The sequence below is a fragment of the Antechinus flavipes genome, chromosome 6 (assembly GCF_016432865.1).
Source record: "Antechinus flavipes isolate AdamAnt ecotype Samford, QLD, Australia chromosome 6, AdamAnt_v2, whole genome shotgun sequence".
NCBI classification, from domain to species: domain Eukaryota; kingdom Metazoa; phylum Chordata; class Mammalia; order Dasyuromorphia; family Dasyuridae; genus Antechinus; species Antechinus flavipes.
Genome location: NC_067403.1, coordinates 204173082 through 204278568, shown reverse-complemented (window position 1 = coordinate 204278568; position 105487 = coordinate 204173082). Strand labels below are relative to the sequence as shown.

The following is a 105487-nucleotide window of genomic DNA, read 5'->3' as shown; positions in this document are numbered from 1 at the left end:
AAGTAGAATTTGAAAACTTCTACATGTGAAAAAAAAGTTTTTCATATAAAATAAGTTATTTACTCCTAAAATAATAGCAATAATGTTTATAAATTTGTGATTTAATTAACATTGGCCATCTTGAAATATATATTTTAAGGGCAACAAAGAATATTATGATGAATTTTTCCTATTTATCTAAAACCATACAAAAATATACATTTATCTATCAAGTCCAAAACAGAATTTGTTGTCCTTCTCTCCTCCCCAAGAAAAACCTCCCCCATCTCTTGTGAAATGTAACTATTAGCACTATCTTCAGAGAAACCCAGACTCGGAACTTGAATACCATCTTCAGCTATTCTCACCTCACATATCCAATCCACATTCTATGATCAAACCACATTGACCCACTTGCTGTTTCAAGCATATAATACTTCATCCAGCTTCTGTGCTTTTGCTTTAATTGTTTCCCATTCCTGGAATAATGACCTGCCTCCTAACCTCAGCTTTTTGGTTTCCCTGTCTTCCTTCAAATCTTAATTCAAATCTCATCTTCAATAGGAGGCCTTTCCTGGTCTCCCCAAGCAACTAATGCTTTCCTTTCTGAGGTTATCTCTGATCTCTAATTTTTATGAACCTGATTATTTATTTCTCTGCTTCATTGCATTTGTGAGCTCCTTGAGGGCAAAAGCTTAAAAAACCACAAACAATTGCGTGTGTGTATGTGTATAACATCATATAAGTTAATTTTCTACCTTACCCCTTAAGATGCCAAAACATTTTTAACTAATATTGAACAACAAACATCTCATATATTAAACATTTTCCTACTTTATTAAATTATTCTGAACATGATTTAACTTTCTTTTGGTGCCTTGGGCAATAATAATAAATTCTATATTGTCTTATTTTTCATTTTCTAGTTAAAAAAACAACAACAACCACCAACAGGTTGATACTCCCAGTTTGTTTCTGCCCAACTTTCTCCTTTTCCACCTGTCCTCTTCCTTCCAAATTTGGATTTGCTATCTCTTATTTGTGGGCCAGAAAACCAAATAACCATCTTAATGTAGGGGTTATATTGTGTCCATCACATCTTTGAGCTGTGTTAGCGAAGGGAACATCCATACCAATAAAATCAAAAATCTACAGGACAAACTAGAGTAAGCAAGGGTCAGAAACTAAAAGGTACTTCTTTAAAGTGTATTTCATGACTTTAGAACTATAAATATATAATAAGCACTACTGAAGGTGTTAAGAGGCCTATCACCTTTACTTTCTAAGTGAGATGTTATAATAATGCTTCACATAGGAAAATAATAGTACCAATTCATTAATATTGGCTGAGAACAAAACAGAACTGAAGAAATTTAGCAAGTAGTTCATTAGGTTGTCCAGCAGAGAGAAGAGCCAAAATAGGTGACTGCTTCCCCCAACTCATCCCACCAGTAGGAGTTACACATCATACAGGATACAAACAAAGGAACAAAGAAACAACCATCTGATTGGTTGGTGTAAGAGATCCCAAATGAGGCACACACTAATTTTCACATAGGTTGCCATGGAAGTAGGTTTAAACAATGCAACAACAATTAATAAATTTCCTCACAAACCATAATTAATCATTTCCCACATATTACCAAAGAATACTTTGTATTATTTTTCCCAAGAATGGTAGAAGATTTATATTTTTCTATCTAGACTTTGCTTAGTCCATAGTGTCCAAAGGTTTGGAAAAAAAAAAAAAAAAACCACTGATATTTGCTGGTTCTCAAGTCTACCTAGTCTTTGATTTTTAAAATTTTTTTAAAAAATGTAATATTGGTGATTCTATTGACTTTATATAGGTTTTCAACATTTATGAAATATTGAAATGTATAAAGTTAATCAAATGTTAAGAAAAAATTTGAAGTAAAGATTTTCAATGGAAATTATTCATATACTTGTGGGAACATATTAAAAATTACCTTTTCATGATCAGCAGGCTGATTTCAGAAAGACCTGGAAAGACTTACATGAACTTATGCTAAGTGAAATGAGTAGAACCAAGAGAACATTATATATAGTAACAAGATTATGTGATGATTAATTCTGATGGACTTGGCTCTTTCAACAATGAAGTGACTCAGGCCAATTTCAGTAGACTTGTGATGGAGAGAATCATCTGCACCCAGACAGAGGACTATGGGGACTGAGTGTGGATCAAAACATGGTACTTTCACCTTTGTTATTGTTGTTTGCTTGCTTGTTTTTTTTTTTTTCTTTCTTTCTCATTTTTTCCCTTTTGATCTTATTTTTCTTGTGCAGCATGATAAATGTGAAAATATGAATAGAAGAATTGCACATATTTAACATATATTGGATTACTTGCTATCTCAGAGAGGGAGGGAGAAAAATTTGGAACACTAGGTTTTGCAAACATGCAAAACTATCTTTGCATGCATTTTAAAAATCAAAACTATTTATTGTTATTAAAAAAAGAAAAAATCACTTTTTCTGTTTCTATAGAAATATTAAAAAGTTACCCAAGGTGTACAATCTTGGAACTTCTTTGAACTGACTTTATCATGCCCTTAGTCAATCATCTTCCCCAATCCCACTTTTTGCTTCCTTTTGTTCATTGTCTTCCCTCATTAGATTGTAAGCTCTTTAAGTACAGTTGTTTTTCCCCCATTCCTGTCCACAGCATTTAGCACAGTGGTAGGCACAGTGCCAAAGCATAATAAATATGCTAAATTTAGTCTAAAAATATTTTCCCCATTTTTAAAAGTGTGTGGAAGGCCAAGAACAAAAGATCTTTCACAGAAAATAGAATAAGGATGTAAATTAAATCTTGAACATTTCCTTCTGTTTTTATACCCCTATTCTCTCCTTCCTTCTCCTAAAGATCTGAGTCTCCTTAGCTAGATTTTCCTCTAAATCATGCCCTCGGGTGTCTCATAGGGCAGTCTTGAGTCTTTTCTGTCCCTCTATACTATTTCACTTGGCAATCTCATTGGCTCCTCTGGATTCAATAACCATCAGTATGCTGATAATTTTCAGATTTACCTATCCTGCTCTAATCTCCAGACATATCTATTAGGTATATCAAACAGGATGTCCCACAGATATCTTAAACAATGTCAATGGAACTCGTTATCCTGCCTCTCCCCCCATTCTCCCCTCTTCCTAATTTCTCTATTAACACTGAGGGACAACCATATCTCAGTCACCTAGGTTAGCCACCAGTATCTCCTTGCCTCCTGGCTCTCCCCGGCCCTCCCGGTCTCAAGGCAACTTCTTGTCAAGGCCTGCTGATTCAGTCGGTTTCCCTACTGTGACAGACAACCTAGTTTTCAATCACTGAGTGCCAGGACTACTGCTCTGGCCTGCGTCTGGTCCCCCTGCTTCAGATCTCCCCCTCCGTCAGTCCGACCTTCCCCTAGCCATCACACCCATCTGAAAGGTCCAGTCCGACCTTGTCACCATCCCAGCCTACTTCCATGCAATAAACTTCACTGATCCTTAATACCTCCAGGATTAAAGATTAAATCCTGCTGGCCATTCAATGCCTTTCATAAACTGGCTCTTTCCTTCCTTTCCAGTCCTCTCACTGCTTACTGTGTTATACTCTGTGTACCAGTGACGCTCACTATTCCATCTCCAATTCTGGGCTGCCCCCATGCCTGGAATTCTCTCCCTCCACATTTCCCATGTCTTGCTCTCCCTTCAAGTCCCAGCTATCATCTCCCCTTCTACAAGAAGGCTACCCTGATCCCCCTTAATGCTGAGAGGATCTCTGATTTATCCTGTCTATATCTTATTTATACATAGCGATTTGTATAGTTTCATCCATCAGATTGTGAGCTCCCTGCAAGTTGAGGCTATTTTTGCATTGCTTTATATCCCCAGTGTCCAGCACATATTTGGCCCTTAATGACTGCTGGCTAACTGACTGTACAGAGAACTTACTGTCTTTTAAAAATTGATTTTATTTGTTGGCATCTCCATCCCTACAATTACTATATTGATCCAGGAAAAGAAAGCACTTCAATCCTTCAGGGAAGTATCGCCAAGCATTAACTTAATCCTTTATTATTTTTCTCATTTACATAGCACTTTCTTCAATTAAAAAGCATTTTTCAAGTTCTTACTATGTACAGGGATTGTACTGGGAAAACAAGGACAAAAATAAAACAGTTCTTGCCCCTAAAGAGTCTATGTTCTACTGGAACAAAACATATTGTCAACCAAATAACTGGAGCAAGCCCCAGAAATAATTTTATTTAAAATATTAATAACCCCAAACTTACATTAATTAGCTTGAAGGAAAGAACTGAATAGTTATCAAATGATTGTCTATTTTATTTGGTGAAATAGAGTACTGACCCAAAATGATATTTACTAAGTAAAAATGCTTGATTATATTAAATTAATATTAAATAAAATTGTTTCTAGCAAACCTAAAAAACCCCAGTACAATATTAATATTTTTTCAAGAATTAACCTGCCTACCAGCCCTGAAGTCAGGAGAACCTGAATTCAAATCTGGTCTCAGACACGTAACACTTCTTAGCTGAGTGACTCTGGGTTTTTTTTTTAACACCAATTGCCTCAGCAAAAAAAAAAAAAAAAAAAAAAAGAAAGAAAGAAAGAAAATTAACCTGCAACAATATTAAAGCTCTAATACAGAATGACATTTTGCTTGTTCATTTCTATAAATATTCTATCAAATTACCTTGGGATAGAGACATGTCCAATGGCATAGAGGGGAGGGGTCAGGGAAGACTATGGCATTTCGGACATTTCTCTCTTTAAGCTAGAAATACTCAGATATTAAACTGAAATGAAAATAAATAAAATTGCTTGTGGCAGACAAAACTAGGTATTTCTTTTCATTGAAATATCCAAACAAAATTCATTTCATTGTTCTAAAATTTATGACAAATCTGTTCCTTTTTGGTAGTTACTTCAATTAAAGAATATGAAGTGTTGGGGGCAGCTAGATGGTGCAGTTGCTACAGCAGCAGCCCTGAAATCAGGAGGGCCAGAGTTCAAATCTAGCCTCAGGCACTTAACACTCCCTAGCTATGTGACCCGGGCAAGTCACTCAACCCCAATTGCCTCCGCAAAAAAAAAAAAAAAAAAGAATATGAAGTGCTATGTACATAGCTGTAGCTGCTTATTAAATATTTGAATGAAATAATTTACTAATACGATGTTCAATTATTAGCAAAACACAGATCATTATTAAAAGTTGCATAATCCTTGAATCAACTGTAGAAATTTAGTGCAAATCTAATAATTGTAGTTATACAAGATCTTTTAAAAAACAACACACTTAAATTGTTAAATTTCAGTTTTAAACTAAGAAATAACTTAGCATTTTCAAAATATTTCCCAAATGTTAATTTTATGTTTGTGTTATGATACATATTTAAAAATGAAACATACTGCAGTATCCATAGTACTGCATAGTGTGCATAGTAAGCATAGACTTACAGGAATCACCACAGTAAAAAAAAAAAAAATTTAAAGGTATATTCAAATAATTGTGCTAATCAAAAAAGCCACTATGATGGCATGTGCTTTCTCTATAAAAAAGGAATAAAGCACTGACAGGATTAAGTAGTGATATGAATAAAAAGAAACTCAAAACCACCTCCTTTGCCATGCTTTTTATAAAACTGTATACTTCAGTGTCAGAAATCACAAGATTAAAAATCCTTTTTAAAGTTTCAGTTGGCTTTGGAGACTATAAAGTGATGACGCGCTGCTCTGGAGTTTCTCAGTCACATCTTCCTTCGCTGTGGCTTTGATGACTTCATATACACCTTTGTCTCCAAGGATGCAAGGCAAGCTTAAAAATACTTCACTGTTTATGTTATAATACCCCTAAAATGGAAAGGTAAAGATTAAATATAGCAGGTGTATATCACTGACAAAAGAAGTTAAAATCTTAAATATGAGGGAGCATATTTTATTCTTTTATTACTTATTTAAAAAGATGAATTTTTCTTTTTATTTTTCCATATTTAAATTTGAACCTAAGATCTTGTTATCAGAAACAAGTAAAAAATTACTGATAGTAGTCATAAAGTATCTATCTCAATATTTATTGTTTCTGTTTCACAGAATTTTGGAGGTGGAAGGGACATGAAGAATCAATGAATTCTAATTCCTGCCTGATGGATGAATATCTTCTATGACACTACCAATAAGGGCTCATCTAGCTTCTATTCTAATGCCTCCAGAAAAAGAGAATTTACTATCATACAAAAAAATCATTTCATTTTTTGGAAAGCTTTGATATCAAGAAGTTAATTTGAATATAGTGAGCCAGAAATTGCCATGCTGCAATTTACAAAATTGTAGATTTAGAGTTGGAAAGGACTTAGAGATCATAAGTGTCCAACCCCATTACTTAAAAGATGAGGAAACTGAGCCTTAGCAGAGTAAGTGATGTGGCCATGGTCACAAAGCCAGGAAATGTCCAAGAAAAGGAATGAAACCATATTTTGCAGATAAATTGTTTTCTCTTGTTAAAATTCACCATGATTACTTTAACATATTTAACATGTATTGTACTACCTGTCATCTAGGGGAGGGGGTGGGAGGAAGGAGGGGAAAAGTTGGAACAGAAGGTTTTGCAAGGGTCAATGTTGAAAAATTACCCATGCATATGTTTTGTAAATAAAAAAACCATTATAATAATACTTTTTTAAATTCACCATGATTTCAGCCTTTAGAAATCTTTTGAGAGTCTGTCATATTATCTAAGACATTAGCTACCTGCTCAAGTTTCACTGTAATACTAAACTGTGGAGGAAAAGATACTAAACTGTGGCTTACTCTTAAATGCAGAAAAGGCAGAGAAGAAAGTTAATAAAAATTTGATTTTAGAAAATGAAATAATTTGTAATTTTCAGATGTCAAATATAAAATAGACTAAAAACACAAACTTCCTAGACAGCTATTTGATCCTATAATATTGTACATATTCATGCAGATAAAAACATCAATTGATATAAATATCAAAAGTAAAAACATAATGATACAAACAGGATAAAGTTTACCTTTGCTAAAATTGATACGGAATGAACTTTCCTTTTATTGTTTATGATACTATCCAGTAGGTCAGACACGGAAAGACCAACAGACCAGGATCTTTGAACTTTTACTTTTAATATTTCCATGGCTCTAAGTTAGAAAGGAAAAAAATGGTCAGAAATGGTACATTTAAATTAGTCTTAATTAGCTCTACATACCATATATAGTATAAGAAATTTTATGGCACATGAACATGACTTCTTTGGCAATTATTTAATGAGTTACTTTGAATCTGATGATAATTTAAAGTTTTCTTTAAAGGCAGTTACCTAACAAGCTAAAAACAATCTTCATCAACAAATATTTCTATTCCTTTTAAAAATTAAAATAAGAAAATGCATTAATTTGAAAATAAATGATTGTGCAGACATATTGCTTTCTTTATTTAGAACTAGATCAGAAATTTCCCCATGTTCACTTAGATACTCGATCTGTGATCTCAACAATGTGGATGTTTCCTCCAATGAGGCAGATTGCTGTCCATCCATCTCTGTCCATTCTGTGAAAATCTTGTTCAGATTCTCCCATAAGTTCATTTATCGGGGTTCCTTATATTAGACTACAAAAATATTTGATGATAGAATTAAAAAATCAAAGACCTAGGCAGTTATTTCAAATGGCATAGTGCACAGCAAGGAAGACTATTAATCTTCCTATGGCAGCCACAGTGAAGGCATAGAATATTGTAGAGTCTTAACTAAGGAAACTTAAAAAAAAAAAAAATCATCCTGAAATCAAAACTATCAAGAGAGCATATAAAGTGAATAAGATAGCTGCAGAAATAACCCAATTTAATACATGATTAGTAAATGAGTTGTGAAGGAGACAAGACTATTTCTCCAAACTATCAGGAGATGCCAATCTAAAAAAGTAAAAAAACTAAATTGAATCATAATCTATCCCAAGGTGATATTGTTATAATAGGATAGTGACTTGTGGGGCATTTTTTTAAAGGTGAGCCAAAGATAAAAAAAATTTGTTCTTGTTTACCCAGAATTGTCCAAGGGGTAGAGAGACTGTCTGGTGGAAGAAAGTATTTCCTAAAATACAGGAGGGATAACTTCCTATGCCCTATCACAACCTGGAAAAAAAATCTCAAAAGTATAATTCCCTTTGTTTTGGTCACAGGCTAACCAAGCAATTTTCTGATTACTAATTTAATTTTCTAGGTACCTTGACACTGGGAAGAGAATAGCAGATACAAGTATTTAGTTATTGAAAAAGTCCATCAACATTGTCCAACACTAACATTCTGGTTTAGAACTATAAAGAACATATGAAGAAAGATGCTATCAACCGGAGAAAGAACTGATAACTAGAAATATATGTGTATGTATATACATATGTAATATGCATATTCACATATATATTTATATTTATAGATTTTTTAATCTATTTATCTTTTTATCCCAGATAGGAAAGTAACTCTTTCTCATACCATCAAAAATTCCATGAGAAAAAGCTTAATACTTATAGCTATTTAGAAATCAGTAAAAAGAATAAATTATTTGTAAATTATCCCATAAATATGACCTGTCCATTTAAGATAAAATTTTTAAATCACAGATTAAAAACATAAAAGAATTGTGAAATTAATTATAATTATAAATGGTGGATGTGTCCATGCTAAACAATTTTACTTGCAATGGCTATATTATTACAGATAGATTATGAAGCCTACATTTAAAAATTCTGATAAATGCAAATCTGAGCAGCAATATGGCCTCTCATGATAAGAAAGCTGGGCTGGCCTTGAAGCCAGGAGGACCTGGTTGTTCAAGTCCTCCCTCTGAAACACATTGGCTGTGTGCCGACCTTGGCAAGGTATGTATCCAGAGAGTTCAGAAGCCAACCTGTTCTGAAGAAAAAAGCCTCTCTGTCAATCCCCTATACCAATGAAACACTCAGGTCTAGTCCCTTATCCTTAAATGCAAACTACAATGAAATGACTTATTTTTTAACATGTAATACAAAACAACTGGAGTCTACATAAATAAAATTATAAAATTCCTTAAAATGCGTTCATTTCAATAAAAAATTGCTTAGCTGGATTATTGAAAGAAGTTAGATTGCCTAAAAGGGGCCCCTGAGCCATCACTTTTCAGGCTCTGTATGAAATTTATTTAAAATTCTGTTATCTACATGTATAATCTATATGAGATTGATTACCATCTTGGGAAGGAGTGAGGCGAGGAAGAAAAAAATGAAAATCAAAATCTTAGAAAAATAAATGTCAAAAACTAGCAAAATTAAAAAATAAATAAAATTTTGTTACCTGTTGGACAACTGCACCTGGAAGTTGGGATCCATTGCTTCTTCCTGACCAGTCCACAGAGGTACTGGGAATTAAATAAATATATTTTTTACATTTATTAAGTCAACTTCTTTCTATGGATTAAGAAATGATAAGAGACTCTCCGTGCTAAAGTGTCCATGGTGAACTTTGTAAAAATGTCTTTTTTTTCCTTCTTGGTGTGATCATATTTTCATTTGAAATTCCTACATATACTGCTTTATTTTTGTTTTTTGTTTGTTTTGCAAGGTAATTGGTGTTAATGGACTTGTCTATAGTCATACTAATAACTATAATTAGCTATAAGTATGATTAGCTAAAAAGCATGAAGTATTTGAGTTCGGATTTGAACTCAGGTCCTCTTGGGCTGAGTTCAAATCCAAACTCAAATACTTCATACTCCTCCTGGGCTGATACTCTCTCCACTGTGCCATTTAGATGCCCCCCACATATACTGTTGATTGCTTTAAAGTGAAAAAAAAACCCTTTACTCAAATTATTATCTTCAAATTCTCCCTCTCCCTCCCAATATTTACCTCACCAGGGGTCCTCAAACTACAGCCCACAGGCCAGATACAGCAGTTGAGGATGATTATCCCCCTCACCCAGGACTATGAAGTTTTTTTTTGTTTAAAGGCCCACAAAACAAAGTTTTTGTTTTTCCTATAGTCCAGCCCTCAACAGTTCTGAGGGACAGTGAACTGGCCCCCTATTTAAAAAGTTTGAGGACTCCTGAATTCTATCCTATCTGATGTTTTCTCTTTCCTCATACAGCCACTACTTGAGTGCAGGCCTTCTTCACATCGTGTTAATCACTGCAATAGTTTGTCCTTTGTTTTCGAAGAGAACCAATTATACCACAGGATAATGTCTTGACTCTCTCAGGTCAAGGGAGTAAGGGAGTACTTTGATTTGAGTAAGGGAGAAATGCACCAAGTCTTCTCAGTCTGACTCTCTCTTCCTGAGTCATCCAAGTCCAGGGACAGGACAAGAGTCAAGATGAGTGCCCATGGACCAGGATACACAGGATGACCTTCAAATCGTCTGCATCTGACTTATCTCCAAGGGCCCCACAGTTTCTGCTTCAGCTCCCTTCATGGCCACTGGGACAAACTGTTTTCATCTGACCATTACACTGAGAGGAAAATCTTCCCCTTCACTCAATGACAGGCCTGCTGATTACCCTGTCTACTCTCAACCTGCCAAAGCGGTTTGCTGGGACATGACCTATGCAGGCGCTCCAGCTTCTTGGAGCCACAGGTGAGAATTAGATGGAAACAAAAGCTGGATGGACAGCATTGAAAAAAGCTTAGCAAGCCTTCACAACAGAGATGCGAGTTCTCCTGAACACCTCAGATATAAAATAGCTTTAAAACTCACTTTAACAAGTTTTATATAAGCTGAACATAATATAAATTTGAAGTTTTATATACAGTCCTTATTTCCTATTATTTATATGTGGATATATTCACATATGTTGATCTTTTTCACATTCAGAATAACTTTAAATCTCAACAAATAGTAAAAATGGTTGCCCCATAGCATTTTTTCCCTGGTGTCTAAGCTTGGGTCAATTTGAGTCCCAAAGGAAGATACAAACTTCCCATCTCTTCCAAGCTTGTATTCTGGCCTTTTTTCAGATCCCTGAAAAACAAGTGTGACTACCTTGTTTCTTCACACGATCAGACAAAAACATAAGCTAAATATAAAAGCTGGAATTTCTAATAAGTCTGATTTAGAGGGAGCACATAAGGAATCACCAGCAGAGGGAGCACATAAGGAGTTTTCAACTTCATACAATCTTAGAAGGCAATCTTTGGAGATAAGATATAAGGACTTTATTACAATTTAGATTCCATCATTCTATCAATGGTTTATTCTAATGATTCTATCAATATTTTGGCTTTAACACTGAGCCTTTTGGATAAAGCCTTTTCCAATTAAGGAACATCAGCAAAGGCTGGGTGCTCTACTTGTTAGTTGTCTGCTGCAGGGATTTTTTTGGGCTAGATGGCTTCTGGGATTCTGAGAATCTCTATATTAATTTAAAATAAGGAAACTTAAGTTCATAGAAATTAAGGAACTTCCCCTGAGGCGAGATAAATCTTCCATACTTCAGACCCGGCACCTTATCCCTATTCCACTTACTTGCCCCACAAAGGGAACTAGATGGAAGGAATTATTCTCCAGGAAAATCTTAGGACCTTTAGGTTGAGATATTCCTCAACATTACTGTTGTAAGGGTTAAATTTCCTTTATATTAGCTCCAGCATTTTTATCTGTAAGAAAAATCGAGTAGACAGCTAAGACTTTCCTTACAGTAAAATTTAGCTGAGACTATTTTTATCAGAGGCAAAAGAATTTCTTAGTGTTTGATAGCCATTTGGTAGTTATAAACTCCAGATAACTTTTCTCTGTATTTATTGATCAATTTACAAATTGAATTGAGGTAACTTTTCTCCTTTAAATTATCTTTTGAGATGTAAACCTTTTTCTCAATTAGTTTACTATAAATTCCACAAGTATATCTTTGTATATAAAATATATCTTTAAAATGTATATTTTCCCTTTCCCCTCTGGGAAGCTGTATCTTTTTTTTCTTTCTTTCACTGTTATGAGTGGTAATTATATTAGCTTTAAGAAACCTTCTCCATTGTATAGAGGCCATTTAGAATCCTGAATTTGTGCTCTGAGCATATAATAAAACTTGGTTTTAAAATGTCTCTATGTGTTGATAAATATAATTACAGTAATACAAATTCATAAATCCTCAGATTTTCTCTATTACTATGTACATAAAAAAATTCAATAAAATAGTTGCTGAATGATATTAGTTTATCACAAATAAGGCATTAATTAGTGTTAATGAGGAGGGGAGCCCTGAAATGCTTTCTTTCTCTCTCTGACTTTGGAGATGAGCCATGAGGTAAAGCACTTGAAGCTCCTTGAAGGAGAGATTCTCCTTGATTCCTGCCGGGAATCAAATAAAGTGGTTTACCTAAGTGGGACTATTTAAGTCAGGAGCTAGAGAATTCCAAACCTATTAAAGAAAGACTCATTCAATTCTATTCAATTCCAGCTCAAACTCCACCCACCAGCCCTCATAGGGAGCAGGCCTCACTTGTAGCCAAGATTTCTATTATAAAAAGAGCCAATTTTAAAGGCAATCCTTGCAGAGGACCTAATATGCCATCCCTGGCATAAGCAACAAACCTCTGCCTGCTGAAATGCTATTCTCTTCCAGTGTTACCTTCTATCCTCACTTATTTCTCTAACAAGACTTTATACCTCTCTGTCAGGATTCTTCTACTAGAAACTTTACTTCTCTGCCGGGACTTTGCCACTAAGGAATTCAGCCTTTCTATTCATGCATAGCAAAGGCTGACTTCCAATGCTAATAATAAACTTCTTTTCATCAGTCTAGCTTTTCAAGGTTCATAAAATGAAGGACCTCTGTGCCACCAGAAGGGGGGGTCCCATAACTCCCTACCTTGCCCCAATATTAAGGGGATTTAGGGGAGCCATACCTCTTCATTTGGTTCCCTGAATCCCTAACCTGCCACTAACCTCATCATTTAACTCCCTGACCCGCCGGGAACTCTAATCTCATCATTTTGGTTCCCTGAATCTAACTTCATCACTAATATATAATATCACTTTTCATTAAGTCACTCTGGACTGAATGTCTGGGGGGAAAAAAGGTTGTAATTTAGGGGAGCATCAGGAGGAAGAATGACACTGAACCCATCCCAGGAGAGAAGAGAGAGATATTGAGAGGTAAGAAAGGTGAGAAATTTCCTACATGGGGAAGACAGTGAAAGAAGATGTGTGTTTCATGTATTTTAGTTAACTACAGGAATGGAAAGTTAGTATCAAGATAAATTTTGAGTACTACACTTCACAAGAAAATAGTTACCTCATATACGGTTTGTCATTTACTGAAAAAATAACTTGGTCTTACTCTTGAACCTACATGAAAATAAATATATATAATAGAGAACAGTTCCCCTAGAAACTCCTATTTTATTTCTGATAGTAATATTGGCACAAGCAATGAAATCCTAAAACTCCCATATTCCCAGATACAACATAAAGGAATCCTAAAGACCACCTGTAACAACATTTTCCAAATTAAACAAAATAAATATAGATTACTTTACCTTTGTTTTCCCCTTGTTCACCAATAATCCACATTTCCTTTCCTGAGTTCTGTGCTTTCAAAATATTTGTAAGAATATATTGAAATCTCTTTGAATCCAGATTGCATCCAATTCCTATCACTCGGTTTTCAGGAAAGGCACTCAGTTTCCATGCTGCATATGTCATGATTTCAACTAAGCATTGGGTACAAGTAGAAGAAGTACAGCATTACTTCCCAGTAAGCCACCACTTTACAAGCTCATGAAGAAAATCAACATTCATTATGGTTTATGAAATAAATTACTCTCAAGTCTCACTCTTCTTGGCATCCACGAACAAGGTCCCTTTGGTACTCCAGAAACCAATTTATGGGGATAGATCCTAATAGAATTCCATGTATTACATTCTACTCTCTAGATGGAACGTACCAAAATGTTAGGGCAGTATGAAACCTGTGCTAAGTGCTCAAAGTATAAAAAACAAAAGTGGAATACTCCTTACTCTCAAGGCATTAAATTTCTTTTTTTTTAATATTTTATTTTATTTAATAATTACTTTATATTGACAGAATCCATGCCAGGGTAATTTTTTTTTTTTTTTACAACATTATCCCTTGCACTCGTTTCTGTTCCGATTTTTCCCCTCCCTCCCCCAGATGGCAAGCAGTCTTATATATGTTAGATATGTTGCAGTATATCTTAGATACAATACATGTTTGCAGAACCGAACAGTTCTCTTGTTGCACAGGGAGAATTGGATTCAAAAGGTATAAATAACCCGGGATGAAAAACAAAAATGCAGATAGTTCACATTTGTTTCCCAGTGTTCTTTCTTTGGGTGTAGCTGCTTCTGTCCATCATTTATCAATTGAAACTCAGGTCTCTTTGTCAAAGAAATCCACTTCCATCAGAATATGTCCTCATACAATATCGTTGTCCAAGTGTATAATGATCTCCTGGTTCTGCTCATTTCACTTAGCATCAGTTCATGTAAGTCTTGCCAAGTCTCTCTGTATTCATCCTGCTGGTCATTTCTTACAGAACAATAATATTCCATAACGTTCATATACCACAATTTACCCAGCCATTCTCCAATTGATGGGCATCCATTCAATTTCCACTACAAATAGGGCTGCCACAAACATTTTGGCACATACAGGTCCCTTTCCCTTTTAGTATTTCTTTGGATATAAGCCCAATAGAAACACTGCTGGATCCAAGGGTATGCACAGTTTGATAACTTTTTGAGCATAGTTCCAAATTGCTCTCCAGAATGGCTGGATTCGTTCACAACTCCACCAATAATGCATTAGTGTCCCAGTTTTCCCGCATCCCCTCCAACATTCATCATTATTTTTTCCTGTCATCTTAGCCAATCTGACAGGTGTGTAGTGGTATCTCAGAGTTGTCTTAATTTGCATTTCTCTGATCAATAATGATTTGGAACTCTCTTTCATATGAGTGGTAATAGTTTCAATTTCATCATCTGAAAATTGTCTGTTCATATCCTTTGACCATTTATCAATTGGAGAAAGGCTTGATTTCTTATAAATTTGAGTCAGTTCTCTATATATTTTGGAAATGAGGTCTTTATCAGAACCTTTAACTGTGAAGATGTTTTCCCAGTTTGTTGCTTCCCTTCTAATCTTGTTTGCATTAGTTTTGTTTGTACAAAGGCTTTTAATTTGATGTAATCAAAATTTTCTATCTTGTGATCAGTAATGGTCTCTAGTTCATCTTTGGTCACAAATTTCTTTCTCCTCCACAAGTCTGAGAGATAAACTATCCTATGTTCCTCTAATTTATTTATAATCTCGTTCTTTATGCCTAAGTCATGGACCCATTTTGATCTTATCTTGGTATATGGTGTTAAGTGTGGGTCCATAAGGCATTAAATTTCTATTAGAGAAGTCAACACAAGAATGTATACAGCAAAATCTAGACAATTTCAAGCTAGTTTAGGGAGGGAGGCACCTTATTTACAGAAGGTGGTCCTTGAATGAAATCTGGAAGGATGTCTCCAGATGTCAGTTTCCTTATCTGTGAAATAACAGAGTTAGATCAGATGGCCTCTAAGGTTCCTTCAAAGTCTAGATTTATGATACTAAGGGTTTGTTTCTTGTTGTTACTTGGCTAACTAGCAAATCAAAACTAGCAGGAAATAACATCCATAAAAGGGGTTGTTTTTAAAAAATGTTCTCTGACTTGGAAGCTCTATCACCTTGGGAAAGAAGCCATTTTTAAAAACAAAAAACAAAAAAGAACAAAATAAAATAATTGAAAAGCCCTTTACAAAATATGTTAAAAATGCTCAATTCTATTATACTTTAGTGGAAGTATTTGAGTATTTTCTTGCTGAAGAAGGGTTAGTTGACAATTCTGAACTGCTCAAAGACAACTGAGTCTTAATCTCAGGAGTCAAACAAATGACAGCTGACAGGGACATGTGTTATGAGACTTGAAGATGCCTGAATAGATGCCAAGTCCTTAGTTTCAAGGACAGCAAAAATAGTCATCTGTGATCTGCACCAGACTACAGTTACATGAAATCTTTTGGCAGATGAGGCAGCAACCATAGTTAATTAAGAATGTCTAATGTTTTAGGGGCTATTTTAATTTTGTGTTGTAGGAGTGCTTTTGGCTTTCAGGTGTTCATATAACTTAGACCAGAATTTACATGGAGATTTATATAGTTCTAAGAGAAAGAAGATGAGAAGATGACTACTGTTATGTTTCTTAAAATAAGTAAAAAAAAAAAAAAAAAAATAATAATAAGATCTGAATTTTACCTGGTTGAGAGGCAACAAGTATGACACACTGTGGGCTGTAATGTCCTAAGGCTGGAACCAGCTCCCTGAACATGTCCACATTATTCTGTACAACATCAAGGTAGGTCTGAGAATTGCCTAAGGCGTTAACTGTGAAGATCACCACTTTAGAATTCCAAGAGGCAGACAAGTCTGAAGGATAAAGAAAACATTCAAATGTTAAGGTACAATTTTTGGACATTTTGTCAAATTCTTTAAAACGGCAAAACAAATTCTGCTTCTGCCCAACAGTCCCTTAGGTAAATGTTTTTAGGATAGAATACCTATAAAGAAGAGCTCTGTTTCACAATTTTTATCAGGGAAAGGAAAAACTTTGCATCAGTTGGCAAAATACATCTGTTAACAATTAAAATAAAAAGGATTTCCTGTTTTTGCTTTTTTTAATGTTGAATTTCTATACAGGACAATGGAATCATATTTTTAAAAATATTCAACTGAAAATATTAAGAATTTTTTCTCCATATAATTTTTTCTAAGACTTTTTTTCCTTTTAGAAAAATGAGTAGAACAAGAAAATGAATTCTGATAATAGTCTTGACAAATTCATTGTCTCCCCAAAGATCTAAAAAGATTGGCTCCAGAAACCACAGTGTCCTCTTTTTCATTCAAGGTTAAGTTACAGATCAACATATCAGTCTTGTAATCAAAAAACATTAATTACCCATTTAGTGCCCCAAGTTAAGTACTGGAAAGGTAAAAATAGTACCTGCCCTCAAGGAACTCACAAAATAATGGGAGAGATAACATTCAATTTTGTACAAACAAGATACTCTCAGAGGGAAAAGTACTCTAAGAAGGATCAGTAAAGTTTAACTGAAGAAGGTGGGATTTTAGCTGAGACTTGAAAAAATGCAGGGAGACCAGAGGAGATAAGGAAACATCCCAGCTGTGGGAAACAGCCAAAGAAAATCCCTGGTACCCAAATGAAAGAATATTTTAATTCATGGCACAACATGGAAAGCAGTGTTAATGGATCTTGAAAGTACATGGAAGGCAGGAAAGTGTAAGAAGACTCAAAGATAGGAGGGGGCCAAGTGGTAAAGAACTTTAAATGCCAAACAGGATTTTATATTTGATCCAGGAAGTAACAGAACCACTGCAGTTTATTAAATGAGGGGTATACATGACAATCAGACCTGCACCTTAGGAAGAATGTTTTGGCATCTGAGCTCTGGAACACAGACAAGTGGGGAGAAATCTGAGGTAGAGAGACAGCCAGAAGATGAAAAGGAAATAGAGATATTTATAACAACTCCCTTTTTGGGGTATGCTTAGCTCTGGGACATAAAATGGCTTTGTCACTATACCCAGAGAGGTGGAAAGTACAAAAATATAATATTAATGGAAAATTTCCCTATAATGAAGTCAGTTTTCAAAAAAACACAAGCTAGAAACATAATGGAAAAAAAAATGCTACTTAAAATTGGAGAAATGCAAATTAAAGCAATTCTAAGGCTCTACTTCATAGTCATAAGAATACCAGCAATGAGATGACTAAAAAGCAAAATGACCGATAATGGAGGGGCTGCAAGAAAACAGGTTACATTAAAGCACTATTGATATTAATGAACTACAAACTGGTCTAACCATTAGGTAAAGCAATTTGGAACTATGCCTAAACTGTCACTAAACTATGCATACCCTTTGGCCTAGTAAAACTAGTACTGGGCCTATATCCCCAAAATATCTAAGAAAAAGGAAGAGCTCATACAGAGCCCATGCGTGCTCGCACATGTATGTATGTCTGTGTGTAATATTTGTAGCAGGTTTTTATTGTAGTGTCAAAGAACTGGAAATAAGGGGGAAGGGAGTGTCCATTAACTGAGGAGTGTCTAACTATGGTATGTGAATGTAATGGCATACTATATTATGCTATAAAAGATGGCAAAAAGGGATGGTTTTAGAGAAACTGGGGAAAATTTGAAATGAGCAGAGTTAGGCCAATGATAAAGAATGCTACCCACCTCCTGACAGAGAGGAAATGGACTCAAAATGTCAAATGAGATATAGATTTGCTTGTGGTTAATTTAGGAATTTGTTTTGTTTGACTACATTGCAAATTTTTTATTACAAGTTTTTTGTTTTTCTTCTTCTTTCCCTCCCCCTCCATCTCTCCTCCCCCCCATGGGGGATGAGGAAAAAAGGAGAAAAAATAAATTGTAAAAAATAATAATAATAAAAAATAAAATAATTTTAAAAAGAAAATCTTTCTAAATATATGTATACAAAAACATGTTCAGATATTGGATTTATAAGGAAAAAAATTAATTTTTTGTGTGAGATGGGTGTTAGAAATCTGTGATTTCACTTATTATAGGAGACTTCCAGTGAAGAAATTCTCCTAATAAGCATCTGTTCTATAAATTATAGTCTACAGTTGCCTGTGACACTGAGAGATTAAATGATTTGCTAGGGGTCACGTAGCCAGTATGTATTAAGAGGCAGGATTTAAACCCAGGAATTCTTAACTCCAATGTTGGCTTTCCATTTACCACACTGTAGTGACTATCAGGAAGAATATAAGAGCAATAGTCAAGTATTAGCAAAGGTATAAACTAAGAAAGAAGGATATAATGGTTATATATTATAATGTGTATAATTATAAACGGGAACACAAAGAAAAGAGAATGAGAAAAGTTATCATCCTAATCTTACTCATTCTTTAGATGAAGGTTTGGCCATTAAGTCAGCCAACAAAGCTACCATAGTATTGCTTGAATCGGTGGACAACTGATAAAGCCAGAGCATCACTGAACACCAGAAACTATGTTGGTAATTCAGGAACAGCATTCCAGTTTATTGTCCATTGTTCCCTGAATAAATCCTTGTGTTTTCCCTTTTTATCTTTTGCCCAAGTAGTTTTCACCATAAATAATGCCCCCTCTTTTGCATCAAATGCTATTATACAACACCCAGTTCAGACTTCACCTCCACAAAGCCTACCAGCCCAGTAGAAGTGATTTGTTCCTCCTTTAAAGCATATACTGGTAATCCTATATAGTTGGTACCAATCATGTGCCACTTGGTGACAGGTCTTCTAGTGTTATTTAACTCTTCACTTATGTTTCATCTTCCCAACTAAATTATAATCTACATCCTTGGTGCCATGGATTCATGTACAGGGCTTTACACACAGTAGAATACTCAGAAAGTCTCTGATTTTAATTTGATTCTGTCCTTTCCTCTATAGAAATCCCTTCAGATCTTGACATCTGGGTGAATAAGAAAGAAGGCTGTAAGTTCTGAGGAACCAAGGAAAGGCATATTAAAAAAAAAAAAAAAAGGTAAAAGCTTCAGGATTAAAAAGAATAGAAAGTTTTATAAGAATGCAGAATGGCTCAATGCATGAGATTGATGTTTTATCAGGAGACTAAAGCAGCTGTGTCAAGGCAGGGGGATTAGTTAGTCAATATGAGGAAAGACTTAAGTAATCAAAGTGATCAAAGCTGTGCTGAAAGAGCAAAAAGCTGCAAAATCTAAAAGGGAGGAAGAAAGCATGAGGAATCACTGTCCTTCCAGTTTCCCAAGTTAATAAGCCCAAGTTTATGCTTTACTCTTCTCTCTCTTCCTTATACTTAGGTATTCATATAAGTTGTCAAATCTCCCTCTTTCTGCCTCTACATCTCTCTTCCATCTTCTCCTTATTCATGTAGCTCTCACTTTATTTTAAGCCCTTGTTACCTTTCAGCTAAATAATTCTCTCCTCACTCCAATCCATTCTACACATTGCTGTCAATGTGCTTTTTCTATTTAAATTTTCAATTCTATTAAGCAACAGACAAAAAATCCTCACCCAATATATGTGATTAAAGCATATGAACAACTGTAAGAACCCACTTATGAAAGAATATGCTAAATTACTAATAAAAGAAATGAAAATCAGAGTAACAGGGTGTTTGGGGCAATTGCACCTACCCAAACTGACTACTCAGGAGTCACTCCAAATGATGTACATTTATTAGACTCTCGAGAAGTGGACAGTCCTGGCCTGTGGGCCCAAAAGGACAGCAAAGATACCCACAGGAGAGTCATTCACTTGAAGATGCTTACAACTTTTATACATTTCAGACAAAGAACCCCCCAAATCCCACCCTCTATAGGTTGTGATTGGTTACATAAACCTTTATCCCCCTATTTGGTCAGTGGAATGCAGTGAAAAAGGTGATATACAGCTTTGGCCACTTAATTCCTTCTTTGGACAATGGAATGCAGTTCAGGGCTCATCTAAAATCACGTGACTGGGGCCTCTAGGCCTGATCTACTTTAATTAACAGTCTCTGATCAATATGTGCTTAATCTGTAAATTCTTCACCTTTCCACACAAGGGTTTCATCTACAACAGCAAATTTGCAAAGATAACAAAAAATAGCAATGATCAGTATGGGAGAGCTAGTGGAAAGGCATGCACACTAACAAATAGTTGGCAGAGTTATGAATTAATATAACTATTCTGGAAACCAATTTGAAATTATATAAATCATGGTCTCATCCTTTGATACTCTACAATTATATGCCTCACAGAAGTTGACAAAAATGAAGGCCTCAGATACAATAAAGTATTAAGAACAGCATTTTAATTTTTTTCCAGGAAAGGCAATTTTATTATTCTATAAGAAATCCAGCAGGAAGCTGTAATATGGTTATGGGGAACTTCATGAGAACATTATAAAGTTTAGAAAAGGACTTTCAAGAACTGTAAGTTAGCACTATCCCTTCAGCCCTTTCTTATATGTTCTAAGTCTTGAGTTCATTTTTAATTTGGATTCTGCTTATTCTTTTTTTTTCTTTCAGTTTCTTCAACTTTATTTTTTAACACTATTTTATTTTTTCAAATACATACAAAGATAGTTTTTAACATTCATCTTTGTAAAAGCTTGTGTTCCAAATTTTTTCCTTCTCTTCCCCCCATTCCCTTCTCCCCAGGACAGCAAGCAATCCAGGTTAAACATGTACAATTTTTCTAAATATATTTCCACATTCATCATTTTGTATAAGAAAAATCAAATCAAAAGGAGGAAAAAACACAAGAAAGAAAAACAAGCAAACAAACAACAACAAAAATAATAAAAAGACTATGCTTTGATCCACATTCAGTCTCCATAGTTCTCTCTCTGGATTCAAATGGCTCTTTCCATCATAAGGCTATTGGCATTTTTAAAAATAGCAAATGACTGGGAAAAAAGTAGTCTGGGAAAAGGTCAAGCATGATGTAAGAAATGAACGTGAATTCATAAATGTGATATCAAATGAAGCAGGACAAAGAGACAGAAAAACAATATATTAAATGACTACAGGGAGAAAAAATAGGAACCGCAATTATTTCATCATTTTGATAGACTAACAAAATGGAAATTCCTCCAACCACCTAGAGGCCTAATATTAGAAAGACCCCTAACTCCTACGCAAGGACAGGGTAAAGCAGATGGTCTCTTCCACTGTTGTAACAGCTGTCCTTGGAAAAAAGACCCTGAAGTTTTGTCTAAAAAAGAACTGCTTCCACAATTAAAGTGTTTGGTCTCCTTCCTGTGTCTCCTGGCCTTGAACAGGAATGTTTTCTTACTCTAATAATAAATCCTACTAAGTCCATTTCAAATATTTCCCTTTTGCTCACTTAATTTATCCTTTTTCCTCCCTCTACTCCTCCCATCTCCTAGGAAATGTTAAGGAGTGTTCCCCTGAACTTGTCCTTTCGAGTTTTCCAGAAAATTTTCCAGAAACCCAGAGTGTGGCAGATGAAGTGCTCCTCCCCAACCCCCCCCAAAAAAAAATTTGTTGTCTGCACTTCAAGCTGGATTCCCTGTGTATCCTTTGGGGGCAAGGTAGGCACTAGCCATCCTGTGCCAGGCTGGGGAAATGCTTCTGCAAGCTGGAGTCCCTTGTAGATACCCTCCTATCTTCATAGTCCAGCAGTGCCCCCCAAAAGGTTAAGGCTTTTTGCCATTGCCTCGCTCTTCTCCTTTGGGAGGGGTTTTGTCTTTTTCCACCTTTATTGAACCTTTCTCTCTCCCATGACCCATCCCTTCATATATCTCCTCCTCTCTTTGTCCAACTATTATAAAAACACAAACTTTGGCATGGAGTGTGAACTCTGGGTTCTACATGCATGTTCATTTTTCTTATAATCATCTGATCTTTACATAAGTTTCATGATGCTGTGATTACCTATTGACAGAAATACTTGACTTCTCTCTCCTAAATTGGATGCTGCTGATTAACTGTATACTCTAAGTAGGACTGAAAGTTATAAAAACTAGATCTGTATGAATCTATAGGATTCCTAGGAATCTGAATTTGCTATTAGGAAGAGTGGATTCCTTTGCATGCCAACAAATCTTTTTACTTTCAGATTGGTCTCCTATCTTTGATAGTCATTAGACTGGACACTCAAGAGAATATACAACTATAACAATGTCAATAAAAATAACCATCACAAAATAATCAAAAATGAATGTTGTTGAACTATAAAAAACAACCGTAGCCCCAAAAACACATGGGAAGACACACCCATAACTTAAATTTGCAGACCTGAGGGAGCCATGGTTGTGGAAAAAAGCTGCATATAAAGATTTGAAAGATATATTTATTGGCTATGATGAATTTCTTTTCTTTTTTAAATAAAAATCAGTTATAAGGGGAGGCTCTCAGAAGGGAAAAGAAATAAAGAAACAATTCAGGAAATATAAAAGCAAAATATGTCAATAAAAATTTATTTCAAAAAAAGATCATTAACAAAAGTCTGTATGTCCCCCTTTCGTACTTCGATCAAGAATGTCCTAAATGCAAATGTAAATAATTTTGTTAGTTTAAAAATGAAAGTGTAAAAAAGTTTTGTAAAAATGAAAAAGTAGGTAAATGAGCCAGTAGTTATTTATATTTTCTAGTGCTCCTTTTTGGGGTAACAAAATCAGAGATTTTTTTTTCCCTAAGTCTTTGGCAGATACCTTAATATTGGATTACTTGCCATTTAGGGGAAAGGCTAAGGGGTAGGGAGGGAAAAAAAATTGGAATACAAAATTTTGCAAAGATGAATGCTGAACACTATTTATGCATGTGTTTTGAGAATAAAAAGCTTTACACAGATATATATTTAAAAAAAAAAAAAACTTGGAACCATGTTGTTTCTGGCATGGACTACTTCATTCTAAATTATATAGCCCCACTATCCTTTGCATTTTTATTTTCTTTAATTTAGCATTATCATGAAGCAGATTTGACACTGCGATATTTACAATTTATATATGAACTATGTGAACTCTCTATAATCACTCATTGTTAAAGACTTTGCTATTTAAAAATATTTATAAATTTTTACATTTTTCTATTGTGGTCCTCATTTCAGTTTCATTTTTAAACATCCTTAGAATAATGCCTACCTGCACTTTTTTTAAAAAATTACTTTCTGGATTATTTGTAATTTCTAATGTTGTACTTAAACACCAAAATAGAAATTCTCAAAATCAAAGATGAAATTAAAAAAATAAGTTAAATTCCACTGAATAAAGAAGTTCATTTAAAAAATAAAATATTATCTAATTTGATTTTTAGAAACAAAAAGGAAAATAAAATTGCCAATATCAAAAATGAATAAGGAGAATTCACAACAAATAATATGAAATAAAACAAAATTATTAAAAATTATTTTGCCCACCTACATATTAGTGAAACCAACAATTTAAATTAGCTAATATGATTATTTATAAAAATGTAAAATGTCAAGATTGATAAAAGAAATCAATATCTCAATCTCCTAATAATTAATGAAAAATATATAAATGAGTTAGTTCCCAAAGAAAAAACTTAGGACAAGACAGACTTGTAAATTCTATCAAATGTTCAAAGAACAATTAATTCAAATGTTATAACAATTGTTTGAAAAAGTATAAAGAAGGGTCATACCAAATTCCTTCTATGAGACAAATAAGGTCTTGATACCTAAACCAAGAAGAGTCAAAACAGAAAAAGAAAACTATAGGCCACCATTCCTAATGAACATTGAAACAAAAATTTTAAATAAAATAATTAGCAAAGATACTATCAAAACATATCAAAAAGATATTACAGCATGAATGGGTTAAATTGGTTCAACATCAGGAAAGCTATAAACATAATTGACATATTAATAATGAAAACAAATATCATAATTATATTAAGATGCAGGGGAAAAAAAGTTCTGACAACATATAACACTCCTTCCTATAAAAAAATCTGAATAATAGTAAAATGACATGTGATATTTATATAAAGCCAAGCCATGTGAGTAATAAGCTAAGAGTTTTTCTAATAAAGTCAGAATTTAAGAAAAAATATCCATTATCACTTCTATTATAGTGCTAGAAATATTAACTACAGCCATAGGATAAGAAAAAAAAAAAAAGAAAAAAGTTGAGGGAAAGAGGAAACAAAATGATTATGTTTTACATATAAGATGACTTACTTATGGAATGCTAAAAAGTCAGCTAAAAAGTAATTGAAAAAACAATTCAGCAATATAGCAGGATATAAAATAAAAGTCACACAAATCATCAGTATTTCTATATATTACAAACAAAACCCAGCAAGAGGCAGAAAGAGAAAAATAACAAAAAATGTACAAAAATTTTAGGAGGAATAACATGAATACAACTGGCAATTCTTTTTTTAGAAATAGAGACCTAAATAATTTGAAAAATATTAATTTCTCACAACCAACATAACAATAATGACAGTAACACCTCTTTTAATTCACTTATTTATTTCCATACCAATCAAACTTCTAAGGTATTAATTTTCTCGAATAGGAAAATAATATAATGAAATTCATCTAAAACAATGCTTCTTAAATCATGGGTTGTGACCTCATGTTGGGTTTCATGAGTGCATGTGGAGGGGGAGGGGGCACAAAATTGTGATTTATTATTAGTAAATTTGTATTCCTATTTTACCCAAACGTTGTGTAAAAATTTCTTCAGCAGAAAGGGATTGAGAATGAAAATAGTTTAAAAACCCCTGATCCAGAAGAATAAAGGATCAAGAATCTCAGAGAAAATAATGAAAAAAAGTGGTAAGGAAGGGGATTTAGCGGTATTAGGCCTCCAACTATATTATAAAGCATTAATCATCTAAAGATTTAATACTGGCTAAGAAACAAAAGTCAATCACTGGAAAAGATTAGGTACACAAAGAAGCAAAATAGCACCAGGTTTGATTAAACTCAAAGGTCCTAGCTATGAAGGGATAGGCACTCATTCGACAAAAAGTGTTGGGAAAACTGGATAGTAAACATGGACCAATATCTCAAATCATAAATCAAGATAAGCCCCCAAATAAAATACATGACTTAAACATTAAGAGTGACATCATAAACAAATTAGAGGACCAGGAAGAAATAAGTTTTCAGATCTATGGATGGAGGACTAATTTATAAGCTAAACAGGGGAGAGAGGATAACAGAAGATTAAAAAAGGAATATTCTATTACATAAAATTAGTAAGTTTTGGTAAAAAACAAAAAACAAATGATGAATCTAAAATTAGAAGAGAAGCAAGTAACTGGGGGAAAAAAAATCTTTGTAGCAAATTTCTTTTATAAGGGTATTACTTCCAAGATATATAAGGAACTGATTCAAATTTATAAGAATAAGAGCCATTCAACAATAGATAAATGATTAAAGGATATGAACAATTTTCAAAAGATTATCAAACAACCAAAAGCCAGATGAAAAAACATTCCAAACTATTAGTAACTAGAGAAATAAAAATTATAACAATTTGGAAGTTTTACCTTATACCCATCAAATTGGCAAAGTTGATTAAAAAATATATATATCAAATTTGGAGGGGCTATTTCCTAAGTGGCAGGTCTGACCATGTCACCTCCCTCCCTAATTCAATAAACTCCAGTGCCTCCTTATCATCTCTAAGATCAAATATAAAACTCTGATTGATATTTAAATCACTTCCCAACCTATTTCCTGCCCCGACCCCCACCTCCATCCGTATGCCCTTAACCTTTCCAGTTTTTTTATAGCTTAAACACATCTCTTACCCTCCATGTATTCTTTTTTTTTTTTTTCCTGAAGCAATTGGGGTTAAGTGATTTGTCCAGGTGTAATGCTGGAGAAACTGAACAAGATAGAGATTAGAGCCAGGGATCCTCAAACTACATCCAGTGGGCCAGATGCAGCCTTTCACCCAGGGCTAGGAAATTTCTTTATTTAAAGACCCACAAAACAAAGTTTTTGTTTTTACTATAGTCCGGCCTCCAACAGTCTGAGGCACAGTGAACTGGCCCCCTATTTAAAAAGTTTGAGGACCCCTGCATTAGACAGTATTTAACAATTTATTAAATGGAGAGATATACTGGGATCAAATGGATCCATGGTTTGGTCCCAGGGTTGAATGAGACTATCAATTTCAAGAATCCAGTAAACAATGAGAGTTCTCAAAGACATATAAAAACATGTCTCAGACACAGGGGGTAGACTGAAGTAGGGGTGGAGTAAGGGTACTGAGAACAGAATGAGGTTCTGACAAGATGGGGTGAGCCTCTGGAGAGGGGGATGACATAATCGGGGGAGTTACCCAGGACATTACCCGGGACATGGGGAGAGGCATCTTAATATTGATATCTGATATTCTAATAGCTTGGGATGGGGCATTCTGATGTTCTATCAAGTATTCTGATAAAGAGGGAGGGAAGATTTTGCAAAACTGAGAAGTAGGGAAACCGAGGTAGTACTGAGTCAGGATAATTAGGGAAACTGAGTCAGGACAATGAAAGGGTCCCTCCATGTAGTCTTCAAGCCACTGACACTGATCTCCTTGTTGCCCCTTGAATAAAGTACTTCACTTCTCAGTTTCAGAAAGTTTTACTGTTTGTCCCACATTCCTGAAATTCTCTCCCTCCTCATCTCAACCTCTTAGCTTTCCTGTATTCCTTCAAGTTCCAACCAAAATCTCACTCTCTACAGGAAATTCTTCCAATCCTCCTTAATACTAATGCGTTCTAAATGTTGATTATTTCCTACTTAGCCTGTATAGTTGTTTGCAAGTTATCTTCCCCATTAGATTCTGAGTTCCTTGAAAGGGTACCTCACTAGCTAACCTTGGGTAAATCAGGTAAACTCTCATACTCCTTTCCCAATTACTGGGCATGAAGATCCCAAAGTGTAGCTTTCAAAGCAGAAGTAACAAACATGACCTTGTTCTCCATCGATCACCATCCTGGAACCCCTGAAAAGGAAGACGCTTGCATCTCCAACAAATCAGGAATGGGATTTTTCCTGTACAAAAAAGGAAAAGCTAGGAAATCATCTTTGGAATTGCCACTTCACTACAATCAGGGGACCTATCAGACCACTGAGCCAACTTGGATGTCAATTTGAAGACCATTATTAACCCTGTCTCCACAAAGTTTTAAGTGATATTTTAAAAATCTATTTTGGACACAAAAATCTTTTATATAGATTTTCTTTTGTCTTCTTCACCAATGTAAGTGTTTAGGTTACTACATAATCACAAGTATTCAGAAATATATGCAGCCAAATGAAAGAATTGAAGTGGATAGGAGACAGTATTAAACTATTTTCAATGTTAAATTCTTCAAAATCCAGGAAGATCTTATTCCAATTGCTGGAGTGAATGGCCCTAATTTAGATGTATCACACAGACTCCTGACAAAAGAAATATTTCCTATTCAGGATAAGGTCCTCCAAAATCTTTTTGATTATTATACTAATCATCTTGGAACAGTACAAAGCTTTCTCGGTGAAATCCATGCCAATGAAAAAGACTGGTTTAAAACAAAAAGGATAGGAGTACATTTTACCCACATTTTATCCAAGTGAATTAGTCTATCGATATGTATATTTTGGACAATAGGCTAGATGGACAATAAACTAGGCCAGGAATAGAATAAAAAGAAGAGAAGAACAGAATATATTTGGGAAATTGTGCCATGCTTTCAATGATCCTAAATTGCTGCTACAAAAATACAAGTCTTTAACACCAATATTCTCCCGGTGTTATATGGCTACAAACTAGAAAACATCATCATCTCCTCAGAAAAGAAACTTTAAGAAAACACAATAATTACTTCAAGTCATAAGAGACAATGTATCTATTAGGGTATATCCACTAGATGATTCACTAGTGATTTAAAGAGTATTTTAAGTAACTCAGGATGGTGCATCATCTCTACTTTTGTGATTCTTTACCAGAGGTGTGACTTCTTTTTTGCTAATTAATGTAATATAGCTGTATTATTTTGAGTCATAGTTCCCATTAAACAGAATCAGAAAAATTGTACATGACCCTCCCCACTACAAATGATAACTATCCAAATTTTAATTCAATAAATATTGTTAAGCACCAATTATGTGAAAGATGTTTACTTCCTACAGGTGATCTTGGACTGACCCATAAGAAATATTCCTCAGGTTTCTAGAAGGAGGTTTCTCCAAAGAGCCAGTTCAGTACAGCTGATTTCATCTTAACTTTCCACTTCTTCCCAGATCACTACTTGGGCTGCCAATCAGTCAACAAATATTTATGAAATAATTATTATGTTCTAGGCACTGTGTTAAGTTAACTAATACATTAAAAGACAAATCCTTTATCCCTTGAGAAAAGAAGGAAAAGCCAAAGCAGAAAAAAAATCGTTACCATTTCCCTTCTTACTCTTGCTCCTCTCTCTGTCCTTCAAGGAGTCTAGTACAATTTTACTAATCCATATCCTAAGTGCCCCATGCTGCAAAATTATTTCTTAACTCTCTCATATTCCTAAATCTGTCAAAATTTTGCTGTGGATCTGAACCAGGTGTAAGACCTATTCATAAGCTTACCACTTCCCACCTTTGCAATCTTCTTACCTCTGACTTCCCTTACACACTCTCTTTAAGCTTCAGTAACAGTGACCCCCTTGCTCCAGCTCCCAGCTCTGAATGTGCTCACTGGTTACCTACCCCTCAGTCCTAGAATTCTCTTCCTCCTCATTTCAGTTTAGCTTCTTTGGTTCACCTCAAGTGTCAAGTAAAATACTACCTTCTACAGGAAGCCTTTCTAGACTAGCATCTTCCCTCTGAAATTACCTCCACTTTATCCTGTCTCTATCTAGTTTGTACATAGTGGTCTGCTCTTTTCCCCATTAGGTCATGAGTTCCTTGAGGGCAAAGGCTGTCTTTATCTTTCTTTATATCCCCAACGTATAGCTCAGGGCCTAGCACAGAAATGAATATTTGCTTGATTTGACTTGCCTAATATGTGTAGCTATGAATCACTGATTCTTATTCCTCACACTGAGAGAGATCCAAATACCTGCCTTTTGTAGGTTGCTAACCTAGAGAGAGACATGAAATGGTCCATTCTCAAAAGCATGATGTCATAACTCCTTGTCATGAATGAGTCTTCCAATTCTACAACCACAGCCATAAACAAGGATCAGATCACTTCCTACTCTGAAGTTCTGACATGAAATTTAATTTCTAAACTAAACAATATTCTAAAAAATAAAAACCATCTTTTTTCCATCATCTTCCAGAGTTGTGTTTTATTTTGTCCATTACCTAGGAATTAGACTAAAAAATGGACTCAAGTTAAATAGTTGCTCATCCTTTAAAGTATTTTCTAAGAACTTATCATGTACAAGGGATTATGACATAGAAGGGAATACATTGTAGGAGACAAATTGACCTTTAGGAACTTTTTTCTTTTTTTTTTAAATAAAATCAACACTGGCAAATCCATAAACAATTTCTTGGGCTTTTGGGAGATTTGCATAGTGTTTCCACATAACTTATTTCCATCTTCCTGTAAACATAGCAAAAGCAACATTAAAGTATGGCTTGAACATGAGTATCTCAGCAGCAGCTGCAGCCCAAAACATAACAGATGCTGAGGAAAGGATCAAATCCTCATGACTGAGCTGTATCTGAACTAGAGTTAAATGCTGCCAATAAGGCAGCATGAAACCCAAGAATATCATATAGATAGACAAAGCCACTAGCAAAAAGGCAAGATTGGGTAGGGGAAAAAAATCAATACACTGAGAATGAGACCTGGTTCTAATTCTAGTTCTGTCGTTACTCTAAGGTTCTAAGACATGGGGCAAGTCACTTAACCTCTCCCAATTTCCTCTATACTAAATAATGTCTAAAATGTTCCTTTTTTCTCTGAAAATTCTTTAAACTGAATACCAAAGAATATACAGCAAGTTTCTTTCAAACAGAATAACCATACCTTTGCTGATTTCCACATTTTGCAATTCAAAAATGTCCATGTCCATTGTTCCTCCTTTTGTTCCTTCTGAAAATTCTATAAGGACTATCTTGTCTGCAATACCCTGTGTGTAAGGGAAAAAAAAACAAAAAAACAACTCTACTGCAAGAGAACAATAGCATTCACTTCAGAAATGATCAAGTACAGAATTTAGTACATTTTAGAACATGTTAAACAATGGATAGCAACACTATAACTCAACAGAGACAGATTCCCTCTGATTTATGAGGATGAAAAAGATTACATTTCTGCAAAATGACAAAAATACCAAAAGACTAGCAAATAAACAACTGATGAAAAAGAAATTTATAAATGTGATTTTTTTGATCTGGCTCCTAAGAAACAGAATTCTGGAAAGATTTAAATCAGAGAACCTAAATCTAGTCTGTTTTTTTTTATAGAATAGGCTAGTCCTCAAAAATGCATTAAAAAAAAAAATCACATGGAGAAATTTTCTTCAAGGCTCAAGTTTTCTATGGAATCTTTTCTTTTTCTTCTTTCTTGAATTACTTTGTACTGACTTATCTTTGTAGTGTAGAGCTTCTCACTACCTCTCCAAAGAATGAAAGCTCCTCAAATGTATTTCATTCTGTGTCTCCAGTGCTTTAAACATAAATTAAGAAATGCTTTCTGAATTGAACTGAATTTCTTTTTATACTAATACTACATGCAAGCAGTAAATTTCTCTGATTAAAATAGAAACTATGGCAAAAATCAAATACAATTATGACGGCAATGAGCTCAAAACTATTATTACATTACTGTGCTAATATGCAAAGCACTGTGCTAAGCACTTTTTACAAATAGTACCTCGTTTGATTGTCATAATACTAATACTCTGAGATCGGTGTTATTATTATTCTCATTTTGAAAAAAAAAGTAAGAAAAACAGAAAAGGAATACAAAAACAAAAGAGAACACTGTAGATCACCAATGAGGATTTAAAATATATAATAACAAATTACCAGATCAAGAAAGTATATGTATTCTAGTAGAAGAAATTATATTCATAAATGTCTATTTTTTCTTTACTTCCTTGCAAATTGTTATTTGGTTCTCTGCTGCACATCTAATTTACTTTATTCTTTTTTCCCCTTTTCATCCCCCACCCCAGTACCTCCAAACAAGCTACAGTCAAGAAAAGATATAGTTATGCATTCACATAGATATATACATCCATACACACACACATACACACACACACACACACACACACACACACACACACACATACAGACACACACACACACACACAGACACTCACACACACCCTACATTATCCTTATTTTATAGATAAGAAAACTGAAACAAACAGAGGTTATTCAGGTCTTCTTGACATCTGGTTCAACTTTTTTCCATTGCCCCAATACATGCCTCTAAGAAGTGTTCCTGTTTTTCTCAGTATGAACTATTATTTTGAATACAGCTGGTCAGCCTTCATAGTAATTGGAAGGCTACATCTAATTCTATAAAAGCTTGAGATAGCACCAGTATTGCAACAATAGTGATGGGGTTCTAGTGACAGTCAGAGAATTGTGGAAATCCCCTTTTGATTGGAGGCACAGGTCTTTTGTGGAAGAATTCAAGAACCTGAAGAGTTGTAAGTGGCAAAAATGAAAATTTATTACTGGATGAGAAGTCAGCTTTGCTAAGAGACTGACTTCCTAGTGGCAAAGTCCAATTAGGGAAATGGAGGCTGGTACTGAGAATGTCTTCACAGTGAGCAGGGTCCTGGTAGCTATGCCAAAGAGGCAAAGCATACTACTTTGGACATTCTGCAAAGAAGTGAGTTTAAAACTGTCCTTCAATAGGGAATCTTGAGGCTCAGGTTTCAGGTTGAAAAGAAAGCCAAAGTCTCCAGCCCTAGGTCTCCAACTGAATGGAAATCACTTTGAAGGCTTCTGGAATTTGGAATTTCCTGAAAAGGTTCTGCATCCCCAAAAGATCAATGGGGTGATTTGCCTTAGAAAAAGCCCAGCCAGGAGGATATACTCTCTCTCATAGACTCTTTGGAGTCTGGGAGACTCCAATCTCTCTTCTTTTGAAGATCAATAGGGGACACAATTTCAGAGTGATTAATTTTACAGATTAAAGAGAACACAGTTTCACACCCCCATCATCAGGAATAGAATGCTTCCAAGTCTAACACACGACAATGGAGAAGTGCATAGTAGAAAGAAGCAGACTGCAGAATAGTAGAAATAAAGGACCATGCAGTAGCATAAAAAATATCAAAGACATGTATGAAGTAGGTCAGTCACAGAGGAGGAATAACCAATGGATAATCCATCCCCATAATGTCAAAGTGGGCTAGAGAAGGGTGCCCAGAACATTAAGTAAACTCTTAGTGGAGGATTTATGGGAGGAAAAGGACAAGAGTTAGTCTGGATGGGTTGTGATTTTATCATGAAGGAATAAGCCCACATTCATAAAACGCCACATTCATCAAAATATGGGAGAACAATGAATGAACGTAAAAATGTCTATAGGTGATTATTATGGTGATGGAAGACTGTGGAAACCTCCAAGAATATAATAATATAGAATATAGATACTATAGCAATACTATCACAAATCAGACTCATATACTACATAGTTTTTGCTAATTTAAGATACTACACTTAAACATCAACAAATCTATAATTAAATAGATTCTGTACTTTATCTTGTACAGAAACAACCATAAGAAAGAATGATTGAAGAAATGAGATTTAGATCTGGAATGGACTCTAAGGCCAATAAATCATTTTACAAATGAGGAAGTACAATACAAATACAAAGACATTAAGTAACAATCTCATAGCATCTTACAGCCAAGGAAGGATTTGAGACAAGATCTGAATTCATTATTACTGATTCAAGCCCAGCACTCAATCCACTGGAGTGGCACTTACATGCCACCACATACATACTAGGTCTTCAGAGCCCTAACAACACTAGTACCACCTTTGCCTCTAAATTTTTTCCCTTTGTTGAATTTATGTCCAGATTGTAAAGCTAAGTGAAATTGCTTAGCACTGTTTCAATCAATACTTAAAAAATAAATGTTCAATTAAGTAGCATTCTTTTTTTTCAATGAACACTCATTCATCAAGTATTCTAAAATTAAGAAAAATCATCTTCAAGCCAATAAAAATTACAACTATTTCAACTTTTTTTTTCTCCTAGGCTTTGTAATAAATTTTTATTCTATCCTTCAAAATCCAAAGATCACTTTTTATTGGTAGTGTAAACAGAATCAGAGTTCAATAACTCTGCCTTCTTTCTACCATCTATTATCATTAATTTATACATCATAAACTGCAGAAGCATGCTTACTTTTATCTTTTTTCTCCATTATAATTTTTTTAAAAATATATATTTTATTTTCCCAAATACATGCAAAGATAATTTTCAACATTCACTTTTACAAAACCTTTTATTCCAAATTTTTCTCCCCTCTCTGCCCACCCAAATTGTTCAACTTTCCAAAAAAAAAAAAAATCCATTTGCTGTTGGAATCAACAGGAAAATGTTGGTTCAGAGAGTAAGGGGTGGGATGAGAGGAAGATGGGAGATTAGCACAGTGCCTAGCATATAATAGGTACTTAATATTGATTGATTGATTGATGGAGGGACATCTATGTGGTAATCAACTTAGGTCATCTTCATCTTAGAACAATATGTACAAGAATAGGAAATATGATAAACAGAAACAGTACTATTTACATATATTTTTGGCCACATGAATTCTAAAGAAGCATCATGATAAAAGTGGGACAAAGAGAATTTAGATTAATATTGATTGAGTACTATTTATTTATTTTTGATTTTATTTTTTGTTGAGGCAATTGGGGTTAAGTGACTTGCCTAGGGTCACACAATTAGGAAGTGTTAAATGTCTGAGGCCAAATTTGAATTCAGATCCTCCTGACTTCAGGGCTGGTATGCTGTCCATTGCACCATCTAGCTACCCCCTACTATTTATTTATTGATCTTATTAATAATTAATTGATTTTGTCCTGGAACTGTTTTTGTTGCATAACTGTTAAGTCATGGTTTTTTTTACAAAAGGTCAAGACTTTCAAGGGAACTAATGAAAAAGAAAAAATCAAATGAAGATGGCCCAGCTGTGCCAGATTTAAAACTATATTATAAAGCAGCAGTTACCAAAACTATTTAGTATTGGCTAAGAAACAGACTATTTGATCAGTGGAATAGGTTCAAAGGACAAAATACTTAATAACTTTAATAATCTAATGTTTGACAAACCCAAAAACTCCAGCTTTTGGGATAAGAATGTACTGTTTGACAAAAACTTCTGGGAAAATTGGAAATTAGTATGGCAGAAACTAGGCATTGACCCACACTTAACACCATACACCACGATAAGGTCAAAATGAGTTCATGATCTAGGCATAAAGAATGAGATTATTAATAAATTAGAAGAACATAGGATAGTTTAACTCTCAGACCTGTGGAAGAGAAAGGAATTTGTGACCAAAGAACTAGAGATCGTTATTGATCACAAAGTAGAAAATTTTGATTATATCAAATTGAAAAGTTTTTGTACAAACAAAACTAATGCAAACAAGATTAGAAGGGAAGCAACAAACTGGGAAAACATCTACACAGTTAAAGGTTCTGATAAAGACCTCATTTCCAAAATATATAGAGAACTGACTCAAATTTATAAGAAATCAAGCCTTTCTCCAATTGATAAATGGTCAAAGGATATGAACAGACAATTTTCAGATGATGAAATTGAAACTATTACCATTCATATGAAAGAGTGTTCCAAATCATTACTGATCAGAGAAATGCAAATTAAGACAACTCTGAGATACCACTACACACCTGTCAGACTGGTTAAGATGACAGGAAAAAATAATGATGAATGTTGGAGGGGATGTGGGAAAACTGGGACACTATTGCATTGTTGGTGGAGTTGTGAACGAATCCAACCATTCTGGAGAGCAATCTGGAATTATGCCCAAAAAATTATCAAATTGTGCATACCCTTTGATCCAGCAGTGTTTCTATTGGGCTTATATCCCAAAGAAATACTAAAGAAGGGAAAGGGACCTGTATGTGCCAAAATGTTTGTAGCAGCCCTGTTTGTAGTGGCTAGAAACTGGAAAATGAATGGATGCCCATCAATTGGAGAATGGCTGGGTAAATTGTGGTATATGAATGTTATGGAATATTATTGTTCTGTAAGAAATGACCAGCAGGATGAATACAGAGAGGACTGGCGAGACTTACATGAACTGATGCTAAGTGAAATGAGCAGAACCAGGAGATCATTATACACTTCGACAACGATATTGTATGAGGACATATTTTGATGGAAGGGGATTTCTTTGACAAAGAGACCTGAGTTTCAATTGATAAATGACGGACAAAAGCAGCTACACCCAAAGAAAGAACACTGGGAAACGAATGTGAACTATCTGCATTTTTGTTTTTCTTCCCGGGTTATTTATACCTTCTGAATCCAATTCTCCCTATGCAACAAGAGAACTGTTCGGTTCTGCAAACATATATTGTATCTAGGATATATTGCAACATATCCAACATATAAAGGACTGCTTGCCATCTAGGGGAGGGGGTGGAGGGAGGGAGGGAAAAAAAATTGGAACAGAAACGAGTGTCAATATAAAGTAATTATTAAATAAAAATTAAAAAAATGCTATTAAAAAAATTAAAAAATAAAATAAAATAAAGAAAAAAAAAAAACTGGGAAAACATTTTTACCATCAAAGGTTCTATTAAAGTCCTCATTTCCAAAATATATGAGAACTGACTCAAATTTATAAGAAATCAAGCCTTTCTCCAATTGATAAATGGTCAAAGGATATGAACAGACAATTTTCAGATGATGAAATTGAAACTATTACCATTCATATGAAAGAGTGTTCCAAATCATTACTGATCAGAGAAATGCAAATTAAGACAACTCTGAGATACCACTACACACCTGTCAGACTGGTTAAGATGACAGGAAAAAATAATGATGAATGTTGGAGGGGATGTGGGAAAACTGGGACACTATTGCATTGTTGGTGGAGTTGTGAACGAATCCAACCATTCTGGAGAGCAATCTGGAATTATGCCCAAAAAATTATCAAATTGTGCATACCCTTTGATCCAGCAGTGTTTCTATTGGGCTTATATCCCAAAGAAATACTAAAGAAGGGAAAGGGACCTGTATGTGCCAAAATGTTTGTAGCAGCCCTGTTTGTAGTGGCTAGAAACTGGAAAATGAATGGATGCCCATCAATTGGAGAATGGCTGGGTAAATTGTGGTATATGAATGTTATGGAATATTATTGTTCTGTAAGAAATGACCAGCAGGATGAATACAGAGAGGACTGGCGAGACTTACATGAACTGATGCTAAGTGAAATGAGCAGAACCAGGAGATCATTATACACTTCGACAACGATATTGTATGAGGACATATTTTGATGGAAGGGGATTTCTTTGACAAAGAGACCTGAGTTTCAATTGATAAATGACGGACAAAAGCAGCTACACCCAAAGAAAGAACACTGGGAAACGAATGTGAACTATCTGCATTTTTGTTTTTCTTCCCGGGTTATTTATACCTTCTGAATCCAATTCTCCCTATGCAACAAGAGAACTGTTCGGTTCTGCAAACATATATTGTATCTAGGATATATTGCAACATATCCAACATATAAAGGACTGCTTGCCATCTAGGGGAGGGGGTGGAGGGAGGGAGGGAAAAAAAATTGGAACAGAAACGAGTGTCAATATAAAGTAATTATTAAATAAAAATTAAAAAAATGCTATTAAAAAAATTAAAAAATAAAATAAAATAAAGAAAAAAAAAAACTGGGAAAACATTTTTACCATCAAAGGTTCTATTAAAGTCCTCATTTCCAAAATATATGAGAATTGACTCTAATTTATAAGAAATCAAGCCTTTCTCCAATTGATAAATGGTCAAAGGATATGAACAGACAATTTTCAGATGATGAAATTGAAACTATTACCATTCATATGAAAGAGTGTTCCAAATCATTACTGATCAGAGAAATGCAAATTAAGACAACTCTGAGATACCACTACACACCTGTCAGACTGGTTAAGATGACAGGAAAAAATAATGATGAATGTTGGAGGGGATGTGGGAAAACTGGGACACTATTGCATTGTTGGTGGAGTTGTGAACGAATCCAACCATTCTGGAGAGCAATCTGGAATTATGCTCCAAAAGTTATCAAACTGCGCATACCCTTTGATCCAGCAGTGTTACTACTGGGCTTATATCGCAAAGAGATACTAAAGAAGGGAAAGGGACCTGTATGTATAAGAATATTTGTGGCAGCCCTCTTTGTAGTGGCCAGAAACTGGAAACTGAGTGAATGCCCATCAATTGGAGAATGGCTGAATAAATTGTGGTATACGAATGTTATAGAATATTATTGTTCTGTAAGAAATGACCAGCAGGATGATTTCAGAAAGGCCTGGACGCTGAGTGAACTGAGCAGGACCAGGAGATCATTATATACTTCAATAACAATACTATATGATGATCAATTCTGATGGATGTGGCCCTCTTCAACAATGAGATGAACCAAATCAGTTCCAATAGAACAGTAATGAATTGAACCAGTTACATCCAGTGAAAGAACTCAGGGAAATGAGTGTGAACCACCATATAGAATTCCCAATCCCTCTATTTTTGTCTGCCTGCATTTTTTATTTCCTTCACAAATTAATTGTACATTATTTCAAAGTCCGATTCTTCTTGTGCAGCAAAATAACTGTATGGACATGTATACATATATTGTATTTAATATATACTTTAACATATTTAACATGTATTGGTCTACCTGCCATCTTGGGGAGGATGTAGGGGGAAAGAGGGGAAAAACTGGAGCAAAAGGTTTTGTAATTGTCAATGCTAAAAAATTACCCATGCATATATCTTGTAAATAAAAAGCTATAATTAAAAAAAAAAGTCATGGTTCTTTGTCTCTGAACTTAGTTTAGGGGTCAGCTGGCATGTAATAAATTAAGTTAAAGACCTTGACTCTTCTCAAGGAATTTAACTAACCTTGAAGAATGGATGTGAAAGCAAGGGAGTCAGGCCTAAAATCTTTATTCCACCAAGTTATCTTTCAAGGATGTCTAGTATGTTGTTAAAAAGTCTAGGCTGCTGTCTCACACCTGTACTCAAACAATAAGCACTTTTAACTTTCATGTGAGAAGAATGGGGTCATGCTCTTCCCGTGACTAAACTTCCCACCAATCCTGCTGTTCCCTGCACCTCAGCTCTGTACCCAATCATGTTGCCCTTAATTCCACAATGTCATTTATCCTATTTTGTTCTTTGTTTTTTTGTACTACATCAAGGGTAAATTATTTAAGTTGAAAACGCCACAAGCCAAGAGTAAAGTGGAGGGAGAGTTGGTGCGTGACTTTGTTCACAGGTGACTGAGCATTCAGTGCAGCCTCTGAGGCTGGGATTCAACAAAATATGCATCAGTTCTCTTCCACTTGTGCTAATTTTGACCTGACAATTAACACCAAGAAAACCGAGGTTCCTCACCAACCAACACCACGCCATTCACATGTGGAACAAGCACTTACAGCAGATGGAGACACTTTGAATGTCGTGGATTAGTGCACTGACCTTGGCAAGGATTTTCCAGGGATGTCCACATGGATGACGAGGTTGATGCACACACTGCCAGAGCTGGCCAGCTCAATGTTTGGGAGATTCTGAAGGAAAGTATGGGAAAGACTGCTAACAAACTGAAGGTCCACAGGCTTGTTGTGTGACTCATTGTTATATGCCTGTGGAAACTGAACAGTGTGCCAGCATCATGCCAGGACCCTGAATTGATTCCATTTCAGCTGTCCTAGAAAGAATCTGAGGATCACCTGGCAAGATAAAGGAACTGGACCCTAACATTCTTTCTCAAGCTGAATTGCAAGTTGTTCAAATGCCAAAAGTATATTTGCTTGAAAGACTATTTTATGGAGAGCTCACACAAGGTAAGTGCTCACATGAAAGCCAGAAGAAGCAGTACGAGGACATTCAAGATCTCTCTGAAGAACTTTGAAATTGATTGAGAGACATGGGAGACACTGGCACAGGAATACCCAGCATGGTTCGCCCACATCAAAGAAGGCATCACAATCAAAGAAGAATTGTAGAAGCTCAAAAGAAACATGAAATGGGCAGATTTAGAGACCTTTCCATTCCAAATGTTCATCTGGACTATTTATGTCTGACCTATGGTATAATTTTCCAAGCTTGTGCTGGTCTGAGCAGCCACAGTTGGACACACTGTACCTTGATCCAAACACAGTGATAATCATTTTTGTCCTTTTCAAGAGCAAAGTATGACAACTAACTTCCCAACCTAACCCGCTCCCCCCCAAAAAAAAATCAATCAAAAAAATTTTAAAGGAGGGGTATGGGTTTTCTCCCATAGTGCTCTCTGGCCCAAAGAGCTTTAAGGGAGGTGTGAACACAAAGGTGTAAACACAAGCATTGTACTAATTAGTTCTACTTAGTACCTTGTTTCAGGTTCTGGCCAAAATCTTCTTGTAAGATTAGATCAACTCTAATTAGTTAGCAGTTTGTAAGGATTCCAACATCTCCCCCTTTCTTTTGTTAGATGAAAACACCAAAGGAAATAGGAAATCTAATCAGATTAGTGGGTTTCTGAAGGGGTACACATAAATCCATCAATATGGGCCAGAACTTTGTAACAGATATACATGGTATACATAAATCCATCAATATGGGAGGCATTATACATAATTTACATAAGCACATAGCAATATAACACAGGCTAGTAGTAATGTAACAACATGAATCAACCTGAAAATTTACACACCTTAAATGATTTCCAAAAATTAATAGGAGATATCCAATGGATGCGTCCAATATTAGGTTTAACTACCAATCAATTGCAACCCCTATATGACATTTTAAGGGGAGACACTGCTTTAAATTCACCATGCCGGCTTACAAAAGAAGCTCAAGAGGCTTTGAGAGAAGTTGAACTGGCTTTATCCAATGTAGTTGAAAGAGTAACTCAAAAACCCCTGGAAATATCAGTTTTTGCTACGAAAGAAGCACCCACAGCAGTCCTTCATCAAGGAGACGGTGTAATAGAGTGGGTGAACCTCCCAGCACAACCAGAACAAAGCCTTACGCCTTACCCAGTGCTTGTGGCTAGAATTCTATTAAAGGCTGGGAGAAGGGGATTATGGGTTTTCTCCCATAGTGCTCTCTGGCCCAAAGAACTTTAAGGGAGGTGTGAACACAAAGGTGTAAACACAAGCATTGTACTAATTAGTTCTACTTAGTACCTTGTTTCAGGTTCTGGCCAAAATCTTCTTGTAAGATTAGATCAACTCTAATTAGTTAGCAGTTTGTAAGGATTCCAACAGAGGGGGAAAGTATCCTTTTGCTTCAGGTGTTTAGCATAATGATTGAGGTAAGCCACTGACATTTATTGGCCGGCAGCATGGCTCTGTTAATAAATGTTATCTTGCAGATTTGCCTCACTTTACCCTTTTCTTAAATTTCAATTACAACAGATTAGGCCTATAATTTCATTGATATTAGGAAATGGGATACTAGATGAAAAAACTCCCTTCATCAACAAATGCAGGTCAATACCTGCTCTGAAATTTGCAGTTTTGAAGACAGAATTGCCTCAAGCACTGAGAGATTAATACCTGGGTTACACAGACTTGAGGAGCAGAGACCACCAGCTTCAAATCTTTGAGGCACCAAGGCCAACTTTTTATCCATAAAGCCACAGTACCTCTTAGAAATGAACAGTATGAAACTATTACCATATCTCTTTCTCTCTCTCTCTATATATATATATATACATATGTAAAATTCTTATGTAATTATAAGAGTTTTGTTCTTAATTTTTTAGCTATCATATTGAATTCAAAGTCATTCAAAGAAATAAGACCTACTGGCCTGGAACTATATAAACTTTAATTGAAAACTAAAAATTCAGAGGGCAAATAAGAATGCTAATTCAAAAAGTTAGAGCTCCCATCTCTAGGTAGATATAAGTAATATTCCTAAGGATGTATTCTTCATTGAGACTAGGTACAGTGTAAACAGTAAAGCCAGATGGTCCCATTCACTGCAGTAAAAACTATTTGTTGTTTATACAATTGCCTCAACCCAGTTACCTTACTTAGATCAAAGGGATATCTTTAACAAATCTAAAAGTATTTGGTGACCTCTCTTCTTCTTTTGATCCTAGAAAAGAGAATGCTTTCTTATTAAGATAACAAACCCCACCAGCTGCAAGACTATTCTTCCTCCAGTCTTCTCCTTTTTACTTAGGCAGAATCCCCCTTTCTCTATTTATCCCTAATACTGAGATAAGACGATTTATTTATGAATCCTTAAGTTGCTCTAGAATGCTGCTAATTGGCTGTGTATTCTAAATGAATCTGGAGAGGTAAACAAAACAAACCTGTTCCTAAGAAAAATGAAGCTGTTATCAACTAATAAATGTTTCTTTTCATTTTGGTTAGTTAACAACCAATCAGTGGATCCAGCTGATGGATAAGATGCTTCAAGGACTCTCCAGGAACTCAGGCTGAGAAATTCCCAAACAGAACCTTTACTTTAACACTGGACAAATAATTTGGCCCTTTTAAAAAGCTGTTCTAGAAGATAGATTTAATCCATCTGGACACAATTTACAAAATGAATAAAGAGGAAAAGAGACAGAAATTCTATGAGAAATACACCTTATCTGCATGTTGTATTTCATTCATAAAACACAACTAAATAAATCATAAGCTACAAAGGGTTAACACTGTCAAAGAATATTAATTAAGGAAACAGCTGAGACCACCCCCCTTTCCCAACAAAGGCCGAACTATGTATAACCTGAAAGAAAAAAGAACCATATCCAAAAACAAAGTCACCATTTTCTAAAATGCTAATTTCAGAAAAGAGCTAAAATAAATGAAAACTAAGGGAGAAGGATATTAGATTGGCAAGCTCAATAAAAACCAGATGATTCACAAAAGGCACAAAAGAATCTATGTGACTAAATCAGATACTCAGTTGCAGTTTTTCATTTGATTATAATAAGGTCATTGTTCAATCAACTATTTCAAAGCTTATTTCATGACTAACTGCTAACTGTGAAACATCACTGATGAAAGCTTTCAGCTGTTTTTAATCAACTTACTAAGTATATTTTAAGGGAAAAAGAGGAAAATTTGTAAAAACAAATTGAAACTACTATTCTGAACATCAAATATCTGAATCAAAACAAAAATTTACCAGAAACTGTTAACAACATTCAACAATGACATTAGTAACCATTATGATAAAAATCTTGTACCTTTGCTAAAATTGATAATACACAAGCAATTCCCAACTCTCCACTTCCAACCACAGTAATTTTGTTGACACTTTTGTTTTCTTGACTTTTTGAATTTATGTCAGAAATACCTAAAAAAAAAGAGATGAATTTGTTAGCAAAATTCTAAAACAAAGAAAATCTTTGATATTTTTTCTTTTTAATTCCTTTTTTAAAATTCTGAACTAACATTAAATAAAATTTCCAAATACAAAGTAGAAAAAAAATTAATCTTACATGAAAACAAATTTCTATTATGGACAGCTTACTTTTTTCTTTTAAGTATACAATAAATTCAGCATATAGTTTTCAAAGCTGTCCTTATCTGTGATTCTTTCTGATCTTCCTTCTGTTGTCTTCTTGCATTAAAAAAAAATTTCTTTATGATTTTTTTTTTTGATACCCAATCCCAAAAGCTCTCTTCATCCTACTATACAGGTCCTAAATTGAACAACAATAAAAGGAAAACAAAGCTCTCATAGCAGGAAATGTGGAGGAGTCAAACAAAACAAATTTCCACTTTGACTATATTTTTAAAAAACAACAATCTCATTCTGAATCTTGTACCTTGTTGTTTTTTAAAGTGTATCAGATCTCAGAAAATGAGACAAAACTAATCAAATTTAGATTTTTTGAGTTTCACACAATACTAGTGATGAAGTTCTCAGTTACTGGATAGGGATTGGCAGAGAGAGCCTGAAGTACTGATAAATTTCATCCCTGTGGCAACAAGGGAAGGGCATTGATGAGGATCAGTTTAACCCATCCTCTGTGGAAGTTGTGGATAGCCCCATCTTGCTATGTCTATTCAGAAATATAAGTTACATCAAACCCCATGAGGTTAAATTTCCCCTATAATTCTGTCCATAGCTCACGCCATCTATGTAGAACCCCTTTGGGGTTAGCCCACCACAGCGTTCCTCCTCATGGTGTCTTCTCTTACCCTTCTCCCAACCCTTATGGTGTCTTTCTCTTTCTTACAGTGAACTCTATTTTAAAGTGCTAAACTCTATGGATTTAATCTGCCAACAATAATATACTCCCATCTTATGGAATATTTGCTTCTTCCTGGTTAATTGTCAGTTTACCTAGGGACCTTGTCTTTTCCAGTGTTAACTGTTAAAACTCCTTTCCTTAATAAATATATGCTCTTCCAAATCTATTTATTTACCACTCATGGTGTCTATTGTATTTCTTCATTTTCTCTGTAACCTCTTCTCCTAAATAAACCTATATTTTGCTAAAGAAAATGATCATTGTGAATTTTTCATGTGACCAAACCCCAACATTTGGTGCCAATTGCTCTCATCATATGGTTCATTTTTTATTTCCTTCACAAGTTAAGTATATATTATTTCAAAATCCGATTCTTCTTGTGCAGCAAAATAACTACATGGATATGTATACATATAATATATTTAACATACACTTTAACATTTTTAACATGTATTGGTCTACCTGCTTGCTATCTGGGGGAGTGGGGAGGGGCAACAAGGGGAAAAGTTGGAATAGAAGGTTTTGCAATTGTCAATGCTGAAAAATTATCCATGCATATAACTTGTAAATAAAAAGCCATTAAAAAAAAAAGAATACAAACCTTGAGTGATTTTTGAAATATAGGCTAGCAATTCTACCTGCTGAGCCTCATCAGAAGCCGATAAGGAATACAGAGGAAGCTCCTCCTGAAACTTGATAATCATTTCACTGATTAACCCCGTGATGACTGATTTAGGCTAGGAAATAAACATAAAGAGAATAGTTACCATCTCTTTAAGATTTAGGAGTTTCCCTAGTTATGATAAAAATGTATTATCAAGGTCAGTAACAGCCCCTCATAAAGCAGCACAAAACAAACAAAAACATTATGAATTTATAATCAAATGAGCAATAATCTCAACGTAGACAACCATGTCAGAGCAAGAAATATTATGTTAAAAGTTATGTGAGGGATTGTTAATACAAAAAAAAGGAAGCACTCAGATTATCCACCAACCAGACATATAACAAAAAGCAAGTCAAATTAGAACTATATACTTAGAAAACAAATCAGAAAAAAGGATAGTGAAGAATAAATAACAAAAATATTATTCCAGTTCTAAGAGTATATGATAAACCATTAATACAAATATCAGTTTGAAGATTTATCATTTTCTTCAGTTGTACTGAATAATTGAATTATTCATTATATTCATTTAAAATAACTCTTTGAAACTGAGAGAGAATGAGTGAGGCATGCTGTTAAGACATTTTATAGAAAGGATAAATTGATTGATATAGATTCTCTTGACAAAAAAAGTTTTTCAGAGAGATCTTGAGTGTCCTTGTACTACTTCTTCTGGCCTTCATATGATATATTCAATTATATAAGTGAATGATAAATTGAATAATTTATCATTATTTCCAAATAAACATTATTTGACAATATAATAGCCAAATACAAAGATCTGGGTTTTAATACAAATGAAATTGACTATTATAGTTACTGTGGGAGCTTTATTATACTGGTCACAAAATTTAGTAATCAATTATTCTACTGTTTATACCTAACTTTATATGGGTAGAGATTATTTGAACCTAAAATACCACCCTGACCTAGGTAAATCTCCAGAAATACCAGAGATAGCTAAAAGGAATTCTGGGTTCTCTCAAGTCTTGGATCCTTTCAAGGTCTTGTTTTGGCTTAGCCTAAATTTTTTATTTTATTTAATGTTTATATTTACTGATAACCGCATCAATCTACCTAACTTTCAAGTAGCCTTCTCAGTAAAACTGCTTAACTATGTACTGTGTAGTTCAAGTGCCTTTGTCTAAATACCATATAAGACAAAAAATTTAAACTTTTAAATTCTACTCCCCTACTTAACTAGTAAGCTCAGCTAAGTTCTTGAGCCTTCAAATACTTAAAAAGTCAGGATGGGAAAGGCACAATAACTCATGAAACTACTCTGTAATTCAATGCCAATGGGGAAGATACTTTATACTTTAAAATATGTTTTTTATACTTTATAATATCAATTTAGATATGCCAACATAGGGATCTTTCTTACCTAAAATTAGTATGATAAAAAAATTTTTTTACACTATTTTACTGACTTACACACTTTGGCTAAATGAAGAACAATATATTAAGAAATAAATCCCGCAAAGAAAAAATCTTCCACCTTGAAAATTCACATTAGAAAAATTAAACCTAATTATCCTTGCTAACACTAATAAATTTTTTTGTCAACAGAATCTATATCAACCAATTTATCCTTCTCTCTATAAAATGTCTTAACAGCATACCTCACTCATTCCCTCTCAGATTCAAAGAGTTATTTTAAAAGAAGGTAAGCTATTAAACCATTATTGTTGGAGGAAAATGTAGCACTTTCATTTATCTGCACTGTTAGTATGAAAGAGAAATATTAAGAAAAATAATTTTTTTTAAATAAAAACTAAGTGGATCTTACATGGCTCCAATTTTGTAGATAGGGCAGATATATTCTGCCCTGAGCATCCACATGTTTTCCCACTGAGATTCCCATGTTTGGAGTTGGCTTCAAGAAGCAAATGGGGGGTGCAAAAGGGTGAGAATCCAAAATCCACAAGTGAATTGGGATATTATATGTATTACCTATGTAAGACAAACAAAATCTATGACAAATTCATCTTTAAAAGAAAACAAAATACAAATTGTATCTGATATACTATAGGTTTGTTGAACAAATTCATTTCTGTAAAGCACTCAGATTATCCACCAACCAGACATATAACAAAAAGCAAGTCAAATTAGAACTATATACTTAGAAAACAAATGAGAAAAAAGGATAGTGAAGAATAAATAACAAAAATATTATTCCAGTTCTATGCCAGTGCTATGATGGTGAACTTGCACAGACTCTAGATTCTGTCTATCCATTTTGTGGATTTCTATAAATTCCAAGAGAGTGGTATGAGAAATCTGGGATAAGGCTTATCAAGAGGTTTTGAGAAAGGGGTTGGTGAAGATCTAAAAGAGAAGATGGCACTTGAGCTGCAAACTGAAAAAATTTTAAAGAGGTTATTCCACATATATAAATTGGAATTTATAAGGTGAGAAATATTAGATTTAGAAAACGAAATCTATAACTTTGTTAAGTTTCTATAATGAAACTATCCCTCAAAGCAAAGATTTTTTAAAAGAAATAAATTGAGATGGAGGCTAGCTTTATAACATGTGGACATACCAGCTGGGTTAAACTTGGGAAATTTTAGAATTTGCCTTTCTGATCATGATGATCCATCTAAATTTTGCATCTTAAATGAGGACAATGAGATCTAGTGAAGCTATGTGACTCACTTAAGGTCACAGCAAGTCCGTAACTATAGGCCTGGAAGTGAAGTCCAGGTTACCTAATTCACTCAAGAACTAGTCCCATCCACTTACACTAATTATAATCTCCCTGCAGTTCTTTTTCTTTGCAGGACCTTTTATAATTGAGTAAAGCTCCCCTGCTCTACCACTTTACCCCTCTTCATTCTAAAATAAAGACCACAAAAATTACCTAATACAAGGGAATCCTTTAATCTAATTCCTGAGTCCTTATAACTTTTTTCTCTTTTCTCTTTCCCTTAGGTATTTATAAAGTATATATACATATGTTTACATAGGATAGAGCCTGGGGCCTAGAATCAGGAAGACCTGAGTTCAAATTGGCCTCAGATACTTACTGGCTGTGTGACTCTGGCTAAGTCACTCGCTTCAGTTTGCCTCAGTTTCCCCATCTGCAAAAAAGGGATAACAACAGTACCTACCTTGAACTATTGTTATGAAAATCAAATAAGATATTTGTAATGTGCTTGATGGGTGATATATATATGTGAGCAATTATTATATGTAACCTTATATTTGACTGTTGTCCTTCAGGCTTAATGAAGATCAAAATGACATCACTATGTAGGTGTTAAGTACAGCATGCCCAACCCTGATTAATCAGACCAATTTGAGCTCAGAATACAAGCTCTACCACAGGTCAGGTACAAATAGTCCAAATGAACATTTACCATAGAAATCTGTCCATCTCACATTTCTTTTGAACTACTACAATTCTGCTTTGCTTATAAAATACAGTACCTTCTTTGATGTGGGCATATCATGTTGGGAGATCAATTTCAAAGTTCTTCAGAGAGATCTTGAGTGTCCTCGTACCGCTTCTTCTGGCCTTCATGTGAGCACTTACCTTGTGTGAGCTCTCCATAAAATAGTTTTTTAGGCAGATGTACTTTTGGCATTTGAACAACATGGCTAGCCCGTTAGAGTTGCACTCCATACAGTAGAGTTAGATGCTTGGCAGTTCAGTTTGAGAAAAGATTTCAGACACTTTATCTCGCCAGGTGATCCTCAGAATCTTTCTAGGACAGCTGAAATGGAATCGATTCGGTGTCCTGGCATGATGCTGGCACACTGTTCAGTTTCCACAGGCATATAACAATGAGTCACACAACAAGCCTGTGGACCTTCAGTTTGTTAGCAGTCTTTCCCACACTTTCCTTCAGAATCTCCCAAACACTGAGCTGGCCAGCTCTGGCAGTGTGTGCATCAACCTCGTCATCCATGTGGACATCCCTGGAAAGTCCCTGCCAAGACCAGTGCACTAATCCACGACATTCAAAGTGTCTCCATCTGCTGTAAGTGCTTGTTCCACATGTGAATAGTGTAGTGCTGGCTAGTGAGGAACCTAGGTTTTCTTGGTGTTGTCAGACTAAAATTGGCACAAGTGGAAGAGAACTGATGCATATTTTGTTGAATTTGAGCCTCAGAGGCTGCACTGAAAGCACAATCATCTGTGAATAAAATCACACACCTCTCTCCACTTTAGTATTGGCTTGTGGCATTTTCAACTTAAATGTCCATAGCGTTGTAGCTGATTTTTTGTTTTTCTTCTCTTTGAAGACATCTAACAATATCACCAACAACATTATGCTAAGAAGGATGGGAACAGGCACCCCACCTGCTTCACAGCACTGTGACTGGAAAGTGTGAGAATATCATCCAGAATCTAGAGTCTGTGCAAGTTCACCATCATAGCACTGGCATACAATATTAATCCATTTCTTCCAGCAAGCAAATTTCACAATCTTTCAAAACCCCTCACCACTGCCAGCATCAAAAGCCTTGGTCAGATCTGCAAGTGTAGTGTACAGGAGTCTGAGACTTCAGTCCTGCTCCTGACTTTTCTCCTGGAGTTGTGAGGCAGCAAACACCATTACTCAGCCCTTTCTGAAGCCATTAGCTGTGAGGTAGATGACCATCTTCCAGGTGAAGGATCAGTCTGTTTAGGCGGACTCCGACAAAAATCTTGTCTAAGAGATTGCGAGATGTCCTGCAATTATCACAGGAAAATCTATTTCCTTTTCCTCTATAGGGATGGACAACAGAGGCATTCTTGAACTCCTAAATAATAATCTCTTCTTGCCATATAACCTAGAAAATTTCAGTCATCTTTTATTTGAGCAGCAGATGTCCTGCCATGTAAATCTCTGCTGGAATACAATTAGTTCCAGGCACTTTGCCACATGAAAGAAGCCTAATGGCATTCAAAACCTCTCCTTCAACTGGAAATCTGGCCAGAAAGAAATAGACTTCAACCTGAAGTATATGATCAATGGTTTCAGCATGGTCAATAATGATCTGCTGAGAATACTATGAAAGTGTTCAGCCCATCTCTCCAGAATGTGCTTATCACTAATCAATGTGGCTCCATCAGCACTAAGTAGTTGAACATATATCATTGTCTTTGGTCCATAAACGGCCTTTGTAACAGTATAAAAGCATTTTGGGTCGATACTACTGCAAAAAACAATTTCATCTGTCAAGAATCCTGCATCTCTCTAAGCTTCACTTACACTTTACTTTTGATAACATTGCCTTTTTAGAAATGGATAAACTATTCTGTTTGTAAACCCTGTGTTTTCATTTTTTTCTGAATTTCACTATCATTTTTGTCAAACCAATCCTGTTTTTGAGTGTTCTGGATCAGAAGAGCAAATGCAGTATAAATTTCTGAAAGCTGCCTACTCCTTTTCTGTTCCACTATTGCCAACCATGTGCTGGGTCAGCTTTCCCTCCAAGTTAGCAACAAACTGTTCACAGAGAAGTGTTCTAACCTGCTCATATTAACTTTTCTGATAGTCATTTTGTTTTAGGGCTATCGTTTTTGTTTGAATATGAATGTTTATCATGAAAAGAATAAATCTATAATTGGTTCAGCACTCTGTACCACATATCATCTTCATCACACTCACATTCTGTTTCTTCTTAAAATAGCAGAATCTATAAAATTCCAATGATTGCTGAGAGGGTGAATCTATGAAATTTTATTGAATTTAGGTAAATGGAAGACAGTCTTGGTGATGAGAGGGTCATGCAACACAGAAGTTTTCAGCAGTAAGTTGCTGTTTCTTACTCCATTCCTCCCAGGAGTCCCTAACATGTCTGATAGTCTGTGCTTACACTAGCATTAAAGTTACACAAAATTACAAGCTTGTACTCTTTCAATACACTGATGATGAGAATCTTCAGATCTTCATAAAATTCTTCTTTGACTTCAGCAGAGTTTGTCATAATGGGAAACACAGAGTGATAAAAGTGTCTTGTAGCTTTACTCCAAGTAGTTCTTCTTTTGGAAAGCATAAAAAGTTAATTAACCACATTAGTTTTGATCGGAAAACTTACATCGACTTCTCAACACTTCCCATTACTGTGGCCACTCCAGAAAAACATATATGCAGTTCCAACTTCAGTAAGCTGACTTTCATTAACACCTTATTTCACTATTTGGATGTGATATTTGCCGAGTTCTCTTGCAACAAGAGCTGTTCATCTTTCATGTCCTCTCACAAGAATTGTTTGTCTTTCAACTTTACTGGATTTTGTATTTCTTATAAGTGTCCACACATTCCACATACCAATGGTGAGTAGAATTATCTTTGCAAAAGTTTTTGTATATTTTTTGTTTTAATTGAAGCATAGGATCCCTGTCTGCCATGGTAAGCAGGCCAGGGTTAGGTTAGATAAAACAGATAATTTTTAGAGAACCTTTTCTTTCCTCTTTAAAAATAATTTTGTTTATATTTATTTTTAATAATATCATTTTCCCCAGTAACATATAAAAACAATTTTTAATATTAATTTTTTAAAAAAAATTTGAGTTTCAAATATTCTTTCTCTCTTTCCCACCTCCCCCCTACCTGAGACAGGAAGCAGTTCAATATAGGTTATACATGTTCAATCATACAAAACATATTGCTGTATATTATATTGTGGAAAGAAGACACAGATCCAAAGGGGGAAAAAAAAACGCAAAATACAGAAAGTGAAAAATAGTATGCTTTGAGCTGTAGTCAAACTCTTCAGACTACATTCAATTCTTTTTCTGGCGCTGTAAAGCATTCATCATAAGTTCACTGGAATTGTCTTGATCACTGTACTACTGAAAATAGCTAAATCATTTACAGTTGATCATTATACAGTATTGTTCTTACTATGTATAGTATTCTTCTGGTTCTACTCACTTCACTTTGCATCAGTTCATATATGTCTTTCCAGGTTTTTCTGAAATCCACCTACTCATAATTTCATATAGCACAGTAATATTCAATTACAATCAAATACTACAACTTATTCAACGATTCCCCTATTGATGGCTATCTCCTCAATTTCCAATTCTTTGATATTACAAAAAGAACTTTTACAAATATTTTCATATAGGGTGTTCCAAATCAGTATTGATCAGAGAAATGCAAATTAAGACAACTCTGAGATACCACTACATACCTGTCAGATTGGCTAAGATGACAGGAAAAAATAATGATGAATGTTGGAGGGGATGCGGGAAATCTGGGACACTGATGTATTGTTGGTGGCCTTGTGAACAAATCTAACCATTCTGGACAACAATCTGGAATTATGCCCCCAAAGTTATCAATCTGTGCATACCCTTTGATACAGCAGTGTTACTACTGGGCTTATATCCCAAAGAGATACTAAGGAAGGGAAAGGTTCCTGTATGTGCCAAAATGTTTGTGGCAGCCCTTTTTGTGGTGGCTAGAAGCTGGAAAATGAATGGATGCCCATCAATTGGAGAATGAATGGATAAATTGTGGTATATGAATGTCATGGAATATTATTGTTCTGTAAGAAATGACCAGCAGGATGAATACAGAGAGGCTTGGAAAGACTTATATGAACTGATGTTGAGTGAAGTGAGCAGAACCAGGAGATCATTATATACTTCAACAACAATACTGTATGAGGATGTATTCTGATGGAAGTGGATATCTTCTACAAAAAGATCTAATTCAATACCAATTGATCAATGATGGACAGAATCAACTACAACCAGAGAAGGAACACTGGGAAATGAATGTGGACTATTTGTATTTTTGTTTTTCTTCCCAGATTATTTTTACCTTCTGAATCCAATTCTTCCTGTGCAACAAGAGAACTGTACAGTTCTGCACACATAAATTGTATCTAGGATATACTATAACATTTAACATATATAAGACTGCCTGCCATCTAGGGGAGAGGTGACAGGAGGGAAGGGAAAAGTCGGAACAGAAGTGAGTGCAAGGGATAATATTGTAAATAGTTACCCATGCATATGTTCTATCAATAAAAAGTTAAATAATAATTTTTAAAAAAGAAAAACAACAACAAATATTTTCATATAAATAGGTCCTTTCCCCTATACTTTTTTTTTTTAAACATTTGAGATTTAAAAGACCTAGTAGTGGAATTACTGATAAAAAATGGTATGCATAGTTTTGTTACCCTTTAGGCATAGTTCCAAATTACTATCCAAAATGGTTGGATCAGTTCACTACTCTCCGAGTAGTGCTTTAGTGTCCCAATTGTTCCACATCCACTCCAATCTTTATTATTTTCCTTTTCTGTTCTATTAGCCAATCTGATAGGTGTGAAGTGATACCTCAGAATTGTTTTCATTTGCATTTCTCTAATCAATAATGATTTAGAGCATTTTTTCATATGACTTTTTATAGCTTTGATTTCTTCATATGAAACCTGCCTATTCAAATCCTGTGACCTTTTGTCATTGGAGAACAACCTATATTCCTATAATATATATATATGAGAAATGAAGTAGGATACCTTTTCTATCCCCTTCCTCACAATATCAGGTAAGCAGTGTGGTCCTTAAAAAAGGCTTCTCAGACACTGCAGAATCCCACTGCTGTTGAAATATTGTGAGAAGTCAGTGCTATGACCTGAGGCTGCCTGTGTGCAGAGTTGTATCCACATCTGCTGCTTCATCACTTGCCTGTTGCCACAATATTTTGAAGTAGGTAAAAATGGTACAGATAATATCTTTTTAATTACACATAAATTGGATTTAAGTAATATGAGTTGCATGAAGTCATCAGCCTTATGCTCTCTTCCAAAGTCCAGGGGTAAGACAGAAGCCAAGATGACTGGCGATAGCTCAGGATGATCTTGGCATTCTCGATATCTAACCAAGGTCTAAGTGCATCACAGTGACAACTTCAGCCACCTTCATAACTATTGGAACAAACTATTTCATCCCCTCATTCTCCCAGGTAGTCTTCACATGCTTGGCGTAGGCACCCCACCTAACTCAGTAGCAGATGAGATGCTTCAGTTAACCTCAACCCCAGAAGGTTTACTGGGGTGTGACCACTGAAGCATGCTACAGCTTCTTGAAGCCATCTTAGTTGAGAGTTGTATGAATCAGGTGGACACTGAAAATTGGAAAATTGCTCTGAAATAGGTTCAGCATCCTTCACAGCAAAGGTATTAATCTTCCCTGAATATCTACAGAGCCCATATATAAATGCATATAGTTGAATTAAGCTCTTAATCAATACATTGTAAATTAAAAAAAAAAAAGATCAAAAGGATAGAAATTAATATAAAATTTAAGATCCTCTACTTTAAATCTATAGAATTTTAAACAAAATTAAATTAAACTCAGCAAACATTGATTAATAAACATTTACCAAGTATAAGATACTGTACAGAATACTATAGGAAGGACAGGAACCAGATTTGTGATTTTATTGGTATAAAAACCTCCTGGCTCTATTCATATAAGTCTATAACTTCATAAACAATCTGAAGAGGCTGTCTACACTAGCACTGAGAGCGTTGACTTGCCCAGGATCACACAGCCAGCATGGACATAAACCCAGCTCTTCTCAGACAGCTTTCTCTCCATTAGAATTATCCATTATAATCTATCAGGACAATGAGCCACATACCGAGATAAATACAAGTCAGGTCAGAAGAGAGGTCCAACGATGTAAGAGTGCTGCTCACCTTTGTTTCCCTCTAATACTATCTCCTCTCCAGGTTCTTTTCTTCATACTGTCCTGCTTTGTCCTTATTATCCTGCTATGGCTATGGCCACCCCTCTTCAGGATCTTTTGCCAGGTCTTTATTAAGATCATATTCACTAGCTACATAGAGAGATTCAGCAGCAACAGTTGGTCACTAGGTGAGAAATGAACATTTATCAGTGTAGGGACTCCCTCTAACAGTATAAATGCCTGCTCTGAAATGTGTCTGAAAGAGCTTTCTGAGGATCTGATCAGTTAACCATCTTACAGGCTCATACAGGCGGAATATGGCAGAGGCAGGAACTGACCTTGGCCTTTCTGATATCAAGCCTGGTTCCATCCCCTCTCTTATATGATCTTTGATGGGCTGTTATCAGTAATAAAGCTGTGATCCTGTCACTTGGAGAGGGCAGGTTTACAGAGGACAAAGTGGCAGTCATGTGCCCCTTCCCTCTGCATGTCAGCAATCTAGACAGAGATCTGCTCTTAAGGCCCTAGTTCTAGTTCCACAGATACAACAAACTGAATTTGATAATTTCTTCAAAATTTCAACTGATCTGTAATTTCATTCATATTGGTATATATAGGTATGCCCTCCCAAGTGAGTTGAGATGACATATCATTCCATGATATTCTTATTCAAGTCTTTACACTGATTCCACAAAGAAAATCTACCCTTCAATGCAAATCTGTCCTCTAGGTCTTTTCCCAAACACTAATGTGATTCTCAAGCTTGCATAATATCCCTTTCCTACAAAACAAATTCCTCTCCAATCATATATGTCCTTGATAATATTTTTCAGGGTTAAAACTGTGTCATTAGGGTTAAATTTAGGACCACTTTATAGTTGGGAATATGGTACAAACTGCTTATATCTATCATAACATCTTTCAACTTCTCTTTGGGTCATATGCAACTTTGATTCTTTTCCAAGTATGTTTCATGTTGCATTTATCATTTCTTCTTGCAGAGTTTAAATTTATTGGTCATGGATCTTAAAAGATTTTATATTTAGGCGTGTAAACTTAGCTAAATTGGAAAGATAAGCAGCAAGTTGGTTATTGGAAAGGAATATTTACAGACAGTCTTAAAACTAATTTCTAGATCTTCTACCAACTTCTTTTCCACTATTTTACCACTATTACTGCAAAAGTAAATAGAGGCCACATAAGAATGAGGACTATTTTTTTTTCTTCAGTTTCCATAGCAAAAGTACTCATAACCTTAGTGGCTAATCACCTAGCGAATAGTCTGACTAGTATTAGCTAGGACAATCTTTGGAAAGATTATTCCTGTTGGTCTGAAATGTAACGGCTGAGTTTGCTTCTGTCTTTCTTCCCTTTAGTGAGGGTGCTCTTCACAACCACAGAGAATGAGAGGGAAGGGAAAGGATCTCTTACATGTTCACATAAGGATGAATAAGTAGCATTTGAGTAAAAAGTAGATGACAGTTGTCACAAAACTGGAGAAAGTAAGCCTATTCCTCTCAGTGGGTAAGTACAGGACATAGACAAATGAAGGAGAAAAAAGCGAAGAAATCACTCCAATTCTTTTAGGCTTCTCTGTGACCTTAGACACATTCTAATTCCTATGGCTTCAATAACATTTTGAAAATGACTTCTTTAATATTAGCATCAGGGCAAGGAAAATTGATCTTATTGCAATGAAAGGCTTCTGGTTTTAGAACATCCTAAGTTATATAGAACAGAGGATGAGAATTATATGGTTTAAGAGTTAAAATCTCATAGTATCTTTTCCAGACCATGAAAAGGCTTGAGTGTGAATCCTTGCTCCACCACTTAATAGCTCTGTGATCTTGAGCAAGCCATGTCTCTGAGTCTAAAGGTCTTCACCTGACTCCTTCCTTAACAAGGTTTCTAAGAAGATCAAATTAGATAAGAGAATTACAAATGCTTTGTAAACCTGAAAGTACTATTTCTACCTAAGATAATATGAATAGTTGAATACTTAAAGAACATTCCATTTTGGGGGCTGTTACTCTTACCCTGATAGTTCACAGGAATAGTGCCAGTAAAATTCAACAGATCTTTCTGAGAACTGTCTTTGAAAACTGAAAAAAGAAAACATTAAATTAAAAGCATTTAGAAAAAACACAATAAAATAAATACAAATTATCTAAAGACTATTTTAATAACCCACATAAACAAAGGAACTAAAGGTTATCATTAAACTAATCAGAACTCCTCAAGTTGCAGGCGATAAATTAATCAAACGAGTGAGAATTTCATACTGTCAGCCAAAGTCTAGCATATTGTGGAGGGAGAACTAGAACAGGTTCATGTTATCACAGGCTTTCATCCTAGTGCTGATGTCAAAAGTCAGCACTTTCTAGTCTCTACAAGGGCCTCATACCATAAACAATTCACTCCACAATTGTGTGGCAAATACCTGACAGTCACAGATTATTCAAACTTGATGACCCCAAACCAATCTTATTGTCTGTCAGTGATTAAGTCTTTCAAAATGTCCCTCTAATCCCTGGTAACTATGATTTCTTTTTTGTTTTTTCAGAGCTTTGGAGGTTGAAGTTTATTATATGAAAAGTTTAAGTCTACTGGTTCTTCCTGGTTCACATATTTGTTTTTCATTTATGGTCAATACACATTAAAGCTTATAATAATTCTATCTCACAGTTCTTTTCATAAAACTGTTTTAGATGAAGTATTCTGGTTATCTTAATAACTAAACCATTTGCCTGGGGTCAGCCATGGGCCCATTTCAATGAAGTTTGCTTTGGGAAAAATAAGACAGGGTTTCAAATATTATTAAGAAGCAGGGCATAATATGTTTTACTGAATTTTTCTTTTGTAGCTATCCTACTTTTCTTACACGTATATAATTTATTTTCTTATATGGAAATAAAATATTTGAATATTTTCCCTGTTGTTTAATTTTGTAAATATTATAAAAAATAGAAACCAGTAAGACAAATATATGCAAAACAATATATTTTTATGTGATGTTGTGAATAATTTAAACAATGAAAAGAATCCAATCCTGCTCAGGAAATAATGATCCTATATAAATTGTAAGAGTTACTTAGGAATTAATCAGAAGGAAATTTTGATTATCAGTATGAGATGAATGAGAACTATCTGGGATAAATGATGAGGAAGCTGAGATGACACACATTACTCTAATGTCACTAGACATGTTTAGATGAATATATGAATGAAAATATCTGCTGCTGTTTATAAATATTATTTCAGGGACAAAAAGTGAATTTTAAGGAGTAAATAATAAGAAGGAAATTTTGCAGTAAACAATTTAACCAAGCAGCATGAAGTTCTGCAAGTATAAAAAAATTTTGAGATTCAAGTCAAGAAGCATTTATTAAGCATTTGCTACATGTCAGGAATTGTGCCAAGTGCTGAGGATGCAAAGACCAAAAAAAATCCTTGATTTCAAAGCCCTTACATTTTAATGCTAGTGGTAACAGGAAAACATTATGTATATACACATACATATACCAGGCAAATTAGAAGTATGTCATAAGGAATACATAAGGAAAAACTTCTTGAGAAAAGTTGGATTATAACCAACATCTGATAGAAGTCAGTGAAACGAGAAGGCATAAATGAGATGAAAGGACATTACAAGTATGGATTGCAGCTAGAGAAAATGTCCAGAGTTGGGAAATGGAGTGTTCTGTGTAAAGAGTAGCAAAGAGACCACTAGAGCACTGGGTAATAAAGTACAAGGAAGAGAATCAAGTATAATAAAGCTTAAAAGGAAGGCAAAGGTCTGGTTATAAAAGGTTTAAAAAATCAAATGGAGGACTTTATATTTGATCTTGGTGGTAAAATGAGGGTAGTTGTTGACATGGTCAGATGCTGTGAAGGCAAAATGGAAGGCAAAATTAGATACGGATGTGAAAGAGAAAAGCAAATTGAGAAAGACACTTAGATTATGAACAAGGATGACTGAGAAGATGTCAGTGCATGGCTAATACTATGACAAATTAAAGTCTGGAGCATAATTGCTAATCTTAATGTTTTAAAATCTAATATTTTTTGTAGGATCCTATGATCCTTGGAGTGGATGCATTGGGGAAAGGGCAAAATAAATTTCTATCTTCCAGCTGTATTTTTCTTTGAGTGATATTGCCACTTTGTCACTCTAGCAGAGTTCTTAACTTGAAGCCTGTGAATATTTTTTTTTATTTTGTTTTGTTTGTTTTACACTTGGATAACTTGCATTTCAATATAATTAGTTTCTTTTGTTATCCTCTGTGTTTTGTGTTTTGCATTTGGAAAGAGAGAATAAACATTTATACAGCAAAAAAAAAAAAAAAAAAAAATCTAATATTTTTGTGGGAAGATGAATTAAGGTTGAAATGAAGCAATAAAATTTCACTCCGAAAATAGGATTTATTCCAGGAAATTCTTATGTGGAAAAAACCGCCACCCTGGCTCCACAGACTCCACCCAAGGACATACACTTTAATTAGTGCCACATATACAAGAGCTACAAACACAAGTGAAAAACGAACATGCATTTGAAAACCAAGCAGTATTTCTGACAGCATCTTCATGCGAGACTTTGAACCAGTTATCTTTTTGGTATTTCCACAAACAAGTATTCAGATAAATTTATATAATTCCATGCAACAAACATTTATTAAATACTTGATATGTGCAAGGAACTATGCTAAGCACTGGAGATATAAAAAGGAAAAAAAAATCTTCATTCCTGACCTAAAGGAGCTTATACTCTAATAAGAGAATAAGATAAACATGATAAAAGGTAGGGCTAATTAATTAAAGCAACAGATTCTAATGAAAATGCTACAACAAATGTAATTAGAGAGAAAAAACTTCAGGGAGAGTAGAGAGGATTTTATGGAACAGTTGACAGCTAAGCTGAGCCTTGAAAGTTTCAGAAGGAGGCCTGGATATGGCAGAAGTGCATACATTCCAAGCAAATGGGCCTACACAAAAACTGACAAGACAAATGCAGAAAGGCAAAAATAGTAAATGCTTCCTTTTCAGATCACAATGTAATAAAAAATACATTTAATAAAGAACCAGAGAAAGATGTTCTAAAGTTGAAATTCAAGTAATCTACTTCTAAAGAATGAGTAGGTTAAACAACAAGTCATGGAAAATACCAATAATTTCATCCAAGAGAATGAGACAACATATCGAAACCTTTAGGATGCATCCAAGCATATGACACAGTACATTACTATAATGCCTTACTATATAGTCAAGACTATAGAGAAGGAAATGAACTCAAAATGTTAGTGAGAGACTAGTTGAACAGGGAAGGATGGAGAGACAATAGTGATGAAAGCAAAGAGAACAAATTCAGAGGAGTTAGGGCCCAAAATCTCTTAAATTTTTTCTGCTCATGACCCCTTTTTGCCTCAGAAATTTTTGCATGACCTCGGATATATAGGTATGTAAAAAAGGTATGCAAATCAAACATTTATTGATAATAAATTATAATTCCATGACCCTCACAATCAACTACAAGACTATATATGGGGTCACAAACCAGTTTAAGAAGGAAGGGATTAGGCAATAAGAGAGAAAGATAGAAATTGTGATCAGAACATTTATTCACAAACCCATTCTTAAAAATTCACTAAAATATCAGCAAACAAGCAAGACTAATAACATGAATTATGTTATCGTTTCCTTAGAAACCACAGAACACAAAAAATTAAATTGAAAATCAGATGGTAAAAGAGAGGGAAAATTTATATTAAGTTTAAAAGTGTCTAAAGCCAACATTTAGAAAAGTACAAAAAAAGGGATATGATTCTTACCGTAAGTGTCCATGGAGAATCTAAAATTTGGATAGAACATATTTACTTTCATTAATTCTTCCATTGTTAGATCCCTGAATTTGTACTGAAAAGAAAGAAAAAATACAGTTCCAAGTCAGAAAGAAATCATAACCAAGACTATTATTCTCAACTAAAATTTACTAAGCATATAAAAGCAAGACACTTGGCTAATTGGATGTTCTATATATACAGTAAGGGTGGGTTTGGGGTTGGGAGAAAAATTAATTTAGATTTGGCCATGTTGAATCCTATGATACCTATGTGCCTATGTACTGGGTAGCTTCTGAGGTAATTTTTAGAGACAGTACCCACTCTCTTTGATATACACATTTTCCTTTTTTTTATTCTATCTTCCTCTCCTCTTCCTTTTATTCCACTTTCTTTTTCCTCAACTGAAGTTCATTTTCCTTATTTGTTAAAAATGATAATATCTGACTTATCTACTTTGCAAGGAGATGATAAAGATCAAATTAGATAACAAATATGAAAGGATAAACTGTGAAATACTATGTAGGTCTAGGAGATTATTATTACAATATAAGAAAGACCAACTGTGATATAATAAACAGATGTACAGAACAAAAGCTTAAATGAAATGCATAAATAACTAAAAACATAGTTTTTTTTTCCCCACCCAGAATACTATAAAAACTCCTAGCCACTCAAAACAGATTAATATAATAACCTACATAGAAAAACTAAATAGATGAAAATGCCTATTGTCTGGGCTTTAACAAGGACTATCCCCAGTCTTCCTGATCTGTATCTTGCCACTGGATCCAGATGGCTCTGGAGGAGAAACTGAGGCCAGTGACTTTACACAGCCCCCCTCACTTCAATCCAACTCACTTGTGTGTCATGGCATCACATCCCTGATGTAATAGTCCTCTAAGAGAAGGAAGGGCAAACAACAGATAAGCAATATACAGTGGTGTATTTATAGGCATTATAATTGCTGGATTGCTAATAAGTTACTTCAATATCTGAACTGGAAGAAGAGAATGGGCTGAAATGATCTGAAAATTACAGTATTTTTAGTAGTTCCCATATACTCGTTAGCAAAAAACATTTTTCTACTCCCAATGTTCTTTTGGCAACATTATATGGCTACAAATCATTAAACACTTTTAATTTCAAAAACCTCAAAACTGTGGATTGACAAAAGTAGGCAATAGAGATTGATGATAGTTATAAATGGGGCATAGAAAGTAACTACACAAAAGCAAGATTGGACGAATTTTATATATAGCAGGGATTGGGGAATAAGCTGTATATAAGGCCTATGTATATACATATATGTATATATGTATAAGGGAATAAGGTATGTGAATGTGTGTGTGTGTATATATATATATATATATGTACACATATATATATATATAGTCCAATTATGGAAGATTTTTTATAGGAGAAGGGATTTACTTTTCAAAATTAAAAACATTATCAAGTACAGTGGGCAGTGTTTTATATTTCTGCCTCAGCCAAGAGACTGGCCATCTATACTTCAGGTACCAGATGATTTCCTTTCTAGAAGAGAAGGTAAAAAGACTCTACTAATACTTGTTGCCCAAAGTATCCAGGAAAGTGTCCCCGCCTCACCCCCCCCAAATAGGAGGGCTACACTGTGAAAATAATCAAATGGACATGAAACAGAGGCATATAGACATATAGGGGCAAATGGACATAAGGATGGTAGGACTTGAGTCAGGAAGCTGGAGGATAAAAGAATTTGATGAAGAAGGGAAGAAGCATCAGGAAACCCTTGGAGCTAAGTACTAAGTATGAAGGGGGAGAGCTGAACCTAGGAGGAGAAAGGAGTTGCTTATCTGACTCAGAGTGAAGGTAAAAAGCAATCATTTCTGTTTGGGCCAGAAAGCCTGAGGGTCTTCCCCTCCCAGATTAATTGAATTTTTTTGACTAGGTAAAAGAGGCCATTCTTGTGAATACATCCAGACATTCTGGAGAACAATTTGGAATTATGCTCAAAAAGCTATCAAATTGTGCATACCCTTTGATCCAGCAGTGTTACTACTGGGCTTATATTCCAAAGAGATCTTAAAAAAGGGAAAGGAACCTGTACGTGGAAGAATGTCTGTGGCAGCCCTCTTTGTAGCAGCTAAAAGCTGGAAACTGAGTGGATGCCCATCAATTGGAGAATGGCTGAATAAGTTGTGGTATATGAATGTTATGGAATATTATTGTTCTGTAAGAAATGACCAGCAGGATGATTCCAGAGAGGCTTGGAGAGACTTCCATGAACTGATGCTGAGTGAAATGAGCGGGACCAGAAGATCACTTCAACAATACTATATGATGATCAATTCTGATGGACGTGGCCCTCTTCAACAATAAGATGAACCAAATCAGTTTCAATAGAGCAATAATGAGTAGAACCAGCCACATCTAGTGAAAGAACTTTGGGAGATGACAATGAACCACTACATAGAATTCCCAATCCCTCTATTTTTGTCCACCTGCATTTTTGATTTCATTCACAGTCTAATTGTACACTACTTCAAAGTCCGACTCTTTCCATACAGCAAAATAACAGTTTGGACATGTATACATATATTGTATATAACTTATACTTTAACATATTTAACATGTATTAGTCAACCTGCCATTTGGGGGAAGGGATGGGGAGGAGGGGAAAAGTTGGAACAAAAGGATTTGCAACTGTCAATGCTGAAAAATTACCCATGCATATATCTTGTAAATAAAAAGCTATTAAAAAAAAAAAAAAAGGCTCTTCTCTGCCTCCAGTGCTATCTAGCTTAAATCACTGAATGGGTCTGGCCTCAGTCAAAATGAGACCAGTTGATGATCTCAGCTTCTTAAAAAGGCCAAGGTTTCCCATCCAGGGCCATCTCTAACCTTCCTGACCTCTATCTGGCCATTGGACCCAGATGGCTCTGGAGGGAAAAGTGCAGGTGACCCTCTACAGCCCTATTTCACTTGAATCCAATTTACTCAAAAATCAACTCCCTGCAGTTAGGATCCTTTTCAAGAAGGAAATACAAACTTCAATAGGACAGAGGGTCAGAATTACAGTATATAATCAGGAAGCCAAACTACACCCTGAGGCAAGCAGGGAGGAGCTCAGACATGATTATCTTAACCTTAAGTGGGCCTTTAGTTCCTAATGGGACAAGAAGACTCCACAGTTTACTGTATCCCATCAGAAAAAGCCAAGTTACAAAGTCAATCCCCTGGTTACAGTTCCCTTAACAGACCTACGAGTACTGTAGTTCTCCTCCCCAGTGCCTATTAGGACCCTAAATTATTTTTAGAGTTGGCTGACCAGTCAATGGTAACCCCAAAACTCCTTCTTTAAGGGTTTAGGAACTTGCCTGCCTTAATGGCATTTTCTCCCAGTTAACTGCAAGTTCCGTTAGAGAATTTAACTCTAGCCTTTTCCTTTGTTAATTGCTAATACCCCATATGGATGTAGCTCTCCATTAGAAGTGTAATAAAATCTTTGCCTCTTGATTTAGAAAAGGTTTAAGCATACAAATTCTTTTGAGGCAACTCGAGACACCAGCAGGTAACCCAAACATTCTTTTGGGGTCCAACACTCCTTCACTCCAACAGAGGGATTATACAGTAGGCAGCAGAAGAGCAAGAGATATGATTCTTGCTTAAGAGTACTAAAAAGGAGCAACAGAAGGGTATCTGATCTCCCTGAGTCATACATTTCAGACATGACAGAGCATCTCCCCAAACTCGTCAAACCAGATGCCAATGACTCAGACCAAGTTAAACAGCCAGGGCAATTTTGAAAGAGTCTTGCCCAAGACTGCCAGCTGTTTGTTCCTCACTCTCCAAGAGGATGATACCATCGGTTCATGTGGCCAATGCAGCATCAACTGCTGTTATTCAGGCCCCAGATAATGGTTGGTGTCCAATGTTGGGGTCCGGTCATGTAAAGAATTCACAACAATTCACATTCTCTTTGACAAAAGACAGGTTTATTTAGAAGAGGTTACAGACAAAAAAATGAAGGCAGATAATAGACACCAGGAATGGTAAATATAGTAGCAAGAAGGGAATTTTAATAATGAATGATGGGAAAGGCAAATTCCTTAGTGCAACTCACAATTACACCCCATGAGGTTGGGGCACGCCTTTAGCAGGCAGGCCAAATCCTAAAAGGGACTCAGCACCCTAAATGAGTTAGTTAGCTGTAGGGAGAAGTAGGGTTGCAAAGAGAGGCACCATAAGGCAGAGTGGGGTTAGGAGAGACATCACCTGGCATAGGGGAGGGGTAAGGGGAAAGACACCATGAGACAGTGCCATGGTAGTCTGACCCAAGGTGGTTCAGCAGAGATGGCGAGAGCCATAAGTTGATTTATGAGGAAAATGTACACAGATCAAAAATAGGAGCAACAGAAAAAAGGCAGATTTAAAAAGCCAAAAACTAGTTAAGAAAATAGTATCTAAAAATTGAATTTGAATTTCTGGACCAGGATTATATAGGATTGATAGGATCTGGCCAAAGAAACAGAATCTGCCTTAAAAAAACCATGGATCCCAATCACCAATTTCTCAGCTCCTATCTTCAGCTCTGGCCTCCTTGTCTCTGGATCTTTCCCCTCGCTCCAGGTCTTTACCCTCTCTCTCCACCAGAGTTCTATCAGAATACCTAGTTCTTCTTCAGCCTAGTTCCTAACCAGATTCACCTGGGCCACTCCTCCAAAAACTGCTCCCAGCTGTGAGGCAGGCTTCCTGGAATACATAACCACTTGCTATGAAATGAAACCCCGACTGAAGATTAATCAGCTAACTTTTTTGTGGGACCTAATTCCAACACTGATACTCTGCTTGGACTCTTTCCTTAATGGTTGACATACTTTCAGCTCTTTATATCCTTCACAAACTAGTGATTCTGAGCCTGTAGCTGCCATGTACAAATCTGTTCCTCACTCCACTTTCCCATTCCTAGTCTCCTAGATTCTACCTCCCTGCAAATGTCTATTCTAGATATGCCCATTCCTTCCCTTGTCTCCTAGAATACCTGCTCCATAATTAGTTTGCTTCCATTCTCTTCACTCTTCTCATCTTCTACAACTCACTGAGACACAGCTCCATCTCCAATATTGCATTTTCAATCATTCTAAGGCCAGAGAGTGAGAATACCTCTTGTTTTCCACTGATGCTACCAGACTCTTCCTCTACAGCTATCACTCAGCAGCTTCTCCTTTGAAGTTCAAGCTATCCAAATTTAACACCCAATCCAGATTCTGTTGGTTCATTTACCTACACCCATGATATTCCTCTCTATTCTTCAATGAATTCAGAATCTAACTTGGTGTTTCCACCACAACTCCTCCTCATTCTGTGGGACTTCAAGATACATATTGAGGCTCCCTCAATTGTAAATCCCAAATCCATCTATCACTCAGTTCTTTTTCAGGCCATCGCTTATATACCTGCTACTCTCCTATTCCTTCCCTATTTCAAAACTTTGGTGAACCAATTCTACTCTACACTGTTTTTTCACACTCAGATTTCTTGCCACTCCATCCTATCACCAATTATATATATGATTACATATTTCACGTTGACTCTGTGTCAACCAGAAGGGGTTCTCACAACTCTCTGCCCTGCGCCAAACTTCATCGGCCTTTCCCCTTCCAAGGCAAATATCTCTACATGCTCTCTTGGTCTCATCAGATAATTTCCTTATATATTATCCACACTCTATTTAATCTTTATCTACTGCTTCTTCTGCTTTTTGAAACATGCTCCTATCTCCAAATCCTTAATAAACCCTTACTTGATCCAATTATAAACTCTCTTGAGAAAGCCATCTACATTTAGTGCTTCCCCTTGCTTCTCTCTTTTTAAAAAATGACTATTCTAGGAAGCTTTTTGAATTACTTTTTTCCCAACTAACAAGAACTATTTTCTTTCCTTCCTATTTCCTACTTATTTGTCTGACTGCTCTTTCTCAATCTTCTAAATGGATCTTTATCCAGATCTCATCTGCTAATTGTGGATGTCCCTCAAGGTTGTATCCTGCAATAAAATAATAACTAGTCCTCTTCTATATTATTTCACTTATCTCATCACTTCCCACAACTATGATCTCTATGCAGATGATTCTCAGATCTACTGATCCAACTCTAATTTCCCCAGCTTGTCTTACATCTCCAATTGCCTCTGAAGCTCTAAAACTGGATAAAACATAGACATCTTAAACTCAACATGTTCAAAACAGAACTCTTTATCTTTCATCATTAGCCCTGAATGTGGCCTAAGACTTATTTATTTGGTTTCTGTGTTAGTTAACTCCTAAAATTCCTAGATATTTTTATATTTTTACTGATAAAACTGAACCATGTTGGGATTTTACTCTAATATTTATTTCAATACCTGTGAAGAATACTTTGGTCTCCAATTTTTTCCTCTCATTTGCTAACTATTCCTTCTGGATTATCCCTCTTTGATGAGTTCCTCCTTGGGCCTCCATTTTGTGGGAGGGCTTAAAATGGGCCTTCATTCCCCTTCAGGCCCGATTCCTGACTTCTGAATTTTAAAACCATGCTCCCTCCCCAGATAACCCAGATAATCTCCACCCATCCTGTTTTGTCCCTTTAGTGTGTTATTTTCCCCTTTAGACTGTTAGCTAAAGTCTAAAGCTTTAGACTTTAAAGCTAGACTAAGCTTTAGAGCATAGTCTAAAAGCTTATGCTTTTAGAGCATAAGAACTGGCTTTCTTATTGCTGACATCTCTATCCACAGATTTCAACACAGTGCCCATACGTACTAAGAACGAATTAATTCTTGTTCCTTCCCTTCCTTCCTGATTTCTCCTTTTTCCAATTTCAGTTGAGGACTTTATCTTCTTGGTCAGTCACACTCACAATATTGTGTCCTTCTCCATTGATTCTTCACTGTCACCTTCACTTTTACCCTCCCCTCCCTTATGCTCCCCGCTTTCTCTTTTCTGACACTGACACCCACCCACTGGTGCATCCCTAATTGTCTAGTAGTTGGTCACAGTTCTCATCCCCAATAAACTCCAATGGAATCCTCTTTGACGTTTCAAACCTTCAGTAACCCAGACCCTTCCAATGTTCTCTCTTCCAAGACATTCCATCCGGGCATTTCCCCCAGGTCTCCTGCATCGTGAGTGACTTCCGAGTCTCAGCTAATATCCCACCACGTGCACAAAGTCTTTCCCCTACTACCCCTCTGCGGAGAGCCAGAACGTTGGAGAAGTATACTTGAAACAAGATGTTAACTCACCAGCCTCTTCAAATACTTCTCCAAAGTTCCGTCTCTCTACACCCCTCAAGGCACTGCCTTCCCTAGGTTGATTATCTCCAATTTATTCTGTACATGGGTGTTTGTACGCTGGGTTCCGAGCTCCCTGAGATGCAGGGGATGTTTGGGGGTGGGGGTTTTGGGGGCGGGGCTTTCCTAATCAGCTCCAGCTTCCTACCTTCCCTCACTAGTTCATGCTAATTGCTCAGTTCACTCAATGCTCACTGAGGGGCACTTAGTAGGTACTTAAACGCTTGGGGACCGGCTGGCACATAGTATACGCGGGATCACGCTTGCTGATTCCCTGACTGCGTTCATTTGTTCCAAGGCAAAGTCCCCCAGGCGTGGGAGTCAGTGGGAAGTGACAGCGATGTGGGAAAGCGTTAATTAAGCGTTAAAAACTGCATGTAAAAGGCTGGCTTTCGGGCGCTCGGCGAACGGCTCAGAGCCTCAGCTTCCCCTCCCACGCCCCTCCGGAATCCCCAGCTACAACCCACGAGCCCTCCAGGATCTCCGCCCCCGCCCCGGCGTCTCCGCCCCCCGGCCTCAGCCTCGGGCCCCATCTCGTCCCCAGCCGTCGTTCCAGGCCCTCCGACCGCGCCCGCCTGGGGGGCTGCCTCGGCTCCGCACCTTGCTCAGCTGCCGCCGCACTCTCTCGCTGTCGAACTCCATCTCGGGGCAGAGTTCTGTCTCCTGGTCTCTGTCACCTCCTAAGCGTCTTCCGGGTCCGCCTCGCGACGGCGGCCGACGAGAGCCCAACCCCGCAGATCCGCGGCTCCGCCCCCGACGGGGAGCACGTGGTCCAAACTGGGATTTGCCGCTCCTCCCGTAGAACCGGATTGAAGCCTTGGGATTTCGCTCTCGGGGCAGCCTCAGGGTCTCCTACTCCGGCCGGGCTCCCCTGCCGACTCCTGTGACCTCGAGGAGCCAGCCCTTCCCCACTTTGTCCCCTGGCTCCCACCCGTTGAGCTTTACTACAACCAAAAGCCAATCTGTTTCTGAACCTCAGGGAACTCTCTGAAGATTCTCTCTGCTGGGTTTGTACTCTCGGTATTCTCCATCCGGGCTTGACTTACTGCTGATCACTGCACCCGAAGGCAGAAAGTGAGTCGGGGGACCTTGCACAGCCCTCCCCCACTCCAGCCCAATGCACTTGCAGTCATGACATCACCTTTCTGGAATCCCGTCCGAACAAAGCACAAAAAACAACACTCCTGAAATGGACCTGCCCCTTAGCATACATATTCTCCTAATGTATTTTTTATGTATTTTGTATATTTTTGTAAAAATAATGTATTTTTATGTATTATGTATTTTATGTATAATGTAATGTATTTTTTTAAGTGTCATTCCTGACCCTTTGTGATGCCATTTGGAATTTTCTTAGCAGAGAGATTTCCCTCCTCCAGTTCTTTTTCTTGATGAGGAAACTGGGGCAAGCAAGGTTAAGTGACTTGCCCACGATCACACACGTAAATAAATAAGTGTCTGACGCTGGATTTGAATTTCTAACTGCCGGATGGGTGCTGTATCCACTGGGCTACCTAGCTGCTCAATTGACCTTTCTACCAGAATGTGAGTTACCCGTGTATCTCCTCTTTAGAGCGAGTATGTTTGACCAAGGTGAGCCGAAGTGGAACTACAGTTGGACCCTACTGAAGACTACTGTCCTGTTGGAGAATGGACCAGGAGAATATGTATGCAACTATGCACATACAGGTGTCCAGCATTTCCTAGGTTGTTGGTTTTATTTTTTTAATTTTAATTGACAATGAGAATGTCTCAAACTATTATTCTCATACATAATTCTCAGACATAGTTTGTTTAGAAAGGAAAACCCGAAGGGAAATCTCAAAATGAAAGTCCCTGAATCCAAACAGTAGCTAACATTAGGGCCTAACTCATTATTTTTGTGTTTTACTCCCTGGCTTGAAGATTTAGTAATTATCCCAGGGCCTCTGATGTAATCGGGTTGACATACCAGCCATTGCTTCCTCACTTTACTTCCCAGTTCATAGTCCCACAAGCAACTTTGATGCAATAAATACCTTCTACACACCCCTACTCCTTTTCATTAAACTTATTTGTGTTCTGGACTTTTCCTGTCCCTATTCTCCTGTTAGGATTAAAACCATAATAAAATCAATATAGTCACTTCTCAAAAAAAAAAAAAAGTGTCCATCTACCTCCCTTTAGTTTTACTCACCATCCCAGCAATTTTCCAAACCAAAATAGCATTTTCCGGTCACCATCTCTTTCACAGATAGATGATACATAATTATAATGCCCTCTTTGAGAGTAGAAACTGTTTGATTTTGTACTGTATCCATATGTATTGAACGTAGGGTAATAAAATTTTTTCATTTGTCCACAAATTCACAGTAAATGAAATAATGTCCAATTGACAACTGGAGATACAGGATTTGAAGTCAAGGTGGTGGTAACTATTTGGAAAGTCATCTTAATAGAAAAGTTAATAGGAAAGCCTGATGATTAAGGACAAATTCCCACTGAGATTATGAATAGAAAAGAGGTTATCAAAAGACATTTTAGGGAGCATGTATTAGGGGAATAGGAAGAGGAAGATAGCAAAGGAACCCCAAAAGGGGATAAAAATCAAGAAGTTACAGTGTCCTAGAAGCCAGTAGAATATAAATTCCTTGAGGGTGAGAACTGTTTATTTCTTTGCATTATCAGAATTTCGCATTGTATTTTACACAATGTAGAAGCTTTAATTGAGTCATTATTGAATGAAGGAATATCAAGGAGTCAGAAAATTTTGAGAAAGGGACTAACAAGTGAGAGATGCTAGAGAAGTGAAGGATGATGAGAACTAGGAATTGGACCTAGAAGTCCTTGTTGACTTTTGAGAGAATCACTAGTGTCATAATATTTTGGAGATTCTCTTCTTTCTCAGAGTATGCAGGCTGTGTCCTGAGCTTGGCATATTAATAATCCTTTGTCCTCAAGATGATATCACCCTTTGGCAAAGTAGCCCTTGCACATGTGAGCTTCGGGAAGTGAAACTGGCATGCTTGGACAGCACTAAGTGTTCAGAGGGATTTAGCTTTTCCTATTTCCCAGATCCATTCATCACATATTCACAATCCCTGTTCCTTGTCCCTGACAGGTATTGCACCTCTATTCCCATCACAGAACTCTAATTCTGTGTACTGCAGGATGAGAACAACCCTCAAATCTTTTTTTTTTTTAATTTTATAATAACTTTTTATTGACAGAACCCATGCCAGCGGTAATTTTTTTTTTACAACATTATCCCTTGCACTGGCTTCTGTTCCGATTTTTCCCCTCCCCCAGATGGCAAGCAGTCCTATATATGTTAAATATGTTGCAGTATATCCTAGATACAATATATGTTTGCAGAACCGAACAGTTCTCTTGTTGCACAGGGAGAATTGGATTCAGAAGGTATAAATAACCCGGGAAGAAAAACTAAAATGTAAATAGTTTACATTCATTTCCCAGTGTTCTTTCTTTGGGTATAGCTGTTTCTGTCCATCATTTATCAATTGAGATGGAGTTAGGTCTCTTTGTCAAAGAAATCCACTTCCATCAGAATACATCCTCATACAGTATCGTTGTTGAAATGTATAATGATCTCCTGGTTCTGCTCATTTCACTCAGCATCAGTTTATGTAAGTCTCTCCAAGTCTCTCTGTATTCATCCTGCTGGTCATTCCTTACAGAATAATATTCCATAACGTTCATATACCACAATTTACCCAGCCATTCTCCAATTGATGGGCATCCATTCAATTTCCAGTTTCTAGCCACTACAAACAGGGCTGCCACAAACATTTTGGCACATACAGGTCCCTTTCCCTTCTTTAGTATTTCTTTGGGCCCCAGTAGAAACACTGCTGGATCAAAGGGTATGCACAATTTAATAACTTTTTGGGCATAATTCCAGATTGCTCTCCAGAATGACAACCCTCAAATCTTGAGACAATATTATTTCCACGGACCCATGAGAACAGTAATTTAAGACCTAAAAATGTTTATATCATAATACAGACCTGCCTTTGGTATGGTGTGTTAAGCCCTCCTTCTTGGGTGGGGAGGGAGAGAGGGGGAGAACTTCCATTTGCAAACCCCATTTTCCTTCCTCTGAAATTAAACTTCTGACTTTCCTGTCACTAGTCTACTCTGTCTTGGTTACAGCCTTCCTTAGGTCAAAGACTGATTCCAATCTAGTTGATATTTGGTAGGAAGAAAATCACAGAGAATAAGGAGTACGTAAAGTCGGGGGTTCCTAAATCTTTCCTTTGAAAAAAGTTTGTGCATTAAAAAAATAAAAAAATTATTTGGTTCTGAGACAAAGCAAAAATAATTCCAGGCTAACTTTCTGCCCCCGCCCTGCCCCCAGGTGAGAAGATCTAAATGTGTTTGTTAAAGGAAAGCCCAGTGGAAAACAGATTAAAGATTCCTTAGAGGGGGTCTGGAGATAGTTTGAGGGAGAGGTTGGTTTAGAATGAAATGGCATAGGCAAAAAAATTTAGCTTAAAGCTCTTTAGTTATAAGAAACCTTAGAAGCTAGCTAGATGGTACAGTGCATGGAGTGATGGACCAGATTCAAATCTGGCTGTGTGACCCTGGACACCTCACTTAACTAACCTCTATCTGCCACAGCCCCCTCACTTGAAAAAGTGCTAATAATAGCACTTCCTAGGATTGTCATGAAGATCAAATCAAATGATATTTGTAAAGTATTTAGCACAGTTCCTGCCACATAGTAGGGTCACAAGAGAAATCTGAGCTAAAGATATACTGAGAAAACAAACTTCTGAGCATGGTCAATTTATTAGCTAGGCTAGCAATTGCAGATAAAAGTGGATCTAAGTCCCTCAGCAGCCAAGGACACCCATTGAGAACATCTTCATAGTTATTAATGAGGAACATATCTTGTTTACATAATCTTGAGCAAAACAGATGTTGCTTCTTTCTGATTGACTGATCAGAACAGGAAAATTAAGGTTTGAAGAGAGAAGTTAAACAGAGAAGTTGGAGTTGGAACTTTTGAGGACAGGAAAGCTGTATTTGGAACAAGGAATTCTGTGGCTGGAACATTCTGATTTGCCCCATTTCAACTTTGTGGTGAGCACATTAAGGGAATAGGGAATGGTTTGTGCCTCTTAGTTTGTCAGAAACAAGAAACAGCATAAAATGGAGAGCAATAATTGATTTGGTGCATAAGATGGGATCCAATTATAATTTCAATTTCTTGGAAAATGCTGGGGGAAGCTAGATTGCCCAGTGGCTAGAGCTCTAAAGTCAGGACCATCTGAGTTCTAATTTGGTCTCAGACATTTCACATTTTCCTGGCTGTGTGAGCCTGGGCAAGTCACTTACCCAAATTGCCTCAGCCAAAAAAAAAAGTGCTGTAAGATCTTCTCTTCTCCTTCCCTACTTAGTCCAACCCAGAGATCTGTTCAAGCAGTAGAGACAAATAAATGGAACTCCGGCTCTGAGTTTATTTTTGTTTTGTTTTGTTTTAAATAGCCTCTTATTTTCAAAATACATGTAAAGATTGTTTTCAACATTCATCCTTGCAAAACCTTATGTTTCAAATTTTTATTCCTCCCTTCTTCCCACCCCTCTCCCCTAGACAGAAAGTAATTAAATATAGGTTAAACATGTTCAATTCTTCTAAACACATTTCCACATTTATCATGTAGCACAAAAAAAAAAAAAAAAATCAGATCAAAAAGAAAAAAAAGAAAAAAGCAAACAAACAATAAAATAGACGAAAATACTATATATATATCAGTTCCCACAGCTCTCTCTCTAGGTGCAGATGGCTATCTCCTTCACAAGTCTATTGGAATTGTCCTGAATCACCTCATTGTTGAAAAGAACGACGTCTATCAAAATTGACCATCATATAATCTTCTTGTTACTGCGTACAATGATCCCGATTCTGTTCCCTTCACTCAGCATCAGTTCATGTCAGTCTCTCCAGGTCTCTTTGAAATCATCCTGCTGGTCACTTCTTACAGAACAACAATATTCCATAATATTCATGTAACGTAACTTATTCAGCCATTCTTCAACTGATGGACATCCATTCAGTTTCCAGTTTCTGGCCACTACAAATAGGGCTGCCACAAACATTTTGGCACATACAGGTCCCTTTCCCTTCTTTAGTATCTCTTTTGGGATATAAGCTGCTGGATCAAAGGGTAGCACAGTTTGATAGACTTTGGGCATAGTTCCAAATGACTTTCCAGAATGGCAGGATCAGGAATTCAGGGTTTTGTGACTCCAAAGCAACACTACCTTACCTGTGCCCTCCCCTCCCCATCCCAATGGGTAGATGGATTTGTCCAAGGTCACACAGCTAAATGGCAGAGCTGATTTGAACTCAGGGTCCCATGATTATATCCAAATCTCTTCCTCCCATAGGGGATGAGGAGAGGGCTTAAAGTGACACATAAGTCTGAAGTACAGCTGATTCAAACCCAGGACCCCACAAAGACTGTAGGTTGGCCTGGGGAGCTCCTTCTTCTTTAACAGCATTTGGTGGGTGGGCTACTGCAGTCCCAGTTGGGGAATGAGGTCATGGATTCCCAGACCATGTGACCCATGACATCACAATGCCCTCAGGACTGGCCCTTGCACATGTGAGCTAGAGGGGCCTTTGGTGGCCTGCAGGGACTGAAACTGACATGTGAGATCTCCAACAAGTGAGGATTTGATGAGGACAGTTCAGGAACGAGGTCTTGGTGAATAATCTCTGTCTGCACCCCAGTATTTGGAGTGCAAAAGCTCCAACAGATAACTACTGTATCATGATTGTACTTGGCTGGATACTTTTTGTCGGACTTGCATGTTATCTGGGGGCATTTCCTGAAGTAATGGTAAGTGGCTACGGGGCCAGCCCCTGCTGGTCCTGGTGGGAAGAAAGGAGGCCTTGCTACCTCATGAAGAGACAAAGCCCACCTTTCCTGAATCTGCGGCCCTCATCTATCCTCCCAAAGCCTGGTTCCCAGGCAACTTTTCTTTTTTGGGGGGAATTGGGGGCAAACATCAATGGATGCCCTGCTTTCCTAAACTGACCTTTTGGGAGACTTTAATGGTAGGAACTTTAGGCCCAGTGTTGAGAGAGGAAGGGTGGGTCAGCCCCATCATGGAGAGCTGGTGGAGGAGTCTGGGACAAACTCCATTCCCTCCCCCTCCTCCCAATCATTCCCCATAGAAGGCAGCCCTCTCTGCCTCTGGGTAGAGCAGATCCTGTCTCTTGGTTCCCCTTTGACGCAGCGTCCAACACTAAAATGGATAGAGAGACAGCCTGTCCAGCCTATTTGTGAGCGCAAACATCGACTAAGAAGTGTGATTTTTGATGAAAATAAGAACATGTGAGTATTGACTCAGGCCTTCCACCTTTTCACCCCCTAACTATCCACTATGCTTCCCAAGCTTCTACACAGCTACACAAAGACATTGTCTGGAGAAGCTCACTTCCTAATGGGAAATATCATCTTCTTTCCTGCAAGAAATTCTACAATAATTGTAGTTTTCTAGATGGTTCTCAATGCAGGAACAATTGCTGTAAGTACAATGTGATTTTTCTCTAGAGAATCTGATGAACTAGAGAAAGAAAAAGTATGATATTATCAGTTTGGTGGCAAAACCGTGGGACAAAACACCTGTAGGTGACTTAATGATGTCACCTGAATCCAGTCATCATCCTTCAATACTTCCCAAACATAACTTCATCCCATCAATTTCTTACCTATGGCCAAGTATCAATAGTCTCTTTTGAGAGATGGACCTTCAATACTTCCCAAATAATATCTTCAATCCATCCATTTATTGCCTGTGGCCAAATATCAATAGTCTCTTTTGAGAGATGGACCTTTAATACTTCCCAAACATATCTTCATCCCATCCATTTGTTGCCTGTGGCCAAGTATTAAGAATCTCTTTTAAGAAATGGAGAAACTGAGACAGACAAGCCAATGTGAATGATTGGTCTGAGGTTACACAAGAAGTTAGGCACAATTGAAGTAGAAAATAGGTCTCTGAATGGCTGGTTGGGAGACTCCTTCCATTATATGTCTAGAAGGCATTTCTTATACCTTTAGACCCTATTGTTTCTACCTCCTATTGCCTCAACGCTCTCTCAGAGTTTCTTTTCATTTCACCCTGATGTCTTCACAACTGCTACTCCAAGCTACTTTTTGCCAGAGGAAGAGGTCACTTTCTGGGTTTTAACAATTCAATAAATTCTATAGTTTTATAGTAGGGCATTTATTGATTTTTCACTCTTCTCAAACAGGATGGCATCCTTCAAGAGGCAGTAGGTGATTTTGAACTCCTTACCCAAAGATATCCTCATCTCCTTATACTTTAATATTATACAAGCTCAGGGAATGATGGAAGGATAGCATAACCTCTAAGAAATCAGCTCTGCATGGGGATGGAGAATGAACTTTAGGTGTTAGTGATCTGGTTATCTCTTTTATCCTCATTTTATGGCTAGAAAACAGTTCTCCACCCTCACTCCTCCATTCCTGCTTCCCACCTCCCTATCTACCCAGAGCTACTTCTTGTATGAGATTGGAATTCCTAAGATGTACATCTTCAGAAATGCAAGATTTTTATTCACTTTTGCCAAGCTCATAGAAGTAGGTAGAATTACTACTCAAATTGGGTCTCCAATTTGCCAGTTTCTTTCACTAGATATTTTGAGGATGCCTGTTTTTGACCTATTTAAATTACTCATATAAATGTTAGAAACTCTATTTCATATAAGTGGTAGAAACAAATTTTGGCAGGTGAATGGGGTGAGGGGTACTTTGGCTATGTCCTACGAAGCTGGTCTGTGCAAAAGCAAGACCCTTCTCCAGTCATGCTAAGGTATCTTAACCTAAGGTCATTTACCCAGGAAGCAGCCTATCCTGAGTCTAAATAGCAATTTTATGCCCTGACTCTGTCATTAGTCTGGTATCTCTGGGTGGGATGCTGAAGTCACAGTCTCTGTGCCACATGTTAGATGTCACAATTGATGGCCTAGTTATGCTCCCAGTGATGCCCAAGGGACCACTTCAGTTCAGGCGAGACCTCGGGCCTGCCCGGTCAGGGTTTGAAATTACAATGCCAGGCTTCCTACCTTTTCCTCTGTGATGAGGACTACTCAGCTCCAGGGAGCCGGGGAATTACACATCTGACCTTCCATAAGCCATTCATCGTTTCTGCACCCACCAGATCCCCTCCCTGCAAGGAAATCCACAATGATTGTGGTTTTCTGGATGATTCTCATTGCAGGAACGATATGGAAGGGGTATAAGTATCCCCCAGGAGGGGTAAGTGCACATTTTACTTTATTCTTCATCCCCCAATTCTGAAATGTTAATGGCCCAAAAGTAAAAGGTTAGAATGAGTGAACCTTATCCAGTCACAATGTCTGTGTGTTCCTGTGGCCTTTCCTGTGTAAGGCTAAATTATAATTTGCTCTAAATTCAAGCTCACCTCAGCCACCCAATTTCATACTTCCTGGTAAACCTGTTTAGGACTGACCTCATCCTGAAAGCTTTGCAACCCTTTTCAAAGAATTTTGTCTTTTTTCTCGGCAGACACTTCTAGGGGCTGGAATGGAACTATTGGGTTGAGGAAGGGAGATATAGACATGATGCCCTTGCCCCCTTGCCACACAGGTAGTGTAAACCAGTTCTGATGTCACGACTTCCTGTTTCTAGACCCAGGTGGAAATAGGCAGAGAAGATCCTGGTGAACCAATGCAACTCTGAAGCTAAACCTGGCCAGCTGTATGGTTCCTCCTGTTGGTTTCGCATAAAGCAATTGCAAGTGATTTTGTCATATTTTATGTAAAAGTTACCGTACTTTTTAAGACAAATGAGGACTTGGTATTCTGTCAGCCCGCAACTGGTGGTGGTGGTGTGGTGGGTGGGTGAGGGTGGGATGGGATGCTGGTAGTGAGGAAGTCCCAATACTGGCTCGCTCTTCAGAGAGCAAAATAGCACAAGCTGTTTGCTAATCCCCAGAAGCATCTGGTAGAGGATGTGAGACACAGGGATCACAATCTGGTTTTCTTGTAGCTTATCTATCCCCACGCTAAGGTTGGATGATTAATCAAATATGTCAAGTGTTGAATGATGGCAATTTCTGCTGAGACTTTTATGAACTTGTGTGTGCTTCCCAAAAGGTGCCATTTAACCATGGCAAAAGCACTTTTTCTTCTAGGATTCAGAGGTGGGGTGAATGTTCAATAATCCTAAGTAGATAGAGGTTGAAGCACAATCAAAGTGTGAAGGAAAATAACTTTTTCAACATTTTATAGTAATAAGTGAGCCCAGGAGAAAAAGTATGGTTGCCTTTATTCAGGGCTGGGTGCAGGTGCCTGCTTAGCAAGGGATAGATTATAATAGACTCAATTTTTTTTTTTAACCTGTAGAATAATCTATTCTGTAACCACAAGACTAGTCCTGAATCTTACTTGACCAGATTCTAAAGCTCCAAATAAGTAACTGGACCTGGGCAGTTTGTTGTTTGAATGTGGTTTTCTAAAGCCCCTGAATATAAAGATACCCACAGAAATTGTAATTTCCTTTTGGTGCCCTTAGTACCCATCTTAGGGCTAGTTAACTTGTTTTGGGAGATCAAAACCCACTTTTAAAATTGTGTTCTTATGTTAAGGAAATGTGGGGTCAGACTAGATGCTGAAGGCTTAACATGGAATAGGACAAGAAGACTAAGAAATTATAGGCCAATTTTACCCACAAATGACAGATTGGACCGATATCTCGACTTTTTTTCCTAAAACATATGTCATGCAAAAAATAGACAAGAGCTAGTATAATTATAGTCTTATAAAGTCTGCTAAGAGTTTTACCTATCAAATTCATTTGATCTTCATAACTTTATATGAGGTAGATATTATTTATCTCCATTTTACAGGTGAAGGAACAGAAAGGTTTAATGATTTGCCCAAAGTTAACACAGCTAAGGCAAGTTTAGATCAGTCTTTTAAGTGTCACAGGCCCACTTGAATATCAGTATAAAGATACTTTGTGAGCCACAGACAATACAAGTCAGATTCCAATATAGAGTTCCCTGGTTGCATGGAGATGTGGCTGTGCTTTGACCAAACACTACTGCTCTTAAGTGGGGACTTGAAAATTTTGTCGGTAGTGAAATGTTATATTAAAATGTGACCAATAGTTAAGCTTGACACATTTACAAACTTCACTGCACTTAATGAACATCTCTTCCTCAATTAATAAAAAAAAAAAGCAGAGGACAGGCAAGAGTTAGAATTACAAATCTGTGAAAACTAAAGATAGGCAAAGTCCCAAACATTCAAGGAATGTTCTCTTCTGCTCTCCAGATAGATTCCTCTACACAATGAGGGTGGTTGGATTAAGTGATCTCTAAAGTCTGTTTTCAAGCTGATATGTAGAATTCACTTTTTAAAAAAGGGCTTCATGCAGCTCATGATCACATATATGACTAGATTTTTTACATTTCTAAGGGCATCATCTTATATTCCATGAGTAGAACTTCTCTCCATTATTAAACCCACCTCTCATTCCATCCCGAATTTAAAGATCCCATGCCTCTTATCAGGGATCATCAACCCCACCCTCTCCCCAACACTTTCCTAAAGCAAATTTTGATCAAGAAGGCAGTGTTATCTGGCTGCCAGTATTATCAGCAGCAGATCAATGTCAAGCTAAGATCAGGGGGTGAGTGAAATTTGAGGCAGGAAAACAAGTTAAAACTTTTGATTTTTTCACTGATAATACATCACACCTGGTATCTCTTGGGTCTTGGCAAAAATATCTGGAATTAATAAGTAGTCTATGGAAAATCTCAAGTTTTGGATAAATAAAAGCAAACCAGTTAAAGTATAAATAAAATTTTTAATACCTATTTCTTTTATACATCAATTGAAAAACTTTCACCTATTAGTTTCTGCATGTGCAAAAGTATTCTCGCACTTCAACGGCACCAGAAAGACAGCTATGTAAAAGGGCTTTTTTTTTTTTTTAAACACCTGATTTATCACATTGTGTTAAAAACACAATGATTTTGAACAAATAACCTCAAGGAAAATCTAGGGCTACCCTCAATTATACAAACATATTGCATCATGTCCACTCACCAAGTGTTAGTCTGATACATTCAAACATTAAAAATAAAACCACCAGTCTCTCTTCATATATTTATTCTCTTTCCAAGTGTTTTGGTTTCCTACTATACTTCAAAAATGTTCTGCAGCCACTTTTAAATTACAAAATGCAAAACAGAATAAAAATAATTTCTCAGAAAAAAATCTTCAGATTTACATAAAAAATTAACAGCTTCTCATAGACAGGTTATCTGATATATTCCTCCAACTCCCACTCCTTCACAGCATACAGTCTTCTGTATCTAAGGCTGCCTGTGATATGCAGTACCCTGGCCTCCAACTGGACATTATATTACATTTACAGTATACAAAGACAAAGACAATTTCTGGAAGTAACTTTAAAATAGAAAGTGCCCTTACTTTGACTTAGCAACAGCATAGAAAGTAATTGTGCAATCAAAGCCACACTGGGGTTTTATGAAAACTACTTTCACATTATTAATTTCAGAAATGCTGCACCCATTATGGTTTTAGTACTTAACACTACATTCACAAAATAACCTTACCTAATAAAAAGGCACATCTTCAAATATTGAAAAATATCCCCAAATAAAAAAAATTAAAATCAAACACTTGATGCATGATCCTTTATGAATATCAGTCTATGTTCTGGTTTCTTAGCTTCTCAAGGTACATGAGTATTTCCAATGTTTTGCAAGCTGACTTTAAAATGAATTTTCTAGTGAGTAGTAGATGGGACTTAGAAACAAGGTTAAGATGAAGACAAATTCTAAGGCTGCCTTGAACTACCAAAGTTGATAGTTGAAGTGTACCCTATTGTAATGCTGGTGTTGAGAGGGGCAAGACTGAAATCTGTCTCACAAGCTCACCACGTTACAATGAGAGCTTCCCACACACAAGGAAGACTAGTCATAACAACGCAATTGAACAAAATCCAAGAGTCTATACGATGGGCTTTTCTACTGTATGTATAACTACACAAAAACACTAAAAGGTTCATAATCTAAAAATGAAAAACCACTAACAAAATTTGTTAGCTAAGTCACAAAGTACTGTAGTATATTATTCCAAAATCTTATTACTTTATAAGTCTACATGGAAAATAAACAATCTATTGTGTAAGAGGTGAAAAGTACAAAACGTACTGTGAGCATAGCAGTAATGGTTAAGGGAAACAACATCCCAACTATCTTAGTTTGACAGGAAAAACTCCCAAGGTCTATACTGGTAGTCTTTGTGGCTATAATATGCAGGAGAGTAAAAAGCAGTCACATCAGGATATTATGTCATCAAGTACTCTAAATGGATGGATGTTTTTCTAGAGACAAGATAAAAGAAAATGCATAGTTTTCGCCAGGTCCAAATGAGACAATCTTTCAAAGTTCTAAAATTACGCAGAACAAGCATTGTTTGCCTGACTTTATAACTTAACCACAGCAAAATATTATTATATTCATAGTTTAGAAGGAATTCATCTTGAGCAAACTGATTTGTAAATAGAATCATCTGGCCTATTAAGTGATGCTAATGTATGACCACAATCTATTTACTGGCTAGGAGAGAAACTCACACAGGTTCTTTATTCTCTTTGCTTAGTGGGAAGACTAAAAGGAAGTGTGGGGAATCAAAGAATGTACACAGAAAGTTCTGTTCAAAGAAATGAATATAATGATGACTAAGAACCCTTAAAGGACTCCTCCTGGACCCCCGACCCTCCCAACCCCTTCTAGGACAATAAAGGTCAATGGAGAATGTGTTCCATGAGTAGATGTGTCATCAATGTTCTACCATTTTCAGTTAACAGGTTAAAGTCCAGGCTTTTCACTCTATAACATCATTTCATGGTTCAATTCTCTTGCTGACTTCTTGAGACTTAAATTATTCTTTGGAAGCTAAGTTTTCTTGCTAGAAGTATATGAAAAAGTGGCTCAAATGGCACAAAATGTATGAATTGAGGGATGGAGAGTGAGATGGACAAAAATGAGTGAAAAAATCAACCCTCAGCTTAGTAAGAAAGCAATGCCCAGGGGGACAGACTTTGTGAGCTTTCTTCAGTGCATAGTTTGAAATAAAGGTGCAATATTTGACAAAAGAGGTGATATTTTTGATATAAAACTTAACATACTCTTTTCTGCCATTAAATGATCAGTACTAAGTTATTTAATGCCAATCTTTAATACTGAGAGGTACTAAAAAGTGTACCTTGTAGAAACTCTTTAAGGGGAAAAACCAAGCCATATTTAGCTTTATTTTAGATATAATGCTCCCAAATCTAATGTTGGAATAAAGCAACTCCTTTATTTAGGAATACTCTTTCTTCAATATAAAAGTGGATTTTTAAAAATAAAATTAGTCTACACAGTGACTTTTTCTACTTTACCTTGGGCTTAGAACCAGGGTAAACATAAAACTGCAAAGAAAACTGGGTAAAGAATATTCTATATCAAGAGGCAGAGCTTATAAAATTCCCAATATAACACACATTTTTGATTGAAAATGCTCAGCATCCAATCCTTGGACAATGTGGAGTCCTAGATAATTTATTACATTTTTATTTCAAAATCATAGGAATAGCAGCCATTCTGAAATTATGAACCCTACTTTATATTGTCAAATTATTTTAAGACCCCCAGGATTCTCAAACACATAGGCCAGGGCAGATTCCTTTATTGCTGGCAACACTTGTGGAAAAGACTGACATTACAGGTTACTATTCTTAAGAGAAGCCTATGACATGATCTTAATTGGTTCAGGGATGTCCCACCCAAATATCTGGGTAGTAACTATGGAAACAAAACAATCCTCACTTGATTTTTAACTGTCAAATAAATAACAGGTGACTAGCAAACAACTGGTGAGTGGACCCCCCACATCAGTGTGCATAGCTCATCAGTATCATTGCTGGCATCTTTGAACAGCTAATTTCATATATAAACATTCAAATGAATATTACATTTCATCTGCATTACAGATTTAACTCTGGCAAGTATTAAAAATAAATACTTTCTGTTCAAACCACAGCCTTGTTTTCCAGTGCTTCCTTTACATATCTCCTTCTATAGTCCTCAAATAAAAACCAAAGGGAAAAAGGGGTTTTTTCCAGTCTGCAGAGAATTTCTCAATAAAGCCTTTTCTCCCGATGGTTAAAACCTGCAGCTAACGCAGTTTCATTTTCTTGGCTTTCCGGCGCTTGAGTTCCTCCTCTTCACGTCTCATTTCTTCTAGGTCTTCCTGCATACCAAGTCTCAAGCTGTAAGAAAATAGAAATATTTTTTATTATGCCACATAAAATAAATACCCTTCTCAAAAGGCAAGATAAAATATAAGTAACAAAACTCACTAAGAATGTTAAATGGGGAAGCTCATTTAGGCAGTGGAACTCAAATATATCAAACCACCTAAGGAACCATTTTGTTGTCAAGGGTCACATGACAGGGAACGTAATTATAGAAAATGTGTCACATGACAGGGAACGTAATTATAGAAAATGTGTAAGTAAAAAGTTTATTATTCTTGATAATATATCATATAATTAATGATAAGGACTATAAATCTTTTATTTAATAAAGATGCCCCCCTAAATATTACATTTTGTTTGTTCTGATGCTCCCAGAAATAGTAACTTCAGAGAATTCAGGCTTTACTTTGTCATGAAGTCCCATAGAAAGTGGTAGAGAGAAGAAAAGTATTTCTCTAAATTTTCTTACTAGGAGGATGAATACAATTTAATTCAAACATCAAGGCACTCTCAAAATTTCAGGTACTGGGCACTGAGAAGACAATCATTAACTTCCAAAAACCTTTCATAGGAATGTGGGGATATAGCTTCATAGATAAATGTTTTGGAAAGGGAAGAGAAACACTAAAATTGGGGGAATTAAAAAAGCTAAGCCTTTAAGGGAAGTGTAGAGGACAGAAGAGGTGAGAAGGAAGACATATTGGGCTTGGCAGATAGCCTGTACAAAGGCACACACTTAGGAAATAGAACATTGTATATGTGGAATAGTCTGGTTGGGATGTTGACTGGGGAGACTAACTTGTGGAAAAATAGACTATAGTCAATTGTTGCTAAACAGATGAGCTTGTATCCTATCCTGAGGCAATCCAGAGTCAATGGATCTTAAGAAGGGGAAATAAATAACATGGTCAGAACTGTGCTTGAAGAATATCAACTTGGCAGCTGTAAAATGGACTGGAGAAAGGTAAAGATGAAAACAGAACATGAACTAGAAGGCTAATAAATAGTCCAAGCAAGAATTAAGGAGAGTTTAAGTTGGTTTTGCTATGAGTAGAAAGAAGGGGATAAGAGATCTTGTGAAGCTACTATTGATAACTTGGCAAATGATCTGACTTTTTAAAAAGTATGAGTGAGGGTGAGAGAGTCAAAAGTTAATTCCTAAGTTGTGAACCTGGATAACTGCAAAAAGTGGTGGTGACATTTGCCTTTGAGTCAGAGACTAGGCATATGTTCCAAGGAAATCAATGACAGAAAGGCCCCAAATATTACAGTTTAGCAGCATTTTATGTGGAGTTGCCCATCTATTGAGGAATGGCCAACAAGTTGTGGTAAATGAAAATTAATAAACTACCTTTTAAGAAATGATAAATAAAAAGAATCCTGTGAAAACTTTTATGAACTGATACAAAATAAAGTTAAACAATTAGGAAAGCAACAATATATACACGATGATAACAATGTAAATTATTGTGACTGAAATTAAACTGAGGTGCAAAGCTCCCAGTATAATACCTTTATTGGTAAAGCTAGTAGTTAGCAAAAAGGGAGTTTTGTTAGTTCTTCAAAAAAGTCAAAATACCTGAAAAGGGGGGGGGGGGGGGGGGGGGCGGCGGCACTAACTCATTTTTATGGAGAAAAGATGAAATACCCCAAAATTGGAGGGCAACATCATAGGTGGGAAAATATAATTGGTTATAAAGCCTTGTAGTATTACAGATAGATTTATAACTAACAGTTACAAAATCAGAAGGAGCATTGGCTCAAGGAACACTATGATTGGCTGGAAGTTAGGAACATAGGATTAGCAACCCCTTCTCCCATCTTGTCATTAGGAAACCGCTGAATGAACCCACCTGCACTTTATAAGAATAACTAATATTACATAGTTATCATTTTCTATTATTGTACAACTAGTAAGTAGAGGTGATAAATTTCATTTTAAAGGATGGATCTCTATAAAGGCAGTGGAAAGAATATAGAGGAAAATATAGATGAATGTAAGAATAAAGCACCAAAAATTTATTTAAAAGTAAAAATGAAGATGGTTTTGATAGAAGTGGGGAATCTTGGAAGGAGTTTGAGAAAGAAATTAGTTAGAAATTCTGTTTTGGACATAGTGCCCACCATGATCTAGCTCTTAACCTGAAACTTCTAAGACCTTATTGTTGGGGCTCTTCACCATGTACTGCCTCATATTTTAAATCATTTTATGAGTGAAAGCTCATTGGCTCTTTGAAAGCATGAACCCTCTTTATACTTCTTTTTCATCCATGTCTTCATAGCCTCAAGTATAAAGCGAAGTGCTCAGTATTTAGCTGATTACTTTCAATGATCTCTTCAAATGTATAATCCTTGCTTTCATCAAGTATGAATATGAAGCTAGTTCAGAAACAGAAAGGACTTTCACAGGTTACTAGGTCTGATACATACCTCTTGGCTTCCTCTTTCTGTTGCTCTCTCCAGCTGCTTTCCATGTAACGTAAGGCATAATCACTTTCATCTTTGTATCTGAAAATCAGAAATTAACGTTACAAAATAACTAATGATCCATTATTTAACAAGATCCCCAAATCTCATTTTGAAAAGTAAAATCATATCTATTAGTTGACTAAGTAAACAAATTTAATTTAGTACTTAAGATACCATTGGTTTTTCTCAAGTGAAAAAGAAAAAAAAAAGCCAGTGATATTCAAAAGCACTCCAACATACAGATACACCATAATTCATCCATTTTCCAAATGTTAAGACAGTTGTTCAAAGCCTGTACTATTAAATTCTATTTTGCTACAACTTTTGATTATTTCCAGTTAACAAATAATGACACAGGTGGGTCTTCAATAAACTTACTTGTTACGGTCATAGCCAAAGATTTCCCGAATATGTTTTGATATTTCTTCTTGAGGTTCTCCTTCATCATCAATGAAATCCTCCATTTCAGAGTCATATTCCTCCTCCTCCTCCTCTTCATGATACCGTTTCCGGGCCATAGGAGGAAACGGGGATCTCTGAGTACCTAGGCATTAAAAAAAACCACATCTTATTGCTAAGGGAATGGTAATTGTTTTTATAATAAAATACAAAACCCAGACAATCTTTCATATTTGTTTAATAATGCACTTATCGTCTTCTTTAAAAGATAACCAGCTCTGAATGACTTTGCTATTTTCAGCAATACAATGACCAAGACTACTGTGAAGGACTTGAAAAATAACATCCATACCTAGAGAAAGAACTTATTTTATCTGAAAACAGATTGAAGCATACTTTTTCTACTTTCTTTTTCTTTTTCTTTTTTTTTTTTGGGGGGGGGAAGGCGGAAAATTTTTCTTTACAACATCTTTTTATAGAAATGTTTTACAAAACTTCACAAGTGGCTTTTCAATACTGGGAAGGGAGAGAAAAAACAAACAGAAAAAATTGTTTTGCATGTTAACTGGGAAAAGTAAAAAAAATGTATGTTTTTCTTTTCCCTTAAGTATGTACAAGGACAAGAATTTGTCTTCTGTACTTTTATTCCTCTTAACACTCAGCCAAGTGCTTAATGTAGCTGTAGCACTGCAGAAACTCCATCCACAAAATCAGAGCCTCATTGAACTCTGTGGGAGAGGAGCCCAGGAGAAGTATTTCTTGCAGGCTGCAAAACTTCAAGTTTCTTCCAAAGAGCTGGTTTCCCAAGACACTTTTAGATCTAAAATCTTATATTGTATGTAATCCATGAGATTTGGAATAGCTCTGGTGAAATGAGTAAAAATTACATTCCTGTCCTTCACCAGCACACAAATACTGGAAGAAATGGTACAACAGATTTCTAGATGTAGATGTATGTCGATATTCCCCTCAGAATATACAACACCCTCTTAGGGTCTTACCTTGTGGGTATACAGCAGGTCTGTAGCCAGGTGGAGGAGACCTCATTCCATTCATCATCCCATTGCTGGGCCGGCTGCTGATATTCTTGGAAGAAATAGTTTCCGAAACAACTGTGCACCTGGGCTTTACAGGGGGACCTGAGCCACTGACTGTCCGCCCAGGGCCACCCGAGTTGCCCACGGGTCTGCCAGGGCCACCCGAGTTGCCCACGGGTCTGCCAGGACCACCCGAGTTGCCCACGGGTCTCCCAGGACCACCCGAGTTGCCCACGGGTTTCCCAGGACCACTCGAGTTGCTCACAGGTCTCCCAGGGCCACCCACAGGCTTCCCAGGGCCACCTGAGCTTGGTCTCCCAGGGCCACTTGAGCCACTGACAGGTCGCCCAAGTTGGGTCACTGTCCGCCCTGTAGAGCTTGAGCTTGTATTACTGGCTAGCTGTCCAGAGCTTAAATTGCTTGTAGGATGCCCACGGCCACTTGAGCCACTAGCAGGTCGTCCAGTGGGACCTGACCCACTGATCAAGCGTTTGGATCCATTGATTTGCTGTTCAGGTCCTGAGCTGGAGCTGCCACTGTGTCTCCTAGGGCTTGGGCTTAGGACTGGCCTAGAAGTCCCCATGCCTGGCCGCGCTGAATTTGAGCTGGAACTGTTCCCTGGCTGCTTGGCACCTGAATTTCTTGACTTGTCATGTGGAGTGGAGATAGCCCCAGACTTGGAATGGCTAGGATGGGAAGAAGGGGATTTGGAAGGTCTGTGCTCACTGGATTTTTGATTCCCACGAACCGGAGTCTTTGAGATTCCTGTGCCCACAGAATGGGAACTAAGGCGGGACTTCTGTGCCCCATTAAGCAAGAGTTTGTGGCTTTCACTAGGTGAGTGCTGGTCTCCAGGCCCTACTTTGGTCTTCTCTCCCGGTTGGGACTTAGTGGATGGCAGTCTCATAGATTTTTCGCTGGCTGCAATAGGTCTAGATTTTTTTTCAGCACCTACTTGGGGAAGGTGGCCTCCCCTGGAAGAGGAATGTTTGTCCCCAGGACCTTTGTGTCTTGCATTAACACTTTCTTTTGGGGAAGAAACCTTTTTGGACATAGTTGGGGGAGCTAGCCTTTTCTCTCTTTCAAGCACCTTTTTCTCTTTTCCTCTATCTATATTTTTATTTTTTCGCTCTAAAAATTCTTTTTCCCTCAGTTCTTCTGCAGTTCTGGGGCGTTCCTCTATTTTTTTTACTACCTTAATTTCCACAGGTTCATACTGCTTTTTCTCAGCCAGCCTAATTAAGTCTGTGAAGTTCATAGGCAGAGGAGCACTTTTGAGAGGGGCCTTTGGTTTGGTTACAGACTTCAGAGGAGGGGGTTCTTCCTGCTCATACTCCTCTGACTCATCATGCTCTGACTCACTCTGACAATATTCCAACGATTCTGCTTCTTCCTCATTCAAGTATTCTTGGTCTGCTCTGTGGCCTGTGGGTCCCTCGACTACCTGTTTCCTTTTTGATTTCTCTTCAACAGGAGTCCCATCATAACCATAGAAGTTGTCCTTTGTCCGCTTCGCCATGGCTCTTGCTTTTTTGTCATGTTTTAACTCAATGCGCTTTTTCACTAATTCCTCCTTTTTCCGCTTTTCCTCTAAAGCTAAAAATGAGATATAGGAACATGTTAACAGAACAATAATGTAACAACTTGACATTGTGCAACTAGAGAAACACAAGATTCAAGCTATAGCTTCGCAGACATCTAGGAAGTGAGTAATATCATTCATTCAATAATTAATAGATTATACATAGTTTTCTATATGACAAGCATATGAAAGAGAGTTACTCAAATCAAAATAAAATGGCTTAACAGGGTTATTTTACAAATTAGATCCCAAGAACCTTTAAGGTAATCATTTGCCTTCTGAAGGAAACTCTATTTCCTGAACTTTACAGTTACCAAGATTTAGTTTTTTATTGAGTGCATCATTGCCTTTATATTCCTATAAATCTTATATTGCAAATAAAAATCAAGTAGCCTGAGTTACAAAGCTCTAAGCACAAATTGATTTATTTTATAAAGAGGGAATTTACTAATAAAAGAGATCAATGGCTTCCTCAACAAGCCCAAAGACTTTTAAGGAGATGCAGTCCCTTTTTATAAGAAATGAGACAAAGAACAGAAGGAGTAGATGAGGAAAACAATGGGATTAATCAAAAAGAGTGGCAACTTGTATAAGAGTAGGAATAATATGATTATTTAAAAATCTGGCATGTGGGCAAGGCAACCCCTTCCATCTAGACAATGATGATGAATATAATCCACCTAGAACAAGCAGGAATAACTAATGCCAGATAAAAAATTTCTCCAATAGTACAAAAATAGCTGGAGACAATATATTTCCTGGAATGGTACCTTGCTGGCTGACAGAGATAACAACAGATGTCCTAGAATTGAATTAACAGATTAATGGTATAGAAAATAACAAGTTTCCTTGGTAAGAAATGATTTGCAGGTAGTGTTGCAACAATTCTCTTTGAATTAAAAAGTATTTTAAGAGCACTGAACTTTTAAACTTAGTTCAGAGTTTTTCTTCAATTAAAAGCAAAAAGGAAAACAAAACATTTAATTTGAAAGACTAAATTTTTGAACTCATAAGTTTTTTCACTAAAAGACAGGGGGGCAAAAGGCTTTGGTTATCATATAAAATACAGAATGGAATGTTAAAAAATAAGATCAATTGTAAAAATAATGCAGAACTAATTTTCTCATTTAGTTGTATATTTTAAGAACACAAAGTATATCATACCCAAAGCTAGTCTCAAAAGAAGGCTGTTCTCAGCAAAAACAAAAACACTCAAAACAAAACAAAAAACAAAAAAACCAAAAAATCCCCCCAAATAAAGCATTAAGCTGAAATATGATAAAACATATTCATTTGGGCCATGGTTAGATAAGAGCCATAGCCAAATATGGGCATAGATTCTGGTTTCAAAGAATTTATAATCTAATAAAGGTCATAGGACAAACACTAGAATTCTTCACATTATAAATAAAAATGAACAAACATGTTAATAAACTATCTACATATAAAGGAATTGTGAAGATGGGAGGGCTGAGGTCAAATGGACTTACCTTTTCTTCTTAGTTCTTCTTCCTTGCGCTTGAGGAAAGCTTGCACTGCTGCTGACTGTACACCTTTGACTTTGGGATCTCTTTTAGGAGGACCTACTGCCAAACTGTATCTTTTCTGAAAGGGAAAAAAGAAAAGTTCTAATAAGCATGCTGTGTCTCTGAAATATCCCTTGGCCCATTCATTTCCCAACATATCTGATTCTAAGCAGCCATGCTTAGATTTTCATGGAAGACTTACTTCAACTCCAAAGGATCAGGAAACATCGAAGAGAGAGATAGATAAGAACAGAACAGGTGAAGTTCTGCTGTGTGTATACTAAATTACCTTTAAAAGGCATACTTTGGTGTATTACAAATCTTAAACTCATAATTTTTAAAATACACAAATTTAGAAATCTCTTCCACTCTGGATAACAGACTCATCTTTAGATAATTAAGGATCTTAGGTAGCAACAGGAAAAGGCAAAAAGAGTTTCCTAGACCAGAAGTTTCAAACCCTAGGATATGCAACCAGGAGGTATGAGCAACTTATCCATGGAGGATGTTGTGACTATATGGCAAACAGCTATATCATTTCCTATCAAGCTTAATCTATTTATTTACATGTATATTCATTATAAATTCTGCAGAATTCATTTCCTTTCATAATGAAAAAGGAAGCGGTTGTTATATAGTTTATTCAAAGGAAAAGCAGTATGGTATTGAAAAAGGCTTAGGAACCCCTATACTAGGCAGGGAAGTATCTGTCTAGTAGGTGCTATAATAGGGTCTCAGCCTCCAAAGTTCTCAATAAAGATTCCATCTTTCAAAAATGATTACGTGGCAAAAAAAAATATTTCCTTATTACTGTGCTCCATTGTTGGAAAGGTCACACAGTATAACTTGAAAAATAAGGATCAATCTGAGTTTGAATAGACACATTTAAATTTGTACTTGGCTTAAAAAAGTATTCTAAGAGAAAAAACGAGCCGACGAACATTTCAAGTATCTAATAATCATCTTTAGGCTTTTAAGATGAGGGTATCCTTTCTGTAAATCACATTCTCTACAGTTCTGATAAAGATGCTGTTTTAATTAAAAATTTTTTTTCTAAGGCATGGGTACTACACAGGCTTTGTATTGAAGTTAATTATTAATTTGCAAAGTCAACTGCCAGGCTCTCTTAGCTGGGTTTATATTTTACTTCCAAATGGCAACTATCCTTCCTGTAAATGTCTCTCATTAACTTAGCACAGATGGCATTTCTTTGGGTTTTGATTTTTATGCAATATAATCATGGAATGACTAAAACTAAGATAATATTTATTTGAATTATTAAAATGAAAACAGAATGTGACACTCTCATTGCAGACCTATGTTAAATATCAAACTAATCACTATATAGGATTTGATTTAGTTCTAGGATTATGGCACATTTCATTCATGAAACTGTATCAGAGGAGGAAAAAGATCTATCACAAGTCCAATGATATTGGTGAAATGAAAAATACTACTAACAAGTAAAATTAAAAGAGCAATCTCAAGTCAAAAATGTCCAGAATGTCCGGAGAAAAAATTTAAGGATCCGTATATGCATATGGCACAGAGAACATTTTGAAAACAGCTTAAAAATGTCAGGTAAGTGAATTTATTCATGAAGCCAGATCTAATCTAACCAGTATATCCTGTGCTACCAGCATCAACACATCTACCAAGAAAACTCCCAATTAAAGTATCTAAATGTTTGTCTTTACTCATCTTGTATTTTAGGCTTCCTGAATTCAGAGAAATGCTGTGGTGGTTGTGGTAGTAAAGCACTAATCAATTAACCAGTATTTATTTGGCCTAGCCCAGTACTGGGGGCATCTAGGTGGCCTGAAAAGGGGCTTGGAAGCACAAAAATCTTAGTTCAAATCTGGTCTCAGACATTTACCAATTGTATGACTGTGAGCAAGTCACTTAACCCTTTTGGCCTGTTTTTTTCATCTGTAAAATGGGCTAGGAGAAAATGGTAAATCACTCACATGCTTTGCCAAAGAAAACCCCAAATAGAGTCATGAAGAATTGGACACAATTGAAATGACACAAAAACAGCTTTGTGTCAGTTATAGAATGTAAAAAGTATAAAAGTCCAAATCACCAAGAATTTAAGAGACTATTAGACTATTATATATAGGGAAAGGACAAAGGGAAAGACTGGAGAATGTGAAACTGGTAGATGGGTCTGTATCCAAAGAGCGTACTTAAAACTTGATCTCAACTGACAGAAAAAAATAACAGAAAATGGGAGGCGTAGCCAATCCTTCCTGAAAGCTAATCATGAATAGGTAGTCCTTAACTCTAATCCTCCCAACTCCTGGCCCAGAAGTAGGGGGTTCCTCAAGAAGCCAAAGCTTACCCTGACCCAGACAAAAAGACCAATTTCCTTGCCTTGTTCCTCTTCTCCCTTCCCTTGATACTCCATCATAAAGGTAGTTCAGTTTAGCAGTATAAAGAAGTTTCCTCAAAAGGCTGCTTGTTTTTTGGTGGGGCTCAGGCTAGGATTCTATACCCAGACCTGCTCCTCTTATTTCCCTGAAGATATCACCATCCCTTCAGGTGTCTCATTGATTCTCAATTTTCCCAGGTTCCTCCCTCAACTGAAAAAGCTTTTTTCAAAGTTAACCAAGATATAGCACTAGGCCAGATGGTTTCTTCTTGACCCTCACTGAAGCATCTGTCACTGCTGTCAGCCTTTGCCCCTCCCAGATCATCCTTACTATGTCAACACAAATTGCAATAACTTTCAGTCACTTCCTCTCATTTTTATCAAGATTCCTTGTTCATTCAATCCTGTTCACTTTCATCCTTACATTGTTAGTACACACTCCAAATGAACAAACAATATTAATTAAGCATTGTGGCCAAGCACTAGCCTAAAGTCTGAGGGTACAAAATCAAAGACAGGTACAACCTTTAAAGGGCGTTCATTATAATAAGGCCAAAAAGCATACATCGAATCAAGGGGCAGGAGAAAGGGCACATTGGTATTGAAAATTGCAAGGTGATGAATGGAACCACAGAAAATTGACATTTCTTCCAAAAACAGTAGGGCAAAGTTGAATATTTGCTCATGGTAAAAAAAAAAAAAAAAAAAAAGAACCCCTCCCTCCCCCATCTACTACTATTGTCCTATATGTCCCCCCTCTTTAGATCTGTTCTCCAATTCACCTTTCCCACTATTTTAACTCTATACTTTATCATCCATCACTCATTGAATCTCATTTCCCTTCTTTCCTTGGATAGTCTATTCTTCAGGTTTTTAACCACTCAGCTTTCTCCTAAGGCTGAAGTGTTGAATCGTCAGTATTACTCCTACTATACTCCAAGGTTTTCTCATAGGCCCTCTCCCCTGCTCCCCTGCCCCCCCCCCAAACTCTGGATAGCACCTCATCAACTTCCATTGATCCAATTATTATCATTCCTATGCAAATGAATCCCAAATCTCTCTCTGTATATTCCCTTTTGAGCTCAGTTCCACATCAAATATTTACTGGACATTAAAAACCAGATGTCATCTCGTTCAATATAACCAAAACAGAATTCATCTTTCCCCCAAACTCACTCCTTTTGAATTTCTTTATTACTGCAAAGGTGCCTGTGCCCTTCAACAGTAAGCTAAAAGAAATAAAAGCTAATGTCATACCCAGACATTAGTATAATCTAATGTCATCCTCCTCTTTCTTAACCACCCAAATCAAATTCACAGGACTGATTCATTCATTTCTATAACCTCTTTAGGAGAAATCCCTTCCTCTCTACCTATGCAATCCGTCCATGTTGCATAGGCCCTTCCTACCTCTCTGCCCCCTTTCAGGCCCTCACCAACTTTCCCTGGACAGCTAATTTGACTTCCTAATTTGGTTTCCCTGCCTCAAATCTTTTTCATGCTGGCAAAGTGATTTTCCTAAAGTTCAAGTCTCATCATGTCACACGCATCTCTCTCAACTCTAGAGGGAGGGACTCTATTGCCTCTAGAATAAAATATAAACCCCTTTGTTTGAAAATGTTTTACTTTAAGAAAAAAAGAATTTAAACAACCAAAAAACATTTCCATACAGTCTTTGCAAAATCAGAAATGACCATTTTCCACAATGCTCATTTTTATAAAAGTATATGACTCAAAAATGTCCATCTGTGCTACCTTCTGTGTATTTTTAAAAAAGTGTTAGAATGATCCCCTTTTTTGCAGGGAACCATTTATTGCCAACTTGTCTTCCCCTGTCGCTTAACTTAAGGCGGGGGAGGGGAAGGAGAAATCTCACACAAAATGAGCACAATCAAGCAAAATTCAGAGCAGCCATGTCCAAAAATCTATAATGAGCCATGCCTCATTATAGGTCTTCCAAAGACTTGGGTTGGTCACTACTTGGATCAAGAGTCTTAGACCTTTACAAGTTTTTTTTTTTTTTTTAAATTATTGCTAAATAACTTGTATATTGTATATCTATCCTAGTTTGCTCCCTTTACTGTTTCAGGCCATACCATTCAAGATTCTTAGAAACGGTCTCGATCATTAAGTTTCATTAATTTGTGATTATTCCCCACCTCATACCATCCTCCTCAAACACTGTCCCCTTCCTTTGAAACAAATCTTTTAACAGTTTGGCTTTTTCTTATACCTTTCTAACTCTTACAGCACTAGGAGATTTAGCCATACTGGCTTATTTCTGCCATTCCACACATGAAAGATCCTCCATTGTCCTCTATGCCTTTGCTCTCAGCTAGCTCTCCACACCCAGAATACAATACTCTAAAATAAGATGATGCTGTGTATAGATGTCAGAAGCAGAAAAGAGATAGCAGACAATATGGGACCTCCAGTAAGCTTGTAGGTTTTCAGAGGCCTCTGAAAAAATTTCTCCAACTTATACCGAGTAGAAATCTTGTTTCCTAGAAGCTTTCTGTGCCTCCCCACCCACCTCCCAATAGTCTAGTCTTGAGCCTTGGGACCATGCAGAAGTCTAATTAGATTTTTTTCCCCATAGGATCTAAACTATCACTTTATAATTACTGAGGGTCTTTTGGTGAGGAGTGGGAGGGGAGAATAGGAAGATCAGAAAGGAATAAGCCAGAATTGGGAAATATCCTAAGGTTATTCAGATTTAAACATTTTTTTCCTTAATATAAAGTTTGACTATATAATCTTAGAATCAACTGTTATTTTCTTAGTTTTCCACTGGGAAATAATTCAGGATGTCTTTTTTTTTTTTTTTTTTTTTTTAGTCATGATGCAATCCTGTCTTTGTTTTAACTAAGAATATCCTGGGATAAGAGTTTTCTCTCTCAAAAAGAAAAAATAAGTAGTGCTATTTCCTCTTGGAAAGTTTTGTTTTTGAAGTCAACCATGACAAAAAAACCATTCCCCTCACAACCAACCCCCCTCAAAAAGAAGTACTGTTTAGCACAAGAGTCTGAGTATTCTGTGCAGGTGGTTTGAAGCAGCTGGGCAATTCTGGCCCTTAAATGAAACTATTATTTCTTGATTTTAATGTACCAGACCCCGGTCCCTTCTGGTCAGCTCTGAAGCTAAGCACTTCTTCAGAGCAGACCCTGGGAACATAGCTCTGTGTGTGAGACTTAGCTACTTAAAAAAACAGGAAAAATTATAGAAGAACTTATCTCAACGTGTGTGTGTAGCACATAGTAAGCACTATATAAATGTTAGCTATTATTTTTCTCCTTTTTATTCTAAAGTCGGAAAATTTATTTTATTTTTGCTGAGGCAATTGGGATTAAGTGACTTGCCCCCAGGGTCACATAGAGCCCTGTTAAGTGTCTTGGGTCCAAATCTGAACTCAGGTCCTCCTGACTTCAGGGCTGGTGCTCTATCCACTGAGCCATCTAGCTGCTCCTAAAGTCAGAATTTTAAGAGCTGAAAGTGACTTTAGAGAACATCTGGCTCAACTTCCTGACTTTAGAGATAGGCTAAAATCTCAGAAGTTAAATGATGCTTAAAGTCACACAGAGAGTTAGTTGCAAAGCTAGGTGGTCTCTAATACCAGGACTTTTTTCCTTCTCATATAACTAGTTACTCAGAGAAGCTTATAACCTTTAATTTGAAAAATGAATCAATAGATTCATTGTAATTCATTCCAGTAATAAAGTCAGTTGTGAGTGGAAATATAGTGTCGGATTTGCACATAAGATGTATTGCTTAGAGAAAAACAATCCCACTCCCTGATACTTTGTATTGGAAAAAAAGGTAAGATTTATTGAACTCCATACTTGACCTATCTAGAAAATTTAAAAAAAAAAAAGTTGAAAGTAACCCTATTTCCCAAGATTTCAGAGGCTTATGATATGACTGTGACTACACATTTTTTTTTTTTGGGGGGGGGGATAGTTGTGCATTTTAAAAAATTTGGCCATTGTACAATTCAAGAAAAATTGGGGGCTAAACAGTAATGTAATTACAAATTACATGGTTGACTTTATTAACTTAAAGCTTTCCAACAGGAAATAAGTTTTAAATAATAAAAAAAGTTGAAAGTAATCCTATTTCTCAAGATTTCAGAGGTTTATGATGATGTACAGCTGTGACTAACATTTTTTTGGGGGGAGAGAAGTTGTGTGTTTTAAAAAATTATTTGGCCATTGGTACAATTCAAAAAAAAAAAAACTGGGGTTAAAAAGTAATGTAAATTACAAATTATATGATTGACTTAAAAAACTTAGTTTTCCAATAGGAAATAACCGTTTTTTTTCTTTTTAAGGGGAGAGTAAACTCTTAAAAGTTTAAAAAGGTTAATGAAGACAAACTGCAAATTACAAATAGTATTTCATATGTTCAATAAATATCAGGTGATCTGAATTAGCACAGTTGTTTATTTTCTATTCCTGACTATTCAAACCACAGGTATCAATCACACAGTGTGTAGCTGGGCTAGGAGCACTGTCAAGAGGACACAGAATTGGCCAATTTGTATGTGAAAAGGTAATAGCCAACTCCCATGTTTCACTGTGCTTTAAGACTATCCCTAGGCCCACAGTATGCAGTCAGTGAATCCTAAGGGAATAAAACCAAACACTGGCTGGATTTACAAAGCTTCTTGCCATAAGAACACTAAATTTAGATCTGCTGGCTTAAAATGTGTCCTATAGCCCAAATACTGCAAGGAATGATTTTGTTCTTTTTTCTGACCTCTAACACTCTGAAGATTTCCTCCTCCTTTGGGGTCAGAAAGGCTACAAATCTTACTAGATCTCCCAGTTCTTTCCTTCTTGGCTCCTCATCACTCTCCCATTTTTAAATGTATTCCTTATTCAAGGGTTCTGTCTTCAGGCTCTTCTTTCTTTTACATGGTCTCCTTTGGAAATCACATTTATTTCTAAGGTTTCAACTTGTCAGCTCTACACAAATTAGGCAGCTTAACTAAGTAAGTAGTTTCAGTGAATAGAATACTGAATCTGGGTGTCAGAAAGACGGTAGTACAAATCCAGACTCAAAATTCCTGCTCATTGCAGGACCCCAGGAAAGTCACTTAATTGCTGCCTGCCTCAGTTTCCATATCTGTAAAGTGGGTATAATAACACCTAGCTCCTAAGGAGGTCGTGAGGATAAAAAATATTTGCAAAAGGGTATGTTGCAAACCACAAATATATATAATGCTATATAAATCCTAACTACTATCATTATTTTAGCTACTTTCAGCACAGAGCTTATATTTCTCCCAAATCTGTTCTTTTGAGTTCACTTTGTTAGTATCACCACCATTCATTCATTTTGCTTGGAGTCTATCTTAGAAGTCTCTCCAACACTAGCTTCAATTCCCAGTGCTGCATATGCTTCATTAAGAGCTAAAGACTGTTTCTGAACCCCCTTCCTCCCCAAGCCCTAGATCAAACCATACTTCTTTAAATGGCCAAATGATTTCCTTACTCAGGCATCTGATAAGGGCTAACTGCTTTTCTATACATGCCAAGAAAAGTTTAAATTTCTTTAGTCAAGCAGAAGGCAGCATTTTTCATCTCAAACTGTTTTGTTTTTTGTTATTCTGTGCCTGGAGTATCCCACCCCTTTCAGTCAGTAGTATTCCCTTCTGAACCCAAATGCTATCCTCCTCAAAAATATAGTAGTAAGTTTCTTCATCAAGGAACCCTTTATTCTAATACCTGCAAGGGAAAAGCCAGAGCGCTCTTTACAAAACACTTCCTCTGGTCCTTACTACAACCTTAAGAGGCTGGTGCTAATGCCCATTCCTCCCCCTCCCCCCCCTTTTCAAACGGTGAGGAAATTGAGGTTGATAGAAATTGACTTATCACACAATAACTGAATGTGAACTTTGAATATTCCTTGATTCCAGGTCCATGCTATCCAGCTACTCTGTAACGTTCTGGAAACAAGTAACATAGTTACAGCAAGTTGAGCAGGTGTTCTATCTAGAGACAGCCAAGTCCCAGAGGAAGAACAATTTCCCTTAGCCCTTCAGGCTGACATGAATTGAACTTACCAGATTCTACAGTTACAAAGGAGTAATGACTTTCTCTCCAAGGGACTCACATAGTACTTTTGTATCAGGGTTAATTGTGTATGTATCCTGTCTTAACACAGGGAAAAACATGACATCGAGTGTGTTTGGATACGTTTCACTCACTCTTTTGGCCACACATTCAGCACAGCAGGCACTTAGAAGCCCTAAAATGCAGTATTTTCCCTCAAGTTTCCCACTCTTATCTCGACTAAACAAGTACTATTTACATTTCCTTTGCAGGCTCAGCAGAAAAGGTGACAACCCCAGATGGGGGGGAGGGCTGCTCATCTTATTGGCTGCTGCAGCGGAGTGGGAGGGGACGAAGAGAGGGAGACCCAAATCATCCCCGACAGCCACCGGCCAGCTTTGGTCATCACGCAATCGCAGACAGACAAAAAGAGTGTGTTAGGTCGAGGGAGAGCAAAGCCCCCGGGCGTTTGCGGTCCGCTCGTTAAGGGAACGGGGGTCGAGCGGTGCTGGAGAGAACAAAACTTAACTTCCCGTCGGGCTTTTCTGCCTTTGGGGAACTTCGCCAGCATCTCCTTTCTTCCCCTCCCCCCCTCCCCCGCCCCGACTCGAGACGAGCCCGGAGTTTCTAGTTGGAAGCAACTTGAGAGATGACGTCTCTTTCGTTTTATACGGGAAGCGGGCTCCGACCCGGGAAGGGGATCTGTCCCAGGCAAGCGCGAGGCCACAAGCACTTAGTTAGGCACCTTCCCTCCGACACCCACTGCCCCCCTCCCCCCCGCGGTCCCAGCTGTGACCCCAGCCGTTAGCAGCGTAGCCGGCGCGCGACAACGGCCGGGTTCCCCTCACGCCCGGGCGCTCCTGGCTCCGGCAGGACGGTCGCCTGCTCACGGCTGTCCCCGGGCTCCGGCAGAGGGTGGTCCCCGAACGAGCGCAGCGATTGCTTCCCCCTCCCCCCCCCGCACTAACCCCGCGCTCCTGGCAGGCTTCACTTACCGGGATGATGTTGAGTCCCTGCTGTTCCGACGCCACCATCAGGATGTCCCGGAAGTCCATGGTGCGAAGCCTTGGGGCCGAGCCGGGCCAGGGCAGCACTGAGGCTCGCGGGCGCAGCCGGGCGCCCGGGCGGCTACAGCTGCCCCCTGAGCTCCCCAACCCGCGCCCTCCACCCCACGTCTACTTCCGGCGCCTTCCAAATTTGGAAGACCCCCTCAGCCCACACTCTGCCCTCCCCGTTCTGGGGCAACCTATAATATTTCGGTTGCGTCACCCCGTTTCGTGCGTCACCCTCGAGAGCTTCCGCACTCTACACCGGATACACGTTAAAAGGGGGTCGGATGACTTTCAGCCTTTGGCGACCGCCTGGGAGGCGGGATCAAGCCCTTGATAGACCAATGAAAAGCTATGGCTGAGGTTCAGGGTGGAGAGAGTGAGGAGAGTGGTGCGCAGGCGCCTTGGTCTGCGGAAGTGAGAGGCGATCTGCACAGCTGTCCCGGCTTAGCTTTGCTCTTATGCGGCTCCGAATCGTGGGCTCGTGTTCTCTTGGCTTCGGTGGTGGTCTTGCTGGGGCCGCGATCCGAATCGGCTGTAGATGGGTGTCTCCTCACGAGCTGAACTGAATTGTATCATGAGGAGCCGGACTTCTTATATATAACGCTGGCAGCGCGCGCGCCTACTGGTTAACACCTGCTCGAGAGCCCTACTGGCTTCACACTTGGCGCTCATGCGCTATTTTAAACTCGCGCGAACTCGTCCCCAGTGCCACTTCATTCTTTAGTGCCCGAAGGAAAGAAGGGCCTGAATTCCAGATCCCTCTTAGGTCTCCAACTGAAGTTCAGAATGAGCCGAAGCTCCCAACTATATCTAGAGGCTTCGAAAGGGACTTTAATAGTTGTGGGCAGTGGGGAGCGGTTGGTGAATTGGTGCCTGGGGGAGGGGGGGAGACGAAGGGGAGGAGTTCAAGAAGTGAACCCGAGATGTCAGGGAGAAAAGTTTTAAATAATATCCACTAGATTTTGATACATTGAAAATCCCTAAGCTTAAGAAGTTCATATTTTTTAAACATTGATATTTTCTATTTTTGCCCAAATTTACCACTCCTTTTCAAATGGGAGCCATGTTCTCTAACAAAATTAAAAAAGCCAGTTCAAAACCAAACACTAAGGCCTTTACCTTTCACTTTACATACTGTGCACTACTACCGTAGTGTCCCTCACCTCTGCAAGGAAGAGAGGAAACGGTATTTCTGTATCTTTTATTTAGATCCAAGCTTGTTCATTTTAACATTGTTTCCACTTGATCTTTCCAATTACCCGTAGCATGAGAAGGCTTGTTTCTGTGATCTTTAGAGCACCTTCCCACTCTTAACATTCTGGAATTTTATATTAAAGACTTGGCTTGTTTCTGCCAGATATATACTTAGATCCAATAAATTATACGTCATCTCTTTCAGAGTGAAAGACACTATTAAGGGTTTCTGGAGGAATCGTGCCAGAGCCTGGTCCTAGGAGTCGTCAGCATAAAGAAGCTTTGAGTTAGATACTTTCGGTGCAATCCTTACAGAAACTCAGAGTTAGCATTCTTCTCATTCCATGCAGCTGGTATGGGAATTGTGGTCGATTCAGATTGTCAGTAGCCGTTATTTTCTAGAATTCCAGGTAGAGCTTTGAGGGATCACCCAGTAGTGTGTCTAGTTAATTTTCAAAGCAAAACAATTCATAGGCATCAACTCACACCCTCCGAGATCCCAATCATTATGGATATATTTTAAAGTTTTTTTGGATGCCTTCTTCCAAAGGAGTAATCTCACATGGTAATCCAGCATCTGCACTAGGGGAAAAGGAGAAAGCTCACAACCAAGACATGTCTCTAAAAGAGATTTATTTGAGGATTCTGAGTGGGGGATAAACTTTCACTATAGCAAGATACAAACTTAAGAAAGGCCATAATCAAGAATGGGATTTAGCATAAATGTATGTATGTTTTCTAGAGAGGGCAATGTAAATTAATATATCTTCCATCGCTCTCCATTAGGGATGGCAACTTTATCCACTAAAAGCCCTCTTTGGTTATAATTTTTACAAATTAACATACTTTGATTGTCATTTTTATATAACTCCTTTGCAGGCTCAGCAGAAAAGGTGACAACCCCAGATGGGGGGAGGGACTCCTTTCAGAGTTTCTTCAGGTCCAAAAACTAAATTTCCTTGATTCTTTGTTTTCTGTTTATGAACCTGAGAGGTTAAAAACATTTTCATAAGGGGATCTGTGCATAGTCATAAGGAAAGTGAATGTTTCAGTTAAGAAATATTTAGAGTAAAATATTGAAGGTAGGGTACAAAGATAAAGTTCCTATTGTCTAATCCTTTGAGTAGAAATATTATACACCAAGCACTGTTTTGTGAATTAGCTTGAAATTGGAGGGGGGGAAGTTTGGGAAAAGGTCATTACCTGCTGAAGGAGCATCCAGAGGAAAGGAGTCAGTGTGGTGATGAGAATGAACACGGGAGTTCAGGGAAGTCACTGAATTATTCATTGCCCTCCAGATGATTGTCTAATATAAATGGACAGAAGGTACTAATCTGAGTTGGTAGAGAAAGTTTCTCCTCAGGAGCCTCTACAATGATGAATACAAAGGCCCACTTTAAAAAAATCTAGAAATGTTTAGCCTAGAGAAGAGAGGACTTAGTGGTGGGGAAGGGAGAAGGAAGGAGAGTCATGAAGTCTGATGGTATTTGTCTTCATGTATTTGAAGTGCTATCACTTGAAAGATGAATTAGACTTGTTCTGTTTAACAAAGCAAATCCAGGAGCAATGAAAATTTGGAGAGGACCTTTAGGCTAAGATTTTTTGGGAAAATTTGGGAAAAGTTTCCAAATAGAACTATTCAGAAGTGGTGGAATAGGCTACTTCAAGAGGTATTGAATTCCTCTTGACTGAAGGTCTCCAAGCAGAGACTGAATGACCCCTTGGGGATGAGGTAGAGAAGGCTTAGGTGTTGAAATTGTATCTTGTTCTGGTCTATCTAATCAACTATTCTCCAACCAGTTAATTATATTAGTAATAAGCATAAGGTAATAATGGTAGGGAATAAGAATGTAAAGGAGAAAATTTGAAAATTGTCTCATAAATTCAGGGAACCTAGAAGCCACTACTGCTATAAATTGAGACTGCATCCTGAGATGCTAAATTAGGAAGGCCAGAGACCCCTTGGTTATTACTAAACTGCCCTCAGTAAATTGCAGATAACCTCTAGATATGCACAGTAAGACCAATATGTTATGTAAATGAGAATTCCTAATATGATATATCAATGAGCTATACTTAACATGGCATGGATAATAGTGTCTTTTACAACCAAAACTCTTTAAAAATGGGACTTCACACTCCTGCCTCTCCTTTTGATCTGGGTCCATACTGCCCAAGAGCTCCAACTCTAGTTAAATAAGTGATTATCTGTGCCTCTTTTCCTCTTTTCCTTTTATCTCTGTTTGTTGCTTGCCTCCCTCTGCTACCCTTTCCCCATCCATGCACTGCCTCTATATACTCTCTTCCTTATTAAAGTGTAATTGGTGCATTATCTCCCCAATTGCTGCCGGCATGATTTTTTTCTGTGAGCATCCAAAGAACTGACCATGTTTGCCCTGACTCAATAGGTACCCTTAGGGGTGGGTCTTTTCCTTTAGCTTATTAGCTGGAAACTCTCAAGCTGACAGTTACTGTTTCATAGCCACATTTTGAAGTGGACAAGCAGTAAGGAATGAATACATTGAGAGAAAGCAAGGGTGGGCAGAGGAACATGATAGCATCTCTTCTTTTGGGAGGAACCCCCTCATTGTTGGATTATAATAAATCACTTCTGTTCAGACACAGGCTGAACTAGGTAGTCTCTGATAACTTTTCCAATTCTAACATTCTTTGATTTCAGTCAGAAGAACAGGAGTGTTCTACCTCAGGAGGACTTTGGACAAATTTAATTTCTGTGAGCTTCAATTTCCTAATCTTTAAAATTCAATTCAGTTCAGTCATTAAGGACCTACAATAATATGTCTACTCCCCAGGGTTACTGCATTAACTGAGCTGAGTATAAAATGCATTATAACTCTAAAGCACTATATAAATATGAGCTATTTGTCTATTTTTACAAAATATTAAGACAAGAAGGATGAAAAGTTAGTTGATTAAGTTTGTCTCTGCTTTCAAATTCAATCAAATGAAAATCTTTTCTGTGATGTTGGTTTGGTACAGGAATGAGTGCTAGCCAGCCAACTTTTCATTTGCTTCACATAAAACATAACATTTGAATTCTCTAATGTCGATTCTTTGTAATGGACTGTGAGCCTATTTCCTCACTGGAAATCAGTGGCTAACTTCCCTCATTTCTGCCTGCTGAAGTCCTGCAGAGATCTCTAGATCTGTATTTAGAGTGGGAAGGATATGGTTGATATAATCATCAAATGATGACACCAAAAGTTGGGGTTTATTCATGTGAAGAATTTACAGTGGCCATTCTCTTTGGCAAAAGGATAAGATTATTTAGGGGAGATTACAGATAAAATAAGAGGTATGATAGACACCAGAAATGATGAATATGAATATGAATAAATATTAAACAGAGTGGGAGAGCGTATAAAGACAAGTTCCTCAGTGGAACAATTACCCAGTAGAAAAAGCACCCCATTAGAGTGGGATATGCCCTGAGCTGGCAGGTTAAATCTTGAAATGGATTTAGTGAGTTAGGTGTAGAAGTAGGATTGAGAAACATAGTGGGGTTAGGAGAGTCGATATATGCATGGGGGAGAGGTAAGGGGAAAGAGACTGAGCAGACTGACCCAAAGGAGGCAATAAGTATGGCATGAGCCATAAGTAGATTTTATAGTGAAAATTTAAACTCGAGACATGACTGGGATTTCTGACAAGACATGGCAAGGTGAGACTGCCCAAGATGACTCCTACAGAGGGTGGGCCTCAGAGGTTTGACATAAAATCCCCAAAAGGGAGGGGGGCCTGACCCCCCCCCCCAGTAGCTAAACTGATCTCTATCAATGTCTTTTCCCTGGGGCACAGGGATCAATTTTATCAATTCAGTTTCATTCTGCCCAACATACCCGCCAGACAGGACCTCATCAGATGGAAGGGGAGGGGGGTTCAATGATGGGATTGGGGATAGGGACAGATAGTGATAAGGACCAGTTTTCCTCCTCTTTGAAAGTTAAATTTAATTTCTCAGTGGCTGAAATTTGCCCTAAGTTACCCTCTATGGCTCATCCCTCCTACTTTCCCCATACCATTTAGAACAGGGCCTTTCTAGGGATGGCCAATTATGGTCAGATGAAGAAAGGAAAATTTCTAGTTTTCTTTTTTTTTTTTGCCTCTAGCTCTGTTGCACACTATAATTGACATTCACCACTAGTCTCCTCCCCACCCTTTCCTCTCCACATACATACACTTAAAACATAGAATTGGAATGCTTGAATTGAGAAGGAAAGATTCTAGCCACAGGTTTGAAAATACAGAAAAAATTAGATGTTTGCAAATATGAAGTCAACTTGATTCCTACTCAATCAGGGTAAAGTTCTGGGGTCTTCACCTCTCCCCTTTTTACTTCCTTGGTGGTGTTTCTCTTAATGTCCAGAAGGAATGTCCTTGCCAGGCTTTTCCCGCTACTCTCTCCTTATACAAATTGCCTGAATGTGGGAGATTCATGGATGAGGAAGGCCATTCTGGGTAAAGGGGCAAAATGGGGGATCTGGCAGGGTGTAAATGAAGGATCAGAAAGAAGGTGCTGGGGTCAGAAGAACATAACAGTTTGGGAGGATGTGTGTGTGTGTGTGTGTGTGTGTGTGTGTGTGTGTGTGTATGTGTATATGTAGAGAGGTGTGTTTCTTTGTGTCTATAACCTGGATCATGGAAAAATAGTTACAACATCGAGTGTCTGGGATGGATATGGGAATTAGAGGAAAGAAGAATGGGAGGAGGAACATGACGGTCTAGGATAGATTTAGGAAGTCAGGAGGAGATAAGGATTTGAAATGAAGGGCATTGTTGATGCTAGGTGAGGAAGCCCATCAGGTGAACACTTTAAGCCTTTTTTTTTTCTGGGATTAAGAAAACGAAGCAAAATCCATACTTTATGCCAAGACTTAATATTTCAGAGACCATCACAGGGTTCTTTGTGGAGATGGTGTGACTGCTCTAAGAAAAATCATCTCTTTCCTTCCTAATTACCCAATTACCTATTTCTCTTGATCTCGGAGAGGGTTGGCTCTAGTCTTATTTCTCATCCCTTT

At 36.9% G+C, this 105487-nt stretch overlaps 3 protein-coding genes and 1 long non-coding RNA gene across 8 annotated transcripts; 2 read left to right on the top strand and 2 right to left on the bottom strand.

Moving 5' to 3' along the window:
* Nucleotides 1-4028: 4028 nt before the first annotated feature.
* UEVLD (UEV and lactate/malate dehyrogenase domains) lies at nucleotides 4029-68617 on the bottom strand. Of its 3 annotated transcripts, none has more exons than XM_051964062.1 (12): nucleotides 68022-68617; nucleotides 60102-60186; nucleotides 56313-56378; nucleotides 46419-46582; nucleotides 44564-44699; nucleotides 42949-43058; nucleotides 30545-30647; nucleotides 16293-16463; nucleotides 13525-13698; nucleotides 9347-9410; nucleotides 7038-7161; nucleotides 4029-5856 (listed from the first exon to the last, which is right to left on the bottom strand). In XM_051964062.1, the coding sequence occupies exons 1-12, from the start codon at nucleotides 68061-68063 to the stop codon at nucleotides 5692-5694; spliced, it is 1404 nt and encodes a 467-aa protein (XP_051820022.1). In that variant the 5' UTR covers nucleotides 68064-68617; the 3' UTR covers nucleotides 4029-5691. The 3 variants fall into 3 exon arrangements, with proteins under 3 accessions (XP_051820022.1, XP_051820023.1, XP_051820024.1); XM_051964063.1 differs by lacking the exon at nucleotides 68022-68617 and adding an exon at nucleotides 47659-47712 and having other exon boundaries at nucleotides 60102-60122; XM_051964064.1 differs by lacking the exons at nucleotides 7038-7161; nucleotides 9347-9410; nucleotides 13525-13698; nucleotides 16293-16463; nucleotides 30545-30647.
* A 5385-nt stretch (nucleotides 68618-74002) lies between these two features.
* MISFA (mitochondrial sheath formation associated) lies at nucleotides 74003-81280 on the top strand. Of its 3 annotated transcripts, XR_007948542.1 has the most exons (4): nucleotides 74020-74269; nucleotides 74670-74767; nucleotides 77111-77219; nucleotides 81121-81280. XR_007948542.1 is itself a non-coding variant. In XM_051967539.1 (3 exons), exons 1-3 carry the CDS (start codon nucleotides 74201-74203, stop codon nucleotides 76995-76997), a joined length of 177 nt encoding a protein of 58 aa, XP_051823499.1. In that variant the 5' UTR covers nucleotides 74003-74200; the 3' UTR covers nucleotides 76998-77104. The 3 variants fall into 3 exon arrangements, 1 of the variants encoding a protein (XP_051823499.1); XM_051967539.1 differs by lacking the exons at nucleotides 77111-77219; nucleotides 81121-81280 and adding an exon at nucleotides 76988-77104 and having other exon boundaries at nucleotides 74003-74269; XR_007948543.1 differs by lacking the exons at nucleotides 74020-74269; nucleotides 74670-74767 and adding an exon at nucleotides 76444-76717.
* Nucleotides 81281-81802: 522 nt separating this feature from the next.
* On the bottom strand, nucleotides 81803-99398 carry SPTY2D1 (SPT2 chromatin protein domain containing 1). The gene is made up of 6 exons (XM_051967537.1): nucleotides 99195-99398; nucleotides 89740-89854; nucleotides 86632-88263; nucleotides 85610-85775; nucleotides 85193-85270; nucleotides 81803-82774 (listed from the first exon to the last, which is right to left on the bottom strand). Exons 1-6 carry the CDS (start codon nucleotides 99252-99254, stop codon nucleotides 82681-82683), a joined length of 2145 nt encoding a protein of 714 aa, XP_051823497.1. The 5' UTR covers nucleotides 99255-99398; the 3' UTR covers nucleotides 81803-82680.
* On the top strand, nucleotides 90771-99173 carry LOC127542063 (uncharacterized). Its single transcript, XR_007948544.1, has 3 exons — nucleotides 90771-91356; nucleotides 96617-96694; nucleotides 98472-99173. It is a non-coding gene; the product is annotated as an uncharacterized LOC127542063 (long non-coding RNA).
* Nucleotides 99399-105487: the final 6089 nt, after the last annotated feature.

Coding starts and splice junctions, on each gene's coding strand:
- UEVLD (XM_051964062.1), bottom strand. CDS start 68,063: ATGGAGTTCGACAGCGAGAGAGTGCGGCGGCAGCTGAGCAAG. Junction 16,464..30,544: donor AAATGTGGAAATCAGCAAAG/GTATGGTTATTC, acceptor TTTATCCTTCAG/ACTTGTCTGCCTCTTGGAAT. Junction 7,162..9,346: donor CAGGTGCAGTTGTCCAACAG/GTAACAAAATTT, acceptor TTTCTAACTTAG/AGCCATGGAAATATTAAAAG.
- MISFA (XM_051967539.1), top strand. CDS start 74,201: ATGATTGTACTTGGCTGGATACTTTTTGTCGGACTTGCATGTTATCTG. Junction 74,270..74,669: donor GGGCATTTCCTGAAGTAATG/GTAAGTGGCTAC, acceptor CCTTTGACGCAG/CGTCCAACACTAAAATGGAT.
- SPTY2D1 (XM_051967537.1), bottom strand. CDS start 99,254: ATGGACTTCCGGGACATCCTGATGGTGGCGTCGGAACAGCAGGGACTC. Junction 85,271..85,609: donor TTTGGCTATGACCGTAACAA/GTAAGTTTATTG, acceptor TCTGATTTTCAG/ATACAAAGATGAAAGTGATT. Junction 82,775..85,192: donor CAGAAAGAGGAAGCCAAGAG/GTATGTATCAGA, acceptor ATTTTCTTACAG/CTTGAGACTTGGTATGCAGG.